This window comes from Adiantum capillus-veneris, chromosome 16, assembly GCF_014529385.1.
Source record: "Adiantum capillus-veneris isolate H3 chromosome 16, ASM1452938v2, whole genome shotgun sequence".
NCBI classification, from domain to species: Eukaryota; Viridiplantae; Streptophyta; class Polypodiopsida; order Polypodiales; family Pteridaceae; genus Adiantum; species Adiantum capillus-veneris.
Window position 1 is genome coordinate 81,371,466 of NC_140946.1, and position 144,179 is coordinate 81,515,644.

General features: G+C 41.5%; 1 pseudogene; it reads left to right on the forward strand.

Annotated features, from left to right (window-relative positions):
- The first annotated feature begins 49,028 nt into the window (after positions 1–49,028).
- Positions 49,029–50,454, forward strand: LOC147439345 (uncharacterized; annotated as a pseudogene).
- The last annotated feature ends 93,725 nt before the right edge of the window (positions 50,455–144,179 follow it).

Here is a 144,179-nt window from a genome sequence, read left to right on the forward strand (position 1 = left end):
TCCTCCACTAGTATGGAGACATTTCCTTGCCCTATCTTTGTACCACCACAAGTGGAATCTGGATCTGTTCTACACACACAGCCAATACCAACAATTTCATTGTCAAGTATCATATGTACTTTCTCCCCAGATTCAAAGTCCATCCTGTAAGTGAAAAAGATTACATTGTTAAATCCATAGTTATAGAAAAATACTTTTCAAACAAAAAATCATGCTACAACATGGAAAAGGTTTGCATAGGTTGGACAAGTGGTGAACCTTGAGACCAAATCCTCCTTGCTATATTAATGGAAGCAAGGTTGGAAATTATGGTGGATCTTGAAACCAAAGCATCCTTGCTATATTAGAGCATAGGTTGGACAAGTGGTGGACCTAGTTGTAATACCCACTACTACCTATCAACTACTATAGGACTATGCTTTCCAATGTCCAAGTATCCCTTGAGGCTTTCAAGGTTGAACACGTGGTGGACCTTGAAACGAAAATCCCCTTTCTATATCAGAGCATAGGTTGGACAAGTGGTGGACCTAGTTATAATGCCCAATATCCAAGGTGAAATACCTTAGGACCTTGCTACCTTGCTTGCCAATGTTTACGTAGCCCCTCATTTATTTAATGTAAGTAAGGTTGGGCAAGTGGTGGACCTTGAAACCAAAGCCTCTTTGCTATATGAGAGCATAAGTTGGACCTAGTTGTAATACCCATTGCCACATATCAACTACTATAGGACTATGCTTTCCAATGTCCAAGTATCCCTTGAGTCTTTCAAGGTTGAACACGTGGTGGACCTTGAAATGAAAATCCCCTTTCTATATCAGAGCATAGCTTGGACAAGTGGTGGAACTAGTTATAATGCCCAATATCCAAGGTGAAACACCTTAGGACCTTGCTACCTTGCTTGCCAATGTTTACGTAGCCCCTCATTTCTTTAATGGAAGCAAGGTTGGACAAGTGGTGGACCTTGAAACCAAAGCCTCTTTGCTATATGAGAGCATAGGTTGGACCTAGTTGTAATACCCACTGCCACCTATCAACTACTATAGGACTATGCTTTCCAATGTCCAAGTATCCCTTGAGTCTTGCAAGGTTGAACACGTGGTGGACCTTGAAATGAAAATCCCCTTTCTATATCAGAGTATAGCTTGGACAAGTGGTGGACCTAGTTATAATGCCCAATATCCAAGGTGAAATACCTTAGGACCTTGCTACCTTGCTTGCCAATGTTTACGTAGCCCCTCATTTATTTAATGGAAGTAAGGTTGGACAAGTGGTGGACCATGAAACCAAATCCTCTTTGCTATATGAGAGCATAGGTTGGACCTAGTTGTAATACCCACTGCCACCTATCAACTACTATAGGACTATGCTTTCCAATGTCCAAGTATCCCTTGAGTCTTTCAAGGTTGAACACGTGGTGGACCTTGAAACAAAAATCCCCTTTCTATATCAGAGCATAGCTTGGACAAGTGGTGGACCTAGTTATAATGCCCAATATCCAAGGTGAAACACCTTAGGACCTTTCTACCTTGCTTGCCAATGTTTACGTAGCCCCTCATTTCTTTAATGGAAGAAAGGTTGGACAAGTGGTGGACCTTGAAACCAAAGCCTCTTTGCTATATGAGAGCATAGGTTGGACCTAGTTGTAATACCCACTGCCACCTATCAACTACTATAGGACTATGCTTTCCAATGTCCAAGTATCCCTTGAGTCTTGCAAGGTTGAACACGTGGTGGACCTTGAAACGAAAATCCCCTTTCTATATCAGAGCATAGCTTGGACAAGTGGTGGACCTAGTTATAATGCCCATTATCCAAGGTGAAATACCTTAGGACCTTTCTACCTTGCTTGCCAATGTTTACGTAGCCCCTCATTTATATAATGGAAGCAAGGTTGGACAAGTGGTGGACCTTGAAACCAAAGCCTCTTTGCTATATGAGAGCATAGGTTGGACCTAGTTGTTATACCCACTGCCACCTATCAACTACTATAGGACTATGCTTTCCAATGTCCAAGTATCCCTTGAGTCTTGCAAGGTTGAACACGTGGTGGATTATTGAAACCAAAATCCCCTTTCTATATCAGAGCATATCTTGGACAATTGGTGGACCTAGTTATAATGCTTCTCCTTTCTTTAATGGAAGAAAGGTTGGAAAAGTGGTGAATCTTGAAACCCAAATCCTTTGGCTATATATAGAGGATAGCTTGGACAAGTGGTGGGCTTAGTTGTAGTATCCAATGTCCAAGGTCCAATGTGAACTATGTAAAGACGTCCTTACTTCCAAAAACAAAGTCGTACAAGTGGTTCTCCTTCAAACCAAAACCTCCTTAGTGTATTAGAACATAGCTTGGAGAAGTGGTGGACTTAGTTGTAATGGTGAATGTCCAAAGCAAACTATTATAGGACCTTGCTTCCCAAATCAAGTTTGGACAAGTGGTGGATCTTGAAACCAAAACCCCCTTACTGTATTAGAGCATAGCTTAGATAAGTGGTGGACCTAGCTGCCATGGAAAATGTTCAATGTGAACTGCTACAGGACCTTGCTATTAAATGTCTAAGTAGAGCTAGCTTCTTTAATGGAATCAAGGTTGGGAAAGTGGTGCATCTTGAAACCAAAAGCCCTTTATTGTATTAGAGCATAGCTTGGACAAGTGAGGGACCTAGTTTTAATGTGTGATGTCCAAAGGAAAGTATTACAAGACCTTGCTTTCCAATATTTGAATTGGTCAAGTGGTTAAAACTAAGTATAAAACTTTGACCATTTTCTTCTCGAATTGCCAAAAAGCTAGTTTTAGACACCCCTAAATGAAAATGGTTTAGGGTGGCCTTAAACAACGTTTTTTCAAAGACTTGAACAAAAGGGTTGTCGAAGAGTAATGAAAATTTATTATGGCTTGAAGTGCCTGAGTATGTGAAAACAAGCCTAGGTTTTCCACGAGGCAAAAGGTGACATAATAAGAACATTGGAAACTTAGGATTGACAATGTGGCCTAAACTTTGGCAAGTGAAGTGGTGACCAAGTTTTGTGGCACAGTGTGCACTTGGTCTAATCTAGGACCATAAGGCCAAACCTTTGGCACCTTAAATATAGTATGGGACATAATCTAGAACTGCTATAGTAAATTAGTAGTATAGTTAATATGTTAATATTTGTAATATATTTAAGTATATGCTAAATATAATTTATGTTCAAAATTTCACTAATGAAGAATGTTCCCATTTAGCACTCCAGATGCGGGGTCTTAGGGCAATGCCACAATGGGGTGACAAGGCAGCGCTTCCACGTGAGGTTTGGGGGTAGCTCTCTTGATGGGGATGTGGAATATAGCGCTCTCGATGGCGGGGCTTGGGAGGCTGATTTTGGGATATTGTTCCGGGCGGGGTCCTGGGGCAGCGCCCCAGGCGGGGTCAAGGGGCGGCATATTGTCATAGTATAGAGTTACGCATGTTTTGCATATTTTCAACCATGATTTCTTTAATTTTGGCCGTGTGAATTGGTTAATGTTTTATATTGCTTTTGTTTTTTTTAATCCTATGATAAAACATGGACTTGTAGCATACGTGGCATTCTAATAAACCCTATCAAGATTAGGCACAGAGAGAGCGCACGAGCAACGCACAAAGAGAAAGCAAGCGAGCAACAAACACACAGAAAGCGCACATGGATCGCACACGGTTGGAGTATACGCGCACGTAGAGGAGCAAGCCCGTCATCGTCCACTCAGGCTACTGGCAATAATAGCTTAGACAAGTGGTGGACCTTGAATGTAAACCCCTCATCTACGAAATATCGTGGTTTAATGTATTTCGATGGAGCCTAGCATCTTGGAGACATGGTGTAGCTTGATTCTCGTCATGTTTCAATGGAGCCTATCTTGGACAAATGGTGGAGCATCCTTCTCTCCATGTTTCAATGGACCCTAGCTTGGACAAGTGGTGGACCTTTGTTTCTCTCTATGTTTCAATAGAGTTAGCTTGGACAAGTGGTGGACCTTGAAACCAAACCCCCATGTAAAACCTATCATGGTCACTCCAAGTGGTAAGAAAGAATAACCTTTAAGATGTAGCCTTATAGGTTGAACAAGTGGTGGACCTTAACACCCACATATTCTTAATAAAAGTGGTGAATCTTGAGACCAAACCACTCAGGCTACTAACAATAATAGTTTGGACAAGTGGTGGACATTGAATGTAAACCCCTCATCTACGAAATATCGTGGGTTTAATGTATTTCGATGGAGCATAGCATCTTGGAGACATGGTGCACCTTGCTTCTCGTGATGTTTCAATGGAGCCTATCTTGGAAGAATGGTGGACCATCCTTCTCTCCATGTTTCAATGGAGCCTAGCTTGGACAAGTGGTGGACCTTTGTTTCTCTCTATGTTTCAATAGAGTTAGCTTGGACAAGTGGTGGACCTTGGAACCAAGCCCCCATGTAAGACCTATCATGGTGACTCCAAGTGGTAAGAAAGAATAGCCTTTAAGATGTAGCCCTATAGGTTGGACAAGTGGTGGACTTTAACACCCACATATTCTAAATGTAATGACATAGAGTGGAAAAGTGGTGAATCTTGAGACCAAAACACTCAGGCTACTACCAATAATAGCTTGGACAAGTGTTGGACCTTGATTGTAAACCCCTCATCTACGACATATCGTGAGTTTAATGTTTTTCGATGGAGCCTAGCATCTTGGAGACATGGTGCAGCTTGCTTCTCGTCATGTTTCAATGGAGCCTATCTTGGACAAATGGTGGAGCATCCTTCTCTCCATATTTCAATGGAGCCTAGCTTGGACAAGTGGTGGACCTTTCCTTCTCTCTCTGTTTGAATAGAGTAATGTTGGACAGGTGGTGGAGCTTGGAAACAAACCCCAATGTAAAACCTATCATGGTCACTCCAAGTGGTACGAAAGAATAACCTTTAAGATATAGACTTATAGGTTCGACAAGTGGTGAACCTTAACACCCACATATTCTTAATATAATGACAAAGAGTGGAAAAGTGGTGAATCTTGAGACAAAGCCACTCATGCTACTAGCGATAATAGCTTGAACAAGCATTGGCCCTTGAATGTAAACCCCCCATGTACAAAATATCGTGGGTTTAATGTATTTAGATGGAGCCTAGCATCTAGGAGACATTGCTTCTCGTCATGTTTCAATGGAGCCTATCTTGGACAAATGGTGGAGCATCCTTCTCCCCATGTTTCAATGGAGCCTAGCTTGGACAAGTGGTGGACCTTTCCTTCTCTCTCTGTTTCAATAGAGTTAGCTTGGACAAGTGGTGGAGCTTGGAACCAAACCCCCATGTAAAACCTATCATGGTCACTCCAAGTGGTAAGAAAGAATAACCTTTAAGATATAGACTTATAGGTTGGACAAGTGGTGGACCTTAACACCCACATATTCTTAATATAATGACATAGAGTGAAAAAGTGGTGAATCTTGAGATAAAACCACTCATGCTACTAGCGATAATAGCTTGGACAAGTGGTGGCCCTTGAATGTAAACCCCCCATGTTCAAAATATCCTGGGTTTAAGGTATTTTGATGAATCCAGCATCTTGGAGACATGGTGCAGCTTGCTTCTCTTCATTTTTCGATGGAGCCTATCTTGGACAAATGGTGGAGCATCCTTCACTCCATGTTTCAATGGACCCTAGCTTGGACAAGTGGTGGACCTTTGCTTCTCTCTATGATTCAATAGAGTTAGCTTGGACAAGTGGTGGACCTTGGAACCAAACCCCCATGTAAAACCTATCATGGTCACTCCATGTGGTGAGAAAGAATAACCTTTAAGATAGAGCCTTATAGGTTGGACAAGTAGTGGACCTTAACACCCAAATATTCTTAATATAATGACATAGAGGGAAAAAGTGGTGAATCTTGAGACAAAACCACTTATGCTACTAGCGATAATAGCTTGGACAAGTGGTGGACCTTGAACGTAAATCCCCCATGTTTCAATAGACTTAGCTTCAAAAAATGGTGGAGCATCATTCTCTCCATGTTTCAATGGAGCCTAGCTTGGACAAGTGGTAGACCTTTGTCTCTCTCTATGTTTCAATAGAGTTATCTTGGATAAGTGGTGGACCTTGGAACCAAACCCCCATGTAAAACCTCTCATGTTCACTCCAATTGGTGAGAAAGAATAACCTTAATGATATATCCTTATAGGCTGGACAAGTGTTGGATCTTAACACCCAGATATTCTTAATATAATGGCATAGAGTGGAAAAGTGGTGAATCTATAGAGCAAACCACTCATGCTACTAGCGATAATAGGTTGGACAAGTGGTGGACCTTCAATGTAAACCCCCCATCTACAAAATATCGTGGTTTAATGTATTTAGATGGAGCCTAGCATCTTGGAGACATGGTGCACCTTGCTTCTCTTCATGTTTCAATGGAGCCTATCTTGGACAAATGGTGGAGCATCCTTCTCTCCATGTTTCAATGGACCCTAGCTTGCACAAGTGGTGGACCTTTGCTTCTCTCTATGTTTCAATAGAGTTAGCTTGGACAAGTGGTGGACCTTGGAACCAAACCCCAATGTAAAACCTATCATGGTCACTCCAAGTAGTGAGAAAGAATAACCTTTAAGATATAGCCTTATAGGTTGGACAAGTGGTGGACCTTAACACCAAGATATCCTTAATATAATGACATAGAGTGATAAAGTGGTGAATCTTGAGACAAAACCACTCATGCTACTAGCAGTAATAGCTTGGACAAGTGGTGGACCTTGAACGTAAACCCCCCATGTTTCAATAGAGTTAGCTTCGACAAATGATGGAGCATCCTTCTGTCCATGTTTCAATGGAGCCTAGCTTAGACAAGTGGTGGACCTTTGCTTCTCTCTATAATTCAATCGAGTTAGCTTGAACAAGTGGTGGACCTTGGAACCAAACCCGCATGTAAAACCTATCATGGTCACTCCAAGTGGTAAGAAAGAATAACCTTTAAGATGTAGCCTTATAGGTTGTACAAGTGGTGGACCTTAACACCCACATATTCTTAATATAATGACATAGAGTGGAAAAGTGGTTAATCTTGAGACCAAACCACTCAAGCTACTACCAATAATAGCTTAGACAAGTGTTGGACCTTGAATGTAAACCCCTCATCTATGACATATCATGGGTTTAATGTTTTTCGATGGAGCATAGCATCTTGGAGACATGGTGCAGCTTGTTTCTCATCATGTTTCAATGGAACCTATCTTGGACAAATGGTGGAGCATCCTTCTCTCCATGTTTCAATGGAGCCTAGCTTGGACAAGTTGTGGACCTTTTCTTCTCTCTCTGTTTCAATAGAGTTAGCTTAGACATGTGGTGGAGCTTGGAACCAAACCCCCATATAAAGCCTATCATGGTCACTTCAAGTGGTAAGAAAGAATAACCTTTAAGATATAGACTTATAGGTTAGACAAGTGGTGGACCTTAACACCCACATATTCTTAATATAATGACATAGAGTGGAAAAGTGGTGAATCTTGAGACAAAATCACTCATGCTACTAGCGATAATAGCTTGGACAAGTGGTGGCCCTTGAATGTAAACCCCCCATGTGAAAAATATCTTGGGTTTAAGGTATTTCGATGAAGCCTAGCATCTTGGAGACATGGTGCAGCTTGCTTCTCTTCATGTTTCGATGGAGCCTATCTTCCACCAATGGGGGATCATCCTTCTCTAAATGTCTCGATGGAGCATAGCTTGAACAAGTGGTGGACCTTTGCTTCTCTCTATGTTTCCATAGAGTTAGCTTGGACAAGTGGTGGACCTTGGAACCAAACCCCCATGTAAAACATATCATGGTCATTCCAAGTGGTGAGAAATAATACCGTTTAAGATCTAGCCTTATAGGTTGGACAAGTGGTCGACCTTAAAACCTAGATCTTCTTAATATAACGACATAGAGTGGAAAAGTGGTGAATCTTGAGACCAAACCACTCATGCTACTAAGGATAATAGGTTGGACAAGTGGTGGACCTTGAATGTATACCCCCCATGTACGAAATATCATGGGTTTAAGGTATTTCAATGGAGCCTAGCATCTTGGAGACATGGTGCAGCTTGCTTCTCTTCATGTTTCAATGGAGCCTATCTTGGACAAATGGTGGAGCATCCTTCTCTCCATGTTTCAATGGACCCTAGCTTGGACAAGTGGTGGACCTTTGCTTCTCTCTATGTTTCAATAGAGTTATCTTGGACAAGTGGTGGACCTTGAAACCAAACCCCCATGTAAAACCTATCATGGTTATTCCAAGTAGTCGGAAAGAATACCCTTTAAGATATAGCCTTATAGGTTGGACAAGTGGTGGACCTTAACACCCAGATCTTCTTAATATAATGATATAGAGTGGAAAAGTGGTGAATCTTGAGACCAAACCAATCATGCTACCAGTGATAATAGGTTGGACAAGTGGTGGACCTTGAATGTAAACCCCCCATGTGTTAAGTATGGAGCCTGATTTACCCTTGTAATTTTCTGTGGTAAAAGCGCACATTTGTAAGGCCCCCATTATGAGGAGAAGCCATCGTGCGTGAAGGAAAATCACTCACCGGAAACCAAAATTTTAACGGACAAGAATCAGGGGCAACTTTAAAGGCCTCGGGGACGGAGGCCCCCGAGACTTTTTTTTTGGCCGGAATATTCCTTTTCACCGGAATATTATGGCCAGACGGCGGCCGGAAAGTGGTCGGAAAACAACCGGTGGGTTGGTCGGTGGCCGGTAGTCAATGGCCGATGGCCGGTGGTCGGTGGCCGAATTCAAAAGCGGACTTGTCTTCTCAAGGGCGGCCACACATGGGCGGATTGGAGGGTCCGATTTGGACTTATTCGCACAAGGGCGGCTACACATGGCTGTCTCTCATAAGAGAGGGCGACCCTTTTGGCCTATAAAAGGAGGCCATTTCTACACACATTATATAGTGTGAAGTTGATGCAACAAGGTGAGTGTGAGGTGGTGAGAGTGAAGCAAGGCGGGAGCTCCATTAAGGGTATAATCCCTTTGTAAACTACTTCTTGTTTTGAAGTACTAAAGCCATTGAGTGGCTGCTCTCCCGTGGATGTAGCCCACATTGGGTGAACCACGTATATCGTGTGTACTCTCTCTCTCTCTACTCTATAATCTCGTGTATATAAATCTGTCTCTCTCCATTAAGTAATCTACTCAATTATCTATTTAGCTACGTCTTATTTCCTAACAACTGGTATCAGAGCAAGGTTTGCTCGTAGCTAAATTATCTCAAGGAAAGAATTCCTTGAATTGAGTGGGAGTTATGGCGGAGGAAGGGAAGCTCAAGATTGAGAAGTTCAACGGAAAAAACTACCAACATTGGAAGATGCAGATTGAAGACTATCTCTACCAGACGGACCTCTATTTGCCACTAGGCGGTCTTGCAAAGAAGCCCGCAACAATGGCAGATGAAGCATGGATTGTCCTTGATCGAAAGGCACTGGGAACAATCCGGTTAAGCTTGGCGTCAACGGTGGCCTTCAATGTTTCGGAGATGAAGACCACGGAGGACTTGATGAAGTCACTTGATGACTTCTACGAGAAACCATCGGCATCCAATAAGGTATTTCTTATGAAGCGCTTGTTCAATCTAAAGATGGCAGAGAATGGTTCAGTTGCAGAACACCTAAATGACTTTAACACAAACATAAGTCAACTTCGATCAATGAAAATCAATTTCGATGACGAAGTGCGAGCTCTCCTTATACTATCATCTCTGCCGGATAGTTGGGACAGCCTTGTTATGGCTGTAAGTAATTCTATCTCTGGCACAAATACTCTTAAGTTTGATGATGTTGTGGGTGTTCTCCTAAGCGAGGAAATGCGAAGGAGAAGCACAGGAGAATCATCAAGTGCTGCACTATCAGTGGAAACAAGAGGAAGACTTAAGGAGAGGTTCAAAAACCAAAAGGGTTGTGATCGCTCAAGGCGGAGCAAGTCACGCACAAAGTCGGTTCTTGAATGTTGGAACTGCGGCAAGAAGGGCCACGTCAAGAAGGATTGCTGGTCCAAGAAGAAGAAGGAGACAGAGTCTCAAGACAACAAGCCAACATCGGAGGCCAATGTGGCAGGTAAAGTAGAGCAAGATGCTCTAATTCTCTCATTAGTCAATGTGTCTAATTCCTGGATAGTAGATTCCGGGGCTTCATTCCATGCGACACCACACAAGCAACATTTCCAAGATTACACCAAAGGTAATTTTGGGTATGTATACTTGGGAGATGATGAAGCTTGTGAGATTGTTGGCAAAGGTACAGTTTCTGTCAAAACTGCTAACGGAAGTGAATGGAAGCTTAAAGATGTTAGGCATGTTCCTTCTCTTCGCAAAAATTTGATCTCTACAGGACAATTGGATGATGAAGGTCACAACATTGCATTCGGAAACAAACGGTGGAAGATCTCAAAGGGATCTTTGGTGGTTGCCAAGGGTGAAAAAGTCAGTACACTTTACTTGTGTACTGTTAGCACGCAACCTTCAGCTTGTGCAGCAACTACAGAAGTTGACAGTGCGGTGTGGCACTACCGACTTGGGCATATGAGTGCCAAAGGAATGCAAATCCTTCAAACAAAGAAGCTTCTACCTGGTTTGAAAGAAGTGGACTTAGAGTTCTGTGAAGATTGTGTTTGTGGTAAACAAAAGAGGGTAAAATTTCAAAAATCAGGAAATGAAAGAAAAAATAAAAAACTTGAGTTGGTTCATTCTGATGTTTGGGGTCCTGCAAGTATACCATCACTTGGTGGCTCATTGTACTATGTAACATTCATAGACGATGCAACTAGAAAAACATGGGTTTATGTCATGAAGAATAAATCCGATGTATTTTCCATATTTCAAAGGTGGAAAGCCTTTGTGGAGAATGAAACAGGTACTAAGGTTAAATGCCTCAGATCCGACAATGGAGGCGAATATTGTAGCCAAGCTTTTGAAAGCTTTTATGCTAGCAATGGCATTCGGAGGCAAAGGACAACCCCAAGGACACCTCAACAAAATGGGATTTCGGAAAGGATGAACAGGACAATCATGGAACGAGCACGAAGCATGCGGCTACATGGAGGCCTACCGCTTGAGCTTTGGGCGGAAGCTGTAAGTACGTCTGTGTACTTAATCAATCGTTCACCCTCAACGGCATTGGATGGGGGAGTTCCAGAAGAGGCATGGACAAGTAAACCGGTGAATTATGCATTTCTCAAAGTGTTTGGGTGTGAGGCTTTCATGCACATAGATAGAAGCCTAAGATCAAAGTTAGATGCAAAGTCCAAAAAGTGTTTCTTCATTGGCTATGGAGAAGGAGACTTTGGGTATCGCCTATGGAATCCTGAAGATGGTAAAATCTTAAGGAGTAGGGATGTAATTTTTAACGAACAAATTATGTACAAAGATTACTTGGAAAGAAAACAAACAAAAGAAACAGGTGATGAGTACATGGAGCTTGAGGACGGTGAAGACTCAAGGACTGCAAACGGTGACAATGTGCAACAACGTCAACCAAATGAGGAGCCTCAACCTATTCCCCGAAGATCTACAAGAGCAAGTAGACCTCCAGAAAGGTTTGTTCCTTCCTTCAACCATCTCTTGATCTCAGATTCTGGAGAGCTGGAATCATATGAAGAAGCTATGCAACATGAATCCAAAGAAGAATGGACGAAGAGCATGCAAGTGGAGATGGACTCACTACATCGCAACCAAACATGGGAGTTGGTTGAGTTGCCGAAAGGTAAGCGGGCACTTCAAAACAAATGGGTGTACAAGCTAAAGGAAGAAGAAGGTGCGAAGAAAAAGTACAAGTCTAGGCTTGTGGTAAAAGGTTTTTCTCAAAAGAAAGGTATTGACTTCAATGAAATATTTTCTCCTGTTGTAAAAATGAACTCAATTAGGCTTGTCTTAAGCCTTGTGGCTGCTCATGATCTAAATCTCGAGCAAATGGATGTAAATACGGCATTCCCTCACGGTGACTTAGAGGAGGAAATCTACATGCTTCAACCAAAGGGGTATGAAGTAAAAGGTAAGGAGAAAATGGTTTGCAGATTAAAGAAGAGCTTGTATGGTTTAAAGCAAGCATCAAGACAATGGTACTTGAAGTTTGATCGATGGATGTTGGATCATGGATTCACAAGATGCAACTCGGATCACTGCGTCTACACGAAGAATTTGGGAGATGGGAAATTCATCATCCTAATGTTGTATGTTGATGACATGTTGATTGCAAGTGCTAACATGCAGGAGATCAAAGACCTAAAAGAGGAGCTGTCCAAATCTTTTTCAATGAAAGATTTAGGTGCTGCAAAGAGGATACTTGGTATGAAAATATCAAGGGACAGGACGAAGAAGACAATAAAGCTATCTCAAGAAGATTACATCAAGAAGGTACTAGAAAGGTTTGCAATGCAAAATGCAAAACCAGTTTCTACACCTTTGGCTGGTCATTTTAAACTAACGAAGGATATGTGTCCAAAGACACAAGAGGAGCTAGCCTATATGTCTAAAGTTCCATATGCTGCAGCGGTAGGTTCTCTAATGTATGCTATGGTCTGGACAAGGCCAGACATTGCACATGCAGTGGGAGTTGTGAGTAGGTTCATGGACAACCCAGGTAAAGAGCATTGGCAAGCTGTGAAGTGGATACTTAGGTATCTAAAAGGGACAACAACAAATGCTTTGTATTTTGGAGGAACTGATATTTTTCTAGAAGGGTATGCTGATGCAGATATGGCAGGTGACAAAGATACTCGAAGGAGCACTACTGGCTATGTGTTCATGGTTGGAGGCACAGCAGTAAGCTGGGCTTCAAAGCTGCAGAAAGTGGTTTCACTTTCTACCACGGAAGCAGAGTATGTAGCAATGACGGAGGCAAGCAAAGAAATTCTGTGGCTTCACAGATTCTTAGAAGAGCTTGGATTCAAATAAGACAATTGTGTCTTGTACAGTGATAGCCAAAGCGCTATCCATCTTGCAAAGAACTCAGCCTTTCATTCAAGGACAAAGCACATTGAGGTGAGATATCACTTCATACGCACTCTTTTGGCAGAGGGACAGCTAAAGCTAGGAAAGGTGCATACAAGTGGAAATCCTGAAGACATGTTTACAAAGGTGGTCAACAAGGAGAAGTTGAGCTTTTGCTCATCTTCAATCGGCATTCAAGGATAAGAAGCCAGAATGGAAAGCAGTCATAGGTTTGGTTTGGAGATCAGTCTCCAAGTGGGAGATTGTTAAGTATGGAGCCTGATTTACCCTTGTAATTTTCTGTGGTAAAAGCGCACATTTGTAAGGCCCCCATTATGAGGAGAAGCCATCGTGCGTGAAGTAAAATCACTCATCGGAAACCAAAATTTTAACGGACAAGAATCAGGGGCAACTTTAAAGGCCTCGGGGACGGAGGCCCCCGAGACTTTTTTTTTTTGGCCGGAATATTCCTTTTCACCGGAATATTATGGCCAGACGGCGGCCAAAAAGTGGTCGGAAAACAACCGGTGGGTTGGCCGGTGGCCGGTAGTCAATGGCCGATGGCCGGTGGTCGGAAGTCAATGGCCGGTGGTCGGTGGCCGAATTCAATGGCCGGTGGCCGAATTCAAAAGCGGACTTGTCTTCTCAAGGGCGGCCACACATGGGCGGATTGGAGGGTCCGATTTGGACTTATTCGCACAAGGGCGGCTACACATGGCTGTCTCTCATAAGAGAGGGCGACCCTTTTGGCCTATAAAAGGAGGCCATTTCTACACACATTATATAGTGTGAAGTTGATGCAACAAGGTGAGTGTGAGGTGGTGAGAGTGAAGCAAGGCGGGAGCTCCATTAAGGGTATAATCCCTTTGTAAACTACTTCTTGTTTTGAAGTACTAAAGCCATTGAGTGGCTGCTTTCCCGTGGATGTAGTCCACATTGGGTGAACCACGTATATCGTGTGTACTCTCTCTCTCTCTACTCTATAATCTCGTGTATATAAATCTGTCTCTCTCCATTAAGTAATCTACTCAATTATCTATTTAGCTACGTCTTATTTCCTAACACCATGTACGAAATATCATGGGTTTAAGATATTTCAATGGAGCCTAGCATTTTGGAGACATGGTGCAGCTTGCTTCTCTTCATGTTTCAATCGAACCTGGCTTGGAGAAATGGTGCAGCATCCTTCTCTCCATGTTTCAATGGAGCCTAGCTTGGACAAGTGGTGGACCTTTGATTCGCTCTATGCTTCAATAGAGTTAGCTTGGACAAGTGGTGGACCTTGGAACCAGACCCCTATGTAAAACCTATCATGTGCATTCCAAGTGGTGGTAAATAATACCATTTTAGATATAGCCTTATAGGTTGGAACAGTAGTGGACAAATGGTGGAGGATCCTTCTCTCCATATTTCAATGGAGCCTAGCTTGGACAAGTGGTGGACCTTTGCTTCTCTCTCTGTTTCAATAGAGTTATCTTGGACAAGTGGTGGAGCTTGGAAACAAACCCCAATGTAAAACCTATCATGGTCACTCCAAGTGGTAAGAAAGAATAACCTTTAAGATATAGACTTATAGGTTGGACAAGTGGTGGACCTTAACAGCCACATATTCTTAATATAATGACAAAGAGTGGAAAAGTGGTGAATCTTGAGACAAAGCCACTCATGCTACTAGCGATAATAGCTTGGACAAGTATTGGCCCTTGAATCTAAACCCCCCATGTAGAAAATATCGTGGGTTTAATGTATTTAGATGGAGCCTAGCAGCTTGGGGACATGGTGCACCTTGCTTCTCTTCATTTTTCGATGGAGCCTATCTTGTACAAATGGTGGAGCATCCTTCTCTCCATGTATCAATGGACCCTAACTTGGACAAGTGGTGTACCTTTGCTTCTCTCTATGATTCAATAGAGTAAGCTTGGACAAGTGGTGGACCTTGGAACCAAACCCCCGTGTAAAACCTATCATGGTCACTCCAAGTGGTGAGAAAGAATAACCTTTAAGATATAGCCTTATAGGTTGGACAAGTAGTGGACCTCAACACCCAAATATTCTTAATATAATGACCTAGAGTGAAAAAGTGGTGAATCTTGAGACATAACCACTCATGCTACTAGCGATAATAGCTTGGACAAGTGGTGGACCTTGAACGTAAATCCCCCATGTTTCAATAGACTTAGCTTTGAAAAATGGTGGAGCATCATTCTCTCCATGTTTCAATGGAGCCTAGCTTGGACAAGTGGTGGACCTTTGTTTCTCTCTATGTTTCAATAGAGTTATCTTGGATAAGTGGTGGACCTTGGAACCAAACCCCCATGTAAAACCTATCATGTTCACTCCAAGTGGTGACAAAGAATAACCTTAATGATATATCCTTATAGGTTGGACAAGTGGTGGACCTTAACACCCAGATATTCTTAATATAGTGGCATAGAGTGGAAAAGTGGTGAATCTATAGAGCAAACCACTCATGCTACTAGCGATAATAGGTTGGACAAGTGGTGGACCTTCAATGTAAACCCCCCATCTACGAAATATCGTGGGTTTAGTGTATTTAGATGGAGCCTAGCATCTTGGAGACATGGTGCACCTTGCTTCTCTTCATGTTTCAATGGAGCCTATCTTGTACAAATGGTGGAGCATCCTTCTCTCCATTTTTCAATGGACCCTAGCTTGCACAAGTGGTGGACCTTTGCTTCTCTCTCTGTTTCAATAGACTTAGCTTGGACAAGTGGTGGACCTTGGAACCAAACCCCCATGTAAAACCTATCATGGTAACTCCAAGTGGTGAGAAAGAATAACCTTAATGATATATCCTTATAGGTTGGACAAGTGGTGGACCTTAACACCCAGATATTCTTAATATAATGGCATAGAGTGGAAAAGTGGTGAATCTATAGAGCAAACCACTCATGCTACTAGCGATAATAGGTTGGACAAGTGGTGGACCTTCAATGTAAACCCCCCATCTACGAAATATCGTGGGTTTAGTGTATTTAGATGGAGCCTAGCATCTTGGAGACATGGTGCACCTTGCTTCTTTTCATGTTTCAATGAATCCTATCTTGGACAAATGGTGGAGCATCCTTCTCTCCATGTTTCAATGGACCCTAGCTTGGACAAGTGGTGGACTTTTGCTTCTCTCTATGTTTCAATAGAGTTAGCTTGGACAAGTGGTGGACCTTGGAACCAAACCCCAATCTAAAACCTATCATGGTCACTCCAAGTCGTGAGAAAGAATAACCTTTAAGATATAGTCTTATAGGTTGGACAAGTGGTGGACCTGAACACCCAAAGATTCTTAACATAATGACATAGAGTGAAAAAGTGGTGAATCTTGAGACAAAACCACTCATTCTACTAGCGGTAATAGCTTGGAAAAGTGGTGGACCTTGAACGTAAACCTCCCATGTTTCAATAGAGTTAGCTTCCAAAAATGGTGGAGCATCCTTCTCTCCATGTTTCAATGGAGCCTAGCTTGGACAAGTGGTGGACCTTTGCTTCTCTCTATTATTTAATAGAGTTAGCTTGGACAAGTGGTGGACCTTGGAAACAAACCCGCATGTAAAACCTATCATGGTCACTCCAAGTGGTACGAAAGAATAACCTTTAAGATGTAGCCTTATAGGTTGGACAAGTGGTGGACCTTAACACCCACATATTATTAATATAATGACATAGAGTGGAAAAATGGTGAATCTTGAGACCAAATGACTCAGGCTACTACCAATAATAGCTTGGAAAAGTGTTGGACATTGAATGTAAACCCCTCATCTACGACATATTGTGGGTTTAATGTTTTTCGATGGAGCCTAGCATCTTGGAGACATGGTGCAGCTTGCTTCTCGTCATGTTTCAATGGAGCCTATATTGGACAAATGGTGGAGCATCCTTCTCCGCATTTTTCAATGGATCCTAGCTTGGATAAGTGGTGGACCTTTGCTTCTCTCTCTGTTTTAAAAGAGTTAGCTTGGACAAGTGGTGGAGCTTGGAACCAAACCCCCATGTAAAACCTATCATGGTCACTCCAAGTGGTAAGAAAGAATAACCTTTAAGATATAGATTTATAGGTTGGACAAGTGGTGGACCTTAACACCCACATATACTTAATATAATGACATAGAATGAAAAAGTGGTGAATCAAAAAAAACCACTCATGCTACTAGCGATAATAGCTTGGACAAGTGGTGGCCCTTGAATGTAAACCCCCCATGTACAAAATATCCTGGGTTTAAGGTATTTGGATGAATCCTAGCATCTTGGAGACATGGTGCAGCTTGCTTCTCTTCATTTTTCGATGGAGCCTATCTTGGACAAATGGTGGAGCATCCTTCTTTCCATGTTTCAATGGACCCTAGCTTGGACAAGTGTTGGACCTTTGCTTCTCTCTATGATTCAATAGAGTTAGCTTGGACAAGTGGTGGACCTTGGAACCAAACCCCCATGTAAAACCTATCATGGTCACTCCAAGTGGTGAGAAAGAATAACCTTTAAGATATAGCCTTATAGGTTGGACAAGTAGTGGACCTTAACACCCAAATATTCTTAATATAATGACATAGAGTGAAAAAGTGGTGAATCTTGAGACAAAACCACTCATGCTACTAACGATAATAGCTTGGACAAGTGGTGGACCTTGAGCGTAAATCCCCCATGTTTCAATAGACTTAGCTTTGAAAAATGGTGGAGCATCGTTCTCTCCATGTTTCAATGGAGCCTAGCTTGGACAAGTGGTGGACCTTTGTTTCTCTCTATGTTTCAATAGAGTTATCTTGGATAAGTGGTGAACCTTGGAACCAAACCCCCATGTAAAACCTATCATGTTCACTCCAAGTGGTGACAAAGAATAACCTTAATGATATATCCTTATAGGTTGGACAAGTGGTGGACCTTAACACCCAGATATTCTTAATATAATGGCATAGAGTGGAAAAGTGGTGAATCTATAGAGCATTAAACCACTCATGCTACTAGCGATAATAGGTTGGAAAAGTGGTGGACCTTGAATGTAAACCCCCCATCTACAAAATATCGTGGGTTTAATGTATTTAAATGGAGCTTAGCATCTTGGAGACATGGTGCACCTTGCTTTTCTTCATGTTGCAATGGAGTCTATCTTGGACAAATGGTGGAGCATCCTTCTCTCCATGTTTCAATGGTTCCTAGCTTGCACAAGTGGTGGACCTTTGCTTCTCTTTATGTTTCAATAGAGTTAGCTTGGACAAGTGGTGGACCTTGGAACCAAACCCCAATGTAAAACCTATCATGGTCACTCCAAGTAGTGAGAAAGAATAACCTTTAAGATATAGCCTTATAGGTTGAACAAATGGTGGACCTTAACACCCAGATATCCTTAATATAATGACATAGAGTGATAAAGTGGTGAATCTTGAGACAAAACCACTCATGCTACTAGCTGTAATAGCTTGGACAAGTGGTGGAAGTTGAACGTAAACCCCCCATGTTTCAATACAGTTAGCTTCGGCAAATGATGGAGCATCCTTCTCTCCATGTTTCAATAGAGCCTAGCTTAGACAAGTGGTGGACCTTTGCTTCTCTCTATAATTCAATAGAGTTAGCTTGAACAAGTGGTGGACCTTGGAACCAAACCCGCATGTAAAACCTATCATGGTCACTCCAAGTGGTAAGAAAGAATAACCTTTAAGATGTAGCCTTATAGGTTGTACAAGTGGTGGACCTTAACACCCACATATTCTTAATATAATGACATAGAGTGGAAAAGTGGTGAATCTTGAGACCAAACCACTCAGGCTACTACCAATAATAGCTTGCACGAGTGTTGGACCTTGAATGTTAACCCCTCATCTATGACATATCATGGGTTTAATGTTTTTCGATGGAGCCTAGCATCTTGGAGACATAAGGCAGCTTGCTTCTCGTCATGTTTCAATGGAACCTATCTTGGACAAATAGTGGAGCATCCTTCTCTCCATGTTTCAATGGAGCCTAGCTTGGACAAGTGGTGGACCTTTTCTTCTCTCTCTGTTTCAATAGAGTTAGCTTGGACAAGTGGTGGAGCTTGGAACCAAACCCCCATATAAAACCTATCATGGTCACTCCAAGTGGTAAGAAAGAATAACCTTTAAGATATAGACTTATAGGTTGGACAAGTGGTGGACCTTAACACCCACATATTCTTAATATAATGACATAGAGTGGAAAAGTGGTGAATCTTGAGACAAAACCACTCATGCTACTAGCGATAATAGCTTGGACAAGTGGTGGCCCTTGAATGTAAAACCCCCATGTACAAAATATCCTGGATTTAAAGTATTTCGATGAAGCCTAGCATCTTGGAGACATGGTGCAGCTTGCTTCTCTTCATGTTTCGATGGAGCCTATCTTCCACCAATGGGGGATCATCTTTCTTTAAATGTCTCGATGGAGCCTAGCTTGGACAAGTGGTGGACCTTTGCTTCTCTCTATGTTTCCATAGAGTTAGCTTGGACAAGTGATGGACCTTGGAACCAAACCCCATGTAAAACATATCATGGTCATTCCAAGTGGTGAGAAATAATACCCTTTAAGATCTAGCCTTATAGGTTGGACAAGTGGTCGACCTTAAAACCTAGATCTTCTTAATATAACGACATAGAGTGGAAAAGTGGTGAATCTTGAGACCAAAACACTCATGATACTAAGGATAATAGGTTGGACAAGTGGTGGACCTTGAATGTATATCCCCCATGTACGAAATATCATGGGTTTAAGGTATTTCAATGGAGGCTAGCATCTTGGAGACATGGTGGAGCTTGCTTCTCTTCATGTTTCAATGGGGCCTATCTTTGACAAATGGTGGAGCATCCTTATCTTCATGTTTCAATGGAGCCTAGCTTAGACAAGTGGTGGACCTTTGCTTGTCTCTATGTTTCAATAGAGTTATCTTGGACAAGTGGTCGGCCTTGTAACCAAACTCCCATGTAAAACCTATCATGGTAACTCCAAGTGGTGAGCAAGAATAAAGTTTAAGATATAGCCTTATAGGTTGGACAAGTGGTGGACCTTAGCACCCAGATATTCTTAATATAATGACATAGAGTGGAAAAGTGGTGAATCTTGAGACCAAACCACTCATGCTACTAGAGATAATAGGTTGGACAAGTGGTGGACCTTGAATGTAAACCCCCCATGTACGAAATATCATGGGTTTAAGGTATTTCAATGGAGCTTAGCATCTTGGAGACATGGTGTAGCTTGCTTCTCCTTATGTTTCAATGGAGAGTATCTTGGACAAATGGTGGAGCATCCTTCTCTCCATGTTTCAATGGACCCTAGCTTGGACAAGTGGTGGACCTTTGCTTCTCTCTATGTTTCAATAGAGTTATCTTGGACAAGTGGTGGACCTTGTAACCAAACCCCCATGTAAAACCTATCATGGTCACTCCAAGTGGTGAGAAAGAATAACCCTTAAGATATAGCCTTATAGGTTGGACAAGTGGTGGACCTTAACACCCACATATTCTTAATATAATGACATAGAGTGGAAAAGTGGTGAATCTTGAGACCAAACCACTCATGCTACTACCGTTAATAGGTTGGACAAGTAGTGGACCTTGAATGTAAACCCCCCATGTTTCAATAGAGTTAGCTTCGACAAATGGTACAGCATCCTTCTCTCCATGTTTCAATGGAGCCGAGCTTGGACAAGTGGTGGACCTTTGTTTCTCTCTATGTTTCAATAGAGTTAGCTTGGACAAGTGGTAGACCTTGGAACCAAACCCCCACGTAAAACATATCATGGACATTTCAAGTGGTGAGAAGTAATACCCTTATAGGTTGGACAAGTGGTCGACCTTAACACCCAGATCTTCTTAACGTAATGACATAGAGTGGAAAAGTGGTGAATCTTGAGACCAAACCACTCATGCTACTAGAGATAATAGGTTGGACAAGTGGTGGACCTTGAATGTAAACTCCCCATGTACAATATATCGTGGGTTTAAGGTATTTCAATGGATCTTAGCATCTTGGAGACATGGTGCAAATATCATGGGTTTAAGATATTTCAATGGAGCCTAGTATTTTGGAGACATGGTGCAGCTTGCTTCTCTTCATGTTTCAATCGAACCTGGCTTGGAGAAATGGTGGAGCATCCTTCTCTCCATGTTTCAATGGAGCCTAGCTTGGACAAGTGGTGGACCTTTGATTCTCTCTATGTTTCAATAGAGTTAGCTTGGACAAGTGGTGGACCTTGGAACCAGACCCCTATGTAAAACCTATCATGTGCATTCCAAGTGGTGGTAAATAATACTATTTTAGATATAGCCTTATAGGTTGGACAAGTGGTGGACCTTAACACCCAGATCTTCTTAATATAATGACATAGAGTGCAAAAGTGGTGAATCTTGAGACCAAACCACTCATGCTACTAGGGAGAATAGGTTGGACAAGTGGTGGACCTTGAATTCAAACCCCACATATTCAAAATATCGTGGGTTTAAGGTATTTCAATGGAGCCTAGCATCTCGAAGACATGGTGCATATTTCTTCTCTTCATGTTTCAATGGAGCCTATTTTGGACAACAAGAACTTTAAATACCCTTCTGTTGAACTCACGTGATAAGTTACATATTTATTAGGTGACCTACCCGGGGCCTTTTATAAATGTCATGAAAAAATTACAAATCAGGGAATTGACTTGCTACTCTAGAATGAGGATTTACACGGAGTATCACTACATAGCTCGGAAAACTTATAGAGTACAAATGTGCTGTCTGGCTAGGTGGATGCATGTTTTGTCAATCATCAAACTGGGAGATAGAGTCGCCTATTTTATAGCGTGCCGCCTAGACAAAGACGACAAGGTATTGATGCACCCGTGCCTGATAGGCATGGGTGCTACTATATATAGGGTAAAGTATGGCGGGGAGGTGGACTTCGGTACAACATAGGGGAGGGCATTTTGATGCCATCTTCAGATTCTTATACATTCAACGTATAAGAATTTTTTTGTAAAGTTTAGAGACCAACTACTCGATCATGCACTCTACATTGAGGATGCTCTGCATGCTAGATTTCCAAACGCTCTCGATCATCGTTTTTCACAACAGTGGTTGGAGGGCTACATTAAAATATTTTTAAAAGACAAGCAGTCCAATGTACGACAGAAAGTACCTAGCCAAGTTTGAGATTCAGATAGGAAGTATTATAGTGGAAACATACAGATGCGGAGTGGGAGTGGGCAATGCAAGAAAAGAGCGATCGAGCTACAATGGGCTTATTCTATAGACAATAATGCAAAGCTCAAGCCATACAAACTCCCACGCACTATGGCTTGGGAGGCAAGGCACCTCGGAAGGACAAATATGTAAGAGTGGTTAGATTACAACCTAAATCGATGATTAGAAAGATTTTAGTTAATGATTTGTTGTTGTTATTGCTAACTTAAAAAAATATCACTCTTAGTCGAACAACTAGAGAGATGGTCAACTTTCGGGAGTGGTATATAGAATTTGAAACTTGGCGATAATTGTTAGAGAACAACCATATCTCATGTAAGTAATTCAACTCAGCGGTTGGATCCCTACAAGTGGTAAGTTTAAACAAATAATATTATATTAAATATTTTGAGCTGTTGATATTCGTTTAGTTTGGTTTGGGTTAATGTAGAGTCAGGGCAATCAAACATACGTGCCTGTGGTTTGGACGACGATGAGGAGGAGGAGGAGGATTAGAAAGAAAATTATTTGTTTAAACTATTATAAAGTCCGAATGTGGCACAATGTATGTACAACTATTTTCATTTTATTTGTAATTTTTTTTAAATAGTTGATCTTCTGTACATTACATTCTCAAGGTAAAGTATATTGAATTTCAATTTTTTTTTTGTATACTCTTTAAAAAAACAATTAATATTTCATATGTTTTATGTTGAGTGGCCCAAATGAGCACCTTTATTTTTTATTGAATAGGCTTGTAATGGTAATAGCCACGGTAATAGTTATGGCAATGCACGTGGTAATAGACGTGGGTATATTCTTATGTCTATTACCACGTATATTGTTGTTAAACCCCTACCACATCAATTGTCATTGTTATTATCGCACAAAGAATCTTTTCTCTTTCTATTTTTCTTTGTTAGCCCACGACAATGCTAACGGTTTTCTAATTTTCCTCTTATAGTGACCATACATCAATAATTTGTATGGGGCTTTGAGAAACGTGTCTTGGATGTTGAGGAGAGAGAGAGAGAGAGAGAGAGAGAGAGAGAGGGGGATGGTTTGATTTAGCAGATTGCAACTATGAGCCAATCGTACACCGTAGTGCTACCTCCACTAGGATGATGGTGTAGGAAGAGAAACTAAGAGAGAGAGAGAGAGAGAGAGAGAGAGAGAGAGAGAGAGAGAGAGAGAGAGAGAGAGAGAGAGAGAGAGATTTTGATCAGGTGGATTAGCTTATAGTTGGTACCCCAATTAGTATGCACTTCCATAGTTTTTGACACTTTTTGATGTAAAAAATGAGAGTTTTCAACATAAACTTCAAACTACGAATCTGGACAGCTTTTTTGATGCTTTTATAGATAATCTTTTGTGTTCCTTTGGACGGTGTTTTCAACACTTTTTCCAATGCAGTGGATAGTGTTAGAAAACAAGACCAAAGCCTAAAGTTAATTCCAATAGTCACCCCCTCCCCCCCCCCTCTTTTCTTATGTGTCTTTGTGTGTGCGTGTTTTCAGTCATGATTCAGACTTAACTTAAATGTTATTTAAGTTTTAAAATAGTAAATGGATATTTTTTTTTCACCTTTCATTTCACATCCTGACATGTCTAGAATTTCTTGCATTCTACTTTTCTTGCGTTTTATTGTTTTAGAATGTTAAAGTGAAACTTCACCTTGCATAATCTGAGTAAATTCTATAGATACACATATATATTGATGAGTTCTTTTTTGGCTTTTTAAAAGAAGCCTTAGTGTTGAGTAAATTCTATAGATACACATATATATTGATGAGTTCTTTTTTGGCTTTCTAAAAGAAGCCTTAGTGTTGAGTTGGGTTAGACATACTTTCATTGTTTTCAGTGTCATGATGGAGATTTACCTTAAATGTTATTTTCATTTTAAGCTATTAAATTAATCTTTCTATTTCACCTTTCATTTCACATCTTTACACGATTTGACTTCACTTGCATTCTATTCTTTTAGAATGCTAAAGTGAAGCTTCACCTTGGATACTTCTAGTAAATTTTATACATATACATACATACACACATACATAATGTTTATTTATTTTACACACACATACATTCATATATATATATATATATATATATATATATACACACACACACACACACACACACACACACACACACACATATATATATACTAAATGATCAAACCATGGTAAAGGGAAGAAAAAATGGTGAAATATGTGAGAACTTAGTTCAAAAATCTTGCAAATTCAAAAAATCGGCTAGTATTTCCGATTTGCTTCTTTGCAAGGAGGAAACTTAGTCCCTTAATAAAAGAGATATTCCTGAACGATGCTTTACTTTATATAATTCTACTTAAACTCAACCTAATGATTTTGTCATTTTCTTATTGTTTTAGAAAGCCAAGGTGGCCCTTTCACTTGTTATTGCCCTTTCACTTGTTATTGTTATTTCAGAGACTCACATGGCTTGACTTTTCTTGCATTCTATAAATTATTTATAGTTAATAGTCAAGAAAGTCTCTTTTATTCAGCAGTCATCGATCGAATTTCCTTCTCACAAAGAAGCAAAACAAAAATATTAGCATAAATTTGCAAGATTTTTAAGCTATGTTCTCACATATTTCATTGTTTTTCTTCCCTTTACCATGGTTTGCAACCGACTAGCTGTTTTGATTTTCAACCGGCTCTAAGCTAAGCTAAGGCAATCCTTTTCTGAACACTGATTCCAATTAAACTCAACCTAATGACTTTATCAATTTCTTATTTTTTTGGCTTTCTAAAAGAAGCCTTAGAGGATTGTTGGGTTAGGCATGCTTTCATTGTTTTCATTGATGATTGAGACATACCTTAAATGTTATTTCAACTTTAAAATAGCACATGGATCTTTTTTCTTCACCCTTCATTTCACATCTTGACTTTTCTTGCATTCTATTGTTTTAGAATATTAAAGTGAAGTGTAGATTCTATAAATACATTGTACACACACACATTGATGAGTTCTTTTCATTTCACATCTTATTTCACACCCTCACATGGTTTAACTTTTCTTGCATTCTATAAATGAACTTTAATCAATATTCAAAAAAGTATTTTTTATTAAACGATCATTGGCCAAATTTTCTCCTCATCACAAAGAAATGAACCGAAAATACCGATAAAAATTTGTAAGGTTTTTGAACTATTTTCTCACATATTTCATCGCTTTTCTTCCCTTTACCATGGTTTGCAACCGGTTATTCTTGATTTTCAATCGCTTAAGGCTAAACTGAGGCAATCCTTTTCAGAATATCGATTCCGGTTAAACTCAACCTTGAAGACTTTTAACACTTTCTTTTTTTTCTTAGAAAGCCACCGTGACCCTTTCACTTGTTTAGAAAACCACCATGACCCTTTTACTTGTTCTATGTGCAATAAATAGTCATGTGCGTTTTGTGTGTGGTGTGTGCGTGTGCATGCAAAGAGCTCTCTCCCCCTCTCTCATTTAATTTACTTCAAGTCATATAACTTTTAACTCTCTTTATCACGAGGATTTCACAAACAATAGCTTCATCCGTTTGGCCACCATTTGTTGGAGGAGTGACTCCTCAAATGACATGTGATACAAATGAAAGACATGTCCTTTGCATAAGAAAGTTGCAAGAAATTTATCCAAAATCATATATTCTTCTAGCCATGGGCTTTAAAGGGTAGTGATCAGGTGAATAGAGGTTCTACGAGATAGCTAGGAGAAATGATATGTTTCGACTTGCGATTCAAATGAAAGAACATGTCCTTTTCATAAGAAAGTTATAGGAAATGTATGAAAGAAAGAAGTGGGACGATTGTTGTTATCAAATAACAAACAAACTCTAAAAAGTGGTACAAGACCATGAACGCCACAATGACGGACTTGCATGGGTAAAATTGTGGGTTCATCTATTATCATAGGGTAGCTCCTCTCTATGCTCTCTTAAAGACGTCATGGCTCGTCATGAGCATGGTAGGAATTTGTAATTTTTTGGTTCTATCAATATAATCTACTCACAATTGTGAGTTTTGTAAAAAACTTATAGGAAATTAATGTCTCAAAAATCATATCTTTTTCTAACCATGGTCTTTAGGGGATGTGCTATTAATCTAATGGCTAAAAATAAATAATTAGTATTTACATAATGTAGGAACACTTTAAAAAGAAGAAAGCACTAAAGAAAAAATAAAAGAGACAAAAAATACAAATGTACCAATGTGAAGTGGACCACCTCTTTATATGGACACAAAAGTTTAAAGGAGAAAAAAAACACAAATGTACTAATGTGAAGTGGACCACCTCTTTATATGGACACAAAATTATATTCTAACTTTCCAATTTCATGGGTCTTTTCATTTTCTTTTCTTTTTTTAGAACTCACAATTGTGAGTGTAGTATATTAATTATCAAAAAACTTACAAAGACATGCCATGCTCAGACCGAGTCTGGCACCACAAACAATCCATCTAGCATATATTGGCTAATCAGGGAGACACCCTCGAACAAACCCTCAATATCATGGAAACATACAAAATACCATACAAATGTCGGCTAAACAAGGCGCCACCCTCGATAAGATACCACAACATAAGAACAAAGAAGGGGTGAGGTCCCCCATCTCCCACAAAGAACTCATGTGGTACCACCACTGCGTCATTGTTGCCACTAGTATCCATCGTGCCTCACGAGGACCAAGAACCAAAATACAATGAGGGCATGAGATCAACAACCACCAAAACTAGAAGAGATCAAGAGACTGCATCCAACCAACACCACCATTTTTGCCAAAAAAGACCAGGCCTTTAAGGAGCACCAAGCACCTTGGACACGACCAAACACCACCAAGGACGAGCTGAGCGGTGCGACAAAGATGCCAACCAACACCACACAGGACATATCCAAAACCACAGAGTACAACAGCTCCAAAGAGCCCACATCCAACCTTGAGTACACAACATTATCCCTTGTATGACACGGTATCACACAATTGAGCAGATTCTCTCCTGAGAGGAGCTAGGTCGTCGCCCAGACCCGCAATACCAAAAGGAAGTGCACCCTCATAAGGAGAATGAGCGAGAGTGAGAGTCAGGGTAGCTTAGGGACACCTCTGTCCACAGGCACCAAGCCTCACTCTCATGCCCTCCCTATGTCGCGTGCAGGGATGCAAGCACCACTCTGCAGGATAAGAAAATGCCCCTAGATGCCTCGCCAAAGGGCCCCCACCCATGTTATAATGCCCGAGTTGCACCTTTCTTCCCCTGCAATAGATGTTATGAAAGGCCAAGGTTGAGAACTTGTATCTCTCGGATTGTGAATCATCTTTCGAGTGGAAAGCTTGGCAATGGACTAAGAATAGACAGCTCCTTAAACCTCAACCCAAGGAAGTGTATTATATGTTAATCTATTTGAAGGTGTGGCTCTCTCCGCTTAATGAGCACCCACCATAAAATGAAAGTTAGTTGTGAAGAAGATTGGGCACCCACCATGGCTGCATAAGAGGAAGGTATTGGTGTGGAAGGTTTTGTGGGGAGCCATGCCGATTGGGGTGAAGGTCTTCACTAGGGGAATTGGTCCACATAGATGTTCACAATGCAAGAGTCAACTAGTGAAGACCTCACCCACGTTCTGAAAGAGTGGCTGAAAATTTGTGGCCTAGCAAGAAAAATCTGTAAACGGGTCCAGAAAACTTGGAAAATAGGATTCTTTAAGAATGACCTTTTCTTGGGAGGGAAGGTGTCCCGAAGGTATTTAAAAGTCAAGAGGTACTCACCGTCACAAAAATTGTGAGGTTTTGCTACTTTCGTCATGTTTGGAAGTCAAAGAACAATCCGATATTTGATGGTACATTGGAAATAACTAAGCTCACGAAGATAATCCAAGAAAGTAAGGAGGCGATCATCGCCATCAGGAAATATATAACCTTAGATGAATGGAACAATGCCATAGGCGCCGTTATGAGTGACACTCTTGGGTGAACATTTGAACCCATCCCTTGCCATGGGGTGGCTCCCCTTTCAACCGATGAATGATGACACTGGGAAGCTGTCATGGCTAACACGGCATGACAGGCGAAGTTCTCCTTTGCTCCTTCGCCTTAGGCTCCTCCTGCCGTGAGGATGGGCTTGTAATATTCAGCAGAAGAGCTCCGATCCACTGTATCTTCAAGGTGTGTGGGAGGGAGGGTTGGTGGTTTTGGCATTTGGAGGCATCTCTTGGGGATGTGCAATGAATTTTGAAATGTGGGCTGGTTGTCGACAGACCCCTTCTTTGGTTGGATATGGAGATCTTGGGATCATGGTATAACTTCTTGGGCTATGGGGATTGATTTCTACGGACATTTTTTGATCTTGCCCGGTTAACAGGTCCTCCTTTTTTGACATCCTCTTCTACGGCCATCGTGTTCTTTGTTTGTCGACTTGGTGGGCAAGGTTTGGTGGCTTGGCAAGCCATCCCTCCTTAGTGGCTCCCCCAGCTCAGGTTAGAAATTAGTCTGCTCGGTTTTGTTTTGGCTGGCTTCTTGTTCAGCCGTTGTCGTGCCGTGGCACGTTCATAAAGTGCAACTCAACATCTACCTCACTCTCAATGCTTTTGTTATGTGGGACCAAATGCTATGATGTACATAGTGTGATTCATGTGAAAACGGATACCATGGTTGTAGGCGTGTGCAAACCTTGTCATGCAGATGAGGCCAAGGATGTGGCACAGTTGCATGCTTTAACACATTAAAGCATATCTAAGTGTATCGAAGTGGAACGCTCGTTTTGCCTAGAAAGTTCAATGCGGGCAGTCTCTGTCAAAAATAACAAGTTTCGTGTGTGGGCGTAAAAGACGTGTCCAAAGTGCTTACCAAGCAGAAAATTGAGGTTCAACATGAAATTTGAGTCCAATGGAATTTTTTCCACAAACTTAGGGATTTTTTCTAGCTCGTTTGGGATTTTTACTGACAAAAAGGGACATTTTTGGGCTTTAAAAATGGCCCTAAAATGGTCAAAAATAGCCTAAAAATAGCTCAAAATGTCACATCAATGATGGTGCCCTCTTTGTTCAAGTTATATGGGTAAGTTTAGAGCCAATAATAAGCTCATTTGGGCACATGATCAAGGATATGCAACCATTCCTTTACAGGATGCTAGTGCAATCCCGTGCTGCTTCCACTACATGGTTGAGGCTGTGCGGCCTCCAATTAGGGTTTCCCCTCCTCAAATAACTAATGGGCTTCTCCAATGAAGTACTGAAGCTTCCATGAAATGGTCACGACAAAGAATCCAAGCATAAATTTTGGGTTTTTAACAGGTCGAATGAGCACTGCATCTGTGCAATTGGGAGCGAGGCTACACCTAATCTTCACACACATAGGATTTTTAAGTTAGTCTTGGCTCCTTTTCAAAGTGGAGCTTTCATGGCTGGGGTTTTGTTCTTTTTTAGTGTATTTTTAGCTTCAAATTATCTACGCCTTGCTTGATTTTGCTATGAATCCTCATAGTCAGAGGCCCGGCGCTTTCCTAGTGGCACTGCGCACTTCTTGACACATTTTTTGTGATCCTAACGCGAAGTAGGCTAGGGTGAGGGTTCAAAAGATTCATGGAAGGCTTCAAATTAAAGATTTAAATCTATGGAGCAACAAGAGCAACAGGGGGTTCGGTTTGATCTAGTCACAATGCAAATGTTTCAAGCGTTTGTAGTGTTTATGCAGCAGCAGTAAGCTTCAAAAAGGAGGGATCTTTCCTCAACCAAATCGCTTCAATCTGTGGTGAAGAAAATGGACCAATTTAAAGGTAAAGATGTAACAAAATATCTTTGTGGGTATGTAAAGGATATGGAGCTACATTGAGTGCCCGAAGCAGTGATGGTGCAAAGTTTTGAACTAGTTGTGGTTCCCGATATCAGAGAGCATGTAAAGGGATTTAGAAATGAGCATGGGGCAACTTGGGAAGCATTCAAGTTAGCCTTAAAAGAAGATTATTTCATGGAGGACTCCAAAAGGGTAACAAAGAGGACTTTTTTAGAGTGGGTAGTTCGGCCAAAAGAGGGGCTTTCGTCTACCGAACTGCTAAGGAAATTCAAACGCCATTATGATCAACTTTCAAGGACTGAAAAGGCTACCCTAAACTCGGAGAAGACATAGATCTTCTTGTAGGCCACAGGCAAAAAGATTCAAGAGAAGTTAGAGCTACTACTTGAGGATAAGGACGCAAAAAAAGGCTTAAAGACTAATTGGAATGAAGTTGAAGACGCCATTTTGCTGCTAACTAAGCGACAACGGCGAAGAGACAAGATGATAGTCAATCCTACTCAAGTCCCAAGTGTTCCTAAGAGTCCCATAAAGCCTGTTATTGTGGTTCCAAAGAGTGACAAGTCCATTCTAGATGATATTGTCAAGGGAATGCAAGAGCTAAAGCTAAATCTTACAAGGCTAGAAGAAAAGGGACAACCATCAGGAAAATCTACAAGGCAAAGACCTCAAAACAGAGAAGGCTTTGTAAGTAGATGCATATGGTGTGATAGTACTGACCATGGAAGGAGGGATTGTAAAAGTTTTAAAGACGCTTTGACAAAGGAGCTTGTTTTCTTTAAAGATGGAAAAATTCACTTAAGTGAAACATGTAAGCTCTTGGCGGACAAACTTTCGGAAAGGCGGGATGAAGAAACTAGTTGAGGCCATGGCTAGTAGCCATGCCATCTCAATGGTTGGGGCAGCCGCCTATGGGTTGAAGGTGGATCCTATTAAGAAAAAAGGATTAGTCAAAGTTGGAGAAGAGGAATCTAATGGTATTGGAGAGCTATGGAAATGTGTTATAGAGTCTGTTATGAAGGGTAAAAGGACTACATAGGTTTTACATGAAGCTGGAGATTGCTTTCGGCTTGAAACAGGTTGGAATGACCATGTGGACTCTTTGTCAGTGCATTCATACATTGCCAAATGTCAAGAAAATGAGGCCATTGTTGAAGATAAATGTAGGTGCGAGAATGGGGATGAAGGGCCTTTTCAAAACGGTCGACGAGGAGTCGAGGCAAAAATGACACAGTGCCTCCTAGATCACCTTCCCTGCAACATATGCCTATCCCCGAAGTGCTTATGCAGGAATCCTCTAAAGAAAAGAAGAAGGATGCAACAAAATCCAAAGCAAAGGGTCCGGCCTACAAACTCCAATCCGATATAGAGGTAGCAACGGATCTCAAAAAGGTTTTGGAAGAGAGGATTCTAAATAGTAAGGTGGAATTTACCTTGGGTGAGGTCCTTGGTATAGCAAAGTGGGAATTCCACAAAGAAATAATTGATATCATAAAGAGGAAGCGATAGTCTCTTACTAAATCTATCCATGTACAGGGTGAAGGAGAGACTTTAAATGCACAAGGCATACAGGTCAATGGAAAACAAGGTGATGAAACTATTGTTGGATGCTATAAGTCTAAGGGAGGACTAAAACACGTTTGCTTCTTGGATGATGAAGATGAAGTTGAGACCACTCACAAGAGTTACTACTAAGAGTCACTGGTCAAGAGCAACTATTGAGACCCTGGTAAAAGTGGGAGACTTAGAAGTGCCATACATTGCATTGATAGATCACGAGTCAGAGATTAACCTCATGTCAAAGAGTATTTATCAAAAAGGAAAATGGCCAATTGATATAAATCATGGATGGATGATTCATGTAGCAAACAGCTCATCAAGGGAGTTGTACGAGCTTATCCAAATGTTACGGTGACTATAGGGGATGTGAAAGATGACCAAAATTTCTTTGTACAGGAGATGTCTACATACCCTCTTATCCTTGGGCAGCCATACATGACTGCTACTCGCATGGAAACCAAGGTAATGGAGGGTCAGCTTATGCAAGGATAAGCAACAGGGATAAGAAGCGTGTAGTATTGTTCCTTACTCTTTGTGTGGACCATGACAGGAATCATGAAAGTCTTAGAGAGCAACCCTGCCAAAGACAAACAAAGAGTTCAAGGACTACAGGGATATGAGGGGTTTTGGCCATGTACCATTGTAGAGCGGGATTGAACTTGTACAAGAAGAGAAAAGTTCTCGCATGATGTATATGCAAAGGAAACATTTTCTACAGGTTTTTTAGGATTAACAACCTATGGATCTATTGCTTTTACAAAGTGTGAGGACTTAAAGCGGGGTGAACGACAACATGTAAATAGTGTACAAAGAGGTTTGAAGATGAATGGTTTTCTAGAAGATGGTGAATGCATTGCAGGTGTGTTTGATGAGTGTTCGTTTGTGGATACTATGCAAGACTTGATGTCTTTAGTGGATTGCAATTTTCACATCGGAAGTGAGGTCATGAAAGTATGCTCAATAGAATGTACAAGGTCATTGAGGATTTCAAAAATTCTCAATGTGTTGATGTACGAGAAGAGACTAAGTATAAGTCTGTGGCAAAGAAAGTGAAACCAGTGGCATTACCTCTACCAAAAGATTGCACAAATAAGATGGAGCAAGCTGTTTTGCAACCTAGCCTTCGTGACCCAAGCAAGATTGGACACAAGTTCACACAGGATTCTTTGAAGGAGTTAAAGATTGGTTGCTAGGACAGTTTGACAAAAGCTAAAAAGATATGCTTTGAAGGCATGCTTTCCAAACACGAAAAAGCTTTTGCATTTGAGCCTTGTGAGATGGGGTGTGTTGATCCATCCATTGTTGCTCCTATGGTGATCTTCACTATGCCTCATGTACCTTGGAACTTGAGGCCTATTCCTGTTCCAAAGGCTCATTTGCCAAAATTCATTGAGTTTCTTAATGAAAAGATCAAGATGGGTATTTTGGAGCCTTCTTATGCTCCATATTCAAACAGGTGGTTCACAATCCCAAAGAAAAATGGTTCTTTACGTTTTATTCAGGATATGCAACCTATAAATAAGGTGACAATAAAAAATGTGGATATAGGGCCAATTGTCGATGAATTTACAGAGGCATTTGCAGGAAGGGCAATATATTCTATGGGAGATTTGTACTCAGGGTATGATCAGTTCCAACTAGCAATGGAAAGCAGGGATCAAACTACCATGAGGACACCCTTGGGTTTAGTAAGGATGTGCACCTTACCTCAAGGGGAAACTAATTCAGTTACACATATGACGAATGGTATGAACAAAGTCCTACGTGGCTTCATACCACAAACTACAATGCCTTTCCTTGATGATGTGACAATCAAAGGATGTGATGTAAGCCATATAGATGTGGCTCTGGACTTGAGGGGGTGTCGCAAGTATGTGGCAAACCATATCAATGATTGTGATAATATCTTGTCAAGGCTGAAAGAGGTGAACCTTACCTTATCTGGCCAAAAGTCAGTGTTTGGTGTGAGCGAAGTTCTTATTGTGGAACATATGTGCGGGCCATATGGTAGAAGGCCTTGTCCTTCAAAGATTGATGTAATTCAGAGAATGAAAGAGAAATGTAAAAATGTCACTGAGGTTCGAAGGTTCTTGCGTGCATGCGTGTTTTATGTTATTTGGATTCCGCATTATGCACATGTGGTAGAACCTTTGTATCAACTTTTGAGAAAGAACCAAAAATTTCAATGGGAAGAAATGCATGCTCATGCCATGAGAATTTAAAGAAGTTGTTGCTTATGTCTCCAACTTTGAGGAAAGCAAACTTTGAATGTGGAAGATATGTAACTGTGACAATGGATACTAGCCCCACAGGAATTGGATGGGCGATTGGGCAAGACGATGATGATGGCAAGCAATATGTGGTGAGATTTGGAGCAAAAGTCCTAAGGCTTGTCAACGCAACTCTCCACAGGTAAAAAGAGAGTTATGGGGAGTAGTCATATCTTTGAAATGTGACAAAGAGTATTTGATAGGAGCAAATGTAATAGTGGAGACTAATTGTCTACCCCTTCTTGGAATGATCACAAGTTGTTCAACTCACGACATTGCTATGTTGAGATGGATTTTCCTACATAAAGTCCTTGAATCCAGAATTTAAGCATATTGCAGGGAAATATAATCCAGTTGTGGATATGCATTCAAGAGCAAGGTATGAAAATGAAGAAGACATGGTTGTTGAGAGCGATGATGTAGGCATACAGTTCTATAGTATCTCTCATGCCAAGGGCGATCATGTTTGTCTGTCAAATGCACTTGAATCATTTATAGAGGACCTATATCAAGGTGATTGGTTGCTCATTGAACGCTATCTGAGAACTTTGACAAGACAAGAAGGGTGGAGTGACCAAGAGTTCAAAAGAATACGGAGAAAGGCCTATGGATACTTTTTGAAAGATGGGTACCTATGGAAGCGTCCAAAACAAAGAAATGGAATGCCGATGAGAGTCATGAATGATAAGGACGCTCAAAATGAGCTTATGAAAAAGTTTCATGAGAGTGTTTATGCTGGACATAGAGGTGTATGGGCCACCTTTACTAAAATGAAAGAGAGGTATTGGTGGAAAGGTATGTATAAAGATGTATCTCACTTTGTGGAGTCCTGTGAAACCTTTCAAATGTACGTCATCGTGGTGGGTTGCACACTACTTACCCATTGTCCATGCATTATAAGTGGGTAGTAGATATAGTTACAATGTCATTAGGCTTATGGAAAATGAGATACATAGTGCTTGCACAGGAAGATTTAACCAACCAAGTTGAAGGTCATGCTCTAAGAACAAAAAGCACAAAAGGGATATGTAAGTTCCTCTTGGATGATGTAATTAGTCGCTATGGTTGTGTTGGGAAAATAACAACAGACAGGGGTGAGTCGGATGTTGACAAAGCAAGGGATTTTTTCTCTAGGTTGGGCATTAGACTTTCTCTCACTACTGCATATAATCCCGAGGAAAATGGTAAACCAGAGCGTGGGCATCCTCCTATTATCAAAGCTTTGGCTAAGACTTGCTAAGGCTTTATGCTTTATGGGTTGATCGTACAACTCATATCTCACCTACTAGTTATATGCCTTTTGAGTTGATGTATGGTCAGAAACCTATAATGTCAATTGAGGATGTAATTCCCACATGGAATGTATTACCTTGGGAAGATGGAATGAGTAAGGAAGACCTTCTTGCCTTGCGCATACAACAATTAGAAAGGTCTCAAGATATTGTGATTGCAATAGCATGATTGAAAGATGGAAGGTTAAAGAATAAGGACAGATTTGATAAGAGGAATATGCTTAGACCTAAAGCTATTGAGTAAGGTGATCGGGTGTTGGTGAATGACAGTAGTCTTGAAAACCAACATTCAACAATAAGAAAGCCTTCAAAGAGATGGTTTGGTCCTTATGTGGTTCAGCATGTACTTGGGAGTTATGTGGGACCAAATGCTATGATGTACATAGTGTGATTTATGCGAAAACGGATGTCATGGTTGTAGGCGTGTGCATACCTTGCCACGCAAGCGAGGCCAGGGATGTGGTACCGCTGCATGTTTTAACACATCAAAGCATGTCTAATTTTCTTTAGGAATTTACAAATGTCAAGTGTATCAAAGTGGCACGCTCGTTTTGCCTAGAAAGTTCAATGCGGGCAGTCTCGGCCAAAAATAGTAGGTTTCATGGACGGGCGTAAAAGACGTGTCCAAAGTGCTTACCATGTAGAAAATTGAGGTTCAACATGAAATTTGAGCCCAATGGGATTTTTTCCACAAATTTAAGGATTTTGCCCATGTCGTTTGGGCTTTTTACGGACAAAAAGGGGCATTTTTGGGCTAAAAATGGTCAAAAATAGCCTAAACATAGCTCCAAATAGCTCAAAATGCCACATCAGTGATAGTTCTGTCTTTGCTCAAGTTTTGTGGGAAATTTTAGAGCCAAGAATGAGCTCATTTGGGCACATGAGCAAGGAGATACAGCCATTCCTTTACAGGGTGCTAGTGTAGTCACGTGCTGCTTCCACTACATGGTTGAGGCTGTGAGGCCTCCAATCAGGGTTTCCCCTCCTCAAATAACTACTTGGGCTTCTCCAATGAAGTACTGAAGCTTCCATGAAATGGTCACGACAAAGAATCCAAGCATAAATTTTGGGTTTTTAACAGGTCGAATGAGCACTGCATCTGTGCAATTGGGAGCAAGGCTACACCTAATCTTCACACACACACACACACATGAGTTTTGAGTTAAACTTGGTTTCTTTTCAAAGTGGAGCTTTCATGGCTAGATTTTGTTCTTTTTTAGTGTGTTTTAAGCTTCAAATCATCTATGCCTTGCTTGATTTTGCTATGAATCCTCACAGTCAGAGGCCCGACGCTTTCCTGGTCACACTGCACACTTTTTGACACCGTACTGATGTCTATAGAGTGGCTTCCTTTATCAAGTACGTATGGGTTTTCCTTCTATGCTAGTGGTTTTTCGGTGGTCCTTTGGAGCCATGGCTCGGATGGGAGTGTGGTCGACTTGACTTTAATTTATTTCTCACTCACATTTTGTGAGTTTGGCAAAATTTAAAAAAAAAGATGTCATGAAAGGATTTTTATTTTTAGGAGATTGGGGAGACCTAATCAATTGATCATGAGGGTGAAATTTGAAATCCATTGGCTTGGCTTTCTCGAATTAGAGCTGAGTCGCCCCAACACTAGCAGGGTTAACAAGGAATTAATGAAATCCTGGTCGCACCCACATACATTCCATAAAGATTACAAAATACCAACTGAAAATTGGAGCTAGAGCTTATTGCTTCAATGGTCGCCATCTCCGACAATCACGCACGTTAGTTTGCGTCCATAGAAATAGCTTAGCCCCCCGCCCCTTCCCCTTTTTTAAAGGGCTAGCAATATAGTAGCATCTGGGTTCGACTTCATTGTAGGAGATACTAAATATGAAGAATCCACTGTACTGCCCCTGAGTGCGACCCGACTCTTAACGCTTGCAAAACCTTAGCTTCGAGTTACCCTTCTCCTCCTTCTCTTCTCGTCGCCCACAATCACCGGTTTACAAACAAGCCACAACCTTAGAAACAGGTTGAGCAAAAGCCCCAAACCATGATCCTTGTGCTTTATAAGTTCATCTTTGTGCTCCCATTCTCTCATGCACTCATGAAACTCTCTGCCTCACTTAATTCTGCCGCATAGTCCACCCACGATCATCCACCATAGAGCTTGTCCTCCCTTTGCTAGTTGGACTCGCAAGCCACCAAGGTTGTTAGCTCCTAGCTCCCAACTCTCTCTCTCTCTCTCTCTCTCTCTCTCTCTCTCACACACACACACACACACACACACACACACACACACACACACACACACACACACAGTCTCGTCTTGCATAGAACATTATCCGCTGTGTGATCTCTCTATGATATTGCTCAAGCAACCAAGAAATACGTGGAAGAAGAAACATGTGACACATGACCCCTATGGTTCAAACTTCGCACATAGAGTGCCAACTCTGTGGCTTTGTATAAAGGACATATACAAGCATCTGATGTGTGTGTGAGAGAGAAAGAAAGAGAGAGGGCGTAGTCTCTAAAGAACCTAAGAGAGAGAAAATCGATAGACTAGAGAGAGAGAGCCCTACCTCAGAATCACACTCTATTTATCTCTTGCTAGAGAGAGAGAGAGAGCTGCCTCAGAATCACTTTGTTTCTTTATCTTTTGTTTGAAGAGACCGAGAAGAGAGAGAATCACTTTGTTTACCTTTATCTTTTGTTTGAAGAGACAGAGAAGAGAGAGAACCCTGCAAGTCTTTAGTCTTCAGGTGCATGAAGCTTGAATTTCCTCCGAGAATATTTCAAAGCATCTCCTTATCTAATACCTCTTTTTAGTCATGGGGAGATAGCTAGGAGAAAGAAGTTTTGATAAAATTTTGACGCCAAAAGACTTCTTAGAACACATTCGCATGGGCAAGGACTGAAGGTTTCAAAGAAGGCATGGATGGATGCACGTTTTCAACATGTAAGGGTAGAAGAAGCAACTTTGATATGATTGAGAGCATTATTTGTTGACGTAAGCTTGCAGTTAAATCTTGCCTGTGCGAGTCTACTCTTAATAAGATTCCCTTTTAGTAAGGTCAACATCATGATACATTGAGGAAAAAGGTGAGACCAAATTCAACTAATTATTAGTATGGGGCTTTGAGAAAAGTGGCTTGGATGTTGAGGGAGGAGAAACAAGAAAAATGTTGTGTGTGTGAGAGAGAGAGAGAGAGAGAGAGAGGGGCCGATTGCACATATGAGCGCATCTACACATTGGAGGGTTACTCTCGTGACCAAATGGCACGGGGTCTTAAATGACTCCACAGCCATGGGATCGACGGTGGATGATTCAAGGCGGGCGTTGGGAATCTCGAGGAGAATAGACGGTGATAAAATATTTGGCGATGTAATTTCGACAACGGATTCGAACTCAAACGTGTGTTATGATAGTCCAATGCTAATCGGTCTCGTATAGGTATTTCGTTGAAAAATAGGTGTATTCACATTTACTTATGCTTGTTTGAGTTAACAGTTAACTCTCTGGATGTCTGAATTTACAAAATCTCTCTTAGTTTACTTTTTAAAAATTTGACAGCATCGCGTCTCTCTTTTTGTCGTGCACTTCTCCTCCAAAGCAGGCCTAATTTTTGAAGGCCTCGACGCCCTTCGGAGGCACTTTTATCCTTCAGTGAAGGGCAAAAATATTTTTACCCTTAGAAAGAAGGATAGAATATTGAAAATTTTTTGAGTAGTCCTTCTAATTTTTTCTAAAGATAGCTTAATGAAAGATAGTTAAAAATATACCCTTCAAATGAATGATTAGGGTCACCTTTAAAAAATGAACCTTGCTCCGGAGTCCCTGGATCACTTGAGCTGGATCCCATGGGTGAGCCTTGAGGGGTCATTAAGACTGATGTCATGAATGCTGCCTCGCACCTAAACTCTACCGTCTAGGGTAAGGGAGCCAGTTTAGAGACGAAATTTTTTGGCCCCCAAGCTAGATACATATCCACCCCCAATTTAGAGGCAAAAAATTTGGCATATTTCAAGAATCTTGCTTATGTGTCATGTTGTGATTTGCTGAAAAGTGTACCATTACTGGATCTTGAGTGTCTCTAATGCTTCAAAATGCCTCAAAAGTTGAATTGTTTCAATTAGAGCATTTAAATAAAATCTAAAAAATATTGATTTTGGTATCATTAGATTGAAAATATTGAAAATGCATAAATATTGAAAATGATAAGATTTGTAAAATCCCCCCCAAAAACATCACGTTTTCACAAAACGCCTCTAAACTGGCTCCCTTACCCTATATAGTATAGATGTGGGGTTTGAGAGAGAGAGAGAGAGAGAGAGAGAGAGAGAGAGAGATGTCGAATAGCTAAAGGGACTAACTGGTGGCCACCAGTGCGGAGTCTAATGTCCGTTTCTCACCAAGCCCGCTTCCTTGACTCCGCTGCTGAAGCGCAGTCCCATTGCCGCCCCGCACGCCTACTTCCTGATCTGGACACTTACATTCTACGTCGACGGCATACATCAGGAGCGTTCTCCCTCGTCATCATGCTGGACTAGTGCTTTCTTGGAGTGCATTCCGATGAGTCGATCCACGTAATAAACTGTGACCTCGTGAAAGTAAGCCTCGTTTTTCTATGTTTGCCCTTTTTCACCCGTTTTCAACTTAATTGAGCTGTTGTTTCTGCTGTTGATTTCTATGAAAGCTTGATGAAAAACATTCACACTCTATGCTATTTACCGAGGGTCAGAGATGCAGCCGTGGATCACATCAGTTGGACGAACGACATCTTCTCTTTCAAGGCGGAGTGTGCTAAAAGGGACTATCACAACATAGTTGCCGTGTTGTGGAGGAGCGACCCAAGCTGCCATGCAGACCTTGAGAAGAGTGTGGAGAAGACGAGGAGAATGATACAAGAGAACGATGAGGAATTTGGGCGGCTTGTGAGAGAAGCGCGTATGTCCAAGGACATTATGACTGTGAAGGGTATGGACAAATATTTAAACACAATGGGAGACTGCATGTCGGCAAACTTGCACTGGTGCACCGCCACCTCTCGTTACTTTGGCTCACCTTGTCCCAGTCTCCCATTTGTCGTGCACCTCGACGCTAGCACCAAGCATGAGCTCTTTAAATTAAAGGTTGTAGCTCTTTAAATTCCTAGCTGCATTGGGCCTCAGCTTTGTTTCAGGTCTAGGCTTCTCAAGATTTGCACTCTTTATTTAGAGCTGCCACATATGGTGTACGTTTCCTTGAATGTATACTACCATTGCTTGCCACCAATTACAAGGAAGAGCTTCTCATGATTTAGAGCTACCTCTATTGAAAGCATTTGAAGACCCTCAATCTTCAATATTCTTGCAAATCTTCTAAGAGTTGTTGAAGTTGACTAAGGTTGATTAACACATTCTAAGCCACTATGCCAAATTCTTTACTTGATTTTGAGTTTGTGTGCTTGAGCTATGGAGAGGCAACGCCCCCCCTCCCTTTTTTCCCTGTAGTAATGCATATGGTCAATTAAAAGAAACAAGTTATTTCTATTGAGATAAATGGAGATGAACAGAGACGAGGAAGACTAAGACCAAGAGATAACAGATATAGATCACAACTCCAAAACAGTAGAGCCCAAAAGTGTGTAAGAGTACACATTGAGTACACATATATAATTGGGATCCCTAGCTATATATGTCACGTGCCAATCTAACCCTATGTGCATGTGGGCAAGCTAAGAGCTGGGTCTCACCTGGGCCAGCGGGGGTAGGAGGGGCAGGTCCTTGCACAGAGTCGCACCCAGAGCTCTAATTGACGCAGAAAGGACCAACACAATAGGGGCGAGCGTGCGTGCTGCGTTGTGATTGGCTCCCGAAGTCCTGCATTCAAGGATAAAGAAAATCCTCCTTAACCCTCGCTTAATCCCTTGCTTTTTCGAAGTGCTAGTGGGATTATTGGCATCATTCGGATCTCATGCCAGCCTATTTGGAATTCTTGTAAATAGGGAATATCATCCCCCTCCTTCCCTCACTCCCCCCGAGTAACTCCCAGGTCTAGAGTTTAGGACATGGGTTTAATATTTACGTAATTATGACAAATTTTGTGAGATCACATGGTCTTATTGACATATTTACATGATTACACTAAACATGATCACAAAGAATCCATTTAAGGGCGACCTGCAAACCCAATAAATTTCCGTTGGGCTTTTTCATTTTTCCTGCGGGTCCATCGGGAATACTAAAAAGCCCGGCAAGCTCGCACAATTATATATATGCGGGCGGATCGGGCCTGCTGGGTGTTATTTCTTGCTTTCATCTTCAGAGAGAGAGAGAGAGAGAGAGAGAGAGAGAGAGAGAGAGAGAGAGAGAGAGAGAGAGCTGGTCGATCACCTTTGCAGGTACGTCGAGAGGAGAGAGGAGAGAGGAGAGAGGGGGTCGTGTGGGAGCGTGCTCTGCGTCGCAGTGTCCGACAGTAACGGAGTACCTGACCACACGATCCGAGTATGTGTTGTGTGTGTGTATGCGTTGTGTGGTAGCGTGTCTTTTGTCGTATTGCGTGGTAGTGATAAGGTACCTTACCACACAATGGGAGTGTGTGTGTAAGCTGTTCTACGGAACAGTGCTTATCACAGAGGCATCACCTCGATGACGCAGGGAAGATGGTGTCCTTGTGATAAGTATTGGCTTACTATCTGGGTACAACGTCGGTAACGCGGCGAATCTAGTATCCTTATGGTAAGTCAACTTCCCTTCCCCTTACCCAAAAAACATATGGGCATCGGTCGGTAACGCGGCTATATGATGTTCGTATACAAGCCATTATTTTTCCTTAGATTCATGCGGCACTCGATCGGTAACGCGGTTAATAGAATGTCGTTTGTTAGAAGCATATGTTTTTGCATAAATGTAGCGTTCAGGTTGTTAAGCCCGATCGTACGGACGTCATATATTTTGTATGTGCATGTGTAATTTTTTAAGTATTAAGAATATAAAATATTTGGTCGGTAACGCGATTGTGAAGAGTATTTCATATACAAAATGTATGAATTGTTTTATTTTGTTGTTTTTAATTGTCTATATAAAATTATATACTAGCTAATTATATTCAAAAGAATACTTTATTCATCAATCATTGCTATTTTAAATGCTCTATTTATATAAATTATATGCAAAAATGTATTTGCACACAAATTGCATGTTAAATATTCTTTTTTTTCTTTTTTAAAGAACCTCAAGCATTATCGCTATTTTTAATGCTTTATTTACATAAATTCTCTATAAAAAAGAATTTTGTTTTAAATGTTTTTGAATTTTTTAAGTCGGTGTGTGCTTTGTTTAAACTAGTATATGTGCACGGAGAAAAATATAAGTTACAAATTCAACATATGCTGAAATGTGCCAGACTGTTAACATGTATTGTTTGATCTGAATTAAGTTCTTATAAACCACTTGTTTGATCTGCATTTTACACGTGTAACAGATTGCAATTTTAAGTGAAGATTGTTTTCAATTCTTATCAATATTTCCTTGCACATTTCTTAAAGTCTTCAAGTGGTGGTTAAGGGTTTGCTTGAAATAGTGTGGTGTTAGTGTCATTCGCAACCATAAATTTGTATTTGATATGTTGTTTTTTATTGTCCAATGCAACTATGACGCCAGATCAAAAGAAAAGTATTATGCATGTCATTCGTAAAGAATGTATTTTGGCAATCTCATCATGTGCAGATGATCGCATACAACAGATTAGTGAAAGCGATGTCTTTATCAAAGACCTCACTAGTGCTATATGGGAGAACACAGAGCGCAAACTCCGAGTTGAAGGTCAGTACGAGTTGTTGATTCCAGCAGGGATTCAAGAATTTGACCCCCACCACAAGGTTAGGACACTGTTGGGCAATATGAAAGTATGTTGCAGAGACTTAAAGGAAGATATCCCACCTACCTGTGACATGTCAAAATTAGGACTCTAGGATAAATTGTGAAAAGAACAGAAGGTAAAGATGAAGCGTGTGAAAGTGCCGGACCAAGCAGCCTTACCCAAGAGATTGAAGATGGCCCAAGATGTGCAAGAAGCTTTGAGAGGTCGATCCGATGCCAACGTCACTGGCACAATCATGCGCACGACTTTAATTGCAAAGCGCACTCATCTTACTGGCATCCCTCACAAAGCCTTGGTAGAAGGTATGAGGATTGAAGCAGACTCCTTTGGTGTGTGCACATTGTACTCTATCAAAGGCATCTCTTTTTTTTCAGAACACATTACATATGTCGGAAAATGTTGCAAGGGAGAGAGTGAGGCGAAATTTGACAGCTTTTAGACAGAGCAAGGAATGCAAACGCTTCACCTCTCCATTGTAAGGTGCATTGGCTTTACTACCAAAGCTCCTTGGATCATAATATTCCCATACTACAATGGGGGTACCGTGGGCAACATGATGTTCCACTTACCATTCGCTCACGGATTATTCAGACGACACATGCACAGGCTACAACACGGCTAGAGGTCATTTCCTGTAGAAAATTTTCATGTACAAGAAAAAGATACGGTGTGGATCAAAGCGGTGATCAAGCAGATGCCAGCTATTTGTCACGCCTTAATTGACGACGTTGTGGCTGCTGACTCGGTCGGTATAGTGCAAACCCGTTCAACATAATGTTGAACTTTACTCGAGTCAATAAATCCCGCGTCGGCATCATTGATTGGGGTATGATGCTTAGAACACCAGCTAAGTACGCAACAATCAATTACCTGCATCCAAACACACAGTCGGACTCTACAGTCATTGCAAGAGGTACTTAATAGTAGCGACGCTCAAATGTGAAAATCCACAGCGTCGCGATAGGCGTCGCTAAATTACAAGTAACTTAGCGACACTCATAGCGATGCCTATAGCGACGCCGTCAGGGCTAAACAAAATAACCGAGAGCGTCCGAAAACTTAGATCTCAGATCTGAGTTTTCGGCGCGCGCTCAAGCAAACAAGGTAACGCGCTCTCCCTCTCTCTCTCTTTCTTCTCCACACACACACACACACACGAGGAGAGGAAGGAGAGCTATGTATGCTCCTTCCCTCTCCTCACTCTCATGTTCCCTTCCCCTGTTTCTCTCTCCCTCTCTCTCTCTCTCTCTCACACACACACACACACACACACACACACATTGTGTTTTTGAGAGAGAGAGAGAGAGAGAGAACACAAGCATAAACAAAAAACGCACACACACATGCATAAACAAAGAATGCACACACACATTGAGAGAGAAAAAGAGAGAGAGAAAGAGCATGCATAAACCAAAAACGCACACACACACATGCATAAACAAAGAAGGCACACACACATTGAGAGAGGAAGAGAGAGAGAGAGAGAGAGAGAGAGAGAGAAGAAGAAGAGAGTCTTAACATCATAGGAAACTATCCCAAGAGACCTTAAAGATCTAGTCGACTGGAGTTGACTACTCAAGACCTGTTATTCATGAGGGAAATGGCATAACCAATCTATCACACTTCGGTGATAGAAAAGTTATACCATTTTTTTTCTTTTTTTATTGGCGTGCACACACACCCACACACACACCCGAGAAGAAGAGAGTTTAATTTAACGTCGTAGGAAACTAATAAAAAGACCTAAAGATCTAGCTGAAGAGGAGTTTAACTCAAGACCTGTTATTCAAGAGGGAAATGGCATAACCAATCTACCACACTTGGGTGATAGAAAGGTTATACCATTTTTCTCTTTTTATTGGCACACACACACCCACACACACACACACAAGAAGAAGAGAGTTTTAACGTCGTAGGAAACTATCCCAAAAGACGTTAAAGATTAGATTAGATGTAGATTTATGTTAAATTAGATTTAGGTTTATTTAAGTTAAATAGGATTAGATTTATGTTTATTTTTAGTTAGATTTACGTTTGATTAGATTTAGGTTTATTTTCGTAAGATTTAAATTAGGTTTATTTTATTTACGAGAGAAGTAAGGGGAGAAAACAAAGAGAGAAAGAGATTATGTTAAAATTTAAATTAGATTAGGTTAGATTACATTTAGATTTATTTTTATGTTGAGTTTAAGAATAGGTTAAATTTAGATTTACGTTAGATTAGATTAGATTTAGGTTTATTTTGGGTTTAAGACTAAATTAGATTTATATTTATGTTCGATAGACTAGCTTGTCTTAGATTTAGGTTAGATATAAGTGCATGTCAATGAAGGTGCGCTTTGCATGCCAATGAAGGTGCGCTCATGATGTTAAGCATTGTATGAAAAACACTTGCTCATATGAAAAACACGGAACACGAGAAAATTTCCTGCATTCACAGCCTCGACAGTCCATGCGGACAAGCAAGTGGATTGCATGTTCGATTGCTGCTACCATACAATAAGCCGTCATGATCAGCCAATGGAAGAGAAAATTCAACCTACACAAAAATTAGTGATGCAAGATGACGATTCCAAGGGTCAGACACACACACACACACACACACACACACTACACAACCTGTCAAATCTAGAGTAAGAATTAAGTGCTTTGAGTAGGCATCATGTACATTGCAAAGCAGGCATTAGCTACATTGCAAGAATGGCGTACCTGTATGCTACAGACAAACATCTACTGTGAAAAGATGTTAAGATGCTGTGAAATGCTACAACTAGAGAAGACGCAAAGGGGTTTTGTCCACTACATGCAATATCATGTAGACGTGGGTGTGTAGATTTCTTGTACCCACAAATATAGGCATTGACCAATAAAGACGAGATTATAACCCGGTGGTTCTGATCTCCGTGTACCTCTAGATCAAGGTGTGCAGGGATTGGACATGACTAGAGAATGTGAGGTAGTTTACGGTGTGAACAAAAAGAGAGAGAGAGAGAGAGAGAGAGAGAGAGAGAGAGAGAGAGAGAGAGAACACGAATAATGCCAATAGAAGATTAAATTTTTTTTCCAGGTTAAAAGATTTTTACCCTCATTATGAGTAGTGACGAGGATGTGGGGCCGTCCAACCGAAACACCTATCTCTCAACGAGGATCTTATGTCCTTGTAATCATTGCAAGCATGCTGTGTGACAGACACGACATGTTTCTTTGCAGCACGTTCGTGAATTTTGCGAGTTCGATCCATCTATTATAGATCGAGTTGTTGCCAATTATAACTCGTCGGACTTTGACGCTGGCCAACAGGCAGCAATCTTGCAACCCAATAGACGTGTTCGCAAGCGCTTTGGTCAAGCAGCATATGTGAGGCCACAAGATGTAGCCTCTGACAGCATCAGCTGGGGGGATGATCATGCAGACCACATTCCCAACGAGGCAATGTTTGAGCCCAAGATTGATGAAATGATCGAGACGATCATGGATTCAGAAAGGCTTATCTATGATTATATGAAAAGTAAAGCCGATACGCCATTGTATAATGGAGCACGTGTGTCTAGATTGAAAGCGCTGCTGGTTCTTCTCAACATGCAGACAAAGTTTGGATGGAGTGACACGAGCGTCACAGCGCTTTTCAGGTGATCTATTACAATTAGCTTACTTTAATAAAACTTTGAATGTATAATGATTTGATAGATTTTTACACAATTGTACCGTATTTTTAGTCTAGTCGACGACGGTCCTCTGATGCAGATCCTGTCTAGTCGATGGTCCTCTGATGCAGATCCTGTGGTGGCGGAACTCACTTACTTCGGCACGCTACAAGAGATTTTGAGGATCGATTATAGAGGATTTTTTGTCGACTTGTTCGACGTGAAATGGTTCAAGATAATCATGGAGGGTCGCAACGATACTGTGCGTAGATGAGAGTCTAGTTTTCTTGAGGTGGATTCAACTAAGAAATGGACTGACCTAAGAGACACTTTCGTACTACCCGAGCATTGTAAACAAGTATGTAAATAGTTAACATCCTATTTTAGAATTTATGTGCTTGGAAGCTCTCATGTAAGTTATGTGGCTCTGGCATGTGATATTTCATCCTACAAAGTCTGCATCAAACTGGTGGTACGTCATAGAGGTAGCCCCTCGTAGTGCACAGACGTATGAAGGCTACCATGTGCCAATCACAGCGGCATCAATGGAGAAGATCGGAGAAGATGCTCAGTCAGAAGCCGTTGAGGTGGTGCCAGACGAATATCAAGCTGCTACTCTCTATGGGGTGCATGCAGAGGATCTACAAAATGAAACGTAGGACATCTGTTTAAACAAAGAGCTCTATATAGATATAGGAAGTTATGTTGAGCTATGCGAGGATGAGAGAGAGATCTCTTAAAGCCATAAATATTGTATTTGAACAATTTTGCTCCGTTTTGTAAAAACTCTGGCTCTCTAAGTACCTTCCATGTTGTATAACGCTCTTTTGATTTTGCGCTCACATCCTGGGCAATCCATGGCCACATGCATCTCCACCACCTAGTTTTCCGACTACAAGATTTGATTGTGTGTGCTCTCTCTCTCTCTCTCTCTCTCTCTCTCTCTCTCTCTCTCTCTCTCTCTCTCTCTCTCTCTCTCTCTCTCTCTCTCTCTCTTTCGATTTGATTGTGTCGAAGCTTCGGTGTCGATGAGACGATTTTCACACTTGTCTAGGCACCGGCACTCTAGTAGTGGCGGTGGCAGTTGTTGTGGGGATGACGCCACCGATGCTTCGACACCGCCTCGTGTTCGACAACGCTCTTTACCCTCCTCTTCTTTGCGCGTCCCAACACCAGCCACGACATCGCCATCGACACTAGGTTTTGTGCTGAGACTGCCATTCCTAGGAGCTACATACCACTAGCTACTCCTCGAGGAGTCACTCCAGTGGACACTCCTCGCTTCGGGGCTCAGACTCTTGTGGAGACACCTGACGTCCGTACCTCCATTGATTTAAAAGACAGAGTCATCAGCATGCTTCATGACGGGTTTCTCGTTCCTATACGGGAGGACCGCTTCAATGAAGACATGATGAAGGTTCGAATGCGTGAATACTGCAAGCACAAGCGTTCCGAAGTGCAAAAAGCAATCAAGCATGGGTAGAATAGACCAGATTGGCTGGCCAAAGAAGATTATAAGAATTCGAAGAACGCAGCGCGTGAGAATCCTGATAGGTAGAAGTAACAAAAGGAGGCAGCCAGAGCGCGAGTAGAGGCAGGGAGCTCACACCACTTGGGGAGCAGCGGATGGGCATCATTTGAGGCCGATTTTGTAAGTGTTTTCGCATTGCTCTCTATGTTTGATACTTTAGGTTTATGGGTTTTTAAATTCTAACATAATGGATTCTTTGTATATTTTGACAGTGGGAGATGATAGGACATGTGTTGAGCTATATATAGTATCTCTCTATATAGCTCAACAACGTGATCCCACACTGTACGAGCGTGAGTACACAGACAAGAAGGGATTAAACGCCCTTATAGACATTCTGAGTTCTCGCAGCGGCATGGTTAGTATTAGGGTTTATTCTTTTCTATTTGTTGTATTGTTTTATAAACGTCGCTATACGTTTATACTTACAAAAAGCTGTTTTTTTTTTTTTTTTGCAGAATCCGATAGTTACGCCGCTTGGACGCGATGAGACGTCTGATTAGACAATGTCAGTTTAGCCATAGCTAAATAGCATTAGTTTCTTTCTGTCATAGCTTATGTATCATGAGACGACTTTTATACGTCTTTTTGAAAACCATGTATATTTTTTAAATAATAACAATGGTTTGTAACTATTACATTTGCAAAGTTTAACAATCAAGTGATTTTGCCTATGTGTACAATTGTCATTGGTTTACTTTCATCAATTCACGCTTGTCACTTTGTATTTTTATTTGTCAAACAATACGTACTATGGATGATGGAGTTAATGGTTATATTGTCTTGTGGGTGACTATTTTGGGTTTATATCTACCTTTGCACTTTTTGGCCTGCCCAAAGGGCAAAGGCTATAGCGATGCATTGTCTTTTTGCTGACTAAAATATTTTTTATTTTTTTTGTTCATTTTATGGGTTTATATCAAGAACCACTATGTGGCATCATTAAAGGGCTTGGAAATGTGGCCACTCTACGAACGCAGAGGGAGTGATAAGATGTATAGGGTTGTAAGTCTCATCAATAGTCTTCTTTACCAAATGCAAGCTATTGTCTCCCAAGAATTTGCGTGTGCGCGAGTCGGCCACGGCGGGGCTACACCACGTGGAGGTTACTATCGCTACTCGCGCCTTCTGCTTCCCTTGCTGGGCCGTCTCTTGCAGCTGCCGCACTGCATATTCCACCTGCTCCAAGTCAACCCATCAGCAGAAGCAGTTTTAATTAAGGGTGGCACTCAGCTGCACAGGCCCGTAAGCCTTCGCATTTCGCAAGCGTTAGCTGATTTGCTGGGTCGTTTACTGCTTCACGCTGCTATTGACTTGGTTTGTTCATGACAGGATATTTCCACCCATGCGTAACACTGCCCTGAATTGGGGAACTTGCTGGCGGATGTGGTTTCTGCCGATGAAGCTCCTTAGGGTATGATTCATTTTCTTTCCTGAGGTTTCGGGTGTGCATTTGAACCTGCTTTGCTGCCCTTATGATGGAATTGCAGGTGGCGCACCGGTTGCCATGTTCTGCATCCTCCTACGCCCCTGCTCTGTCATTGGTTTCTATTGATGTCGTCATTTGCATCGGCGTCGCAGCGAGGGTAAATCCTTTCGTATCTGCACCAATGATGCAGTGAGGGTAAATATTGTCATTATCTGTTCCGGCGTCACAGTGAGGCTCTTAAGGCTTTATCTTAGGGTTTTACATCCTGTAGCTTTGTTGTTTTGCATGCTGGCGAGTTCTATATTTGTCATGCTTCCGTGGTCTTTCTTGTCGTCCGAAATATCATCTGCATTTTATTTGACAAGCAGCAAGCTAATTAGCACTCATGTCATTGATGTTTGCAGGCTGGTTAGAAGGTTGCAGACAGGCATTCGCTTCAGGTACGTGCCGGGCTCAGGTGGGATCCGACGGTGGTTGCTCGGTATCAGTCAAGAGTATATATGGCAGTAGTTTTGTAGAATCAGCTGTGATCTTTGCTTCATCCAAATTGTAGATTCCATGCTAGTGTATCACATGGATGAGAAGAAGCAGCAAAATGCCTACTTTGCTGCATATTCTGTCTAAATTTAAGCTTGTTGTCCAAAATTCATGCTAGTGTCTGAAATGTCATCTGCATTTTATTTGACAAGCAGCAAGCTAATTACCACTCATGTCATTGATGTTTGCAGGTTGCTTTGGAGATTGCAGACAAGCATTCACTTCGGGTATGTGCAGGGCTCAGGTGGTGGTTGCTCAGTATTAGTCAAAAGTATATATGGTAGTAGTTTTGTAAAATCAGCCATGAGCTTTGCTTCATCCAGATTACAGATTTCATGCTAGTGTATCACATGGCTGAGAATGAGCAACAAAATGCTTGCTTTGTTGCATATTCTGTCTAGATTTAAGCTTCTTGTCAATTTTATCTTGCTGTATAGGATTTCGTTTTGCTTTGCCAGGGCAATTAAACAAGTAAAACTTTGTGGTATGCTTGTCTTCTTTTTTGCGATGGGGTATTTGCAATGATGTCTCATTAATTGCCTGGGCATCTTTAGATGTTTCAGATGAAAAGAGAGAAGGCTGAGCAAGCTCTAGATTCGGATGTGATTTGGAATTTAGGATAAGCTGTGATGATGAATACATACCTATTATGGATTCATGTCCATTGTGTGGTTATTTTCTCTTAGCTTATGGTTAAAAAAAGATCTGAATTTTTCCTGGAGGTAAAAACAAATCTGTTATGCGCAAGATCTGGAGATTTTAGTTGTATCGCGGCAATGATGAGTGTATTACTTAGGGACCTTGTGAGGAATTTTAAAGATGATACCGCATTCTGCGATGTATAATAATTCTCTCTCTCTGGCTTTGAGCCATGTGTGTAATTTTAATGGAGTGATATTAAAAAATAGTTCCAGCTTCTGAAAAAATTTCATTTCAATTTACTCGGGTTTTTAATTAGAAAATTAAGATAGTGTGTAAAGCCGTAGGCAGAAAATATCTATAAATTTTGATAATGCAAATTGTATAAATTTTCCTCTTTTTTGAATTAAATTCAACCTTCCTTGATGGAAGATTGGTGAATGGCAAAAAAGAGTCCTTTAATAAAAATCGTTGTCCCAAATTTTTTTAATTAAATAATTATTCCATGTTGATTGTAGAATACTCTTGCTTATTATTTTTTCAAGCAATATTAAATTTTAAAAAAATATTCCTTGATTTGGCAGGCCTTGTGATTTTATCACTTGTTTTCAAAGGTGAAGAATATGTATGAAACATTCAATATGGTTGATGGGTGGTAGGGCATTCAATGCCCTGCCACCAAAAATTTTTCCTCTCGGGCGTCGCTATATAAGGCTCTGTTGCGTCGCTATAAGCGTCGCTATAGATGGCTCTATAGTGTCGCTATTATCATCTATAGGCGCCGCTATATAACGATGTTTATAGCGACGCTTATAAATACTGGCATAGCGACGTCCCCATATCGATGCTAGTAGCGATGCTCTTAGCGACGCCGGGGGTTATAAAAACCCAATGTATTTTCGTCATGCTAAAAGCGTCACAAGAGCACACAACCTCTTGTAGCGAGTTTTGGATGCACAGAGAGCAAGGAATGCTGAGATGGCTAAGTGACCGTGGATTGCTCCCAAACTATATGATCCACGATGCATAGATGCATACACAAAAGCAAGCGATATTTATGCATTGGGCTACCTGTTCGACATGCTGACAGATTTTTGGAGTGCAGCGAGAAAAGTTTCTTTTCTATAAGAAGTTTTTCACCACTTGGGCGAAGATGTCATGAGGGCTATCCGGATTAAAGTAGATTTTTGGATGAAGTTAAAAGAGCGAGAACAAAGAAGAAATGATTCTGATGTGTTGATATTTTTCAAAGAACATTTAAAGACAGACCCTAACCCTGTCCAACGTCCCCTTGTTGAACTTGCACCATCATTTTATCCCATTTAAACATTTCTATGATATACATATGTCTTGTCCAGGGTATTCTATTTTTTATTGAAGTGTATTATCTGGTTTGAAGTGCTTCACCTAATTGAGTCAATTATCTTTAGTCATTTCAAATTTGTCATGTTGAGTGTCAGTATTTCAAATTATTTGCCTTGTGGTTCAATTAATCGCATTTGTTGTGGTTTGGATTTAGTGGATTTTGACGTCTTTTGTAGTGAACGAGAAGTTACTATCTTGCACATCTGTGAGATTGTTGAATCGTGAGAATATATATTTGCCAATGATATTGAATATTTGTCTATCTATCGATAACAGCTCTAAGAGAAAATGCCCGATGAAGAACAAGATATTGGCACCCAATCATTGCCCGATAATCAACAACGAGTCTCTAGCACACGGTATGTCGGCACAACAAGCGACACGTACTGCTCGACAACTCTCAAAATGGGCAAATCCAAACCATATGTAAAGGAAAGAGATCAATAAATAAGTGACAAAGGACATGATCAAAACAGTATGGCCATGTGAGGACATAGAGATCAAGAAAGGAAGGTGAACGATTTCGAAGTGCAACCATGATGCGATCAAAGGACAGGCTGAGAGGATTTATTAGAAGGTTTATAACCATCCCATGCAAAATGCAGATTGTGCACTACATTTTGTAAAAATGTTATATATTCATTTTTTGCAACAGCGACCAGTAGACTTCTCATCAAAGGAGACAACTGTTGCCACTCATGATTTAAGGGAGAGTTGTGTATCTTTCACTCGAGATGAGGTGTCATTGATAGAGAAAGGCGCTGACCTACAGTTAAAGAGAGAGAAAGGATATTTACACGGCACAGTTGGTAGAGAAAGATGCAAAAATAACACGGCTTTCTATAGCCACCCAGACACCCCAACCCGCATAAGTCCGGATGGAGAAAAGCATTCACCGCTTAAGCCAAGATGTTCAAAATTTGACACAGCGAGTGAATCCAACACCTGTACAAGGGACACATGTCAGGCACCTTGTCATGCATCCAGATTTGGTCCCCTCGTCTACTTCAGATGCATTCTCATCTTTCCAAAGTCTAGTTTGCTACAAGAATTTTTATGGATGGAGTGGATATTATTCATTGACTTGTGGTCATTATTATCATTTTGTTTTTCTTATTTGATTAATGAAAAATAGTAGTTGATGCCAATCTGTCCACAAGATATTCCACAAGGAATATATATTATTTTTGGCATGGCCAAACGAGTATAAATTCAAGCAAGCCCGCCAAGATACCCCTAGCACAATTAGAAATCTATTTGATGAGCAAGATGCTGCTTCAGAGAAAAACAATTGAGATCGACAAACTATGTACAATCGCGAATATGAAGCATTGTAATTACTCAAAACACATTTGAATGCAAGGCCTTTTACAATGTTTTTTGACATTTACTTATTCTACTCTCAAACCATAATGAATATGTTGAGTTGTTACCTGGTTCTAAGTCTGAGTGTTGTGGTTCTCCTTGTAATTCAACCTCCACATCTATTATCAAATTCTCTTCTATGTCGTCTATAGTGCATTGAGATACATTAACATTGAACTCTTCTTCATCTTCGTTTTGACAATCATACGACCAGGTTGGCATTTTCTCCTCGTCGGGAATTTAATATTTATGTAATTACGTCAAATTTTGTGTGATCACAAGGTCTTATTGACACATTTACATGATCATAGCAAACATGATCACACAGAAACCGGTTTAGGGTGACTTGCAAACCCACAAAACTCCCTCCGAGTTAATAGGAAAGCCCTGCGGGCCCGCCGGGTTTTATTATTTTCCCTACGGGCCCGCCGGGAAAGCGGATAAGCCCGGCGGGCTATTTGCGTTATATATACGCGGGCCCAATCGGGCCCGCTGGGTCTATTATCGCTTTCGCTTTCTGAGAGAGAGAGAGAGAGAGAGAGAGAGAGAGAGAGAGAGAGAGAGAGAGAGAGAGAGAGAGAGAGAGAGAGAGAGAGAGAGAGAGCTTGCACCACCTTTGCAGGTACGTCGAGAGGAGAGAGGAGAGAGGGAGAGAGGGGGTCGAGTGGGAGGGTGCTCTGCGTCGCAGTGCGCGGCAGCAGAGCAGAGTACCTGACCACACGATCCGCGTATGTGTTGTGTGTGTGTGTATACGTTGTGAGCGGGATGAAAACACACAAAGCGCCTCTATAACGACCCGACACACACTCTTGGAATGATACACACACACACACTATGGGGCACCACTCGGCTTACACAACACACCTAGCCGAGACAGGGAACATACCTCTGGAGTGAGAGGAGAGAGACTATCCACTTGCCCACTCCACACAGAGACACACACACACACACACACAAAATCTCAGCTCAAAAGAGGAGAACTTCTGATGTTTAGATACAAATGAGCTTGGGCCAACACCAATGGGGCAAACAGCTCACACAATATGGGTAAAAGATACCAGATACAATCACAAGTTGGAGAAGAAGCTTCACTCACCGGAGAAGATTACACAGAAAAACAGCAGAAAAAGAGTGAGGAATTTGGCAAAATGGACAGCGCCATCGCGTCCGGAACGGCCCAAAACCCCAGTCTACAATGTCAAAGTGCTCAAATCCGACATTGGATGAGCAGTTTACGGCCAAAACAGGCTCCAAAAACCCAAAAAACACACCTGCGGCTGTTCCTCCTCTCTTCTCCACGTTTTTTCTGGTCTTCTCTCAGTTTTTTCAGTTCCCATACTTAGATTTATTAGTTGGGCACCCTTGGCCTTTTAGATGACCTCAAACGGACCCCGAACAGGCCAAAAATTGACCTCGCAGTGCATAGTTGTCACCTTTTTGCATCATTCGCACACCTGGCACTCAGCTTTTTTCCAATAATGCATCTCGCCACCACGTGAAGTGGCCCCAAAAAAAGGTCCTCATGATGACCTTTCTGCATAACTCTCACAAGAAAACACCCACGTTGTGTCCGTCCTCATCCGCGTGCAAATATTGACCTCATTCGCCCTCCTGACGCCACTAGATGCCATCTGACGCACCTGTTGACCTCACGTCGTCAGCCCGCAGATAGCTTCCTCGAGAAGTTTTACGCGCTACCAACTCCTCCTTATTGTAGAAAAAACACACTAGTACTGATAATAGTGAAAATCGCTGCACTATGTACACCCTGTCTACCTGTACACATGTGGGCCCCACGTAACCACCTGGCTCTGAAAAATGGGCAATTCTTTATTTGATGCACCATGCATGTGTATGTACATATGCGCAATCCCTTGATCCAAAAAAATCCTCACATAATTTGCCCATCCCCTAGCCTGCTAGATCATTCATGATCAGCAGCAGCAAGGAGAGATATGAGACTCGCTGCTTCACAGGTCTCCTCATCCCTCACCAACACTGCTTGATCCACAGACAGCTCATCTTGCTCCACCATCATCAATCTAGCATGATACAATTTAAGACGCAACCCATTTACCCTTGACTTATGTAGAACACCATCCAGGTTAGCCAGCTGATATGTGCCATTTGGAAAACACTCCACTACCTTGAAAGGGCCTTCCCACTTAATTTGAAACTTCTTTTGGAAGGTTTTGTCCAGTTTACTGTTGTAACGCAAAACCAAGTCATGTTTCTTGATACCCTTACTTTTAACCTTTTCATTTATCTTTGCCAAAGCCTTATCCTGCATCTGCCCATAATGCTCCAATGCGCTCATCCTATCCAACTGGACCTCTTGTAACTGCAAGAGCCTCTCTTTGAATGCATCACTAGGCGACCCAAGCAACTTCTCTAACATCTTGACCGCAGGAAACTCTACCTCCACAGGCAATAGTGCTTCCTTTCCATACACCAAATGAAATGGAGTAAACCCTATACCTGTCTTCACCGAAGTACGGTAAGCCCATAATGCACTAGGCAATTCCAAATCCCAATTCTTTCCTTGGTGCTCTGTCACTTTAGAAAGAATTTGTACCAGCTCACCATTGAATCTTTCATTTAAGCCATTACACTGCGGGTAATAAGGAGTGGTATGCTGGTGCCTAATCTTCATCTTTGTGCATAAGAAGTCTAGCAGTTTAGCTCTAAATCCTGGCCCCTTATCTGAAAGTAGCTCTAATGGCACCCCAAACTTGCAACATATTTCATCATACACAAATTTTGCCACATCCTTTGCAGTGATCTGTTTTACTGCTATAGCCTCTGCCCATCTAGAGAGATAGTCCACTACCGTCAAGATATAGCTTTTGCCCCTGCTTGTGATAGGTAACGGGCCTATTGCATCAATCCCCCACTTTTCAAACACATCAAACGCCATAATGGTTTTTTGTAGCTCTGGCTTCAACACTCTCTTCCCAAATGCTTGACACCTATTGCAAGACCTACACCAATGGTGAACATCCTTGTGCAAACTAGGCCATACATACCCCTCTTGCAAAATTTTATGCAAGGTGATCTTTAGAGCAAAATGGCCACCACATGCGCCTTCATGATTCTCTTCCAACACTCTGTAAAGCTCCTCCCGCCAAGGTACACGTCTCAACACGAGATCAGCCCCTTTCATGTATAAGACATCACCAATCAATTTGTACCTGTATGCTCTACGCACAAAGCCAGACTTCTTAGACTTCTGAATCTCCTTTGGAATGATTCCTGTTAGCAAAAACTCCTCTTCTTGAGCCAAACTTTCCCGGCCATGATAAAGAGGTAAATTGGCCCTCAACACGAATAGCTCCCCAATCATGCCTTGAGCTGCTTCATGTGCCTCTCCATTTAGAGCACGTTCAATGTGTTTGATGCTCCATGCTTCAAAATTTTTTAACAGGTCTTTAATTCTAAAGCACATTTCCTTCAATGAGGTGTTCTTGCTCTTCCACACACCCAGCACTTGCTTCACCACTAACAAGGCATCACCTTTTATGCTCAACCTTCGAACCCCATGCTTCAAACAAATGTGTAATCCGGCTTCCAATGTAGCATATTCAGCCTCATTGTTACTATGCGCATCCAATTTGAACCCTCTCTTGCATACTAGCTTCCCCTCTGGATCATAAAGTGCTATACCCCCTGAAGCTGCATCGTGGCTCTTTCTGTATGAACCATCAAAGAACAACACATGTGCATGGCTGATCCGTGGCACTTCTTCAACTACCTTTCTCACCACCTCTTCCTTAACAATAAGGGGATTCTCCTTGTAGGTCAACAAATCAGCTAGGGTAGCCCTTGTACTATCTTCCACTAGAAAAGAGAACTCAAACTCTTGCAGCTCAATTACCCATTTCTTCACCACATTTGACATGTTAATACCATTAATTAACTGTGGCAAAAAGGCATAACTTGTCAAGAAAACAAAAGGCCGTGGTAGCAAGTAATGACGAAATCGTGGACAAGCAAATATTACACTGGCCATCACTAGCTCTACTTCCGATAACTTTCTCTCCGCTACCAACTTCACTCGGCTTGCACAATACACTGGCCTCATATAATGGCTGCCCTTCCCCTGTTGCAATAGCATAGCTCCAATGGCATCATCCCCTACTGATGGATTTACATAAAAAACTTTCTCCCAATCAGGAGCCTGCATGGCTGACAACCCCCCTAACACCTCTTTCACCTCTTGAAACACTTCTTCACACTTGTCATCCCATTGCAATGGATCATGCTTTGCCACTTGCTGTAATGGATAAAGAAGCTGCGAAGACAATGGAATAAACCGTGCCATGTACTTCACTTTGTGTATAAAGGTTGCCAATTGCTTCGTACTCATAGGTGATGGAAGAAGAATAATAGACTTCACCTTATCTGGATCAGCCTCAATGCCATTTTCTGACACCATATGGCCCAATAACTTCACCCTTGGCTGTGCTAGATGACATTTCTTTGGATTTAGTTGTCCTCCACATTCATCATATTGAGCCAATACCATCTGCAGCTTCTCATGGTGATCAGCCCTACTGCTATAGACACAGAAGTCATCCATAAAAGCTTTAACACAACTACCAATGAATGGTTCCAACACCCAATTTGCTCTCTCTTGATAGAAGGAAGGTCCATTTGACAACCCAAATGGCAATACTGTGTAGCAATAGCATCCCCATGGCGTAATAAAAGTTGTCTTTGTGCGGTCTTCAAGAGCAATCTTCAATTGAAAATAGCCTGAAAAACCATCACACACACTGTACCTCTCATAACCTGCCACTGAATCCAAGATCTGATCGATGAATGGAAGAGGATATGGGTTCTTCTTAGTGGTTGCGTTTAAGGGTTTAAAATCCACACAAATTATCCACTTCCCATCCTTCTTTGGACTGACTACAACTGACTACAACTGGACTCACCCATTTTGTGGTCTCCACTGGAACTATGAACCCTGCCTTCAATAACTTGTTCACCTCTACCCGCAAGGCTTCCATTTGCTCTTGACCCATCCTTCTTAGCCTTTGCCGCACTGGCTTAGCACCTTCTTTCAGCTCTATATGCATCTCTTCACCCTTGAACCCTCTGATCTCTTCATATGAAGTAATGAACAAATCAGGAAAACTAGCCAGCATGTGCAAAAATATATCCTTCTCCATAGCTGAGAGGTCTCCACTAATCATTTGCGTCATTAATTCCTGCTTCTTTGACAACTCAACCTTGGTTTGCATCAGGCCTTCAATCACTTCATAAGGCCCTTCACTTTCATCTTCAACCTCATTCGCAAATGCAACTAAACCAATCTCCTGGATTTCTTTGTCCATCAAAAGAAATGCAACATCAGCATCCTCATCACTGCTGGTAGTGCTATCACTGTCCTCATCTGTCACCGTGGAAGAGTCTTCATCACTAGACTCATCCTCATCTTCATAAAGCTCCTCTAATCGTTTCCTTGTGTCCATATTATAAAGCTTCTTGGTACCTGTCTTTCCATAGAGGCTAATAGTACCATGTCGCCAATCTTGAACAGCTCCCACTGCACGTAACCATGGTCTGCCTAGTATAATAGGATATGCTCCCAACCCTGCTGGCATCACATGAAAATCAACCACTGCCTTTGCATCATATGCCTCCACCTCTAAGCTCTTTACAACACCCAAGCATTTTACTTTTTGATGGTTTGCCAATCTGATTCGAAAACCTGACACCCCAGCCACTGTGAGACCCATCTTCTCAACACATGAGTGTGTTATGACGCATATTTGGGCTCCGCCATCCACATAACCTTGTCCCAAATTTTTCCTTTTATGCCACACATCTACTATTGGACAAATGTCTGGTAGCTCGTCCATTGCCAACACCTTCACTGAACCTCTCTCTGGCTCTTTCTCCATTAGGTTAACCATCCTCTTCCACTGTCACTTTAGCTTAGGCACCATCTCTATAAGCTGCCCAAAAGTAACATCTGCCTTCTTGTTTGTCAGATCCTCCTTCAAGTCATAGCTTAATTGCCCGTCCCCTAGTGGAAAATCTGAAACATGAAACTTTCGACGAGCTCTCCTTTTCCTCTTGGCCTTGACATCCTCGCCTTCATGGCTCTTTCCTTTCTTCTTACTAGGACCTGGGGCACTTCTTCCTTCCTTTTCCTCTGTGGTCCTCTTCCCAATAGGCATCACTAATGTATCCTCTAGCTTTGATGCCTTCTCCAAGGTGACTACACTTAGCACTTTTGTCTTTCCCTTTTCCTCCTGGGTCAGTCCACTGGTTCCTTCGTCTCCCTTAATTTCGATGCCATAATCATTTGACCTAGTGAGCACCTGTCTTGGCAATGGATACATGTCTCCCCCCATCCTTGGTGGCTTATCACATTGCGGGCTGATGTGACCCAACTCTCCACAATTATAACATGTGGGCGTATGCCTCCAAAACCTACCATTGCTTTGTCCAACACCATTCCTAGGCCTTTCTTCACCTCCTTGCTGATTTGCAAACCTCCCTCGACCTCGATTATTTCCCACTTGACCTAGCATGTTTAGGCTGAGATTCTTCATCAAATCTACCATTTGCCTTATGTCTTGCCTTAGCCCATCATCTTGCACTGTTGTAGTGACCACTGTTGGCATAACCTGAGTAGTAACAGGAACTACTGGTTCATGATGAACCCCTGACATACGACCTTGTAAAGAGTCCATAGGCTGAAATTCAGACCTCATTGGCAAAGACTCCACCCCTAATTGGCTCATTTTCCTCAGCTTCCACTCTTTGTTCCTTGCTACCTCTAGTGCATCCTCATATGTCCTAGGCTTCTTTAGCTCCACTCTCCAACGTATATTCTCCCAAAGACTAGCCAAGAACCTGTCCTTCTTCATCATGTCAGGCGGGGGTACCTGTGGTGCTAAAGCCTTGCACATTCGCTCCCATGCAAATGAAAACTTACGTATGTACGCATCTACTGGCTCACCTTCCTTTTGCACCAAAGCCTATACTTCTTGCCACACTTTGTCAGGATCTTCTATCTTCACAAACTCCACTTCCAACCCATGTCGTAGATTGTCCCAACTCAACCTTACAGGTGGATCATCCACACGCAACTCCTCTTCAAATGCTTTAGACCAAACTCGTGCATCACTCTTCAAACAAATTTGGAGAAGGCGTAACATCTGCGTAGGGTCATGAATCTGGTTGCTAATGCAGGCAACCTCCATCTTTTCCAGAAAGTCCTCCACATCTTCATCACTTCTTCCATGAAACTCCGGATAAGAGAAAGCCATGGCTACCCAAGTTACAATGCTTTGAGAACCCCTTCGAACACACGTGCCAGAACCCAAGACTTTTGACTACCCAATCCCCAGAAACTTCAATGGAGCTCAACTTTAGATAAGGACAAACACATGCACATCAAATGAGTTTTCATAGTTAATCATCGGAATGACAACAGGCAAAGGACATTCTAGGATCTCTCTCAATCTTCTTGGCCCAAACATAAAGACTATGTGCTGCTGGAAAAAGATCTTCCTGGACACATGAACATTAATCTGAATTCTTTGAGTTAAATGAAAAGGAGTGAACTGAGGGCCATTTTGATCATCCATTAAAGCCAACCATGAAGCTCCCAAGAAGGCACACCTAACTCAACCTCTGATTTTGCCAAAATTTCAGCAGCATAACAGCATAAATGGCTCAAAATACCAAAAAACCAGCCATCATAACTTGGGAAAATTTCGACAGAGTTTCCCCAGAAGTAGAGCAGTAGGAACCCAAAATATAGACTGTCTATGTATGCATAAACTGTCAACAATAGAACCCGAGCATCAAGTAGGACTCACTAGTACATAGCCTATGGCGAGGTCACAAAAAGGGTGCTCCAGATACCTGTATCACCGAAAGGATCTCCACATTTGAGAATCCCCCAGCTCAATAAAAACCTCACGCTATCGACCCTCACACGAAGGCTAATGCAAATCGCATATAGTCAAGTCTCAGAAATGACTATCTTCCAGACCAAGTCTCAGAAATGGCTGGGACTACCAAATACAACCAACTATGGCTCCACAAATGCGTACAATGGCAGTTTCCACAAGTAACGTACAATCCAGCAGACAACGCTCAAATAGGCGCCAAGTGATGCATGCCCACAACAATTGCAAGTGACATCACTGCTAGTATATCACTGTACTCCAGCTACCTGTACCTGTGTTAATCACCTGTACCTGTACCTATAACCTGTAACCTGTAATCTGCAACCTGCAACCTGTAATCTCGAAGCTCGAAGCTCGAAGCAGAAGGTACTCGAAGAAGATCCTCCGTGGGGGCGCCAAAAGAATGTGAGCGGGATGAAAACACACAAAGCGCCTCTATAACGACCTGACACACACTCTTGGAATGATACACACACACACACTATGGGGCACCACTCGGCTTACACAACACACCTGGCCGAGACAGGGAACACACCTCTGGAGTGAGAGGAGAGAGACTATCCACTTGCCCACTCCACACAGAGACACACACACACACACACACACAAAATCTCAGCTCAAAAGAGGAGAACTTCTGATGTTTAGATACAAATGAGCTTGGGCCAACACCAATGGGGCAAACAGCTCACACAATATGGGTAAAAGATACCAGATACAATCATAAGTTGGAGAAGAAGCTTCACTCACCGGAGAAGATTACACAGAAAAACAGCAGAAAAAGAGTGAGGAATTTGGCAAAATGGACAGCGCCATCGCGTCCGGAACGGCCCAAAACCCCAGTCTACAATGTCAAAGTGCTCAAATCCGACATCGGATGAGCAGTTTACGGCCAAAACAGGCTTCAAAAACCCAAAAAACACACCTGCGGCCGTTCCTCCTCTCTTCTCCACGTTTTTTCTGGTCTTCTCTCAGTTTTTTCAGTTCCCATACTTAGATTTATTAGTTGGGCACCCTTGGCCTTTTAGATGACCTCAAACGGACCCCGAACAGGCCAAAAATTGACCTCGCAGTGCATAGTTGTCACCTTTTTGCATCATTCGCACACCTGGCACTCAGCTTTTTTCCAATAATGCATCTCGCCACTACGTGAAGTGGCCCCAAAAAAAGGTCCTCATGATGACCTTTCTGCATAACTCTCACAAGAAAACACCCACGTTGTGTCCGTCCTCATCCGCGTGCAAATATTGACCTCATTCGCCCTCCTGACGCCACTAGATGCCATCTGACGCACCTGTTGACCTCACGTCGTCAGCCCGCGGATAGCTTCCTCGAGAAGTTTTACGCGCTACCAACTCCTCCTTATTGTAGAAAAAACACACTAGTACTGATAATAGTGAAAATCGCTGCACTATGTACACCCTGTCCTACCTGTACACATGTGGGCCCCACGTAACCACCTGGCTCTGAAAAATGGGCAATTCTTTATTTGATGCACCATGCATGTGTATGTACATATGCGCAATCCCTTGATCCAAAAAAATCCTGACAACGTTGTGTGGTAGCGTGCCTTTTGTCGTAGTGCGCGGCAGTAATAAGGTACCTTACCACACAATGGGAGTGTGTGTGTAAGCTGTTCTCCGAAACAGTGCTTATCACGGGGGCATCACTTCGGTGACGCAGGGAAGATGGTGTCCTTGTGGTAAGTATTGGCTTACTGACTGGGTACTACGTCGGTAACGCGGCGAATCTACTATCCTTATGGTAAGTCAACTTCCCTTCCCCTTTCCCAAAAAACATATGGGCATCGATCGGTAACGCGGCTAAGAGATGTTCGTATGTAGGCCATTGTTTTTCCTTAGATTCAGGCGGCACTCGATCGGTAACGCGGCTAATAGAGTGTCGTTTGTTAGAAGCATATGTTTTTGCATAAATGTGGCATTGAGGTCGTTAACCCGGCCGTATGAACGTCATATAATTTGTATGTGCATGTGCAGTTAATTTTTTAAGTATTAAGTATATGAAATACTTGGTCGGTAACGCGGCTGTGAAGAGTATTTCATGTGAAAAATGTATGAATTGTTTGATTTTGTTGTTTTTAACTGTCCATTTGAAACTATATACTAGCCAATCATTTTCAAAAGAATACTTTATTCATCAATCACCGCTATTTTAAATGTTCTATTTATATAGAATAGAGCTAGCATCAATCATCACTATTTTAAATGTTCCATTTATATAAATACATGTAAAATATTATTTGCACACAAATTGCATGGTTAATATTTGTTTTTAATCTTTTTAAAGGACTCTGAAGCATTATCAATTTATCGCTAGTTTTAATGCTTCATTTACATGAATTCTTTGCAAAAATCTAAGTACATACAATTTGCATGTGAAATATTCTTTTATATCTTTTTAAAGAGCATCAATTATCATCGCTTTTTGATTGCTACATTTACATAAATGCTACGTAAAAAAGTGTGTGAACACAATTTGCTAGTCCAATTTGTATACTTCCAATGTTTTAAATGTTTTGAAGATTTTAAGTCGGTGTGTGTTTTGTTTGAATTAGTATTGCGCACGGAGAAAAATATAAGCTACAGAATTCAATATATGCTGAAATGTTAAAGACCGTTAACATGTATTGTTTGATCTGAATTAAGTTCTTATAAACCATTTGTTTGAACTGCTTTTTACACGTGTAACAGATTGCAATTTTAAGTGAAGATTATATTCAATTTTTATCAATATTTCCATAACATTTATTAAAGTCTTCAAGTGGTGGTCAAAAGTTTACCAGAGATAGTGTGAGAGTGGTAGTGTCATTCGCAACCATCAATTTGCATTTGATATGCTGTTTTTGTATTTTCCAGTGCAAATATGACGCCAGATCAGAAGAAATGTATTATGTGTGCCATTCGTAAAGAATGTATTTTGGCAATCTCATCATGTGTTGTTGACCACATACAGTAGATTAGTGAAAGTGATGTCTATATCAAAGACATCACTAGCGCTATATGGGAGAACACAGAGCGCAGGTTGCAACTTGAAGGGCAATACGAGTTGTTGAGTCGAGCTGGGATACAAGAATTTGACCCCCGCCATAAAGTCAGGACAGTGTTGGGCAATATGAAAGTATGTTACAGTGACTTAAAAGAAGATATCCCACCTACTTGCTACATGTCAAAGTTAGAGCTCTGGGATAAATTGTGGGAAGAACAAAAGGTAAAGATGAAGCGTGTGAAAGCGCAGGACCAAGCATCTCTACCCAAGAGATTGAAGATGGCACAAGATACACAAGCAGCTTTGGGAGGTCGATCCGATGCTAGCGGCACCGGCACAATCATGCACACTGCTTTGAATGCAAAGTGCGCTCATCTTGTCGGCATCTCTTACGAAGCCTTGGTAGAAGGTATGAGGATTGGAGCTGGCTCCTTCGATGTGTGCACATTGTACACTGTCAAAGGCATCTCATTTTTTCCAGACCACATTACATATGTGGGAAAGTTCTACAAGGGAGGGAGTGAGGCAAAATTGGAAAGCTTTCAGACAGAGCAGGGAATCCAAATGCTTCACCTCTCCATTGTCATGTGCATTGGGTTTACTACAGAGTCTCCTTGGATCACGATATTCCCATACTACAATGAGGGTACTGTGGGCGACATGATGTGCCGCTTATCGTTCGCTCACGGATTTTTCAGATGACACATGCACAGGCTACAACACGGTTGGAGGTCATTGCCTGTAGCAAACAACCCTATAAGCGAGATAGACACGGTGCGGATCAAAGCAGTGGTCGAGCAGATGCCGGCAATTTGTCATTCCTTAATCGACGGCGTTGCGGCTGCCCACCAAGCAGTTATAGTGCACAGTGACCTGCACTCTTTCAATGTAATATTGGACTTTACTCGCGCCAATAAACCCCGCGTCGGTATCATTGATTTGGGTGTGATGCTGAGAACACCTGCTAAGCGCGTGGCAAAAAATTATTTGTCTCCAACCGCACAGTCGGACGAAGCAATTTTGAATGCACAGAGAGCAGGGAACGCCGATATGGCTAAGCGACCGTGGATTGCTCCCGAACTATACAATCCACGGTGCGCAGATGCATACTCAAAAGCCAGTGACATTTATGCATTGAAGACCATTTTAGATGAAATGGAAAAATCCCACAACTTTGGGACTAATTTCAACGCCTATGGATTCCTATTTCCCATTAAATTTGGAAAAATTTCATTTAATTTGGGAATGTGACAAAGAGATAGATTCTCAAGAAAATAATGGTGTTGAGAAACACCTTTTAAAAAATTTATTTTTATGTGGGTGTTTCAAAACACTTCATAAAAGAGATAGATTCTCAAGAAAATGGTGGTGTTGAGAAACACCTTTTAAAAAATTTATTTTTATGTGGGTGTTTCAAAACACTTCATAAAAGAGATAGATTCCCAAGAAAATGGTGGTGTTGAGAAACACCTTTTAGAATTTTTATTTTTATGTGGGTGTTTAAAAATACTTCATAAAATCATACATAAGCTGGGGAAATAAAACAATGAGCAAGATATGAAATGCTGTTCAATTTCTCCTATTAAGCTAGCATGTGCCTTCTCCATGACATTTGATGGGATCTTGATTGTTTCCGCAATTCTTCCACCCCTTGGAGTCCATGACCATACAATTGTATCAACACACTCCCAGCGCTTTGGGTCAGCAAGATTGCAACACCAACTCTTTTTCCAACAATCCTCATACTGTTCTTGGATTCTGGGATTTTGTTTTCGATGTTTTGGTGCCCAATACTGAATCAGAACTTTCTTGTAGTTAGGAGATGATTTGTCTACATCAACGTTTGATGCTGCCACTCCTAGCCATATCGGATATTCAGGATCTGCGGGTCTCACAAGAACAAGATCCCCTTTTCTTACATCAATTTGAGGCCTAAAGGCCTTGCACTTTGAGGACCAACATAGTGATCATTCAATTCTTCATATCCTTGAAACTCATCTCTGTCTTCCTCTATCTCTTGCATTCCATGACTCCCTATAGTCTTTGGCCAAAATGTTGTATATTCACCAATGTGTTTATTGGTTGTTTGTTCAAGCTCATTGATTATGTTTTGCCAATAAGTGATAATGGGCTCCATGTATTTTGTGGAGTCATGGTCCTTTCCCTTTAATAGAGAACATCTTTTCCAAAATTCAAGATATGACTTAATCCCTTGAATAATAAGCAGACTATCTCTCACATAGTCTGCTATAGGTACCACATCTGGACAGCCTGTTGGTAATTTTGGTTTTCCCTGGTCATCTTTTTCCCACAACTCAATTCCCGACTCCTTTGGCATCCAATCAGGTGATTTGGGATGAATTTTGTACTGCATTACTGGGACTTCACCTTGCATATAGAAACGAAATTGAAGTGGCTTAGAGTGTCCGACTAGAGCATCTTGTCCGTCACACATGTACCCTTGCACAAAGGATTTAAAGTCGGGAACTTGTGTCATCAAAAATGGTGTTGGAGCTGAGCTTTCACATTTTTGAAAATGTTCCATCAGATGTGGAAAAGTGAATGTCATTCCTGTTCGCAATGTTTCTGAGAACCTACTAAACATTGCATCTATGTCCTCATGTGTATGACCCACCATTAAGAATCCCAAATGCACGGTTTTGAAAACTCCTTTTGCTACTAACAAGGATAAGTATGCAAACAAATATCAATTTTTATTCTCTCCTGCACAATTATCTAGCTGTAGCAAAAGATTCTCAGGCAATTTTTGAAATACGGGAGTGGATATGGTATCCACAACACATTGAGAGGAAGTTGATTGTATGTGTACAATCTCTTCATTACATCCTTGGATGGCCAACGGTGGTGTCATTGTTGATGCATTCCTCTCACGCTCTTGCTTCATTTTGTTTTGGAGGTCTAGAGATCTCCTTGAGTTCAATGCATTGAATAACGTTACATTGCTGCGTGGCATACCGTTATGGCATAAATCTCCTAGTCCATGGTTTTCTATTCTTTCCAGATTCTGTAAGCATAATGCAAGAGAACCAATTGTAGCATTGGGATATGAAGTCCATAGACCATTAAGTGAGAAGTGACCATACATTCCATGACCATGTCCATGTGTTATCATACCTGTTAATGATACTTGAAATTGATATGCATTCGCATAATCTTTTGAGTTCACACGCAACCTAGGTATTGCTGCCTTTTTTTTAATCCATTTTATCATGTACAATACATAAATACTTATCCTTTTGCAACTGGGAGAACTTACGCCAGGTGTAGTACACATTCCTACAACTTTGTTGTTGAAACATGTGAATTCGACGTTCATCCTTCAAACGTGCAATCATCTTGTCATCCTTTGTTGACTCTAGTTGAGACTTTATCCGACTACACACAACACATTTGGAGAACTCACTTGTTTTTGACAATGTCAGATTAGCAAACTCTATATTCCAAATCCTATTGAATGCCATGCTAGACATTGGCTTGAGACTCATACTGGCTTGAGACTCATACTGTCAACTAGTGTTTTATTGACATCATGTAAAATGTCTACTTGCTTGTACGTGTTTGGTATTGCAAGCAAAGTTTCCCTAGTACCATCTTCCATGATTCTACTCTTATGTGGCATTCTCTCTGATTTTTCATCAACAAAAGAGCGCATCAATGCCCTTCCCATTTCTGTATGGTCTCTTCCTTTTCTCATGACACCATCATTACCATGCACTGAGAGTCTAACCCCATTCTCAAAATGTTCACGGTAACGATAAAATGAAGTTTTTGGAATGCCATGAATTTCGTACCAAGCTCTACTGCAAACCTCACTGCCATTAAAAGAAAACACATAGCATGTCTTTGTAGTTGTTTTGTTCTCACGCCATGCAGTCAACATTGTATCATACACATAGTTTGTTCTATTTTGCAAACTCTGTCCCCAAAATTCATTGCGCATAGCCATGACCTTATCTCGATTGGCATATTGACAACACCTTTTGGAACAACAATCTATGGTTGAAACAAGCTGGACAGATGCTAGAGATGCTTGATTGGATCTCTTAGAAGCTTTCACTGACATTTTTGGCTTCCTATTTACAAAGCAATATTTCCACTTTTTTGAAATAGGCTCTACCAAATAAGATGATTGAATGCATGTGTCTTGTAACGCATGCATAGCATGTAGATCCTCATAGCATAACAATTCTTTTCCATCCATAGTTGTCACTCTCTTGATAGGCTAGCAAACTAGATTAATGTTGCATACACTAGCTTCTACAAAAATAGTAGCCTCATCTGCATAGGATGTTTCGATACCAATACCAATGTTATCTTCACCTAGCTCACCAAAGTTTACAGAGTCAAACGGACACACATACATGAGAACCCCTTTGGCTACTACATGTGTTTTGCTTTCATCCAAAAGTTGAACCCTCTTATCCTTCCAAACCTCTCTGTAGCTCATTCCATTACATTGTGCATCCAATGCTCCTTCTACTTTGTCAGCCTCATGCATAGAAGCCCCTTTGTACTACATCTCATTTATATGTTGCAACAACCCACTACTCCATTTCACAATACTATGAAAATCATCTCCCACTGTCAATGCATCCATTGTTGGAAAAGGGATGAGTGCTTTCTTTTCAAAACACAAATCAACTGACACCGATACATTGCCTTCCCCAATAAGCATGCTAGAACAATATGCACTTGGATTTATTTCAAATATAGTCCCAATGGCAACCTTTTGTGTGGCTACAAACATGCACACTGTATCACCATGGTTGAAATTAGCCATACTTGCAAGAAGATTTGCAAGAATAATTGTTAAACAAACCGCTTGCAGAGTATATTGATTTACGTAGCATAAAGCATAACAAGTATGTATGTAGGTGTTTCATGAGAAGCACCCTATGGCCTGAAGGTCATAGGGTTCCCTCTATGCTACTAAGAATCTCTTTGTGCTTTATGCTCTATCGTCTATGCTCTATGATCTATATTGACTTCCTATGGCCCCTAGACCACAAGGCGCCCTCATTGTTTTGCTATGGCCCCAGGGCCATAGCTCTCTATGCCGGTATAAAGCATATTTGCTCTATATTAGCTCCCTAAGGCCTGAAGGCCATAGGGTTGTCCTCAAGATCACCTCACGGAGTTTCATGTCAAGTATATATACATCCTATGGCCTTAGGACCATAGGGAGTTTCATGTCAAGTATATATACATCTTATGGCACCCCATGACCCTAGGGCCATAAGATCTCCAAATGAAACATACGGCAATGTATGGCCCTTGAGATTATACATTGCAACCCCATGACCCTAGGGCCATAGGATCGGCATATGAAACATACGGCAATGTATGGCCCTTGAGCTTATACATTGCAACCCCATGACCCTAGGGCTATAGGATTTCCAAATGGAACATAGGTTAATGTATGGCCCTTGAGCTTATACATTGACACCCTATGGCCCTAGGGCCACAAGACTTCAAAACATACAAAAAGACAACCTATGGCCCTAAGCCCAAGGGTGTGAGTTCAAGGGTGGCCAAGATGTCAATGCAGCCCCATGGCCCTGTGGCCATAGGATTTCCAAATGGAACATAGGACAACGTATGGCGCTTGAGCTTATACATTGACACCCTATGGCTCTAGGGCCACAAGACTTCAAAACATACAAAAAGACAACCTATGGCCAAGATGTCAAAGGTGGCCAAGATATGAATGTAGCCCCATGGCCCTAGGGCCATAGGATCTCTATATGGAACATGTGGCACCCTATGGTCCTTGAGCTTATACATTGCCACCCCATGACCCTAGGGCCATAGGATTTCCAAATGGAACATAGGCAATGTATGGCCCTTGATCTTATGCATTGCCACCCTATGGCCCTAGGGCCACAAGATCTCACAACATACAATAAGAGAACCTAAGGCCCCTAAGCTCAAGGGTGCGGGTTCAAGGGTGGCCAAGATATCAATGCAGCCCCATGGCCCTAGGGCCATAGGATCTCTATATGGGACATGTGGCACCCTATGGACCTTGAGCTTATACATTGCCACCCCATTACCCTAGGGCCATAGGATTTCCAAATGGAACATAGGCAATGTATGGCCCTTGAGCTTATACATTACCACCCCATTACCCTAGGGCCATAGGATCTCCGAATGGAACATAGGCAATGTATGGCCATTGAGCTTATAGATTGCCACCCCATGGGCCTAGGGCCGTAGGATCTCCATATGGGACATGTGGCACCCTATGGCCCTTGAGCTTACATATTGCCACCCCATGACCCTAGGGCCATAGGATCTCCAACTAGAAAGTAGGGCAACGTATTTCTCTTGAGCTTATACATTGTCGTGGACCTAGGGCCATAGGATCTCTAGCTGGAACATAGGGCTATGTATTGGAGCTTATCCATTGTCGCCCCTAAACCCTAGGGCCATAGGATTTCCAAATGGAATATAGGGCAACTTATGGCTCTTGAGCTTATACATTGCCACCCTATGGCCCTAGGTCCACAAGCTTTCACATTGCCATCGCAGGGACACAAGAATCTCACAAAATAGAAGAAGAAAACCCTAGGACATAGGATTTTCAAATGGAACTGAGTGCACGCTTTGATCGTTGACCTCCAACATTGCCGTCCTATGGTGTGAGCCCAAGGGTGGCTGAGGTGTCTTCATAATAATTTCAACCATTCAAGGAATATCCGCAAGTGGCATAAATTTAAAAAATAATTTTAAAAAAATTTACGCTACGACAAACTTTGTCATAATGGGTTTTCAAATACACTTATTGATATCAGACAAAAAAATTAGTGCACAGTTTTCGGAATAATTTTTTTAAAAATTTAACTATTTTTAGTGTATTTTTAAATATGCAGATTTTGATTCTGGAGTCAAATTTTGCTTCATGGGTGTCATTCCACTCGTACTACAAAGATATGGACATTGACAAAGCCTTGCACCAACTTTTTTTTTTCCTGAAAAGCTCTTTCAATTTCGGAGCCGACGAGCTATGTCTCATTTTCGCACAAAGCCTAGAACTCTAGTAATCTCGACTGCAAACCCGTGAGAACAACCCCTACATTCAAAATTCGAATTTTGAATTTCTAACCTAACCTAACTAACCTTATCTCTCTCTTTCTCTCTCTACCACAATATTTTTGGCGCTGTCGCTCTCTTTCTCTCTCTCATTTCTTACTCGAAACCTACACAGAAACCTGCACAGAGCTTGTCTTTCTCTGTCTCTCTCTCCCTCTCTCCCTACGCATACAGTTCTATGTCATCGTTGCGACGTGCACACAGATCTATGCGAAGCCATCGCCACAACCTTCAATAGAAGGACTGCTGTCGCGACCTTCCAAACATAGATCTGTTACCATCATTGTCGTGGCCTCAACACACCTAAGTGACTGCTTGCTACTGCTATAGCCGGTTTTCATCAAACACAGAGGTAACCTGTAGAAATCCTAATCTTTTTGCTTAATTCGGTTTTAATGGTTCTTAATCTAATTACGTTTTAGCTAAGTTGTGAATCACCTCTCTCTAAAACAATAAACAAAAATCATTAATAACATCTCTAAAACTGTAAAACTGTAGACTTTAGAACTATAAAACAGAAAAATCTCTAATTAGAGATCTAAAACTGTAATACAGAATACTATAATTAGAGACCTAAAAATATAAAACAGAAGACACTAATTAGGGACCTAAATTTGTAAAACGAAAAACTCTTATTAGGGACCTAAATCTGTAAAATAGAAAACTCCTCATAAGTGACCTAATACTCTAAAACTGTAAAACTCTAACTGCAAAAATCTCTAATTACAAAAAAAATTATAAACCTGCAAATACAAAAGACAATAACTACAGAAAATGTTGAAACTATGGATACCTGTAATTGGGTTGTGGGGAGTTGGGCACACGTTGTAAGAGGACGAGTAGAGCGCGTTGTTGTATGAGGATGGATTAGGGTTCATTTGTAGGAGGATGGGAAAAAAAAAGAGGCAAAAAGGTGGGAAAGAAAGTGTACACTATATGCGTTTGTAAGATATGGTGTAATATAGTTTCTTTAAATTCATTTGTAGTCACTAAAATAAAACTAGACATCGAATCTTTAGAAGGGCAGACAGGGTGTGGCTACATAGGGTTTCACCTCATACTAAAGAGTAACATATGGCCTTAAGGCACCCTATGACCATAAGGCCATAGGGTGGTCTCACATCATACTATAGGGTGACCAATGTCCCATCTGGCCATAGGGTGCCAATGTACAATCTCAAGGGTCATAGGGTTCCCAATGTTCCTATTGAAGATCCTATGGCCATAGGGTCATATGATCTCCAAAACATATATATGGCACTATGGCCATACGATCACATGGTGCTCTATGTCCGATCTAGAGGCCTTGTGGCCCAAGGGCCTTAGGGTGGCAATGTACAATGTCAAGGGCCATAGGGTTCCCTATGTTCCTTTTGGAGATAGGGTGGCACTTGGGCCATAGAATCTCCAAAAGAAACATAAAGAACCTAGGGCCATAGGATCAAAGGGTGACCTATTGGAGACCTTGTGGCCCAAGGGCCATAGTGTGGGAATGTACAATCTCAAGGGCCATACGGTTCCCTATGTTCCTTTTGGAGATCCTATGGTCCTCGGGCCATAGGATCTCCAAAATGAACATATGGCCCTACGGACATAGGATCACAGGGTTCCCTATGTTCCTTTTGGAGATCCTATGGTCCTCGGGCCATAGGATCTCCTAAATGAACATATGGCCCTACGAACATAGGATCACAGGGTGCCCTATGTCCCATCAAGAGACACTGTGGCCCAAGGGCCATAGGATGGCAATGTAGAATCTCAAGGGCCATATGGTTCCCTATGTTCCTTCTGAAGATCCTATGGCCCTAGCGCCATAGAATCTCCAAAAGGAACATAAGGAACCTATGGCCATAGGATCAAAAGGTGCCCTATGTTCCATCTTGAGACCTTGTGGCCCAAGGGCCATAGGGTGTATTTGTACAATCTCAAGGGGCATAGGGTTCCATATGTTTTTTTTGGAGATCCTATGGCCCTATATCCATAGGATCACAGGGTGCCCTACGTCCCATCTAGAGACCTTGTGGCCCAAGGGCAATAGGGTGACAATCTACAATCTGAAGGGCCATAGGATTCCCTATGTTCCCTAGGGTCACAAGGTGCCCTACATTCCATCTGAAGACCCTATGTCCCAAGTGCCATAGGGTGGCAATGTACAATCGTAAGGGCCATATGATTCCCTATGTTCCTTTTGGAGATCCTATGGCCCTAGAGCCCTAGGTGCATGGGGTTGCTATGGTGCCCGTTAATATGCACCATGGTGTACCCTATGTACGTAGGCCACCCTCGGGCCCTTTGATGCCCTCTGTCCCATCTAAAGACCTTGTGGTCCAAGGACCATAGGGTGACAATCTACAATCTCAAGGGCCATAGGATTCCCTAGGGTCACAAGGTGCCCTACATTCCATCTGAAACAATGAGGGCACCTTGTGGCCTTCGGGCCATAGGATCTCTATATAGAGCATAGAGCAAAGAGCATAGAGAGCTTCTTACTACCATAGAGGGAACCCTATGGACTTCAGGCCACAGGTTGTCAATATAGAGATAACAGAGGTTCTTACTATCATAGAGGAGACCCTATGGCCTTCAGCCCACAAGGTCTTCTCAATATAGAGCAAATAGTGTTTTTTACTGGCATAGAGAGCACCCTATGGACCTGGGTCCATAGGTTGCCAAAAAACTGTCATGAATGGTTTCTTTAAAACATACAGGGCACCTTGTTCCCTTAGGGTCATAAGATGTGTAGAGCATAGAGAGGTTCTTACTAGCATACAGGGGACTCTATGGCTTGAAGGCCACAGGGTCCCAATATGGAGCATAGATCGGTTCTTACTAGCATAGAGAGACCAAATAGTGCTTTATACATGGGGCCATAAGGTGTCAAAACAATGAGGGTTTTTTCAAAACAACGAGGGCACCTTGTGGCCTTGGGGCCATAGGATGTCAATATAGAGCATAGAGCATAGAGCATAGAGCATAGAGCATAGAGCATAGAGCATAGAGCATAGAGCATAGAGCATAGAGCATAGAGCATGAGAGCTTCTTACTACCATAGAGGGAACCCTATGGCCTTCAAGCCACAGGGTGTCAATATAGAGAAAACAGAGGTTCTAGCATAGAGGGGACCCTATGGCCTTCAACCCACAAGGTCTCCTCAATATAGAGCAATAGTGTTTTTTACTGGCATAGAGAGCACCCTATGACCCTGGGTCCATAGGTTGTCAAAAAAACCCTCATGAAGGGTTTCTTTAAAACATACAAGGCACCTTGTGCCCTTAGGGTCATAAGATGTGTAGAGCATAGAGAGGTTCTTACTAGCATACATAGGACCCTATGGCCTGAACGCCATAGGGTCCCAATATAGAGCATAGATCGGTTCTTACTAGCATAGAGAGACCAAATAGTGCTTTATACTTGGGAGCATAATGTGCCAAAACAATGAGGGTTTTTACAAAACTATGGGGCACCTTGTTGCCTTGGGGCCATAGGATGTCAATATAGATCATAGAGCATAGAGCATAGAGAGCTTCTTACTATCATAGAGGGAACCCTATGGCCTTCAGGCCACAGGGTGTCAACGTAGAGAAAACAGAGGTTCTTACTAGCATAGAGGGGACCCTATGGCCTTCAGCCCACAAGGTCTCCTCAATGGCATAGAGAGAATCCTATGGCCCTGGGTTCATAGGTTGCCAAAAAACCCTCATGAAGGGTTTCTTCAAAACATATAGGATGTGTAGAACATAGAGAGTTACTTACTAGCATAGGGGGGACCCTATGGCCTTCGGGCCATAGGGTGCCAATATAGAGCATAGATTGGTTCTTACTAACATAGAGAGACCAAATAGTGCTTTATACATGTGGCCATATAGTTCCAAAACAACATTGAGGGTTTTTTCGAAACAATGATGGCACCTTGTGGCCTTGGTGTCATAGGATGTCAATATAGAGCATAGAGCATAGAGCATAGAGAGCTTCTTACAAGCATACAAGGAACCCTATGGCCTTCAAGCCACAGGGTGTCAACGTAGAGAAAACAGAGGTTCTCACTAGCATAGAGGGGAACCTATGGCCTTCAGCCCACAAAGTCTCCTCAATATAGAGCAAATAGTGTTTTTACTAGCATAGAAAGCACCCTATGGCCCTGGGTCCATAGGTTGCCAAAAAACCATCATGAAGGGTTTTTTCAAAACATAGAGGGCACCTTGTGCCCTTGGGGTCATAGTATGTATAGAGCATAGAGAGGTTCTTACTAACATACAAGGGACCCTATGTCCTGAATTAGGGTGCTAATATAGAGAATAGATCGGTTCTTACTAGCACAGAGCGGACCCTATGGCCTTCAGGCCAAAGGGTGCCAATAGAGAACAAAGATCAGTTCTACTATCATAGAGAGACCAAATAGTGCTTTATACCTGGGGCCATAGGGTACCAAAACAATGAGGGTTGTTCAATGGCATAGAGAGCACCCTATGGCCCTGGGTCCATAGGTTGCCAAAAAACCCTCCTGAAGGGTTTCTTCAAAACATAGAGGGCAACTTGTGGCCTTGCGGTGATCGGATGTGTAGAGCATAGAGAGGTTCTTACTAGCATACAGGGGACCCTATGGCCTGAAGGCCATAGGGTGCCAATATAGAGCATAGATTGGTTCTTACTAGCAAAGATTGGACCCTATGGCCTTCAGGCCAAAGGGTGCCAATATAGAGCATGGAGAGGCTCTTACTAGAATATAGGGGACCATATGGCTTTCAAGTCACATGGTGCCAATATAGAGCAAATAGCGTTTTTACTAGCATATAGAACATCCTGACGTAGGGGGATTGGTTGTCAAAAATCCATCATAGAAGGGTTCCTATGGCCTTCAGCCCACAAGGTCTTCTCAATATAGAGAGAATAGTATTTTTCATTGGCATACAGATCACCCTTGGGGCCCTTGAGGCCAACCCTATGGCCTTCAGGCCTTAGGGAGCTAATATAGAGCATGGTGCTTTATATCGGCATAGAGAGCTATGGCCCTAGGGCCATAGCAAAACAATGAGGTGTTTTTGGAAACGATGAGGGCACCTTGTGGTCTTGGGGGGTTGGGGCCATAGGAAGTCAATATAGATCATAGAGCATAGACGATGGATCATAGAGCACAAAGAGATTCTTAGTAGCATAGAGGGAACCCTATGACCTTCAGGCCACAGGGTTCCATTATAGAGTAAATAGAGGTTCTTACTAGCATAGAGGGTACCCTATGGACTTCATCCCACAAGGTCTCCTCAATATAGAGCAAATAGTGGTTTTTACTTGCATGGAGAGCACCATACGGCCCTGGGGTCATAGGCTACCATAAAACCCTCATGAAGCGTTTCTTTAAAACATTGTGGGCACCTTGTGGCCTTGGGGCCATAGGATGCCAATGTAGAGCATAGAGAGGTTCTTACTAGCATGCAGGGGACCCTATGGACTTCGGGCCACATGATGCCATATGTTGTTGGTGTAGAGGCTCTAAAGGGGTATTTAGGCCATTCAAGGGATACTTCTTTGAGGGTCCTCTAATGTCATAAGGGAACATGTGATCACACTACCATAGAGTGGCCTAGGTACACTTGTAGAACCATTTTGTTGGCACCCTTTGGACCTAGGACCACATGGTTTAACATAGAGGTGACTCTATGGCCCTAGGTCCATATGGATGTAATAATATCCATATTGTCTAAATATATGTCATTCTTTTTACAGAAAATGTCTCAGAAGAGAAAGTCAAAGTCAGTCGATGCAAAAGGCTCAACACCAAGTTCTTGGTATCTAGATTTTCGCTTACCAAATGGTGGAAGTGATGAGAAAGTCCACTTGTTCTTTGAAGATAAAGAGCAATTGCCCTTCAAGGACTGTGGTATTGTCAAGGAGATAAAGAAAGATTGTTCAGATCTTGAAATGTCTCCATGCCTTGGAGTAAAACTACTCAATGGTGACTCCTACTTGTTGGAGCCTGTGGCCTTTGCTCAAAAAATGGTGAAGGTTGATTATGAAGGAGTGACAATGACAAAAGCAGGGTGGGTGGAGCTTCAAGACGACACTCCAAGTGAGAACTTTATAGACTTATATATTGAGGGCTTTAAGAAATTTAATCAATATTTAGGTAAATTGAGCAGCACAAAGAAGAATAAGAAGCGAAAGAATGAAGACACAGGTACAGCAAATCAATCTAAGATGCTCAAGGAGAGTCAGACTCCCTCACTTGGAGAAAATAGTGGAAATGTGGCCGAAGAAAATATTTCAGTTATACCCTTACAGACTCAAGAAGCAAGAGATTCTAGTGGACTTGCAACCCTAATAGTTGGAACCCCCTCAGTGGCAGTGGTTATGGACTCAGCATCCTTAGCTGTGTTGGACTCTATTATATAGCCCAAAGAAAAAGATCTTGATAAAGAAGTTGCCAAAACTTCTAAGAGTGGGCTAGATGGATACGTCGAAATTGAGCACTATTTTAAATTTGGTGTACAATTTACCAATTGATCTGGCTAGTTGAGCAATGCAACCTTGCACCAGATGGCTATAAATGTAGACCATTGTTAGATGTATATGTGAAATATTTCTTGAAGCAATTTGTAGGGCACTCTAGGCCAGTCTCCAGTGCAGCAGACTTGATGCCGTATAACCCAATTACAAAAATGCCTTTACAAATAGCTGAAATGCATGGAGACAAGCTATCAACATACCACTTCTGGATTCTAGATGGTCAACATTCCATCATAGCGGCTAGAGCTTTTTTACGTAACAACAATACTAAGTATGCTTTGAGAAAAGAGTTCTACAATTTTAGAATTGCAAGGATAGTGGTAGACGCTCCGAAAGAGGTTGCTGTTCGAATTTCCAAAATGGAGAACATGGAGAGAATAACAGAAATGAAACACCAGCCTTATGTGGAGGTCTTGAAGCATGGCCGTAGTCAATGGCTTGCATATTCTAAACCAACAAAACCCAAGGCAGGTGTTCCTGTCGGTCATCCGAGTCGAGCAGGTTGGGATGTAAGTTCCACTTCCCTATGCTTGTTTTTGTTACAAATATGTCTTGAAATAAATTTAATTTTCTTTTCTTTATTTTGAAGGCCTTTGTAAATGTGGCAAACATCGTGTTCAACCATAAATCATTTGCCAACAAAGAAGATCAGTGTATACACATCTTGGAGAAGCATCAGACATCAACTGCTCGTGGGTGAAAACCAAGCATAACAACCTTTAGATGCCTAAATGGTTTAGAAGATAATGATTTCAAGCTACTACAACAAGAGCTGGCAGATGAGAAGATCTGCTTAGTGAAGCAACCACGTCAAGCGGGCATGCTCGACCTCATTGCAAGTGCAACGGTCTTAAAGAATACCAAGGTTTTTGAGCCTCAAATGTTGATGGCATTTAAAGAGATAGATCCATCAGCAATAGCAGTTACTTCATGGGATAAACGTAAGTCTCATTATAACATTACATATGAGATTTACAAATCTCTCTTCACGAGCTGTACGCAATGGCTAAATCTCCTACTACAAAAAGGAAAGGAGAAAGAGCCAATTCCTGAGATCACTAGGGGATATGTGCAGTGGATCATTGCACAAAATAATGGAACTTCTAGTTTGCAATTCATTTTACCATGGACAATCAAGTGTGTTGGAAAGAATTTGGAAGGCATTGAGTTTCTCTGCAGTAGGTGAGAATAGCTCTAAAATTCGTGTTGGTGTTTGCATCATAGACACAACACACAAAAGTCTTACATCTAGTGGTTGGAGTGCTGCCCATTTTGGTAAATTAATTGATGGAGTATGTGGGGTAGCACATCAACCATCAGGGTTTTTAATTGCCGGCTTAGTCAAGTATCAGCATGCTGCTTCCCAGGAGAAGGCAATTTCTGAAAAAGCTAAATGGTATGAAATGCATGTTCTACCTTTGAGCTCCTTAATGGGATCAGAGACCATCCAAACATGTTCTCTTCGCCAAGTAATTTTTTGGGTTTGGGCATTTTTCAGTCAAGGAGAGTAGTACACCAACTACTCTAGTGTTAAAGTGTCATTGTTGGAGCCAATGCATACTCTCTGAATCAATGACGACGAGTATGATGTTGTGACCACAGCTAAATCCTTTTTTGTACGTCGTGCAATCAAATGCATCTGTCTCAAGGAGGATGATCAAGTGATAGACATCTTCTCATTAGGCTATGGGACTAAAGAGGCACTACAACAACAGAGAAAGGTGATATCAGTTGCATGTAGTAGTGATCAAATGACGCAATTGGAATCTCTTTGCCATTCCATAGTGGAAGAAGACCTTGATCTTAGAAGGTGGGCAGGTGTGGATAACACAGTGAAAGTCAATGCCAAGGATTCAGAGGAAGAAGAAATTGAAGAACCATTGTATGCAAGTGCTAAGGCCATTCTAGAAATTCTATAGGAAACAGGTTAAGCTAGCCACCCATGATATTACATTACTGATATTTAGATTATTATTGTTGTCATTTTATTTTATTTTTCCCATCTCAAATCTGCCCATGATGTTAAAAACATTGATGTTTGGCTCGTTATTTTTCTCAATTTATTTTCTTTGAAAAAATGTGAACTTGTGAGTTTGATTTTTTTCACAATAAATGAATTAGACTTAAGTGTATCATATTATATGGACATGTTTTGGTAAATAGAATTCTACATTTATATATGGTCATAAGATATATATTATGTAATACTTTTTAGTTAATTGATCATATGAGGTTTGGGAAGAATACACTATGACTTGAGGATCATAGAGTTCTTTGTAGACATGACACCCTATGGCCCTAGGGCCATAGAATCCCCCAAAAGAAAATGGGATACCCTACAACCTTACAGATGTAGGGTGATTACACCGAGTCTCTAAAAGGGCACATAAGCATCTGGGTTACTCTATAGCCTTAGGCCCATAGGGTGTCAACATAGAATCTCCCAAAAGCATTTGGCTACCCTACAATCTTACGGATATAGGGTGATTACATAGAGTCTTTAAAAGGGCACATAAGAATTTGGGCTAGTCTACAGCCTTAAGGACATAGGGTGTCAACACAGCTATCCTACAATCTTATTTATATAGAGAGATTAAATAAAGTCTCTAAACGGGTACATGAGTATTTGGGCTATTCTAGAAGGAAACATAAGTTATCCAAGAGCATTTGGGATACCCTAAGGCCTTCGGGCCATAGGGTGGTGACATAGAATCTCCACAGGGGCAATTAAATCACCCCATGGATGCAAATCACCTAGCTCTTATGGACACATCTTATAAAACATCACATGACACCCTATGGCCTTTAGACCATAGGTTGGTTATTCTAGGTCACCTAAAGACTCTTTAAGTGTTTCAAGAACATATTTTCTTTGGCCTTATATCTTGTCACGGCTAGGGACTTGCTACGCGCCGTGTGCCAGCCACAAAGGCTCCTAGCACACAATCATACAACAGACAAGCTCACAAGGAAGAATGGTGTGTCACTCACCTTCCTGCATAGTTGCGAATGAAGGATTCCCGCGCCGAGAAGAAGAGGTAGACGCCACTACGCCGCGCTCAACCACCTCGCCGCCGTTGTGCTACCGGAACGCTCGATCACATACACACTCTCACCCTCTCTCTCATACACGTACACACACACACACACACAAGGAGAAGGTGGAGATGGAGCAAGAGCGGCTTCTATTGCACAATGAGAGAATGAGTAAAAATTAGGTTTAGTGGCTTTTATATGAGCTCACCCCATTCACACTTGGGCACCCATACTTAGCCAAATAACTCCTTGAATATTCCAGTTAGAGTGCGCCTGTCATCGGCGATCACCCTTACCCTGTTCCTATTGGTCCGACAAGCCCGATACCTGACTCTAAATAATACAACGTTTATAGATCATAGGGTGTCCGTGTGCCGTGAGGGTTAACATGCCCCCCTTCCTGATGTAGATTCCGTCCTCGGAAGCTATCCAGTTGAAGCTCGTTCGTCGAGATGGGAGAGCAGTCGACATGGATGTGCGTAGTCTTCTTCAATCACTGCAAAATCAAACAGCATTGCCACAGTAATTGCATTCTCATATACAATTAAAAATCATATGCAATAGACAGACAAATTGATTGGTAACAAAATTTTAGACAATTTGTCAGCAATAAACATTAAATTGCAATATAATCAAATGCATAAACAGATGTAAAGGTAAAAAATTAAACAAGTCCGGGGTCGCTAATTTAACGGTCAAAAGGCACTAGAGCTCGACTATTAATACCATGGGTGACTTCTCAATTTTTTCTGGTCAATTAAGTTGTTTAATCGCGAGAGCCAAGTATTTGATGTTCGAGGGCTGACTAGAGGCTATACCTAGAAGACCTTGTAGTTAAGCTACGATAAAAGGAATTTCTCATGAAATCATAGCCTGACTGATTACCTTTTCTTTGACCCCCCAAAGTCTTTTCACATTGATTCAATTTTGATGTGTGTGCTTATTTTGTATGCCTTGGGTTCTTTGCTTTTCAAGGAAAAGCGCCCACACTGGGAACCTCTAGGGCTCTAGTACCATAGGCAATACATGTGAGTGAAGTACCAATTTAAGCAGGGATTTCTCTTCCAGCTTAAAATTTTACATTGTGGCACTTTGATTTTTTGTTTGTTCATTTTCAGCATTTTAATTTTGTAACTTTGGGGGGTCATATAACACTGTTACCCTCCACAGGCTCATCACATTAGTAAACTCCCTTTATAATACTTAAGCTAAAGGTCAATATGGTTAAGCCCACTAGAAAGCCCTAGTACATTTCACACAATGCTGCCTAAATCGGATTAAGAACCTAAGTAACCATTGCTTATTAGGAAGGCATTCCCCATGGTATTAAGAGAAGATCTCTAACACCTAGCTTGGTCAAACTAGCTTAGTCGGACTGCTTGATTTTTAAACCTAGACAAGTGATTATGACAAAAAATTACATTGAATTAAATGTTTGATACTAAGCAAATGTGGTGAATATTAGGCTACCAATCACAATTAAATCAGACAAACATGCATGCAAAATAGATAGGGGCAATGCTAATGGACAAAAAACACCTGTTTATGTTGATGGTCGCGCTTGATCTGAAGTGTGAACGAGAGAAAGGTTCCATGAAGGTCCAAATCCTATCAATAGCAACACGCTCCTGTACACACTAGGAAACAAAAGGAATACCTCTAGGAGGCACATTAGTGGGAAAAGGTACCAACACTTATTGAACACAACAAAAAACATAAGGAACCCTAACCTAATTATTTGCACTCCCCCTAAAGAGTCAAGGGAATAGGATATTGTAGAGGTTGGGGGGAAACCCTAAGGCTAAACCCCTATCCTCATCGTCGAGATAAACAAAGTCATCATCCATGAGACCATATGTGCCATCCGTGCAGTCATGTAAATTTTCTTCTTCATCATAGGTGCCCATGTTTACTAAGAAGGTCACTAGACGCCTATAGTCATCTTGGTCAAAAGGGTAGGCTTGTGCAATGGGAGAAACGCTCTCTACTAAGTATGGATCAGACGTGGTCAAGAGACGTATCAGCCATTCTAACTCCTCAAAATTCCTCTCACATGCTAGCGTACCTATCAAATCCCATTCACATGCAAGTACTGGAAAGACCATGTGAAACATTTGTGAAAAGTAACGAGTTTACCTCTCACCCAAGGCAGGAGTGGATGACTCTAGTGTACTAGCCATATCTGTACACGCAAATAGATGATGGTTAGAGGGAAAATATTACAAGGGTCGTGTTCTTGTGCATAATTTGTTTTTATGATTTGTGTGATGGCTCTTGCTCTTTTACTTTTTTATCTTGTTTTTGTGAGTATAAGGATTTATATATACATTCCCTAAGATCGGAGATTAAGAGGTCAGGGAGAAAGGTTGAGAGGGAAGCAAGTGAATGATGGATGTCCACAAACACTCCCCCCTTCCTTGGGTAGATCATACCGTTTGAAATGAGCTTGTCACCCTTTGAAACCAATTGTTCCAGTTGGTAATAGGTGAGGATTTTTGCCAGTAGTTTTCTATTACCCTAGGTGCCTCGTCAAGTTGCAAGGGTGGTAAGGTATTCTCCCAAGATCAAACTTGAAGTGGTTCATCAGGTGATTCTTGAACACTGGGAGGTGTGGATTCTTTTGTAGCTTCATTGAGGTCCATTACTATAGATGGAGGTTGTGTAGAAGCTTTTATCTCTATGGATGTATTACATGAGGAGCTAGTAGATTCATGGAACTCCCCCCTTCCTGAGCTAGGTGGAATAAATTGGGTTTGCCTTGGAGCCCAAACTAGCTCTGGACTAGGTGTGTAGCATTCTGTGATCTTCCCTTCCCACGGTCTGCCATTGGCTTTAGCGTTACACTGTTTGACTCATATGGGTTTGTTGTCGATAGGGAAGGACACATCTTACGTTTAGGCACCCAAATTTGCTCATTTCCATCATAGTATCCTTGGGATTTTAATAGTCGTTTAGGAATCCAGCGCCACATTTTCTTACATTTCTTGGAGCGAGTGGGACGTTTCTTACGAGGCTTCCATTTTTTAGCATCAGCCATGGTTACTAAAGAAGCTTTAGGGACCCACTTGTATGCTTTCTTTGTTATATTAGGATGGTTCTTGCGTGTCTCAAGCTTTCTTTCAACTACATCAGTTGAAGATCTAGAGAGTTGGGATATGGGGACGCATGGTTCAACCTCCTAGACATGCAATGTCTTCGGTTTTATTTCCTTAGGCAATATCTCAGGGACTATGGCTTGAGTGGTAGGGATAAGAGTTGGTTTTTGCGTTGTGACACCCCAGTCCCCCAATCAATAGTACATTTGGTGGCTATCATCCACGTGCGTCCTAGGTTTATATTACCCTCCATAGTTCCAGTAGGCATGACCAAAAAGTCTTGAGCTATAATTCCATTGTCATAACTGACAGAAGTGTGCCAGATTCCAAAAACCGTAGTTTTTTTCTTGTTGACACCCTTGACTTGGATAATACTCTCAGATAGAGGTGGCTTCTCTAACTGACACCACACCCCATAGGATAGCAGATTATATTTAGCACCCGTGTCCAATAAGGCGTTATATAGCACTTTTCCATAGGCACTACTTAACTCAATAGGGTATCGTAGAGGTGTGTCAGAGTCCAACCAATCCTCTTCGATTTCCACGTGGAATGCATTTGTGACTCCAAGGTTAGTCTCTCATTTTTGTCTTATACGTTGTTGTTGCTCCTTAGCCTCAGCTTGAGCTTGTATCTTCTTTAACTCGGTTTGTGCTTTGGCGGCCTTCTTTTGATGAATGGCCCGTAGTTCTTCTTGGCTTAAAGGATCATAATATCTTTCGAATTTACTCCCATTGAGGAATCCAATGGTTTCAACTCCATCAAGAGTTTCCACATGAAGGGTACCTTGTGGGGTAATTTCACATACTCTATATGGTCCTTTACCAACATATTTCAACTTTTTCTTCTCTTTACGTACTCCATACATAAGGACTTTATCACCAACTTTGATGTCATTGTCCTTCACATGGCGATCAAACCACTTCTTTCTCCTATCCTTTTCCACAAGAGCATTTTGCACAGCCAACTGTCTCTCTTCGTCTAGTTTTTCTAAGATATACAAACGCTCGGTTAAGGGGTTACCATTCCATCCTTCTTGCGAAGCTACCCTAAGACTAGGAATGACAAACTCCCAAGTCATAACCGCTTCTTGGCCGTATACCATTTTGAATGGCGTACAATTAATAGCCACTTTATAAGCAGTACGATAAGCCCATAGAGCAGATGTCAACTTCAAATCCCAATCAGTGCGATGAGCTTCTACCGTCTTGGTTAAAATAGAGATTAGAGTCTTGTTGGTGCTCTCGGCTTGTCCATTAGCTTGCGGGTAATAAGGTGTAGACTTATGGTGGGATATCATAAAGGTCGTGGTAAGCTCTCTTATTACCTCATTTCTAAAATGGGTACCATTATCACTAACAATTTCAAAAGGGCAACCAAATCTTGTGATAATGTTCTCAAAAAGAAACTTAGATGTTGTCCTCGCGTTAGCTTTTTGTGAAGCCTTAGCTTCAGCCCACTTTGTTACATAGTCCGTAGCAACTAGAATATATCGAGATTGAGTGTTACGAGCTGCGGGACTAATTGGACCTACAAAGTCTAAGCCCCATTTTTCAAATGGTTGGGTTACTTTAATAGGATGTAAGGGCATTCTGTCTTTGCGCTGTGTGGTCTTGTAACGTTGGCACTCATCACACCCTTTTGTAAAAAGTGATGCATCCTTAAATAAAGTTGGCCACCAATAGCCTGATTGCAGCACCTTTCTAGCAGTCAGGTCTCCTGAAAAATGTCCTCCTGCTATGCCCATATGTGCTTCTTGCAAGATATACAAATATTCATCCTCGCGGGCACAACGCCTAAGAATATCGTCCTCGCCTAGTCTATACAGAGTTCCGGCAATCAAACAATAGGGTTCACATTCTTTTACTAGCCTTCGAGCAATATCCTTACGAAGTTCCTTGGGTGGAAAACCATTAACTAAAAAGTTAACAATGTTCTCACTCCATTCAGGCATAGTCTCAACTATGAATAGGGAAGTATCGGGTAATTCATCATCAACTCCTGTAGGGGCTTCACCATTGGGTATGCGAGTCAAATGATCAGCCATGACGTGCCTTTTACCGGGTCTCACTACAATCGTGAAATCAAACTCGAGAAGAATTAACAACCATCGTGTGATTCTTCCTGTGGAGCATGGCTTGTTTACCAGATACAGCAACGCTTGATGATCCACATAAAATACAAACTTGTTTGCCAGAAGGTAGTAGCGAAATTTCTTTACTGCATAAACCATTGCTAAACCTTCTCGCTCTGTAGTGGTGTAGTTTCTTTCAGAATCGTTCAATTGACGGCTTGCAAAGCTAATGGGATAGTCCAATTTATGTTCTCTTGGTTGAGTGAGAACACACCCAATAGCAAAGTTTGATGCATCAATATGCACATGGAAAATGACATCCCAGTTAGGTGTCCTTAAAATCGGAGCACTTGCTAGTGTTTTCTTCAATTGTTCATAGGCCTGGTCACACTCTTCAGTCCATTTAAATTCAATGAGAAGCTTGTACAAAGGACGTGCTATCTCAGCGAAAAATAAAATAAACCGTCGATAATAACCCACGTGTCCCATGAACCTTTGAACTCCCTTGTAATTGGTTGGTGGTGGTAACTCTAGAATCACTTTAATTTTGCTCTCATTGGTTGAGATACCATTCGTAGATACTATATGCCCTAAAATAACTCCATGCTCGACCCAAAATTGGCATTTGAACGGGTTCAATAAGATACGATATAACCTACACTTTTCAAACACCTTCCGCAAACATGATAGATGTTCTTTCCAAGAAGAGTAAACACAAAGGTCGTCTAAGAAAGCTTCACAAAACTCTCTCAAATATTCTTTAAAAGCAGTGTTTATTAATCATTGGAATGTAGCAGGGGCATTTGTTAAGCCAAAAGCCATCACACGAAATGCAAACAGGCCAAATTCTGTGATGAAGGCAGTTTTAGCTTGGTCCTCTAGCGCTATCGTGATTTGGTTGTAGCTTGAGTACCCATCTAGAAAGCTATAAGCTTCCTTGCCTGCAACTCTTTCGAGTACATGTTTGGAATATGGTAGGGGGTAATGGTCTCTTATAGTAGCTGCATTAACTTTTTTGAGGTCCACGCACACCCTGAGTTTCCCATTCTTTTTTGGCACGATAACTATTGGAGACACCCATTCAGAGTGTTCAATAGGATATATGAACCCACATTTGATAAGCTTTTCTAGTTCTTCTTGAATGATCTTTGCGTACTTAGGATTCATCGGGTAGGGTCTTTGTTGTACGGGCTTCGCAGTGCTAATCATAGGGATTGTATGTTGGACCACAGAAGGTGGAACACCTTTCATATCATGGTATGTCCAAGCGAATACGTCCTTGAATTCCTTGAGAAGCTCTTTGAGGACCGCCTCTTCAACTTCTGTGAGGTCTTGGGCAATAAAACCAGGTTTTGATTCTTCACCGGGGTCGGCTAATTCTATTTCTTTAACTATTGCCGGACCATCATAGATTCCATTATTCCCATCGATAGGTATTCTTTGGGCTTTTGTGTACACAACCTTTGCTTCCCCTGTGGTGTAAGATTTGAAATGTTCTGGTGCAGGATGCAAGTCTGTGGATTCTGGTTGTGCTTTGTTCTGTGCTTCTATTTCTGCTTTCTTGTGTTGTCGAGCTAACTCTTAGTTTTGACGCCTCCTTGCAGTGCGGCTCAACTTTGGCTTGTCTATGATCTCTAATTGGGCTATGTCATGGGGTCGTGGTCTACACCACATAACATTTTGGAGATATTCACCCCAATCGTCTACCAATTTTCGATGATCATCACATGCTCCTATATAACTGAGCCATTCTGCTGAGGATCCCTTCTTTTTTATCCTAGCACGTACATTGGCTCGATATCGACGCCTCTTAAAGTTTTTCTTTTTCTTATTTGAGACCTGCTTTTGATTTGCATTTAGATCTGCCTCACTAAAGGAGTCCTCGTTGGTGTCCTCTTCACTCTCGGAGGAGCTATCATCGGTTGATGTGCTCGGTCCTTCCGAATGTTTTGACTCTGAACTTGCTCCACTCTCTAATTCATGAGATTCAGAATCCGTTTCACTTTGGGAGTCCGTGTCTGAGTCGTGTTGGTCAAAGTCTTCTATTGAGCTATTGGTGTCACTGTCAGATTGGTCTACAATTGCCTTGCCCTTAGAAGATGCATGTATGGCACTTATCATGTTCAGAGGTGAAATTTGTGGTACCTCTTCCCCCTCTGGTGTGACCCAAGTGGTTCCTCTATTTCCCCAGGTATCTATGGTTGCAACTAGGTGTACCCAGTCTACGTTGTCTGATTCCGTCATACCCGGTAACACATCCATGTAAGGAGAATCTTGGCCACTTCTTACAAGTGTAACAATATTGTAGTGGGGCCGAGTGAACTATGGTGTCAGAGCGATGATCAATAATGGTTTTACTCCCTAAGGGGTGTACCTTACCAGTCACCAAATCCACTCTAAGGACAGAGTCTTGGAATTGCAAATAGACATGATTTTTAGACCAATCATGAACCATTTGTGCTTCCCTCATGAATGGTCATCCTAAAATCATTTCATATGACATAAGGTGTTTAGAGAAATCCATTACAATGAACGTATGTCGTACCTTGTGTCCTAGAACTTTGATCTTAAGATCCTTGAGCATCCCCATAGGTTTGGCTATGGTACCATTTGCCATATTTACCACAATGTTAGTAACACTGAGGCGGTGTTTTCCCATGGATTCCCAACAATCTTTTGTAACGATGCTAGCTCCCGCACCACCATCAAGAATTCCCTTTATAGTTGATCCCTTGGTAGTTATGGGTAGGGTCGCATTAGACTCGTCGCCTTCAAAATACTGCCCTAATTCGTTAATGGGTACCTTGATCACAGACTCGTGCCCATCTAAGTCAAGTGATTGCACATGATTTTCCTCATCAATCATAATCGAGTCAGGCCTATTTGGTTGCGCAAACTACGGTAATCCCGTTCGTAGCTCTCCGTTAAGGAATGCTCGAAGTGCAAGGAATAACTCAGGATCTCCATACAGCTTTGCTATGATCGTGGTTCGGACCTCAGAAGACATGAAGTCCACTAGTTTGGCAACATTCATTGGCATTTTGCAGGGTGTAGGTCCTTGACTAGGAACTGGTGAGGATGGAATCTCATATTCCTCAATGGGATCAGGTATTCCTTTGTTAAACATCCTTTCCAACAAGAAAGGTGCATGCTCACTTTCTGATGTCCCGTCCTCACTCCCTTCTTGGATGATACAAGATATGGCTAACGGTCTATGGTTCATGTGGGGTGGATGAACTTGCGTGGGAAACACTGTGTCATGAATTTTGACATGCATGGGTTCTGGTTCTAGTTTCCTTTGAGTCTCCTCCACTAAACCTCTTAGATGTTTCACTTGCTCAATCTCGTCTACTGGGTTTGGGTACGTCCCAATCTTCTTTTTACGATTATTCCCTTTTTGCCCTTGCGGTTTATCTTGGGGGTCTTGGATTGGATTTGGAAACACTTGTGGTGTTTTCAGAGGCTCTTTATGGTTTTCTCTTATTCGGTTTTCATTTGGTTCCATGTTACGGTTTTCTTGGTCGGTCTTTCCCTTTGTGGTATTGGTTCTAGTCTCCATTGTCTGGACTGAATTTGAATCATCCTCGAGGTCATTCATATACATGGGGTCATCTCCTGTTCCTATGTTTGTTTTGGAACTTGGCTTTGAATTTCCCGTATTCTGCGACCTCTTCCTTCGTGTCTTCTTTTTCTTTGCTTGGATAACTGACGCGGTATCTCTCTCTTCGAGGATATGGCCTGGCCCTTGAAGCATGGACCGTATAATCGCATAAACGGGTGCGACGGGTGGTATTGGCGATGTCACACTAGCAATTTCGACCAAATTTAGGGGTGTGATTTTAGGCGCATTTGGGTTATAGGGGCATTGGGCAATCAAGTGATCTATGCCACAACGATTACATGTGAGTATTGGCATTGCAGACGTGCTCCCTTGATTCATTTGCATCTGTGCAGCATTCTTTTGCAGCCTAATAGGGCACTCCGCTGCCCGATGTGGTCCACCACACTCGTAGCATTGAAGAGGTGGCCTCCTAGCCTGGGTGTTGATATTTTGACCTCTGGATGCGAGAGTAGCAGCTTGATAAACCGGCTTGACTTGCCCCCAACAATATTCCATGTAGTATATAGGACACTCTTCCAATGTATCAAGTCCGTAGGCAATACTAGTGTCTATTTCCTCCTCACAGCCATCTGCATAAGCATTAGATGGCTCGCAACCCACTTGGTTCATAGGGGCGACTCTTGGATGTGGGGGCTGCGGTCCTAGCACAGGAGGTGGTAGCGGTGTAGCTTGTACAACATTTTGAGATCTAGGGACCATGTGTTGCGGTAGTTGCTCAACAGGTGGAGCAGGCATCAATACAGGAGCTCGAGGTTCATCCGTCCAGGCTACAGGTGTTCTATTTGCCATCATACGTTTGATCATTAAACAATCCTTAGCTTGGTGACCATACCTACCACATGCGTTGCAAGTTCCATTAAATTTTACTCTAAACGTAGGGCACTCACTAGTGCTATGTGGACCTAAGCAAATGGAGCACCATTGTTGCTCCCTTCTTGGATACATGTGACTATTTTGAGGGGGTCGATTATCCTTAAGAGACTCTTGGATTGCCTTGGTGAGGTCCGTCAAGAATGTCTCAAATACCTTTGGCTCATTGGCAATGGGATTTGCAGTCATGGGTTCATACTCAATGGCTTGTGAGCTAGTGGATCTCGTGTCAGTAGACACCCTCATGCCTGCTATCATCAAGTTGTCCTCTAATTGGATTGCATTGGCAGTGACATCTTCCCAGGTTTTGATACCTCTAATCACTAGTCCATTATAGATTCCTTCATTCCTCAACCCTCGAATGAATCGATCAAGCAGTTGGTTATTGTTGAAGCGCTCATTTACAGGGCAGCGAGAGTTTAAGTGCTTTAGACGACTAATGAAGTCCCTTACTGACTCTCCTTCCTTACATTTGGCCTTCTATAGCTGAGATGCTACACCCCAAAGCACACCTTCTCGTATGTACTCCTTTAGAAACAACCTTCGAAGGGTAGGGTAGATTGTTTTCTCGTCCACCCTTAGGGTTCTATACCAATCTCCAGCCTTCCCACTTAATGTCAAGCTTAAGGCATTGCACTTATGTAGTTCGTTGCGTTCCCCTAAGGAATCACATACTTGTTCAAACACTTCAATGTGTTTTCTAGCATCTTCGTCCCCATTGAATTTTTGCGTGAGTTTGGAAATTTGTACTGCCTTACTTCTAGGCTCTCTATCAGATGCATGACGCATATTTTCCGCGATAGATTGACCTATGGTTTGAGCAAACGCTGCCAAGTCACCTATGTGAGGAGGCAGGGCCGGTGGAGGTACTCTTGGAATCATATGTGGGAGAGGGACGGGTATCGGTCTTGGCATATGTGTGGATGATGCAGGATATGGAACATAACCGGGCATAGGTCCACTCGGATAAGGGCTAGGGAGCGGCACTCGAGGAGCATAAACAAGTGGTACAATTGGAGGTGTGGGGGCCATGTGTGCATAAGGGGCTAGAGGCACATACGGTCGAGGCCCCATATTAGGTACTACGACACTAGGTAGTGGCACTGCGCTAACCGTAGATGTCATCGGTACATTCTCTGTCAGGCCTATCCCTGGAGTGAGCACTGTGTTTTCCTTAATAGAGGGTTGAGCCAAGTTAGGGAAGCTAAAGTTGTCGTTCGGAGGCTCAGATTGCATAGAGACCCCAGGTGAAATGATGTAAGATGGGTCCATGGGACTCATTAGAGGAGTCTCCATTTGTGATAGAGTAGGTTTGTGAGCCTTGCTCGTATCCAGAAATCTCATGGGGCCAGTTGAGAGTATATTTACCCCTCGGTTTTGCCTTTCTGATTGAATAATGCCATAGATAACATTACAGATCATTTTCTGTTGATCTTCGATGCTCGTGGCACTAGAGGTGGATTGTACAATCTCTATCCACCCTACATGGTAGGCATGGCAAGAGTGTAGATCCGTCAACACCTCAGTGTGGAGGTCGTATGTCCAATGATCATTAATGAACAATCCTTCTAGAGTCGACGTGTTAACGGTTTCTTGTGAGGTAGAAGCAATGTTGCTCTCCGTGGTTTTACTTGTCACCAACGGTACTCTAAAGGGAACTTCTGAAGGAGATAGCTCAACAGGGCCTTCTTGGTAAAAAGTTGGCAGGATATCCACATGGACACTCCTTGGGGGTGTGGGGTCCACGTGCGATGTGAAAGGAGAGTCCACTTCCCCACCCCCTTCGTGTGCTTCATTTGCATCAGGTTCCGAGAGAGTAGCTCTACCTAATGTTTCCATGAAATGGCTAAACATACTAGTACTAGGCTGTGGAGCTTCGGGAGGTGCATGGCCTTCTCTCTCAGTGTTTTGGGTAGGGTATGCTTCCATGATTTCTGAGTCGGAGGAGGAATCACTAGCGGCTATTTTAGGGTCTTGGGTGGTGCTACCTTGTGTCCCCGCCGAGGGTCTAGAGCCTATCGTGGATGGGTAATGGGTGTCCGTATGAACAGAGGCACCCTCAATATGCTTGTGTTCTAGCACCCACCCTGAGCGTAAGTGCATGTGCTTTTGATACCCTCAGGTGTCAAAAAGCTGCTCTAGAAGGCCTTGTGACTAGTTTTTTGCGTGTTTTTTGTTTGTTTTTTTGCTAGATTTTTTAGAGCGTGTCGTGGAATGGGCCGTGTGATAGCTCGAAACGAGCGTATCGCTAGGAGAGACGCGCTGTGCTTTATAGCCCATCGTTTGGTTCTATTTTGCTCCAGAAAAGCCCGAAACAGTCTTTTCCTAGCTGGGGAACTAGGCTCCAAATAGCAAGTCTAAGGGTGCAAGTGGGAAGAGAAGGGAGGAGAGTGGAGGACTTGCCCCACATGCTCTCATTCCCTCTTGAGGGGGTAGGGTATATATATAAGAGTGAGTCTAGTATATATCATAAGACTGAGGACTGAGGCCTGGGCCTGGGCCTGGGCTTGGGCTTGGGCTTGTTGGGCTTGGGGATGGGGAAATGATCCCGATCAAAATTTTAGTGAACCCCCCAGTCACTCACGCTTAAATATTTTCGATTTTTTCCCGTCCGTTTTTTATAACCTCCCCTTCACTCACGTTTTTATTTTTCAAATTTATTATTATTATTATTTTTTTGTTTTTTATTTTTATTTTATTTTTTGGATATTATTTGGTACGCGTTTTGGTGCGCGTTGACCTCACCTAACTATTTACTGTCCCACCTACCTACTGACCTGCTAATTAGTGGTTCACCTAATTACTAACCTACTTAATTAACTAATTGTGCGCCTAACTGTGCACAAACCAGAAAACAGAGAAAATGCACAAAATTGAAACTTGACAGAACTGTGCAGTGCAAACCAGAAAATGCAGAAAACGCAGAAACGCAAGAAATGCTAAAGCTGAAATATGAGCTTAATAGAACTAGCAAAACAGAGCTTAACAGAACATAGAAAAGTTGAATGCAGTCAACAACATTGTGTCTTTCTCTACTGTTTTTGCATAACAACAATAATCAAACTTAAGCCGCTCCTTTCCTACATAAAAAATAGCTTTAATACAATTTACAGGTCGCCATTGGAGCTTCACGCGCAGCAGCTCCCCGGCAACGGCGCCAAAAATGTCACGGCTAGGGACTTGCTACGCGCCGTGTGCGAGCCACAAAGGCTCCTAGCACACAGTCATACAACAGACAAGCTCACAAGGAAGAATGGTGTGTCACTCACCTTCCTGCATAGTTGCGAATGAAGGATTCCCGTGCCGTGAAGAAGAGGGAGACGCAGCTACGCCGCGCTCAACCGCCTCGCCGCCGTCGTGCCGCCGCAACGCTCGATCACATACACACTCTCACACTCTCTCTCTCTCACACGTACACACACACACACACACACAAGGAGATGGTGAAGGAGAAGGTGGAGATGGAGCAAGAGCGGCTTCTATTGCACAATGAGAGAATGAATAAAAATTAGGTTTAGTGGCTTTTATATGAGCTCACCCCATTCACACTTGGGCGCCCATACTTAGCCAACTAACTCCTTGAATATTCCAGTTAGAGTGCGCCTGTCATCGGCGATCACCCTTACCCTGTTCCTATTGGTCCGACAAGCCCGGTACCTGACTCTAAATAATACAACGTTTATAGATCATAGGGTGTTCGTGTGCCATGAGGGTTAACATATCTTGTGTCCATATACATTAGGGACATATATTTCTTATCTTGTGATTAAGGTTTAATATTCTATTGAGAATGAAATAAGCTAGAAAAAACTAAAAAGCATTTAGTCCTCAAAATTCCAAAATGAGAGTTTGAACAATTGATGTATGATCATTTTTTGTTGGGTGTAAGTTCTTCTATTGTGAATTGATGGTGTAAGCGTTTGAAATAATTATCTTTGTATTGCAACTAACTAGATTAAACATATATTCATCATTTGTTGTAAATGCCAATTATTTGCTTAGATAGTAAACATCGAGTATAAATCGTTATTGAAGCATTTGTCCTTTGGATTATGTGAAGATCTAGTTCTTTGATTGTAACAAGAGTTTATTCAGAGATACAAAGTGCGAGTATTTTGTTCCAAAATGTGATTTTGTTTCTTTTCTAGATGATATAGAGAATTGGAATTTATATCTTGAATTTTTTTCAATAGAGGGAAGCTAGGACTAGTAGAATTTTTTAGCTTGTCATGTAGGAATCGGAACATTGTATCAAGGTTTATTGCAAAGAAATGATTGTATAATGTATAACCATTGTTTAAGTTTGTAAATTGGAAGTAGAAGGTAATGCAAGTTCCAAAACATGTGCAATGCCATAAGGAGAATCCAACAAAAATACTTTTGCCCCTCAGGATTTCTAAATCAAAGTGCATGGTGAGCCGGACCTTCCATCCACCAACAGATCAATGCATTTGTGAATTAAAGTACTCACAAATTTGATTTAAATGTTTGAATGTTATGATGATATTTGAAGGTAAAGACCCCTTCAACTGTGTGGCAAAGCAACAAATGTATGATGTATGATAATGATTCAATTTTGTATATTGAATTGCATATTTATCGCAGTATTAACTTACACATTTTGCTAGCATAGAGGACACCCTATGGCCCTAGGACCATAGGATGCCATCATATCCCATGTACAATTTCTCTTTTACCATAGAGGACACCTTATGGATCTAGGGTCATAAGATGCCAACATAGTGCATAATGGCTTCTTATAAGTATACACGTAAACATAGTGCATAGAGGAAATTTTACTAGCATAAAGACTGCCGTATGGCCTTGGGACCATAGGGTGCCAACATAGAGTATAGAGGGGTTTTTATTAGCACCTTGTTGCCCTTGGGACGTCATAGTGCCATAAAGTGGTTTTTGTATATATAGTAGAGAATTCTCACACACATGATACCTTGGTCACTATCTAGCCCTTGGAACATATGATAGTAGCATAGAGGACACCCTATAGCCCTAGGGTTTCCTACTATCCCTAGGGCCATACACTGCCAACATATAGTATACATGGTTTCTTCATAGAGCAAACCTTTTAGCCCTACACTAAAGAGTGGAAACCTAGACCATATAATGTATCCTACTAGCATAGAAGGAACACTATGACCCTGAGGCCAAAGAGTACCAATTTAGGGCATAAAGGGTCTCTTCCTAAGTTGAAGGGCACCTTGTGGCCCTAGGGAGCACCCTATCGCCCCAGGGCCATAGGGTGTCAACATAGTCAAATGGGGTGTAAACTTAGAGAATAGAGGGTTTCTTACTATCATGCAGGACACCCTATGTCCTTGGTGCCATAGGGTGCAAACATATAGCATGGAAGGTTTCTTGCTAGCATAGAGAGCACCCTATGGCCTTGGGGCCATATGATTCCAACAAAGAGCATAAACGGTTTTTTGATAGCATAGAGGATAGCTTATTTCCCTGGGGCCATATGTTACAAAAATAAAAGAGTCTTAAGAAGGACACCTAGGCCACTAAATCACCACGGGGCCATAAGGTGGTCTTTGTGGGGAATGCTCCTAAAGGGTTCCTTGTCTATCCTATGGCCTTTGGGTCATAGGCTACCAACATAGAGTTTAGATGGTTTATTACTAACATAGAGCTCACCTTGTGGCCTACGGTCTTTACATTCTAATATAGAGTTTCAATGGTTTCATACTAGGCATAAGGGGCACCCTATGGCCTTGGGGCCATAGAGTGTCAATGTAGAGCGCAGAGGTTTCCTTTCTAGCATAGAGGGCACCATGTGGCCTAGGAGCCATTTGATGCACCCTATGGCCCGAGGGCTGTAGGTTGCCAATGTAGACCGTCGAGGTTTTCTTTCTAGCATAGAGGGAACCTTGTGGACTAGGGGCTATTTGGTGCTCCCCTAGAGCATACAAGGTTTCTTAGTAGCATTATAAAGGGTACCTTGTGGCCCTCAAGTCTCCATAGGGTGCCAACATAAGCGTAGAGGGTTTTTCTTACTAGCATAGAGGACATCCTATGGCCTTGGGGCCATAGGGTTTTAATATTGAGCATAGAGGATTTCTTACTAGCATAGAGTCTACCTTGTGTCCCTACGTCCATAGGGTGCAAACATAGAGAATAGAGGATTTCTTACTATCATACAAGGTACCTTGTGGCCCTAGGTCCATAGGATGCAAACATAGAGCATAGAGGATTTCTTACTAGCACAGAGGTCACCCTATGGCCCAAACGCCATAGAGTGATAACATGTAGCATAAAGGGTTTCTTACTAGCATAAGATGCAGACCTTGTGGCCCTCAGGTCATAGGGTGCCAACATAAAGCATATATGGTTTCTTACTAGTGCTCATAGAGGGCATCTTGTGGCCCTATGACAACCCATGGCCTTAGGGCCATAGGGTGACACATAAATAAAGTACCATATGGCTTTGAAGCCATATATCTATTTATATGTTGAGACCTCCTAACAATCCTAACCCTATGGCCTTGAGGCCATAAAGAGACATATTTTTGATTATCTTAAAGTCATAGAGATATCTACAAAGAGAACCGTATGGCCCGAAGGCCATAAGAAACTTAGTCAAGGAAATCATCCAATGCAAGAAGATCATGGCAATAGAAAATGAGACTTCTGCTCTAGAGCTTAAAGGCATAAATGTTTCTCCAAGTATACTTCTAGGCGCCACCATCATGGACAAAGAACTAATGTAGCTACATAAAGATTAGGAATCTCTAGACAATAAGGAACATAAAAATAAATTCGTTGTAGATGTGTTGTGAGTTAGTAAATTTGCTATTTGCAATTAGTTTTTTCTAAGAGTGTGACAAAAAAGAGTCATCAAAATGTAGATACTTTGGAATCTAAAATTAGGTGTTCTTTAAACTTGCAGTCCTTAAACAAGATATTGCGGCTGACAAAGTTTTACTCGAGATTGTTGGTACAGAGGATACTAATGCCATTTACCCTACTGTGAAAGATTTTATCAATCTCCATGTCAACCAAAGAGTTTCTGACGAAGATGACAAGAATCTACAAGTATTTGAAGGTCAACTGCTACAACGACTGAAGATAAATATAAAGAGTAATCCAATGGAAGAAGACAGTGAAAGTTCCAGAACATGTGCAAGGGAAGAAGAAGAATCCAATGAAAATATTCTAGTAGCCCAAGAGTTGGGAATTGGATTGCATGACACCACAATGGAAGTAGAAGGCAATGGAAGTTCCAGAACATGTGCAACGCCAGAAGGAGAATCCAACACAAATATTTTAGCACCCCAGGATTTGGAAATCGAAGTGCATGGTGAGTCAGACCTTCCATCCACCAACAAACCAATACTGACTATAATAGTGAGCTTGTGTGGATTGTTCCTGAGGAGATGCTGGCAAAAGTCCAAGAAAATGAAGAGCTTAAAGTTTGGACATGAGCATATCGTTCTTTGTCCAGGATGCATTGAGTTTTTAAAGCCTCTATTTAGCAATTTCTATGTAGGGATATGGTGAGCTACTAATGACATGCATGTTGTGGACATCATCAAGATTTTAGAAAAGGAAGCTAAAGAAAAATTTCCATTCTTTATGATATGGGGGCAAAGCCAATGTCAACCATGCGTAGAATCATCATTATCAGCCTTGAAAGGTACAGAAGCAATCATGCTTGCCCAAAAATTGGGATACAAGGATCCTGTGATCAAAGTACATGAAGCCAGGAATTATATAAAGTATCTAAAGATTCAGTATGATCTCAAATAGCCCTATATCAAGAAATGATGGAGAAATGTTTTGTAACATTTTGTCATTTACAAAGATCTTTATGTACTCAGAGACTTTGCTAGAGTGCTTAGGGTTTCAAGATATATGAAGATGTAAATGATTAATAGTTTTTTAAATTTTCTTTCAATACTATAAGTAACTTCTGAGTTTCATGTGCCAAATGCTCCTTTTTTTAAAAGCTTTTATAGTTGTTTGCTTTGAAATTTGAGTTCACTGTGCCATCAAGGACAATCTACATGCTCATAAGGTCAAATTTTGCTCTATAACCTTGGGGAAATTTCACTTTATGGTCTCAACACCCTATGAATCTAAGGCCATAGGGTCATAGTTTGGCATGTGTTCTTGCATAGGACTTACTAAGTGTAACCACAAATTAGCACCCTATGTCCCTAAGGTCTTCAACACACTTAAGATCTCTATATTAACTTTTTATTTTTAATCATTTCAGGGCTTCTAAGAATTTTTTTTTGGCTATTAGATTATCACAAAATAGAGGAGCTCCAATTCATATTACATCAAATATCACATTCAAACCAAGAGCAATGGTTTCATTGTCTACCAACATCTTTCAAACAGGACAAAAGAACACTTATCTTGGATTTAGAGGGTGTTCTTCTTGCAACATTTGAGCTTCAATCAAGGCCAACTTGGACCAAGTATATGTGCATTGTAGAAGATAACAATGAGGTGTATGCGGTGCGTCTAGATGCAGAGTATTTCTTAAGATTTTGCTTTGAGTTCTTTGAGGTTTGGATTTGGAGCTGCCATCGCTTACAAAAAGCTCAACACATAATCAAGACCTGTTTTCCTACACAAAGTCACAAATTCAAGATGATTATGGTAACCGGTGCTGCCAAAATTCAAATTTCATGATCGGTTACAAAAGAGCCTATCACAAAAATCTTTTGACCATATGGAAGCTATTTGATTATTTAGATGGGGGCAACACTATAATATTTGATGATAGTCCATATTGAGTGATGTGGAATATGCAAGGAACTTATATGATTTTTCCAAAGTTTTGGAACCAGCCTACTCAATTGCTTCAAAGTTTTTTAAAAGATGAAATTGTTCCATGGTTATGTGGATGGTTGTATGCTAAAGACAAGAGAGACTATACCATAAGAAATTTTGTAATGTTCCATCCTGATCCTGAGACTCGCTATGTAATGCAAGGTTATATGTCTCAAAGGACTCAAAATCTCAAGAGAAGGAGGTCATTTTAAGTGTACTAGCTAGGTATTCTAGATAGCATATACCAAGTATTTGGCAATGTGTACTTTTCAAAATTTAAACTTGATGGAATGTTGTGGGATATCTTGAAACATCTTTAATTTTTTTTTTTAATGAAGTGCATCCTATTGTGAGGAGACTTCTCTCATTCAAGTTCTTTGGTTTCATTGTTTGATGCTTTTATGGTATTGTTAACTTTTTCTTCTTATTAATTGTCTTTATTAAGTGATCCAAACAATCAGAATGTTCTTGACATTTGGTAGTGTTACAAAACAGTGTTTTTTGAACACCCTCAATCTTGGAGATATCATACTCTTTCTAGTTAGTACTTTATTGTACATGCGATGAAGACCATCATTTTTATGAAACTGTCAAATTGGTGGTAATCTTTATGTTTATACTTTATACTATTTTGACATAATCAATGTATACAATTCGTATTATTCACATCAAATGGTGTTTTTAAACACCTCCTTTTTTTGAGACACCATCTCTAAAACCTTTGAGTGAAGTTTTAAAGCATGTACTTGATGTAAAAAATCTACATCTTAACATTGATTCTTTGGCACAAACTTATATTAGGAGTTTTTATATTGTAGTTTTATGTTAAGAATTAATTTCAAAGTTAGAATTACGATAGTTTATCTAAGTGCCTCATCTAACTTTGTATATTTAAATAAAATACCAAATGGAATTATAGGTGCAATAGATGACATCTTATGGTCTTAGGGCCATAGGATACTCTATAGTATTATTTAGATTTTTTAATTGTTTGTGAACATAGATCATAGAGGGTTTTTCTCACTACCATAGAGGATATCCTATGGCTTTGGGGCCACATGGTCTCAATATTGAGCGTAGAGGATTTCTTACTAGCATAGAGGGTACCTTGTGGCCCTAGGTCCATAGGGTGCAAACACAGAGTATAGAGGATTTCTTACTAGCACAGAGGGCACCCTATGGTCTAAGGCCATATGGTGACAACATATAGAATAAAGGGTTTCTAACTAGCATACGAGGCATACCTTGTGCGCCTGGGGACATAGAGTGCCAACATAGAGCATAGAAGGGTTTCTTATTGGCATAAACAACATCTTGTGGCCCTAAGACAACCTACAGCCTTAGGGACATAGGGTGGCACATAAATAAAGTCCCATATGGCTTTGAAGGAATGAATCTCTTTATACGTTGGGACCAATTAACAATCCTAACCCTATGGCCTTGAGGTCATAAAGAGACATATTAAATTCACAGACATGTCTACAAAGAGCACCATATGGCCTAATTAAGGCCATAGGTGCAATAGATGGAATCTCATGGTCTTATAGCCATAGGATACTATATAGTACTGTTTTTACTTTTTAAGTGTGAAATATTAGTTTGAATGTTGTTTAAATTATCGTGTATTTAAAACTTGATAGCATGCTAAAAAACCATGACCAAGTATTTTGTTATACCATGGATTAAGGTCACCAAATTATGATAAGAGTGTTTAATAGTATTTGCCTTTACATATTATCTTTTTTAATTGCTGTAATCAATCTATATGCTGCTTTAAAATCATATCAATTGGTTTTTTTGACACCTCATTTTTTGAGAAGCTACTTCTAGAAGCATTTGTTGAATTTTGAAAAGCACTAATGTCATACAAATCCTCTTTCCAAAAACTATATTGGAGGTTTATTCTTAAATTTTATAGTAGTGAAATTAAAATAGACTCATATAATCATGATAATTTATCTAAATTAAAGGCAACTAGAGCTTAGAAATCATTAAATAACACGATCCTAGCATACACATTTAGAATTTGGGAAACGGAATTTTCCCAAATTATCTAAAATGGTGTTATTGGGCTACCTGGTCGACATGCTGGCAGATTTTTGGAGTGCAACCAAAAAAATTTATTTTTCAGACGATGTTTTTCACCACCCGGACGAAGATTTCATGAGGGCTATTCGAATTAAAGTAGATTGTTGGATGAAGTTAAAAGATCGGGACCAAAGAAGGAATGCTTCTGACGTGTTGATGTTTTTCAAAGAACATTTAAAGACAGACCCTAATCCTGTGCAACGTCCACTTGTTGAACTTGCACCATCATTTTATCCGATTTAAACATTTTTATTATATACATGTCTTGTCAAGTGTATTCAAATTTTTATTGAAGTGTATTATCTGGTTTGAAGTGGTTCACCTAATTGAGTCAATTATCTTGCCTTGTGTCATTCAACTAATTGAAGTGGTTCACCTAATTGAGTCAATTATCTTGCAAATTTGTCATTTAAGTTTTAACTGTCATTATTTCAAATTTGCCTTGTGGTTCAATTAGTCGCATTTGAAGTGGTGGTTTTTAGTGGATTCCGCACAGTGTCCCAATGAGTGAGAATATATATTTGCCAATGATATTGAATATTTGCCACTCTGTTGACTGCAGCTGTAAGAGAAAATGGCCGATTAAGAATAAGATATTGGCACCCAATCACTGCTTGATGATCAACAACAAGCAGCTGTTAATGCATTTCAGCACATGAAGTCTCTGGCACACGGCATGTCGGCACAACAAGTGACGCGTACTGCTCACCGACTCTCAAAGTGGACAAATCCAAACCATATGCAGTGGAAAGAGATCAATAAAGAAGTGACAAAGGACATGATCAAGACAATATGTCCATGTGAGGATGCAGAGATCAACAAAGGAAGGTGGAAGGTTTCGAAGTGCACGCATGATGGTATCAAAGATAACGCTGAGAGGATTCATTTGGAGATTTATGGCCATCCCCTGTACAATGCAGATTGTGCGCTATATTTTGCCAAAATGTTATATGTTCACTTTGTGCAACAGCGACCAGTAGACTTCTCATCAAAGGAGACAACTGTTGCCACTCATGATTTAAGGGAGAGTTGTGTCACTTTCACCCGAGATGACCTGGCATTGATAGTGGAAGGCGCCGACCTATAGTTAAAGAAAGAGAAGGATATTTATGCGACACCGTTGGAAGAGAAACATGCAGAAATAACACGTCTTTCTATAGCCACCCAGACACCGCAACCCTCACAAGTCTGGATGGAGAAAAGCATTCATCGCTTAAGTCAGGACGTTCAAACCCTAACACAGCGAGTGAATCCAAATCTTGTACAAGGGACACACATCAACCACCTTGTCTTGCATCCGGAGTTGGTCCCCTCGTCTACTTCAGATGCATCCTCATCTTCCCAATTTCCAGTTTGCTACAAGAATTTTGATGGATGGAGTGGGTAATATACATAGACATGTGGTCACTATTATCATTTAGTTTGTCTTATTTGTTTGATGCAAAACAATAGTCGATGCGTAATGTGTTCACAAGATATTCCACAAGGAATGTATATTATGTTTGGCATGGCAAACGAATATAAATTCAAGCAAGCACGCCCAGATACCCGTAGCACAATTAGAAATCTGTTTGATGAGCAAGATGTTGCTTCAGGGCAACACAATTGAGATCGACAAACTATGTAATTTCATGACAAACTATGTACTATCGAGAATATGAAGCATTGTAATTACTCAAAACACATTTGAATACAAGGTCTTTTATAATGGTTTTTGACATTTTCTCATTCTACTCTCAAGCTGTATTGAATCAATTGAGTTGTTATCTGGTTCTAAGTCTGAGTGTTGTGGTTCTCCTCCTAATTCAACCTCCACATCTATTATCGAATTCTCTTCTATTTCTTCTACAGTGCATTGAGATACACCAACATTGAAATCTTCTTCATTTTCAATTTGACAATCATACAACCAGGTTGGCATTTCCTCCTTGTAGCCAGCACTTTCGATGTGATTCAGTATCTTTTCGTTGCAATACATATACACTACTTTCTCTGCTCTGTCTGCTAATAGTCTGCTGCAAATAGTGTTGTGAACACACTTGTACATACTCCAATTTCTCCAGTTATCTGGTTCTAAGTCTGAGTGTTGTGGTTCTCCTTCTAATTCAACCTCCACATCTATTATCAAATTCTCTTCTATTTCGTCTACAGTGCATTGAGATACACAAACATTGAAATCTTCTTCATTTTTGTTTTGACAATCATACAACCAGGTTGGCATTTCCTCCTCATAGCCAGCACTTTCGATGTGATTCAATATCTTTTCGCTGCAATACATATACACTACTTTCTCTGCTCTGTCTGCTAATAGTCTGTTGCGAATAGTGCTGTGAACACACTTGTACATACTCCAGTTTCTCTCTGAACTTGAATTTGCTGCACATTGTGCGAGTACTTTCATTGCAAGAGGACGTAAGGTAGAGTAATGCTCTCCACCATTCATCATCCACCACTTCCATGCAGGTTGCTCTTTTTGCCATTACCTGTACAAAATCATTCGCAAAAGGATCTTATTTTAATATAAATGCAGTCATTTCTTTGATGCAATCAATTTGGTCCTGAACGTTGGAGTAGAACGTGTTGACTACGTGATAGAAATCGCCTACCACCTCTGTATTGGACATCAGATCTAGATTCCAATACTCTGGATCCAGCATGTAAGCCACGTATGGAGTGGACTATGAGCGCTCTTCCACCTTGCATGAAAATACTTAGCCAAAATTTTCCGCTATTTACCAGAGAATGGTAATCGCCACTCCTTATCTACTATAGACTCTTTCAGCTCTGCAGAATTTTCGAGACTCTGTTGGACTGACCACCATGTCATCCACACTTTGCCCAAGTTTGACGCCCTTTGATCAAGATTGCGGATCGCGAACATAACAGGCATCATTACATGGTATACATCCATTACACTCATCCACCAAGCAACCTTGTTTATCCTTCACTGTTTCTTTTTGCTAAAGCTGCCATTCATCAAAGGACGGGCAATTGAATGTGTCAATCACAACACATTTATTATGGAGAAGTGATTCCAAGGTATAAAAGTGTGTGCAGAACTGAGTTTCAGCAGGAAGTTTCAGCATCACTGACATGCGTATCCTATACAAATCGAGCACTCTCTGTCGTTTCAAGATAAATTTCACAACCTGACATGCTGTATGAATTATTTTCGCGAACCATGTGGTTTCTTCGCTAGTGTACCAATCTTTCAACACCAACTTTAAGTTGTGCGTATTACAACCATTGTTAAAAATGTGTGGGAAGAACTTCTTTATTAATTTACTGGCGTTTTTATAATTCTTTGCGTTGTTCATGATTACTTGAAGGACATGTTTAGCACCAATTTCTTTAATTACATTAATCAAGACCTCAGAAATATATTTTCCACTTTTAATTGCACCAAAACTATCAATCACCTTTATAAACGTTTCTCCCCTTGGGCAAACCAACATTACATTGATCAACGGTCTTCTTTGAACATTTGACCAGCCATCACTCACAATCGTACATCCTAAAAGAAAAATATTCCCAAGTATTATTTTGCCAGCACACTCTTTGACTTCGATGTAACATTTGTCCAAGAAAGCATTTCTTATCGTGTGATAAGAAGGAGCTGAAAATCCTGGACCAAACTCACCGATTTTCTTCCAAGCAGCCTTCCAATGATTACTGTCTACCATGACCAAAGCACTTCCAGTAAAGAATATTGCTTTGGCGAGTGTTGTTTGTGCTTCTTCTAGAGACTGCACTCGAAAGCTTTGATGTAATGACGCATTTGACAAAGTCCACCTTCATTGTGACGTTTAAAAGATATACTGCCTGGAATTTCCTCTCCTTGTGCAGGTTGCTCTCCAAGGTTAGTTGGCGTCACTACAAGATCTGCGGAGTTAATATTTGGCTCTGGGAACTCTTGATTCGAAGGCACAGAGCTATATATCTGTCGTTTCTTGCGACCCCTTTTTGGCGAGCTCTTCTCTCAAACGCTTTGCAACTGCAGGTGCCTGAGAATGTTTACATTTTCTACAATTATTTTTAGCGCTACCCAGGAAATGATCCCTAATACGTGGTGCACTGTTGTGAGAGACAATTTACATTGCCACTCCATATATTGGCCGCATATGTTGTGAGCATAATCCCACTCTTTGCCAGGAGCTTTTTTATTCTTTGGCTTCTTTGTACATTTTGCTCCATTGCTTTTAAATTAAAACTGAAGAGAAAAGAACAAGATGTTACAACTGAAAATAATTTTTTTATTTTCAATATATATTATAATTTAAAAACCATTCAATATGAAAGTAACCATGATGCACAATATGAGATTTTCAATGCACGCTACTCAATCCACATATCAATCACCTATATTGTGAGCAACCATACACATTGCAATGTAATCTATACATGGCATAATAACCATAACAATACTATGAATCTCTCTATGCAATTATTATTATATTGATTATTTACATGTCCACTTTGATTTGCAAACAATAAGACACATCTAATTTCATTTGCTACAAAAACAAACGAAAGCAATAAAATATATAATTGGTCATTTCATGCACTAATAATCTATCGTATTAAATAATGCAAACGAATATATAAACCAATGCATGACCTAACGCAATTAAATCTTCAATATAATCACCCAATTGGGGACTACTTGAACCCAGTGAAGGATTGTAGCCCACCCATGCAACCAATTCAATATATAAAAGCTATTTTAACCCAATCAAGGATTATAGCTCTTATATTGTAAATCAACTCAAATATAAGACTTCAAGGATCTTTATATGCCCGATACACTAGTAGAGGACATCTGACCCTTGACTATCGACTAGACATTTACATATGCTCATTTTCCAAAACCAATTATAGCTCTCATTTGGACCAATGGCTTCTTCGCAATGAGCATGATTCCCCAAGTTTTTAGTTATTTGGTTTCGTACCTTTATGTCGGTAAACGAATTAAATTTTTTTAGAAGTGGTTACCGAATTAAGAATCACGTCCGGCCTAAAAAAGGACCTGTGACTCTATAACCTTAGGTCAAATCACATGGAGATGACAATACCCGGCACTCAGATACACTCCCTAAGGATTTGCCTAGATAAAAAACCGTGGTTAGCACACTATTTACTATATATAATTAAGCCCGCCGGGTATTTTCATTTTCCCGGCGGGCCCGTCGGTATAACGCAGATGCCCGGCGGTGCCCGCCACAGGGAAGTTGTGGAAGCCCAGTGGGCTGACCGTCTCTATAGGTTTTTGCAGGTCATCATCAAAGTCACTTTAACAATTAACGTGATCACGTGATGTTTTTGTGTAAATACTATAGTTATTTACGTAATCACCCCGATCGTGATTACGTTAATGAAATCCCTGCGAGTCCTCATAGCCAGCACTTTCGATGTGATTCAATATCTTTTCGTTGCAAAACATATACATTATTTTTTTTGCTCTGTCTGCTAATAGTCTATTGCGAATAGTGTTATGAACATACTTGTACATACTCTAGTTTCTCTCTGAACTTGATTTTGTTGCACATTGTGTGAGTACTTTCATTGCAAGGGGATGTAAGATAGAGTAATTCTCTCCACCATTCATCATCCACCATTTCCATGCAGGCTGCTCTTTTGCCATTACCTATACAAAATGATTCACAAAAGATCCTTCTTTTAATCTAAATACACTCATTTCTTTGATGCAATCAATTCGATCATGAACATTGGAGTAGGACGTGTTGACCACGTGATAGAAATCGATGACCACCTTTGTATTGGACATCAAATCTAAATTCCAATACTCTAGATTGGGCATGTAAGCAACACTATGGAGTGGACTATGAGCACTCTTCCACCTTGCATAAAAATACTTGGCCAAAAAAATTTGTTTTTTCCTAGAGAATGGTAATAGCAACTCCTTCTCTACTATAGACTCTTTCAAGACTCAGTTGGATTGACCACCATGTCATCCACACTTTGCCCAAGTTTGGCACCATTTGATGAAGATTGCGGATCGCGAACATAACAGGAATCAGTACATAGTATTCATCCATTACACTCCTCCACCAAGCAGCCTTGTTTGCCACGTAGACATGTAATTTTATCTTTCACTTTTTCTTTCTGCTCAAGCTGCCATTCATCAATTGAATGTGTCAATCACAGCGCATTTATTATAGAGAAGTAATTCCAAGATATAAAAGTGCGTGTAGAACCGAGTTTCAGTAGGAAGTTTCAACATCATGACATGCGCATCCTATACAAATCGAACACTCTTTGTCGTTTTAAAATAAATTTCACAACCTGACGTGTTGTATCAATTATTTTGGCCAACCATGTGGTTTCTTCGCTAGTGTACCAATCTTTCAACACCAACTTTAAGTTGTGCGTATTACAACCATTGGTAAAAATGTGTGGAAAGAACTTCTTTATTAATTTACTGGCGTTTTTATAATTCTTTGCGTTGTTCATGATTACTTGAAGGACATGTTCATCCCAATTTCTTTAATTACATTAATCAAGACCTCAAAAATGTATTTTCCACATTTAATTGCACCAAAACTATCAATCACCTTTATAAATGTTTCTCCCCTTGGGCAAATCAGCATTACATTGATCAACGGTCTTCTTTGAACATTTGACCAACCATCACTCACAATCGTACATCCTAAAAGCAAAATATTCCCAAGTATTATTTTGCCAACACGCTCTTTGAATTCGATGTAACATTTTTCCAAGAAAACATTTCTTATTGTGTGATAAAAAGGAGCTGAAAATCCTGGACCAAACTCATCGATTTTCTTCCAAGCAGCCTTCCAATGATTGTTGTCTACTATGACCAAAGCACTTCTAGTAAAGAATATTGCTTTGGTGAGTGCAGTTTGTGCTTCTTCTAGAGACTGCACTCGAAAGCTTTAATGTAATGATTTTTGACGCATTAGACTAAGTTCACCTTCATTGTGACGCTTAAAAGGAACACTGCCTGGAATTTTCTCTCGTTGCGCACGTTGTTCTCCAAGGTTAGTTGGCGTCACTACAGGATCTGCGGAGTTAATATTTGGATTTGATAACTCTTGACTCAAAGCCACGGAGCTATATATCTGTTGTCTCTTGCCACCCTTTTTGGCGAGCTCTTCTCTCAAACGCTTTGCAATTGTAGGTGCCTGAGGATGATCACATTTCTTACAACTCTTTTTAACGCTACCCAAAAATGATCCCTAATACATGGTGCACCGTTTAATTTAGTTGTGTGACACAATTTACATTGCCACTCCATTTGTTGGCCGCATATGTTGTGAGCACAATCCCACTCTTTGCCATGAGCTTTTTTATTCTTTGGCTTCTTCGTACCACTTGTGCCCACATTTTGCTCCATTGCTTTTAAATTAAAACTGAAGACAAAAGAACCAGATGTTCAGTTTTTGAAACATTTTTCTTATTTTCAATGTATATTAAAATTTAAAAACCACTCAATATGAAAGTAACCATGATCTGCAAATATGAGATTTTTAATGCACGCTAGTCAATCCAGATATCGATCACCTATATTGTGAGCAACCATACACATTGCAATGTAGTCTATGCATGGCATAATAACTTTAACAATGCTATGAATCTCTCAATGCAATTATTATTATATTGATTATTTATATGTCCACTTTGATTTTGAAACAATAAGACACATCTAATTTCAATTGCTACAGAAAAACAAACCGAAGCAATAAAATATATGATTGGTCATTTCATGCACTAATAATATATCGTAATACATAATTCACTCTGTGTATAAACCGTACATGAACTAACGCAAATAAATATTCAATATAATCACTCAATTGAGGACTACTTGTACCTAGTGAAGGATTATAGCCCACCCATGCAACCAATTCAATATATAAAAGCTATTTTAACCCAATTAAGGATTATAGCTCTTATATTGTGGAGTGACAAGTGTAAATAAACTCAAATGCAAGACTTCAAGGATATTTATATGCCCGATACACTAGTATAGGACATCCAACCCTTGACTATGGACTCGTCATTTACATATACTCATCTTCTAAAACCAATTATAGCCCTCATTTGGACAAATGGCTTCTTCGCGATGAGTATGAAGCTCCAAGTTTTCAATTGTTTTAGTTTCGTACCTTTATGTCAGTAAACGAATTAAAAATTTTTAGAAGTGGTTACCGAATTAAGAATCACGTTCGGCCCAAAAAAAGGATCTGTGACTCTGTAACGTTAGGTCAATTCACAAGGAGATGACTATACCTGGCACTCGGATACACTCTCCAAGGATTTTCCTAGCTAAAGGACCACGGTTATCATACTGTTTACTATATATAATTATTTCCATCGGGCTTTTTCATTTTCCCGGCGGGTCCGCTAGGAAATTACATATACTTGGCGGGCCCGGAAGGAAAATGAAAAAGCCCGGTGGATCCCGGAGAGAAAAATGGAAAACTTGAAGGGCTAACAGGCTCTATAGGTTTTTGCAGGTCATAATCAAAGTCGAAGGGCTAACAGGCTTTATAGGTTTTTGCAGGCAGGAAAATGAAAAAGCCCGGTGGATCCCGGAGAGAAAAATGGAAAACTCGAAGGGCTAACAGGCTCTATAGGTTTTTGCAGGCAGGAAAATGAAAAAGCCCGGTGGATCCCAGAGAGAAAAATGGAAAACTCGAAGGGCTAACAGGCTCTATAGGTTTTTGCAGGTCATAATCAAAGTCACTTTAATAGTTAATGTGATTACATGATTTTTTTTTGTAAATACTGGAGTTATTGATGTAATCACCCGATTGTGATTACTTAATGAAATCCCTGGTTTAGGACAACCTAGGAAGTGTTATGGTGCCTTTGTGAGCCTGTTCGCGGGCTGTGCATGTCCAAGAACTTAGAGTTGCTACATACCCTCTGATTGCACAACCCACATCATGGTTGCACAACCCAACTTAGAGTTGCACAACCTTAGTGTCCAAACCGTGTTCGGAATGCAGTTTTGGGTATATCGGCAAGTCCAATACGGACTTGGTGATATCCTGAACGCAAGTCTATTTTCGTACAAAAGCGAGCATGAGTGAGTTTGTCAAACAACTCATCTACTTTCGGCAATGGGTATTTGTTCTTAACCGTAACCACATTTAAGCCATGGTAGTCTACGCACACGTGCCTACTGCAGTCTTTTTTCTTTACTAATAGGATAGGCGAAGCCCATGGTGAAGAAGTGGGTTGTATAAACCCTCTGCTAAGGTAGTTAGCAAGCTGACGTTCCACCTCAGAATCTTCTGAATAACTCATATGGTAGAGTGGTTTACTAACATCTTTACAACCTCCAGCCACGTCAATGCTATACTGATCGTGTCGGTGGTAATCCTGATGGTAAATCATTAGGAAATACATCTTGAAATTCCTTTAATCATTTTTGTAATTGACTAGCAATGTTTTCTTGTTTAGAATTAGCAATTGGTGGAACAGATGAGAGAGAAGCATGCGGCATTGAGGAATGTTCAACAAAATCAATGTTAGAAAGAAAATGAGACAGTGACTAACACAGGAAAACTTGATCTATTCGATCTGCATAAGCTCAGCGGTACAAATCAGTGGTGGTGAAGGTATATCTTTTTCTCCTAACAACAACACATATGTGCCATGGGATTCAAACATCAAGCTCTTGTGCTCATAGCTACGCTTCAGTGATGGTCCTAGGCTATGCAACCACTCCCTACAAAGAACCACAACTACCCTTTCCATGTTCATAACCTGAAAATCCAAGCATGTGGAGTACCCTTGTACCGTTCCAACGGAACTGCTCGGCATTGAGTATCCAAGATTTCGGTATCATGTCCATCCATCATTACTACCTTGTAGCAGTGGATACTCGGAGTTTGAGGCAATTTGAGTTTTTACACCAATCCGTAATTGATGAAATTGTGAGTAGCACCGTCATCTACCAAGATGCACACCTTGTGCCCTTGCAGATATCCGTGCATACGTACTAACTCATGTGGTCCAAAGGTTGGTTGCCACATGGAATCTGTGAGACAACATTCATGCACCACCTCGGTGTGTGTTACTTCCACTGTAGAGAATTGTGAGGAAGACTCAAGAGGCAGCCGTTGCACCGTGTGCACTGATTTCTCCTTGCCCTGAGCAGCAGATTTCCCCTTGGGACAATCCTTATTGCCATGACCTCTTCCTAAACATTGAAAACATAATTTTTCTTTCTTGGCTTTATCAAAGTCCTCAGGAGAGAGAGGACCGTTGGACCCCTTGGGTTTTTTAGATGCATCCCAATCGACAACTATAAATTTTCTTTTATTGTGCCCATACTAAGTACATGTATTACCATGTGTATTAGCATGCATGTGACTATTATGTGTTTTCTTTTCATCTGGATCATCATAAATATGTGCTTTCACTATAGCTTCCTCAAGTGTTTTAGGGTCTTGGGTCTTGACATACTTCTTAAGCTCAGGTGTTAGACCTCGTATGAACCCCCGTACTTGTTGAAAGGTATCTAAGCCTTCCAACTTGAGGATAACATCCTGATAGTGAGAGATATATTCAAGCAGTGATGGGTATGGGCGCATGGAACATGTGTCCTAAGCTGTCCAATTCTGATCTGCCTCATTTGTAGGAAAAAATTCTTTGATAAACATAGCTTCAAAAGCTGCCCAACTCTGTGGTATGATGTTCTTCTCCTTGAGAGAAATCCACCATTTGTAGGCCTTGCCTTCCACAGTTAAGCTCGTTTGCAGAGCTCTGAATGAGTCCGGAGTACGCCGTAAGGCGTCAATTCCATCCCACTTGTTGAGAAAGATATTCACTTCATCCTTATTGCGGTCTTGGTCTTCTCCCTTAAAAATTGGTGGTTCGGTGTTTTTCAACAATTCATCCACCTCTTTTGTAGTGAGAGTATGCAACGTATCAGCATTTGGGCCTTGCCCTAGATTAGAAGTGCCTTGCCCTTGTGTAGCAACGTGCTGATGCATGTGCGTGTCAGCAGGACTCTTGGGCTGCTGTTGCATTAATTGAATTACTAATGTGGATAGTTTAGTAACATTTTCATTTAAAGCTTAAAATTTTCATCCATGACTGTCATGCGTGTCTGAAGTGCACAAAATTCTTGAATATCGAGCAATTCGTAAGTATCATCACCTACCGTAGTGTCACACGTACTCTCTTTAAGAGGATCCGCCGGCCGCGGGCCATCATTGGTAGGATCATGCGTACTTTGCTCGAAATCAAATGTCATATTGATATCCGAATCCATGGCGACACAGTGCAGTGCAAAGAGTAGTCAGAAAAAATACCTGAGATTGAGAGCACTTGCAAAGTGTAATTAGCCTTGCTAATTCCGTCAAAATCGATAGTATCCCGGTGGGAATTGATTCAAATTGTCCGCCGTATATGGAATTCCACAAGTTCTTGATAGCCGAATCAATTAGACTTGAAAGCGTTAATTGATTTTACCAAATAATTGTACTTGAACTCCCGTTGGAATGGTGTTCTTTAAATCTCTAAGGTTCTGCGTAATGCACAGAGAATTTGGCTTGAAGTTTGTGCCGGCCTCGTCGATGCTATGCCGCACGTCTCCGGCTTTTTCGAATCCGCATGGGCAATAAGGGAGTGGGGTACCCCACTCGAGGTACCTCCCCTTATGCTCAAAATTTGGGTGTGGCTAGTAACCCCTAAGGGGGTTGGGCGCCAGTAAGTGGGAAAAAAACGTCACACAGTCGGCTATGGCCGCTCAGAGCAACGCACGGGTAAGCAAATTCTCCATGGCCGCCTCTATGTTGAGGTAGGGGCTCCGGCCCACTGACGTAAAACCCTCCCCCGCCCGACGTGTAACCATAGAGCCCGTGAGTGGTAGTTTTGATATAGGTCCGTCTCGGCGGCTCCTCCTTGCAAGGAGGGTTACCCACGGCCTGCTTGCCTTGTCGTCCCCCTCACAAGAGAGGGGTTCCACGCCCCCTTGACCCCGACATACAAAAAAGCATGCACAATTGTGTGGCTCCCTTCCTCCACGGCTGTGCCTTTCCCAAAAAATGAACCTTGATCTTAATACCAATGTTAGACAAGGGGAACTAGAACCTAGGAGTCCACCCAACCACCCACTATATAGCATAGCCCCTGGATCTTTGCCCTAGTTGAACCCCCTTGTCTAGTCCGGCCTTGCCGGTGTCTTGACATTATAGCAAGCATAAAAGAACACAAGGAGACACTATGGAAAGACAGAAGACAAGGGCGAGCATAGGCAACGAGTACACAAGCAGCCCCTAGCGTTTTCTCATAGTTTCAACTAGTGCTTTCAACACCCAAGACTTGGCATTTTTCAGCCCTTAATGACAGCAACAGTATTTGGTCGTACCTTCAGGCGCTCCACATTCAACCAACATTTTTCATCCAGTGTTTCAACCTCATTCTCGCATTGCAGAATCGCATCAGAACCAACCAGCGGCCTCATTCAGTAGTATCAGATTCAGCCAGCATTTCGGCTTCCCATTTTTTAGCGATAGCATAGTTGTCGATATCATCGTCGCATCATCGTCGCCATCGTCATTGACATCGCCTCATTAGAATCATAGGATTCAAAAGAATTATACCAAGTAAGGGCGAGCTTTTTGAAATGGGGCCTCTAAACCCAAACCAATGGGCCTACCCTCACAAAATGTTCGTAAAGAGGTACGCACACTACTTAGGGCACCACCTTCTTTTGGGAGTGGAGAAGGAAACCAATCAAAATAACATTTGCACTCACCCACTCAAGCAACACACTTTGAGAACCCTTACTCTATGTACACTTTGGACACTTGACACCATCAACGATTATGCAACCCAATGTCGTGCATCAACTGTAAATATGCAATTTGTGAAATAGCAGTCACCTTCTCCCCATAAGAATACCCATGATACATCCAAACTACTCCTCTCTCAAGCACTCATCAAAAAATCATGCGCACAAGACCTGCCTCTCAAACACACAAGAGAATCACCTACATCGAACTAACACACTTTGCATAGAGAGCTCATCTCCATCTATGCAATGCCGTGACAAATAAAATCACCATGAGAGGTAGCCACATGCATATGTAATGAAGCAAAAGAGATTTGGAGTGAGAATTTTCTTTAGAATAATTGAATAAGTGTGGAGAAACAAACCAATGGTAAATTGAGAGTAGAACACTTACTTGATTTCTCGCACACCTTTTAAGGGGTAGACAGACGCTGGCTAACCATCACGAATTGCGACACTTGATTGTTTGAAGATGATTTAATGATCATTAACATAACCATGAGAGAGATCATGATGTATTTACAAGTTATTGAGGTGCTACAATGATTTATTGGGTTGATTGAGTAAGAGATTGTAGAATAGAAAGAGTGGAGGATAGAGTTGCACTTCCTCCAAAGAGGAGGGTTAGGAGGGAGGATATGAAAGAGAGAGAGTTGGGGGTTTCTCTACTATTGATCAAGAACAACATGAAGTTGAAAATATAGGTGTGTGTCCTTGAGTCTCTCCAGGGGGGGCTATTTATAGTTGTGTAGGAGTGGGATTATGCTACACTTAATTAGGGTGAGTGATTAGCCCTAATTAAGTGTCCTTTGACCACTCATTGAATATTGGACATAAAAGGGACTATTTATTCACCAAAAATATCATTTTAGACCTCGAAGGATCCATAGGGGTGCATAATGTAGGTGGGCCCCACCATGAGGCCCTACGGGTGGCTCCTGCGGGGTATCTCAACTTGTCTGTCTTGGCATTTAGAAAGCATCTTTAGGTTGGTCCCATCACATGCAAGTGTCCTTGAACACTCATTGCTCTTCTAGCAGATGAGTAGGGGAAAAATAAGATCTCACCCTCTTGATTTTCTTGATTTACAGTTCCCTTTTGCTGCGAATCTGACAGATTTACACTATTTTGACCATAACTTTTTATCTGTAGCTCGGAATGACATGCTTCAAAAGGAAAATTTGACCTTCTCAACATGTTTGATATGAATTTGGACTATTCTTCACGTCCATGCACCAAGAAATTCGGTTTGGAAGGTCCACACTAGGCTAGGGAACCTTTTGCTTCCAAGTCTTCTTGTATGGGCTCTTTGCTTGTATGCATCCAAGGGGAATTATGCTTTTTCAAAAGGGTATGATGCTTAAACAAATAGAGGAGGGCCCAATATTATTTTCTTGTGAAAAGAAAAATACAATTTGAGTCTTTTTGAAAGGAGAAAAACTATATATATATTCTTAAGAGATATTGGGCCACCTATGTAGGGGGCATAGAAGACTTGTAGAGATGGACCATAATCTTTGGTAAAGACAACTGGAGAGTTGATTTTCCATGTTAATTTATCTATATGGGATGGAAGATGGATATATTATTTTTCTACTACTAATTCACAAGAGGTAAGAAAGTTTGGGGGTAGATAGTTGGTTATTGTATGCTTAATTTTATTTACAAAGCAAAAAGGAAAAGGGTGGTAATATAAATATATGACTAAGGTGACATTTTTGGGAAGATTACAATGTATGTGTCGCCATAAAGGTTAAACAAAGAGGGGGAATTTACTCTAGATAACTTAATAGCGTAGAAAAATATATACACATATGAGGAAGAGGACGTTGAGTAGGCTGAAAAATGTTGCAAAAAGATGGTTACCACATTATACCATTCATATTAGCCCTCCCCCAAGCCTAGAGATATTCATATCTTTAGGAGGACGGTGTTGTTTCTTTCTCTTTTTTTCGTTTTTTCTTTTTTTTCTCTCTTTTTTTTTCTTTTCTATGTTACAGAAGTAGATCAACGCTCACAATGGGAGAAGTATTTACCCCTTGTATAGTATGCGTACAATAATACTGTCCATACTACTACGGGCAAGGCAACATTTGAGGTCATAGAGGGAAGATATAAAAATCCCTTGCTACTTAAAGTACATGGGAAGATCTTCGTTGCTGATGAGTATAGCTGTGACCTACAAGAATCTTTTGAAGAGGCTATATCCATCTCTCAATAAAGGCAAAAAGTGTTACCATATACATGTGGTAGTGATGTGTGTGAACACACTAGGACCGCCGGGGCATTTTTTCCCTCTTTAGGAGGTTTTTTCCCCCGTGCATTGTATATACGCCCATCACTCTAGGGCTATCTATCTTTCCATTGCACACTAAGTAACACACTCTCTATTGTGTGCCTTGAGTTTCCTTCATCTTCTCCAAGCTGTGTGTGTTTCTCTGCAACCCTAATTCCAACAATTGGTATCAGAGCAGGTCACGTCCTCCCGGGCTTAGTCGCCAGCTGCTCCAGCACACGCCTATTTACTTTCTTCGATTTCAGTGAGCTTTGGCGAGCGTTCGCAAGTCGGCAAAAATTTTGATACAACTCAAAGAGCTAGGTCTGCTCAGAATTTTTATTTGGGCTCATTTCGGCCTCCGTTTCCACTACAGGCAGTACTGCATAGGCTATTTCGTCATTTTGTGTAGAATTTCTGTCAGTGCCGTTTTCTGCATAACACGTGCCTTATAGTCTTCTACGGTTTGTGCTATATAGCACAGGTTGTTTCCGCTCCGTTTCTCCTATTTTTGGCCAGTTTTCACATCAGGTACAGCATTTACCATGGCTGACAACAACAACACAGATGTGTTCAAGATGTCTGTTGAGGACAGGTTGGATAGGGACAACTACCATATGTGGGCTTATATGATGCAACATGTTCTTGTGTCAAAGGGTGTCTGGAACATTGTGCAAGGCATTGATGTACGTCCTGGTTCTGAGGATGTAGGCGATGTTGAGGATGTTGCAGGTCTTGCTGCAAGGATTGCAGCTGTTAGAGTTGTTTTGCCTACGATAGAACAAGCTCGTTGGGATGTTAAGGATGTGTAGGCTCATGCATTGATTGCGTTTTCTGTGAAGCGCACCATTGTTCCTCACATCCGTTCAACAAAATTTGCAAAACAGGCTTGGGATATTTTAGCAGGTCTTTATGCAAGCCGCAATGAGGCTAAAATTGCTTTGCTGCGTAAAGAGCTGGAGTCGAAGATTATGCATGAGAAAGATGATATGGACACTTTCCTTGCTAGTGTCAAGGATATCAATGAGCAGCTTATTTCTGCAGGTGAAGTCATTTCAGACAGTTCCCTTGTGCAGATTGTTCTTGATGCCTTACTAGATTCCTACCAGACTTTTGCTAGTACTTGGAGACTTATGACCCAAGGAAATCCTGAAGTTGTCAAGTTTGATGCATTATGCACATTGCTGTTGCAAGAGTCACTTTCCAGAAAAAACAGAACGAGGCAGCGTGTAGTTGAACAAGCTTTTATTGCTTCTCAAAGAAAGGGTGGTAACAGCAATGCGGCCACTTCTTATGGTTGTGCTGGGAGTGGCAAAACTTATGTTCCTAATGCTTCTGCTGGCAGCGAGTTGTCTGGAAATTCTGGTGATAAGGGCAAAAAGAAGATGCGTTGCCATTATTGTAAAGCTAATGATCACTTGATCAAGTCGTGTCCTAAGTTGAAGGCCAAAGAGGCTAAGAAGAAAGAGGGTGGTTCCACTACAAATGCAGCCATTGTTGAGTCTTCTGTGAAAGGAGACTGTGTTGCTGATGTTGATGTAGAATGGGCTTTTAGCGTAGAGTGCACTTACAATCCTGCTGTCCATGATGCATGCTCGTCAGTTCTGCAGATTCACATGTGTGGTATTTTGACAGTGGTGCTACAAAGCACATTACCTCACATCGTGAATTGTTTACCTCTCTTGAGTCTGTCCCTCATGGGAATTCAGTCACTTGTACCAACAATGCCTCTTATCCGGTTCAGGGAGTTGGAAAGATTGTGCTTACTGCTGCAAATGGTAGTTCCTTCACACTTGTTGATGCACTTATGTACCTGGGATCAAGAAGAATCTCTTGTCTGTATCCGCACTTGCTAGACTTGGACTTGTAGTCAAATTTGTGGATGACAGATGTACAATTCATGATCTCAGTTTTGGTGATGAAATTTTTGCATCTGGCCTTTTGTGCCATGGGCTCTATAAGCTCCCTTTGGATGACAAGTGTGGAAAAAATTTTGCAAATGCTGTTGCAGATTCAAGGGCTATTTTAGATGCAAAACTTTGGCATGCACGTTTTGGTCATCTGAATTTTGCCAGTTTGCTGCGTTTGCAGAAATCTGATATGGTTGCTTCTTTGTTGCCTCTTGAAGCACCTGTGAAACATGTTTGTGAAGGCTGTATTTTGGGTAAGATGCAGCGTTCTCAGTTTCCAAAGGATGGTTCATCATCTCGGGCCACACGCAGGTTGCAGCTTGTGCATAGTGATGTTTGTGGGCCCATGCAAACTCCGTCCTTGGGCAATTACCTTTACTTCGTGACTTCCATTGATGATTACTCCAGGCATGCATGGGTATTTTCGCTTAAAGCGAAGTCCGACGTCTTTATGTGCTTCAAACAATTTCTGGCTATGGCTGAAAATGTCTCGAAATGTACTATGGGCCCCCTCCGTTCTGATCGAGGGGGGGAGTATATGTCTCATGAATTTAATGTATTTTTGGCTAGTCGTGGGATAAAACACCAATGTACAGTGCCTTATACACCTCAACAAAATGGTGTTGCTGAGAGGAAAAACAGGTCACTGACGGAAATGGCACGATGTATGGTCAAAAGTCAAGCTTTGTCGGATTCTGTTTGGCTCGAGGCCATTATGTGTGCCGCTTATGTACTTAACAGGTGTCCTACGAAAGCTTTGCATTCTATTACTCCGTATGAAGCATGGCATGATAGAAAGCCTTCCATTGAGCACATGTGTGTTTTTGGCTATTTGGCATATGCTTTGGTGCCACAAGTGCAGCGCAGAAAATTGGATGATAAGGCTGTCGAATGTATTTTTGTTGGTTATAGTGTTGAAAGCAAAGGTTACAGGTTGTATCATCCGCAAACAAAACGTATTCTGGTTTCACGGGATGTAGTGTTTGTGGAAGATTCTGTTCAGCCCTTGCTGTCATGTACTAGAGACAGTAATGTAAGCTCACAGGACATTTATGACACTTTGTTGCCTCTTTTCAGTGGTGGAAATACGAATGTAAGTTCCGATGAGGCAAATGTATAGCCTATGGGGGTTTCTAAAAATGTTCTAGATCAGCCTATTACTGATGCAGATGTACATGATGTACTTGATGAGGAAAGGGCTGAAAATGAGCAGGCTAGAGGTATGCCAAAATGGCTGGTGCACACTTTGCGTGACAGTAAATTGGATGCACCTTTGTCTAGTTGTACTCGTTCAGGCTCTCGCCGTACATCTTATGCATTAGATTGTTATGCTTTGGTTGTGTCTAGCTTACATGATGTTGAGGAGCGATGAAGATGTACATGATGTACTTGATGAGGAAAGGGCTGAAAATGAGCAGGCTAGAGGTATGCCAAAATGGCTGGTGCACACTTTGCGTGACAGTAAATTGGATGCACCTTTGTCTAGTCGTACTCGTTTAGGCTCTCGCCATACATCTTATGCATTAGATTGTTATGCTTTGGCTATGTCTAGCTTACATGATGTTGAGGAGCCTCTGACTTTTGATGAAGAACAAAATTCAGAAAATTGGATGGTTGCCATGCAATCAGAATATGATGCACTTATAGAGAATGACACATGGACTTTATGTGATTTGCCTCCTGGCAAAAAGGCCATTGGTACGAAGTGGGTTTACAAGTTGAAACGCAAGCCTGATGGTGAGATCGATCGCCATAATGCTTGACTTGTTGCAAAAGGTCATGCACAGCAAAAAGGCATAGATTATGAAGAGACTTTTGCTCCAACTTGTCGTATGACTACTGTGCATTTTCTATGTGCATTGGCAGCTCATTTTGGTTGGGATGTACATCGATCAGACATTGTTACTGCTTTCTTGAATGGTGACATATTTGAGGAAGTTTATGTAACGTAGCCTCGCGGTTTTGTCATAAAAGGACAAGAGGACAAAGTGGCAGATGTAAGAAGGCTTTGTATGGGTTGAAGCAATCTCCTCGTGCTTGGTATGAGAAAGCTGACACTCATTTGGTTAAACGAGGCTTTCATAACAGTCCAACAGAAAGCACATTGTATGTAAAGAGTGAGGGTGATGTACTTCTCATTGTGGCTCTTTTTGTTGATGATTTGCTGATCATTGGACCAAATGAGAGACATATTATTGAATTTAAGGCTGATTTGAATGCTACTTTCAAGATGAAAGATTTGGGGCTGTTGCATCATTATTTGGGCATACAATTTAAGCAGTGTGATGGTGGTATTGCCTTGTGTCAGAAAAGTTACATAGAGACATTGCTATGTAAATTTGGACTTGAGGATTGCAAACCTATTGCCACTCCCATGGAAACAGGTTTGAAATTTAGTCTACATGATGCTGGCGATCCTGCTGATGTCACTCTTTACCAAACTGCTGTTGGCTGCCTTATTTATGTATGCAACACGAGGCTGGATATTCAGTTTGCAGTCTCACAGGTCAGCAGATTTATGCATAGCCCAGGGTCTAAGCATTGGCAGGCTGTCAAGAGGATTTTCCGCTACCTTAGTGGCACTTTACATCTTGGCTTATATTATCCCAAGGGGGGATCATTGCCGCCAGACTTACATGCTTTTTCGGACTCAGATTGGGCTGGTTGTTTTGACACGCTAGTGTCCACAAGTGGTTTTTGTTTCATGCTTGGTAGTTCATGTATATCATGGTTGAGCAAGAAGCAACCTACTGTGGCCACTTCGAGTTGTGAGGCTGAGTATAGGGTAGTCTTCACAGCTACGATTGAGTGTGTATGGCTCAGATGCCTTATGGCTGATTTGGGTGTTGGACAGGACACTGCCAACACTATCTACACTAACAGTCAGAGCGCATTGGCAGTTGCGAGGAACCCAGTTTTTCATGCTCGCACAAAGCACATTGAGGTGCATTACCACTATGTCAAGGAGAGGCTCTCAGCAGGAGAGATCAACTTGGCTTATGTGCTAACACAGGACAACCTTGCTGATCTTTTCACAAAGGCATTGTCTCGTGAGAAGCTTGAAGCTTTCCGCAAAGCTTTGGGCTTACTCCCCTTTGTGGACTGGTCATGTCCTCAAGGCATAGCACTTCCCTTTACTCATGTGCCAGCTCTCGTTCACCACATCACTCCAGGGGGGATTTGTTACCATATACATGTGGTAGTGATGTGTGTGAACACAGTAGGACCGCCGGGGCATTTTTTCCCTCTTTAGGAGGTTTTTTCCCCCGTGCATTGTATATACGCTCATCACTCTAGGGCTATCTATCTTTCCATTGCACACTAAGTAACACACTCTCTATTGTGTGCCTTGAGCTTCCTTCGTCTTTTCCAAGCTGTGTGTATTTCTCTGCAACCCTAATTCCAACAATAAGCTTCTACTGACAAGCACAGAAGGGTCTTAATGTTCAAAGAAAATGATTGGGTCTTACTTAAGTTTCGATTGAGGCAAACGACGGGCAAAAATCCTACGGGCCATCAAAAGTATTATGCTAAACTAGCAAAAAGATACTATAGTCCTTTTCAAATCGTGAAGCCAATCAATAAGATGGCTTATCAAATCAAGATGCCCAACCATTGGCTCATACACAATGCTTTTCATGTGAGCCTACTAAGCCCTACAAAGGAGAGCCACGAATTGAACCAATTTTTGAAGACCCTCCAGAAATAAAAGACCAAGAAGAGGTGCTACAACCCAAAGCTATCCTTCGGCATGAAGACAAGGTACTACGACATGGTAAGATTATCCAACGGTATATTATTAAGTTTAAAATTATCCTTTTGAAGATGCTAAATGGATGCAAGGAATACAACTTAAGGATAGTATGAACCTTGTCAATGCTTACAATGCTACATTAGAGTAAGCAAATATACATCTTTTTTGAAATGACCAAATTTTTAATCTTATAAGAGTAATTCTCTTTTTATTGTGTACAAATTTAAATAGTATCATGCTTAGAATCATGTTTGTGATGATGACGTCTCTCAAACACTAATTAGAATTTGTCGCTCTACTTTGGAAGAATGAAATGGACTAAAGAGCAGACATGTTCACGACAGCTAAGTCTCCCAAGCACCGAATGGACTAGTTATCCATTTTGGAATGATGTCGTAAGGTAAAAAGGGATCCTCTACCCGCTAAGAAACGTAGACCAATGACTAAGACTTTATCTCTTCTACCTCATAGTCGAGGAGGACTATAATTACAAGAGAGAGGTAACGACATAAAATCTAATATCTAACCAACCCAATTGGTTTTCTCATATTAAATTGATCATTCAATGTGGGAGAATCAAAGGGAACAAGGGTTAGGATATAGACATGTGCTTATGGATCTGTCTCAACACAGGGCCAAGGTAAAATGGTCCAAATGAGAGATGGTATGTCAAAGAGAAATGCTACGTAATGGAGCTTAAAGACCTTAGGGTTAGCTTCTTGAAAGACCTCCAAAGGCTAGTGTTAAAAGTCTTTAGACCTAGGACCTTAAGCAAGTTGGGCTTGACCTTGAGGTGGGAATCCTACCCAAGCATGAGGTGTTTGTCGTGCTTGTTGACTAAGGTGCTTAAGGTGTTTGTGGGAACCTTGCCCAAGATTGAGGTGCTTTTCATGCTTAAATGACTAAGATGCTTGAAGTGTTCAATTCAAACATGATCTCTCAAGAGGCATAAAAGATTGTCATGCTTAAATGACTAAGGTGCTTGAAGTGTTCAATTCAAACATGATCTCTTAAGAAGCATAAAAGACACATGTCAAGATCCTCCGCATTTTGCCCTTATGATGTGTTTGAATAATATTGGATAGGTTTTAAAGGGGTCCAATGAGAATTTAGATGCATTTAAATAAATAATTAAGCTCTTTCTCTCAAAAAAGAAAAAGAGGACACTTGTCCAAATGATATAATTAAATAATACGAGAGAGAGAGAGAGACAGAGAGAGAGAGAGAGAGGGGTGGACCAACCATGAAAGAGGGTATACTCTCCCACATACACACATTCATTGCGTGAGGTGCAAAGTGCAAGAGCTCCATCTCCTTCTTCAAGATTGTTGAGAAGTTGAGAGCCTACACCAACACTCTTGGCTATGGAATGCAAATCCAACCAAGAGCCATGTTTCAATGCTTAATCTTGCCATCTTCTTCATCTTCATTACTATGCTATTATGCTATGTTAAGCAAGAAGAGCGATGATAAGTGAGGAACTATTTATTTATCCTATGAATGATTCTTCTTCCTCTTCCCTACCCTCACTCCCAGCTAGCTCTCTCTACCTGAGGCCTTGGGACTGAGGTTGGGGATGGTTCTTTCATTTACAAAGTTTATGTTATGCTCGTGATGCATGAACCTTTCCATCTTCATTGCATCACCTAGGTCACAAGGAAGGATGTATTGTACCAAGTCTCTCTTGATGGGAGAATCTATGATACAAAAGCCTATTAGAGGGGAGACCGGCTCCACGTAAATCCGGTCCTCAACTGTTGTCAAGTTCTCTAAACTCTCTCTCTCTTCCAAAAGTAATTTTCATGCCAAGTTAATTAAGTATTATGGTTATGTTGCTACCGCTAATCAAGTTCACCCTCTATGTTCTCCAAGTAGTCTCACAAAAATACTCCCTCTAATTCTCTTAATTCTGCTATCCTCAAAGTTCATAGGCCATTTCCATTACAGGTTCCACACACAGATAAGGGTATTGTTGCACATAACACAAAAGATATTGCACTCACACAAATTGTCTCCCCTCAAACACAATTTTGTCTCCCCTTGACACAAAGGGTGTAGGCACACAAACATCTGGGTGTAGGCGCGTGCGTGCGCGCACACACACACACACACACAAGCCTTCCTTGGCACAAAAGGGTAAGCACACAAGTCTCCTAGGAGTAGACACACAAAGCTCACCTATCATGAATGAGGTTGACACACAACTGAGTGCACACAGATTCACATGGTTATTGTGTTGTTTGTTTTGGACATTTTTCTCCCTGGCACAAATCTGCAAAATTTGTTGTACTTTGTTGTACTTTGTTGTCCTCTCCATGTCTTCATGTTGTTGTTGTTGTAGCTTCATCTTCATGTTGTTATCTTCTTCTTTATCTTCATGCATATGTCGATGTTGTGCTTTGGTTTCTTTTTTGTTGGTCCGTACTGTTGAGAATGCTGCATCCATGGCCTGTGGTGTAAAGTGTCCATACATTGCAAAAATGGTGCACGTTGTGTGTGTTCTCATGTGAGTGCTTGTTGGAAAGGTCTTACCATATAAAATGGTGGTGTCTAGTCGTGTACTTACACGTTGTTCTTTTGTGCATTGCATACATATCAAGGTGGTTTTTGTGCAAATGAATCCTTAAGGGATTTTACAAACATTAACCTAATGTGAAGTCACTCTTCTCTTCGCGAGAAGCACCTTTCACAACGATTTATTTTGAGCTTTCTTGATTCTTCCTTGAGTGCACTTCACACAAAAATTCTCCTTTTGCAGCTGGAAATACCTCCTAATAGGCTATCTGTAGACAAGAATGGGGGCGTGGAACCAACTTGAGGCTTAGGAATTTCTTTGGACTATATAGCAGTGTAGGCCCGTGGGAAGCTCCTCCAAATAGGGGGAGCACAAAGTTGAAGGGGTTTGACCCCTCAGTACTCGCTGATAGTGGGAAAAAAGGCTACATAAAAGTTGAGGAATTGTGGTTTAAATGGCTTGCTTGTGACAACTCGTGGGGTTGGCGGCTAGCGGCGGACCCAAAAGGCCCTTAAAAAATGGTTTATAAGAGCGCTTACCCATAGGCCAAAAAGAATCGCAGCTCTAGGAAAGGGCCTTCTCAATAGGATTGCCCTTCAAAAATCAATTGGCATGCCCATATAGAATGAGCACATTGGCAAAGAAGGTGAGAGAGGGAGAAAGTGTCTGTTGCAAACGAACAATAAAAAAACAGGGTTAAATATGGTTCATGCAACAGGTGGAGCATTGAGCTGAAATGGAGGTAGCCGGTTAAGATGCGCAACTATAGAGGTAGAGGGTGGTTCTCCACCCTCTAGTATGGGGACGCTTTTTGATTTAGTAGTGTTTTTGGATGGCGTATGGGGACGAATGTCAAACTTAGTGGCATTTTCAACATCACTTTTATCAACATTAAGAGAAGGCGTTCTAAGGTCCATGCTCGGATGGGAGCGCAATGGTGTTGGTTGGGATGTAGAGAGCGTCGATCGTGGGGTCGGAAGGCCGCCAGATTAGAAAGGTTGCAGTCAGATCGCAGGTACATGCACAAGTAACTACCAGATGGAGTGTATTGAAAGGCGACTAACCATATTTGGTCATTCAGACCCGGCCCGCCTATGGAATATGGTTGATAGCTTGTTGAATTATGCCCAGTGGGTGCCACCCAACTTGGCTTGCGTGTGGCCCTTCAAAAAGTGTGATCAAACCCTATAAATAGGGTGTTCCCACCACGGGTGGAGCTGACCTTGAAGCTAATTGGAGCCTCTTTTCTACAAGAATATGGTCAGCATTGAATGCCTATAGGTGCACATGCACACACACATACACACACACAATTTATTTGAGTTTTGAATATGCAGAGAAACTAGAGATTATGCACAAGATTATCACAATGATTGAAGATGCTAATGCACATCAATTTTACTGATCTAGGGCTCAAATGAAAGTCCTTCTTGAGGCCTTCACACACACATAAGTTACACAAAGCAATGTGACTATAAAAGAAGCTGAAAATAATCACAAGGAAGCACAATGATTAAAACACACACACACACACAATGCAATAAGGTTAATCCAAAAAAGTGATGCAAGATTACTAGAAGACTAATGCAAGGAAACAATGCCAAAAGCGAGTTCCTCCTCACCTAATCACCAAAATGCAGTGGAGCATGCTCGTGCGGGGTGGTGATTAGGGAGTGGGATTATTAAAAAATGCAAATAGTTAATAATTGATAGAAGTCCTAAGTATGGAATCATCAGTTCTTTAGCTAATGCGGAAGCGTACTCCCTATTCACCAATGGTTAGCATTAGTCTATGGAGGATGAAGCCATGGTGTTAGGGTTAGGGTTAGAGATATGGAGATTAACGTTAGGTTATTCCAAGGGCAAGAAAATAAGGAGAGAGAGTATAAACACAATGATAATGCTCAAAGTGCAATTGATTGATTAGAGAGTAGCCTCTATATAGGCTTAGTGCTTTACAATCATTGGCTAGAGAGGTTGCATCCTCTTTCTATTGGACCATTTCATCATTTATCTCTTCCTAGGTGGCTAGAGGGCTTTCCCACATGGTGCCACAAGTTGGGCTTACCCTAAAAGAACACATGTTTATAAGTATAAAAGTAAAAACAATTAAAGTGTCTCACGTTGTTCCAGATTGTTTCCAAATTCCTTGAGATGACAGCTTGGGATTCTCTTTAAAAAAATTCTTACTACTCTTCTCCGTCATCCGCACTCCCTCAGTCTTAGCTACCTCTGTTAACCATCGACATCCACTTCTAGTAGTCATGGGCCGGGCTCGTCGGTCCAATAGGAAAAGGGTAAGAGGATCGCCGATGAGAAGTGCACTTTAACGGGAACATTCAAGGGTTAGTTGGCTAAGCATAGGCACCCAAGTGTGAATGGGCGAGCTCATATAAAAGTCACCTAAACCTAAAAATCACTCATTCTCTCATTTGTGCAATTGAAGAGTGCTCTTGCGTATAGTCAGCCCTCAGATATGGAATACTTGGCTCTCGCGATTAAACAACTTAATTGACCAGAGAAGATAAGAAGCTTGCCCATGGTATTAATAGTTGATCTCTAGTGCCTTTCAATCGTTAAAGTAGCAACCCAGGCTTGTTTAGTTTTTTATCTTTACAACTGTGTATGCATTTGATTATATTAAAATTTAATGTTTATTGCTGACAAATTGTTTAATATTCTGTTACTAATCAATTTGTCTGCCTACAACTGCATATGATTTTTAATTGTATGTAAGAATGCAATTACTGTATGAATTTTGTTTGATTTTGCAGTGAGACTAACGAAGGCTAAGGACATTCATCTCAAATGCTCTTCCACCTCGACGAATGATCTTCAACTCAATAGCTTCTGAGGACGAAATCTACATCAAGAACTTCTAGTAGTCATGGGCCGGAGCCATGGGTCGGGCTTGTCGGTCCAATAGGAAAAGGGTAAGAGTGATCGCTGATGAGAGGCGCACTCTAACTGGAACATTCGAGGGTTAGTACAACCCAAGATCCAAACATAGCGGTTAGTGACTCTTCATCTGACTACAATATTATGGAAGGGCATCCTACACAAACCCTGAGCAAGTAAACAAAAACGTATCTGTCTGGGCCCCACAACCTGGATCTAGTGTGTTTAGTCGCTTTATAGAAACCTTTAGTAGAGCTACTCGCTCTGAACTTGCGGCTACCGAAGTCAACGAAGGTGAGGGAGAGGTAGATTCGCCTTTGGTATCTCAGGGGGAGCCTATACTCCCCAAGAGTATCCACGTCGATATCCAGCCCCCAGCTTTCATGGAAGACCCTGCAAAGCAATTCCCCCCCCCCCCCCCCCCCCCCCCCCCCCCAAAGTTCTACAACCCGATGGTAGGAGTCTTGCGAAGGTGCAAGAAGTTGAGCGCTATATGCAAGCGGCTAGGGAGAGGGAAATGGAGAGTTTCCTAGAACAACACCAAGCCATGAAGGGAAAGACCCATGTGACAACATGCATAGCAATCAAGCAATTGAGTGCAATGTGGGTCAAACTGTTGGGAACAACAATGCTTCCACCTCAAAGGAAACCTCTAGTACGCCTGACCTAGAAGGGTTATTTCTCAACGAAAATTGGGAATATGACCTACAAACTGAAACCTTGACTGACCTGTACACGGGTTACACATACCATATAGGTTGGTTAGAAGTTGTACAATCTACTTCTAGCCACAAGTCTAGAGGAGCGGCAACAAATGGTCGGCAATGTCATCCATAGTATCATCCAATCGGAGAGGCAAAACCGAGGGATTAACATTCCTTCAACGGGCCTTATGAGATTCTTAGATACAAGCAAGGCCAGACAACCGACACTATTATAGATGCATACTCCTTCAGTGAGTCCAATGGACCCTTCATATATTGTGTCGCATGGAGTTCTGGTATAGTCTGAGCCCACAAGTAGTAGTTTTACTTTTCCAAATCTAGCTCATCTGTCTCTCAAAGACACTACGGCTATGATACCTACTTCGGTGATGAGTACAAAAAGTATACCTTGGACCTCGTTTGTTAGCACTGCACTGCTACCTAGTAGCACAGTGCCCCAACAATACCTACAGGTGTGCATCAAGAATATGTACCCGTCGCACCTCATGCCCACGTAGCTCCCACACCCCCAATTATGCCAAGGACTCACACTCCACAATGGCATTATCCGAGCTCTTATTCAAGGGTCCATACCATTGATAGCCATTTTTTGGCTTTCCATAATTGCCATAGTAAGCTACCTCACCCTATCAAATCACTCAAACATTTTGGTTATCCCTACCATTTCACTGTACATAGGCGTGTGTGAGTTAGGGGACTTTCCCTTAATTAGCTAGTCAGTGGGCTAGTTGAGCCAAAAAAATAAAAAAAATAAGTATATTATGGCCCATTTGTGTGTAAATATTTCATTGTATATAGGGCCTAAATATAAAAAATTTTCATAATTATTTTGGTATTTATTTAAATATTTATACTTAGGTGTGTGTTATTTATGCTATATACATTGACTCACCATTACCATATTTTTTCTTACCATTTTGCATACTCTTTATTCTATATAAAAATAATTTCATGCAAGCTTCTCTTATTTTTGGTGTAACTCCATCCCAACAAAAATCCAAAAAAACTAGTTCTATTTATGTGTATATTTTTTCACTATTGTGATTTTTTCCTTCCTACATCTATTCTCTATTACTCTCATAAATTAGACCACAAAAAATATTCATCTTTTTATGGTAGACTTATAATGAGAGAGATTTATTTTGACCCCTTTATATTTTTTCCACCTATATTATTTATATTTGACATGTACATATTTTTTTAGACCCCTCAATATTTGATTTTCTTAGTTGTACTATTCACTTATATCATGATCTCAACAATATCTTCAATTATAGACCTACCAAATAAGGTCAAGGGTATGTGGCATGCATGCATGCACCATGTGGAGCTCACTCTTGGAGGTATTCAAAAGAATCAAATAAAGAAGGACCTCACAAGGACCTTGTGCAGTGAAAAAAACAGTCCGTTTTGCTGAATTTTTAAAGATCACATGCTCCCCAAATTTGGAAAGGTGATACAAACAAAAGTTGTAGCTTGTGAGCTGAACTTTCACCTCAAATTTTTTCATATTTTTTTGAGCTACGAGCTGTGAGCTATGATTTTATTGGTGGACCCCAGTTTGCCCATGCTATGCAGCCACACTCCCTCTTCCACTTTATCATTTTCCTCTTTCACACACACTCATCTCTCTCCTTCCAACTCCCAAACCTACAACTCCCATGTCCTAATTCACCCTCTTCACCATTGCCACATCTCTCACACCTCCATAGCCTTCATCCTCCATTTCTACACCCTATGTGTCCCCCTTTCTCTCTACATATATGTCCATATTACCATACCCTCTTCAGCTTTGTAGAGAACTTCAAAAAAATCAACAAAAATCCAAGGATAACCTCTGCAAATGAAGGCTTTATCATGAATTTTCCAAGGTTTGAAGATAACATAGCTTCATGGACACGCGCTACTTCGCCATGCTGACCGCTTCTTCTACCGGTGTTGTAAAGAGGTGAATGTCAACTTCTCCAAAGCTTCAACCTCTCTTTACAAGCTCATCCCTTCTCTAACTTCTCTCATCATATATCTCACCATTTGGTGAATGATTTTGTAAATATTTTGTAGTGATAATTACTAACTACTAACCACTAACCTTATTGTAAAATGCACCCTCTACTAGAGTAGGCACTCCCAAATTATTCACTCAATCCTCTCTCCTTTCATCCTCAATAATTCTCTTCCCTTGAGCCCACATCCATGTGACTCAAAGGACAAGAGAGACCCAACCTCATTAAATATATATATATATATATATATATATGCATAATCTTTTATTCCTTCAAATAAACTTGATTAGGCCTAATCCTAATCGGGGCTTCTAAAACCTATAAATAGAGCCCTTCTCTCCCTTGTAAATCATCCCATGATCACACTACACCACACCATTCTCAACACATAACACACCACTCTTCAAGCCTAGTTGTGTAGAGTGTGTGCATTGTGAGTGTTCTATTCCATCACTACACATAGGTGCATGGAGAAGCTTGAAGTTAGTTATGCCATCTAGAGGAGTGGAGTGATACTATACTCTGCAATCACACTTGTAGCCTACTCTTGTCCATAAATAAGATTCATAGTTTTGGGTGCAATTGTATGCTGCAACTATGACTCTTCTCTCCAAATTGACTTGATAAGTTGGCTCATCAGGTGGTTGAAGGTATATTGTCCTTGAAGTTTGTTGTGCCATTTCATGCTTGGTGGTTCGAGGGCTTGTTGAATTGTTTGCCAAAACTTTCAATTGTAAGAGGGTGCTCGGTGAGAGGACTCCCGTGACCCTAAGACAATTTGTGTATTGGCAACAAGGTCAAGTTTTTTGTTGTCTCTCTATTTCTCATCAAGCTTTGTGTGCATCTAGTCTTTAAGGCTAAGAATGAGTTGCTCAAGTTGATTTGTGCGCTTTACCTCTCTCTGGCGTGGTGAATGTTTGTGTTTGGTGTGTGTGGCTATCTTGCATTCCCCTTTCTTTGTGCGTTTGAGTACAAGGAGATATCACGTGCGTCCTAGTTCACATCTACAACTAGGTGGTGCCCCTTTTCTTGTTTGGTTTTTGGCTGTGGGTTGTTGTTGTCTCTGATTGTGCTTGCCCCAGACCCAATTGAGCAGCACGGGAGCCTCGAAGGGTGTTTAGAGGCCGCTCTTATTGATGCCCGCCCCGGACCGCCTCACCATTTAGCAATAACATGTTGTATTTTTCAACAACTATGCCTAGGGCCACACCACCTAGTACACCACCATACGAGGTATGGGACTCAAGGGCCGCCCGTATGCCAAGGCCAAGGCCAACTGCCATCCCACATGTAGTTCCAAGAGCGCCTGCACCTGCGGCCACTATACCTGCTTATTTAGGAGATTTGGCAGTATTTGCTCAAACCATCGGTCAATCTATTGCTGATAATATGCGTAACACGCCTGATAGAGAGCTTAGAAGTAAGGAAGTACAAATAGCCAAGCTCACACAAAAATTTAGTGAAGACGGGGATGTGAGAAAGTATAACGAAGTGTTTGAACAAATATGCAATTCTCTAGGAGAACACAATGACCTGCAGAAGAGTAATACTTTAAGCCTAACCTTAAGTGGGAAGGCTAAGGATTGGTATAGAACCCTAAGGGTGCAAGAAAAAACGATTTACCCTACTCTTAGGAGACTGTTCTTGAAAGAATACATACGAGAGGGAGTGCTTTGGGGTGTAGCATCTCAGCTCCAGAAAGCCCAACGAGAGGAAGGAGAGTCGGTGAGAGACTTTATTAGTCGCTTGAAGCGGGCTTGAAGCATTTGAATTCTCGTTGTAATCCAAATGAGCTCTTCAATAATATTCAATTGCTTGATAGATTCATTAGGGGATTACGACATGAGGATATCTACAATGGCCTAGTCATTAGAGGTATCACCACTTGGGAAGCAGTCACCACCAATGCGATCCAATTGGAGGATAATTTAATGATTCAAGGAGAAAGAGTGTCTATTGAGCGTAAATCTACTAGCTCGCAAGCATCGGCGCATCAGCCAATGACCCTAAAGCCTATTGCTAAGGAGCCAAAGATATCTGAGATGACTTTAACAGATCTCACCAAGGCCATTCAAGAGAGTCTTAGAGACAATCGTGCTCCGCAAAACAATCATATATATCAAGAAGGGAGCAACAATGGTGCTTAGTATGCTATGGTCCGCATAGTACCAGTGAATGCCCTACTTTTAGAATAAAATTTAATGGGAATTGCTATGCCTGTGGGAGGTATGGTCATCAAGCTAAGGAGTGCATAGTATTTAAGCACGTGATGGCCAATAGACCAACCTTAGCATGGACATACACACCTCTAGTACCTGCATTGATTCCGGCCCCACCTCTTGAACAAAATTCACAACACATGGTCCCTAGGGCCCAAATATTGTTCAAACAACACCCTTACCACCTCCAGTGCTAGGACTGCAACCGCCACATCCGAGAATCACTTGATATCGTGGAGATGCTTTATAGCAAAGCATTCTTCGGCACAAGAACAAATATCTTGCTTGAAAGCTTCCCATTTAGTTTCCAAGGGTACATCATATTGAAGTGTCTTCATTCATAATTTTTGATCAACCATTTCAATGTACATTGGTGCATGTTTGAACTTCATACATAGTGATAATTTCTTTTTTCTTTCACTGAGATTATCATGCTTAGTTGCTTCTCCACATGAAAGGTCAATACATAAGGTGTGATGGTCAGATTTCGGGGTCCATTGGCCCAACATAAAACTCTTTATGCGATACATTGTTAACCCTCACGGCTCACGGACACCCTATTACCTACGACGGACGTTGTAACCTACGGCGGACATTGTATTATTTATTTGGTAGAGTCAGGTACCGGGCTTGTCGGTCCAATAGGAAAAGGATAAGAGTGATCGCCGATGAGAGGCGCATTCTAACTGGAACATTCAAGGAATTAGTTGGCTAAGCATGGGCGCCCAAGTGTGAATGGGACGAGCTCATATAAAAGTCAACTAAACCTAAAATTGACTCATTCTCTCATTTGTGCAATGCAAGAAGAGTGCTCTTGCTCCATCTCCTTCTCCATCTCCTTGTGTACTAGTGTGTGTGTGTGTACTTGAGAGAGAGAGAGAGAGTGTGTGTGTGATCGAGCATTACAAAGGCACGATGGCAGTGAAGCGGTTGAGTGCGGCGAAGCGGCGTCTCCTTCTTCTTCGCGGCGAGGAATCCTCCACGGCAGGAGCATAGAGCTGTGAGTGACACACCATTGCCCTCTTTTGAGCTTACTAGTTAAGCTAGTTGTGTGCTTGGAGCCGTCCGTGGCTTGCACACAGTGTTAGGCAAGTCCCTTGCTTCGAGAGTGCGGCAAGGAGTGCACATTTTTGGCGCCGCTGCCGGGGAATCGCCTTGCACTTACCCCAAGAGGCACTTTGTGCTTCTTCTATGAGTTGTTTGTAGTAGGAAAGAAGAGGAAGAGGAAGAGGAATGAGTTATTTTTCTGCAAGTTGTTAATTTCTGTATTGTCTGCAAGTTCTGTGATTTCTGCATAATCTTGTGTTTTCTGTTTACACACAGTCTTTGCACAATTAGTAGTCGTTAGCTTGTTCGCAGTGAATGAATAAGTAGGTAGACAGTTAGCAATTTCTGTTTGCACAGAGTCTGTACACAATTTTCTGTTAAGGTTTGCCTGCACACAGTCTTTGCACAGTAAGGTAGTGAGAGAGGAAGTAGGTGGACAGTTAGCTCACTGTCAGTAAGCAGTTAGCAGAGTGGTTAACAGATTAGTTAGTGGTTAGCAGCACTGTTAGCAGCATTGTTAGTAAGTAGATAAGGTAGTGAGTTGTGAGCTGTTGACAGAGAGGTTAGGTAGGTGTTGACAGTGTGTGTGGCCAAGAAAGGGTCACCTAAACCGCGCGCAGTCGTCGCCTTAAAAAAAAAAAACCGAAAATATTTAAGCGTGAGTGACTGGGGGGCTACACTAAAATTTTGATCGGGATCGTTTTCCCAAGCCCAACAAGCCCAAGCCCAGGCCCAGGCCCAGGCCTCAGTCCTCAATCTTATGATATATACTAGACTCACTCTTATATATATACCCTACCCCCTCAAAAGGGAATGAGAGCATGTGGGGCAAGTCCTCCACTCTCCTCCCTTCTCTTCCCACTTGCACCCTTAGACTTTCTAATTTGAGCCTAGTTCCCTACTAGAAATTGACGGTTTTAGGGATTCCGAGGACATAAAGTGACCAAACGGAGGGCTGTAAAGCACGGCACGTCCCTCTGACCGAAACGCTCGTTTTGAGCTATCATACGTTCTATTCTATAGCTGGGTTAGAAAAAAAGGACAAAAAATCCAAAAAAAAAAAAATTTAAGAAAAGACTTGGGTTGCAAAACACCCAAAAATACTAGGTGAGCAGCCTTCACGGGCACTCACTGACACTTCTAGGGGATCCAAGTCATATGAACCTACGCTCTGGACGAGTGTTAGAACATGAGCATATTGGTAGTGCCTCCATTTACGCGGGCACCCATTATTCCTCCACCCTAGGTTCTGGACCTTCGGCCGGGACTCTCGGCCGGGAATCAAGGTAGCGCGACCCAAGATCCTCATATTGCGTCTAGTGATTCTTCCTCTGACTACGAAGTCATGGAGGGGTATCCTACACCAAACCCTGATAGTTCAAGTCAAGACATGCATGCCATGGGCCCACGGCCCGGGTCCAGCGTGTTTAGCCGCTTAAAAGAGACCCTTAGTAGAGCTACTCGCTCCGAACATGCGGTTAATGAAATAAATGAAGGGAGTGGGGAAGTAAATTCGTCATTCATGCCTAAAATAGACCCTATGATTCTTGAGAGTGTGCATGTGAATGATGCATCCACTGCGCCTCCTAATCCTTTAGGACTATCTCCCTCTGAGGTTCTACTACTCGATGGTAGGAGTCTTGCCGAAGTACAAGAGATCGAACGCTATATGCAAGCAACAAGGGAGAGGGAAATTGAGAACCTACGAAGGCTAGAAAAAAGTCGAGCCCTGAAAGCAAAGGCTCCTATGACAACAATCATGCCAGCCGAGCAACCGAGTGCTCCCAAGGTAGCAGTCACGGAGGGGCAAGCGATGGGGAGCAATAATGCTTCCACTTCGAGGGAAACCTCCAGCACGCCAGGCCTAGATGGGATATTCCTAAACGAAAATTGGGAGTATGACATACAAGCAGAAGCTTTAACGGATCCGTACACAGGACACACCTATCATGTGGGTTGGTTAGATGTTCTACAATCCACATCGGGTGCTACTAGCATAGATGAGAAACAACAGAAAGTCTGTGATGTCCTCCATAGGATTGTCAAGTTAGAAAGACAGAACACAGGGATCAACATGCCTTCAACAGGCCTAATGAGATTCTTGGATACGGGAAAGGCCAACCAACCAACCCTATCACAAATGGAGACTCCCTCAGTGAGCCCCATTGATCCTCCATATGTTGTTTCGCCAGGAGCCTCAGTACAATCTGAGCCCACAAGTGGCAGCTTTACCTTCCCAGATCTAGCTCATCTTTCTCTTAATGACACTACGACTACCATGCATATCCCAGTGGTGAGCATGACAAGAAGTACACCATGGAGTTCATTTGTTAATACTGCGCCGATGCCTAGTAGCACAGTGCCCCCAACTATACCTACAGGTATGTATCAATCATGTGCACTTGTCGTACCTCAGCCTCATGTAGCTCCTACACCTCCGATTATTCCAAGAGCTTACAATCCACAATGGCATTATCCAAGCTCTTATACAAGTGGAGCCATGCCATTTAATAATAACATGCCATATCAGGCACCCCCTATGCCTAGGGCCACGCCTGTAAACTTTGCACCACCGTCTGGTACACCACCATACGAAATATGGGACCCAAGAGCCGGGCGTATGCCAAGGCCAAGGCCAACTCCCATCTCACATGTGGTTCCAGGAGCACATACACCCATTATACCTGCTCAAATAGGAGATTTGGCAGCATTTGCTCAAACTATCGATCGCTCTATTGCGGAAAACATGCGTAGTGCACCTGATAGAGAGCCTAGAAGCAAGGCAGTTCAAGTAGCTAAGCTCACACAGAAATTGAGTGGAGACGGAGATGCTAGAAAGCATATGGAAGTCTTTGAAGATGTGTGCGATTCCTTGGAAGAGCACAATGAGCTACATAAGTGTAAGGCTTTGAGTTTGACCCTAAGCGGAAAGGCTGGAGATTGCTGGAGATTGGTATAGAACCTTAAGAGTAGAAGAGAAAACGATCTACTCTACTCTTAGGAGATTGTTCTTGAAAGAGCACATACGAGAGGGAGTACTTTGGGGTGTAGCCTCTCAGCTCCAGAAATCCCAACGAGAAGAAGGTGAATCCGTGAGAGACTTCATTAGTCGCCTAAAGAATTTGAATTCTCGATGCAATCCAAACGAGCTATTCAACAACAACCAATTGCTCGATAGATTGATTAGGGGACTACGACATGAAAGTATCTATAATGGCCTAGTCATTAGAGGTATCACTACTTGGAAAGCAGTCACCATGAATGCAATTGGAGGATAATTTAATGATTGCAGGAGAAAGAGTGTCTGCAGCCGAAGTCTAGTAGCTCGCAAGCGTCAGGGCATGAGCCAATGAAGATAAAGCCAATCGTGAAAGAGAAAACAATATCTGAGATGACTTTGGCAGATCTCACCAAGGCCATCCAAGAAAGCCTTAGGGGTAATCGTGCTCCACAAAACACTCATATGTATCCAAGAAGGGAGCAACAATGGTGCTCAATTTTCTTGGGCCCACATACTACGAGCGAATGCCCTACTTTCAGAGTAAAGTTTAACGGGACTTGTAACGCGTGTGGTAGGTATGGCTGTCAAGCGAAGGATTGCCTAATGCTTAAACACATCATGGAAAATAGACCGCCTATAGCTTGGGCAGACTCACCTTGAGTTCCTGCATTGATGCCTACCCCACCCGTGGAGCAACAGTTGCCATTACAGCACATGGTCCCTAGAACCCAAAATGTGGTCCAAACCACACCGTTGCCACCTCCAGTGCTAGGACCGCAACCCCCTCATCCAAGAGTTACACCTATGAACCAAATAGGTTGCGAGTCATCTAGTACTTATGTAGATTGCGAAGAGGACATAGACTCTAGTATCACCTATGGAGTCGACATGCTTGAGGAGTGTCCCATGTACTATATAGAAGACCATTGGGGACAAATCAAACCGGTATATCAAGCTACTGCGCTAGCAGCAAGAGGCCAAAACATTAATAGTTTTGCCAGGAGACCACCTCTTCAGTGCTACGAATGTGGTGGACCACATCGAGTAGCTGAGTGCCCCATTAGAATGCAAAAGAATGCTTCACTAATGCAAACAAGTCAAGGGAGTGCATTGGCAATGCCAATACTCACTTGTAATCGTTGTGGCATAGATCATTTAATCGCACTGTTTCCTAACAATCCAAACGCACCGAAAATCACACCATTGAACTTAATAGAGATTGTTGATGGGACACCACCAACTATAAACATAGTACGAGTAAACGCACTCACACGATCGATGCTCCAAAAACAAAATTATATTCTTGAGGAAAGAGACACGGCATCAATTGCCCAATCTCAGAAAAAGAAGAAAACACGAAGAAAGAGATCACAAAAAGCAGCGAAGTCATACTTCAGCTCAAAGACCAACATAGGGACTGGTGATGACCCCGTATATATGAACGACGCTGAAGAAGATTCTGATTCAGGTGAAACCATGGAGACCAAAAAGACCACTAACATAGAAACCAACAAGGAAGATCTTCATGAGCCACAATGGCCAGGATCCAAAAAGAAGATAGGAACTTACCCAAACCCTACAGAGGAGATTGAGCGAGTCAAGCATTTAAGGAGTTTGGTAGAAGATACCCAAAGGGATCTAGAACCAGCACCTAGGAAGATCCAGATTACAGACACCGTGTTCCCTACACAACAACAACCTCACCAAGTCCATAGACCCTTGGACATACCTAGTGTCATCCAAGAAGAAAGTGACTTAAAGTCATGGGAAAGTGGGCGTACTCACTTCTTGATGGAAAGAATGTTTACAGAGGGACTACCTGATCCTATCGAAGAAATTGAGATCCCATCTTCCCTACGTCAAGGGACTCAAGGCCAAAAGGTGCCGTTAAACATTGCCAAATTGATGGATTTCATGTCTTTAGAAGTTAGAACCACCATCATGTTCAAACTATATAAAGACCCCAAGCTAGTCTCAGCTCTTCGAGCCTTCCTCAATGGAGAACTAAAGTTTGGGCTACCACAATTTGCACAGATGGATGGAGTTCAGGAAATGCCAATAGAGGAGGAACACTTAGATCCACAACCCAACCTAGATGAGAACCTTGTTATAGAAATACCCGTTAACAAGTTGGGGCAATACTTTGAAGGTGATGAATGTAATGATACTCTACCAATCACTACTAAAGGATTAACTGTAAAGGGGGTCCTTGACGGTGGTGCGGGAGTCAGCATGGTGACAAAGAGTTGTTGGGAGTCTATGGGGAGACCTCACCTTGAAGCCACAAGCGTAGTGGTAAAAATGGCTAATGGATCTATTGTTACGCCTATTGGAATGCTAAAGGATCTCAAGATCAAGGTCTTGGGACATAAGGTAAGGCAGACTTTCATTGTTATGGATTTTTCCAAGCATCCTATGTCATTTGAGATGATCTTAGGGCGTCCATTCATGAGGGAAGCAAAAATGGTGCATGACTGGTCCAAAAACCAGGTCTACTTACAGTTCCAAGACTCTGTCATTCGAGTTGATCTTTTAAGTGATCGAACGCATCCTCTAGGAAATAAATTCATCATTGATAATCGATCAGACACAACAATTCACTCAGCTCCATTATAGTATTGTTACACGTGTAACGAAGACACGGACATTGGGGAGAACTCTCCTTATATGGATATCCTACCCGGAATGGCTGAGTCAGACAATGTCGATTGGGTACACCTAGCGGCAACTATAGATACATGGGGAGCTAGAGGAACAACCTGGGTAACACCAGATGGGGAAGAGATACCACACATTGCACCAGTAAACATGTTAGGTGTAGCGCATGTAACATCCGATGATAAGAAAGAGGCACACCTACTTAGAGTGAAACTGATGATTCCTCAAAGGCTTCAGGCCAATACACATCAAAAATGGAATCTCAGGGAGAAATGGATTCAGAACCTGAGGAAACATCGAGTGAACCAAGTAAAGAAACTAAACACTCAAAGGCCTAGCACGACCATCTATGGTAATTTATATGAGAGTGAAGAAGATACAAGCGAAGACCTATCAGGCGAGTCGAGTTCAAACATTTACCAAAATCAAAACCTTAACAAGAAACAAAGGTCATATAAGAGATGACGATATCGAAAAAATGTGAGAGCTAGGATAAACAAGGAAAGATCTACTGCAGAATGGCTTAGCTATCTAGGGGCATGTGATGCTCATCGAAAGCTAGTAGACAATTGGGGTGAACATCTCCGGAGTGTCATGTGGTGCAGCCCGCGACCCATTGACCTCGCTCAATTGGAGGTTACAGAGCCAAAATTGAGTCGAACTATAAGAAGACGTCAAAACCGAGAGTTAGCACAACAACAAAAGGAGGCAGAACTAAAAGGAAGGTCTCTGTCAGGACAAGAGCCTGCTGACTTACATACGGCTCCTGAACATTTTAAATCTTATACCACGGGGGAGCGAAAGGTTGTGTATGCCAAAGCCCAATGAATACCTACCAATGGAAGCAGTGGAGTCTATGATGGTCAGTGGTAGTTAAAGAGATAGAATTAGCAAAACCAGGTGAGGAGTCTAAACCAGTCTTTATTGCTCAAGACGTTACCGAAACTGAAGAGGCTATACTTAAGGAGCTCCTCAAGGAATACAAGGATATCTTTGCTTGGACATATCATGACATGAAGGGCGTTCCACCTTCTGTGGTGCAACATACAATTCCCATGATCAACATTGCTAAACCCGTCCAACAACGACCCTATCCAATGAATCCTAAGTACGCCAAAATTGTACAAGAGGAGATTGAAAAACTTATCCAATGTGGATTCATATACCCTATTGAGCACTCAGAATGGGTTTCTCCAATAGTCATTGTGCCAAAAAAGGATGGGAAACTAAGAGTGTGCGTGGACCTCAAGAAAGTTAATGCAGCTACTAGGAGAGATCATTATCCCTTGCCATATTCAGAACATGTGCTTGAAAGAGTTGCGGGCAAGGAAGCTTATAGCTTTTTAGATGGGTACTCTAGTTACAATCAAATCACAATTGCATTAGAGGACCAAGCTAAAACTGCTTTTATCACAGAGTTTGGAGTGTTTGTATTTCGTGTTATGGATTTTGGCTTAACAAATGCCCCTGCTACATTCCAACGATTAATAAACACTGCGTTTAAAGAATTTCTAAGGGAGTTTTGTGAATCTTTCCTAGACGACCTTTGTGTTTATTCTTCTTGGGAGAAGCATTTGTTATATCTACAAAAAATATTTGAAAGGTGCAGATTTTATCGCATCTCATTGAACCCTTTCAAATGCCAATTTTGGGTTAAGCATGGAGTCATTCTAGGGCATATAGTGTCCAAGAATGGGATATCCACAAATGAGAGTAAGATTAAAGCCATTGCCGATTTGCCACCACCTACGAACTATGAGGGAGTTCAAAGATTTATGGGCCATGTTGGTTATTATCGAAGGTTTATTTTAAACTTTGCCGAGATAGCGCGTCCATTGTACAAGCTTCTTATCGAGTTTCACTGGACGGAAGAATGTCATCAATCTTATGAGTTATTAAAGAAGGCCCTAACAAGTGCTCCAATCCTGCGAACACCTGATTGGAATGTACCTTTTCATGTGCATATTGATGCATCAAACTTTGCTATTGGGTGTGTTCTAACTCAACTAGGAGAACATAAATTGGACTACCCTATTAGCTTTGCAAGTCGCCAATTAAATGATACCGAGATGAACTACACTACTACAGAGCGCGAAGGTCTAGCTATAATTTACGCAGTAAAGAAATTTCACTATTACCTTTCTGCTACCAAGTTTGTGTTTTATGTTGATCATCAAGCACTGCTATATTTGGTAAACAAGCCGTGTTCCACAGGTCGAATTACACGATGGTTGTTAATTCTTCTTGAGTTTGACTTCACCGTTGTTGTGAGGCCTGGGAGGAAACATGTCATGGTAGATCATTTATCTCGTATCCCTAATGGTGAAGCTCCTACGGGGGTTGATGATGAATTGCCTGATACTCCTTTGTTCATTGTTGAGACAATGCCTGAATGGAGTGAAAAGATTGTTAACTTCTTAGTTAATGGTTTTCCACCCAAAGAGCTGCGAAAAGATATAGCTCGAAAATTAACCAAGGAATGCGAACCCTATTGCTTACTGGCTGGAACTCTCTATAAGAGAGTAAAAGATGATGTTCTTAGACGCTGTGCCCGCGAGGATGAGTATTTATATATTCTACAAGAGGCACACATGGGCGTAGCTGGTGGTCACTTTTTAGGAAAGTTGATTTCCCGAAAGATCTTACAGTGGTGGCCCACTCTGTTTAAGGATGCATCACTTTTTGCAAAGGGATGTGATGAATGCCAACGCTTCAAGAAGCCACAAAGAAGGGATAGGATGCCTCTACATTCCATCAAGGTAACCCAACCATTTGAAAAGTGGGACTTAGGCTTTGTAGGACCGATTAGTCCGGCTGCACGTAACACGCAATCACGATATATCATTGTGGCTACCGACTATGTAACCAAATGGGCTGAAGCAAAAGCAACACGAAAGGCGGATGCAAAAACAACAGCTAAGTTCCTCTTTGAGAACATTATCACACGTTTTGGATGCCCCTTTGAACTTGTGAGTGACAATGGAACTCATTTTATAAATGAAGTAATAAAAGAACTCACATCAAACTTCATGATATCTCACCACAAGTCTACACCCTATTATCCCCAAGCAAATGGCCAAGCTGAGAGTACCAACAAAACTCTCATCTCCATTTTGACAAAGACAGTTGAGGCTCATTGCACTGATTGGGACCTAAAGCTTACATCAGCTTTATGGGCTTATCGTACTGCGTATAAAGTTGCTATTAATTGCACACCGTTTAAGATGGTGTATGGCCAAGAAGCAATTATGCCATGGGAGTTTGTCAATCCTAGTCTTCGAGTAGCTTCTCAAGAAGGTTGGGATGGTAACCCCTTAGTGGAGCGATTATATATCCTGGAAAGGCTAGATGAAGAGAGGCAATTAGCTATGCGAAATGCTCTAGTGGAGAAGGATAGGGGAAAGAAGTGGTTTGATAGCCATTTAAAGGATAAAGACATCAAGCTTGGTGATAAAGTTCTTATGTACGGGGTACGTAATGAAAAGAAGAAATTGAAATACGCTAGTAAGGGACCATATCGAGTGTGTGAAATTACCCCGCAAGGTACCATTCGTGTGGAGACTCTAGATGGAGTTGAAACCATTGGATTCCTTAATGGGAGTAAATTCAAAAGATATTATGATCCTCTAAGCCAGGAAGAGTTGCAAGCCATCCATCAAAAGAAGGCTGCCAAGGAACAAGCAGAGCTTAGAAAAATCCAAGCAAGAGTTGAGGCTCGAGAGCGACAACAACGTCTTAGACGCCAACGAGAGGCTAATCTGGGAATCACGCAAGCATTTTTCGAGGACACAGATGACGAATCATTAGAATCTGAGCCACCCCTTCGATACCCAATTGAGCTAAATAGCCCCTATGGGAAAGTACTATACAATGCCTTATTAGATACGGGAGCTAAACACAATTTGTTATCCTATGGAGTTTGGTGTCAATTAGGGAAACCGACCCTATCCCCGAGTACGATGCAAGTCAAGGGCTTTAATAAAAAGAAAACTGCTATTCTTGGAGTCCTTCAGACCCCTGTTGTCTATGATAATGGAAGCATAGTGCATAGGTTTCTAGTCATGTCTGCGGGAGCTATGGAAGGCAACATAAACCTGGGACGCACGTGGATGTTGGCAACCAAATGCACTATTGATTGGGATACTGGTAGTGTCACGACGCGACCACTGACTCTTACCCCTATCATTCAAGCAAAGTCACCTACGTTGCAAACTCTAGCAAAGTTGAAGGATAGCCAACATTCACAAGCCAAGGTGGTTAACTCGTCTTTGCCGGCTACCCATGAACCTAGCACTTCAACACTTGTAGTTGCAGCAAGCAGTAATATCGCAAGTACTCAACCTGCACGATCTAAGAGTACATATCAATGGGTCCCCAAGGCCTTACTTCCAACTACCTCAACCCTCCCATCCATTCCAAGAAAAAATTTCCCTGGAAAACCAAGAGTGCGCTCTAGGAGAGTCAAGACCAAATCACGATGGATTCCAAAACGACTATTAGAAGCCCAAGGCTACTATGATGGAAATGAGAAAATTTGGGTACCTAAATGTAAAATGTGTCCTTCCCTATCGACAACAAACCCATATGAGTGAAACAGTGTAACGCTAAAGCCAATGGCAGACCGTGGGAAGGGAAAGATCATAGAATGCTACACACCTAGTCCAGAGCTAGTTTGGGCTCCAAGGCAAAACCAATTTATTCCATCTAGCTCAGGAAGGGGGGAGTTCCACGAAGCTTCTAGATCCTCATGTAATACATCCATAGAGGTAAAAGCTTCTACACAACCTCCACCTACAATAGTGGACCTCCATGAAGCTACAAAGGAATCCACACC